Below are 125,437 nucleotides of genomic sequence, written 5' to 3' on the forward strand. Positions count from 1 at the left end.
AGGATCTTTCTTTTTCTCTGCCATTTTACTTGAGATTAGGTGAAAGGAAGCCTGCTGGTCAAATTTTGTGAAAATTGGTTTGGATATCAAAAGATCTGGGACGTAAGATAGAGTGTTTTGAGATGCTCTCAAACAATATGTCAAAGGGACTTGGCTTGTTAAGGCAAGTACTATCATGCCTGCCAACTGAACTGACATGATCCCTGGTGCTGACTGGGCTAATGACTCCCAGAAACCCTTCTATCAGACTGGTATTTTCTATGGGGCTATAATAAAATAGGCATTGTTTATATGCGAGATATTTTTTAAACTAGCTGTATGAGCTTGCAATTCGCTAGAAACCCTGCTACCAGGAGTCATATCTGCCTCTTTCAATAATGGTTCTGGAATAAGGAAAGCATAGTTGTGTGTTTGAAGTGTATTTAAAAAAATAATAATACTTTATAAGACTATGAAAACATGAATTACTTAATTTTAATCATTTTAGTAAAAAGCAATAATAATTGAGATGTTCCCGTGTTTGCTGTTTTGTTGTTGTTCCAATGTTCTCCCAGCCCCCTGTGCATCCAAGCCAAGGGACCCACACAGGAGTCACCATTTTGAAGCCACCCGTCCTGTTGCTGCTCTTCCAAGTCTATGAACCAGAACTTTAAGTCTCATGATCTGAAAGAGTCAATGAGGAACATGAGAAAGTGTCTTTATTATTTACATTACCCTAATGATCTAGCTGAGACTTGAAGATATACGTGAGATTCCAGAGGAATCGCCATTCATCTCTGTTTTTGAACTTGTCATTTGCCACGTTGACACTCTATGCTAGAAAAGCACACTCAAGCGCTAGACGGCCTACATTCGGATCCCAGTTCTACCACTTACAGGTTTATCTTTCCCAAGATTTTTAATCTTCTTTTCTTTTTTAAATCTAGGATGACAGTAAATAGCAAAGTTTTAAAAACAAACACGCTTGGTTCCGCTGATGAGGGTCAGTGTTCCCTGTCTGTTACCAGCCTTTGCAGCTGCTGTTGCATTTGTACCCTCTTCTCCCTGCTTTTATGCCTACCTCAAGCTTTAGATTTCAGTTGGGACCTAATTTCCTCGGGGAAGCTTCTTTTGCCTTCCAAGGTTTAGTTAGAATCCCTTCTTTAAGTTCCTATAGCAGCGCTTATCCCATCCAGGAATTACCACGCTGTTTCCTTTCTCCATCTCTGTCTCCCCAGAAAGATTGTAAGCTAAGCCCGTCTTGGTTTTGGATCTCAAGCACCTGCAGCAGCACATACTAGATGCTCAAATATTTGTGGAACAGATAATTATGTAGATTAATGAATGTGCAGTCAGTCACCAAGAAAACGTCAGTAGACAAAAGAGTCAAGGATATTCTCCTAGGGACCCTGGTCCAGGATGGCGCTTGACCTCAATCCTGAAATGCGCAGTGGCTGGTCATCCTTCACCGGCAAGAGAGAGAAGTTCCCACCATCCCAAGACTCTCGAGCTCCCTTGCTAGCTCCTCCCTTCTGCAAAAAGATCCTGAACATAGACAAAGGCACTAAATGACAGAAGTTCCAAAATTCCAGGCACCTCGGATCGCGCGCCCTGCAGGTCCGCTGAGCACGGAGAAGGTGCGCACTGCGACCTCCCCATTTCCCCGCAGTCAATAACCTCGCACCGTCTGAAACTGAGGGTAGAGGTTTCACATAGGGGAGAGGCGGGAGGGGCAGTTACAGCCCCCATAACCCTCCAACTCCCACTTCCATCACCTCCCTACGCCTGCGCCCCCCTCTGGGGACGCGAGCTGGGCCCGGGGCCGCAGGGGCGGGGAAGGGTCGGCCCGGGGCGGAGAGAAGCAGTTTATATAGCGTCAAGGAGAGGTGTGGGAGCTGCTGCCAGCCCGCGGGACACCAAGAGGCGAGAGGCTGCCGGTGCTGCCTCCCGTCCCGTCCACGGTTCCCGAGGTCCCCACGGTCGGTCTCTCCGAGGTCAGCGGCACTCGGCTCTGCGCTCCCGACCCTGTGCTCTGCTCAGTGTGCGTCGCGAGAAAATACGCTCAGGGCTTGGGAAGCGCAGGGCTGGGGACCGCAGGGCTGGGGACTGCGTGGAAGTTTTCCCGAGGTAAGTCCTGGAGCTGAAGTCCTCTGGGATAGCAAGAGCCCGAACTAGGTTTGCAAGTGGTCAGGAGTTGCTTGGGAGGAGGGATGGGTCAGATAGAGGGGGCTGCGTGAAGACCGCAGTGAAAGAAATAAGTCAATTTCAGAAGCTCCAAATAGTCTCCTGCCCAGGACAGGGACTGATGTGTGGCAGGCACCCAGGACTACACGGGGAACAGATGAATGGAATTAAATTAACCATCTTGGATCAGGAAAAGTCACTCCCAAGCCTGTGTAGATCCAGTCTGTAATTTTGCTCTTGCATCCTACTCAAATTTATTAAAGATAGTTGGGGTTTTTTGCTGTCTGCGGGGAAGAGAGAAAACAGAAAAAATGTGCCTTTTCATGAATGCCCAGTAACATCCTGCAATGAGTGGAATCCCAACTACCTGGCTCGGTCTCAACTGTGCAAATAATTCTGATGAGGGGAGGAGGCAGTTTGGAAGAGGAAAAATATTGGAACTAGGAAGTGATTTCTTCTGCGTCCCTTTGTGATAAAGATTTCTCATTTCTCTTTTTATTAGCCTACTCTATGGAGATATTTAAAGATGATCTTTGCTAGTGTGGGAGAAAAGTTTAGATAGGGGAGATGGATGGTGATATTGATTAGGAATATCTGAGATGTTGGTGAAAATCATAAGACTTGAGATGGAAAGGATATTAGAAGTTTTTCGTCAAGAGTTTCTATAGTTACAGAAACAGCAGTCACTTTTTTTTTTTAAAGGCAGATCTATTTGGTGAGTAGTATTTTTAATATAAAATTTTCAAGTATGCCATTTTGAAGTTACAATGTTAAACTTATTTAGTGTCTGCATAGATGGGATCACATACATAAAAGTCCTGAAAAGTCTAAATAAAGTGTTTTAAAATATATGGCCTTAAAAGTTTTTTTCCTTATAAAAGAATTAATTTTCCTCTCTCTTCCATCATTTTATTCCAAAATATTGTAAGTGCAGAAGAGAACCTGCAAAAAAGAAAGTTCGTCTTCCATTCAAAAGTACGTGTGTTTTGGACTTTGTGCTACGTGAAGTGAAATTTTGTGATGTCCATGAAAGACTTTATCTTAAGCATTCATTGGAGAATCATCTTTAGCCTTTTTTTTAGTAACAAAAAAACCTTTAAATTTTACTAAATCTTCTTGTGAAGCAATTCTCAAAAGCACAATACCCTTGCAATTTCCACTTTTCCCATTCCCTTCAGATAGTCCAAAATTCAGAAAAGTTTGAATAGTTGGAATGTTTATAAAGAAAAGATTTATTTATTTATTTGCACAGACAATGACAAGAGCAGCTAATTCAGTCACCAAATGAAGGTCAGGTTACAAGAACCATGAATGAAAGTCAATGTGTTCATTCATCTATTTATACAGTATACTATGTAGTCCTGCTGATATAAGTCATTAAAATGACTTTAAAAAAATGTTCCCTGTCAATAAATACCCCCTGCCCCTGGGATTTCTTAAAAATATGTGATTGCTAGTTATACCTTCTGCAAATAAATAAAAATGGTCCAGACTAATGAGAACGTGTTTGAAATCAAAGATCGCTCACTCCTACAGTCCTAAGAAATTAGTATGAAGATTTTCTATATTTCTACTTTTATGAGTATCATGAATATAAAAGCTTTCCAGGGCAATCAAATGTTGGCCAGAATGTTCTTTTCTCTCCTGACCTTTTGTTATTGTTGTTGTTGCTGCTGTTATTATTTAGGAAGTGACTTATCTTTGCTCTGAAATAGGTCTGAGTTCAAGTTACAGACTAGCTTGGACATTCACTTAACCCCTCTGAGTCTTTTCTCACCTGTCTCATGGAGCAGTGACACCTAACTACTTCACAGGGATGTGTGAGATAAAAATCGGAAGATCTTTATAAAATGCCAGGCATAAGTGCTCAATAAATGAAGGCAATGATGATGATGGTAGTAAATTTTAAGCATCAAGACAAATAGAAATATTTCCCAAATTCAGTTAATGTTGAGCCCAATCTTATTCTGTGTTTTGACCTCACTGAAATACTTTGTTTCCATGGAGTATAACACATAATTAACTGTAATACATGACTCGCCAAACATTGTAATCTCCCTTTTTCCCTTGAAACTGTTCCAGTTTTTAGAAATGGTTTAAGGAAAGACATATCAGCCGTGCTGCTGTCATGGAAGAGATATTTGGGAGTGTGACTATTCTGATTTCACTATGTACTTCTTCATATTTTATCCTTTACAGTTTGGGGCAACTTTTTCTAGAGAATGCAAATTGTTCCTGCAGGTAGAAGGCTTTGAAAAGTGCCCTCAGTGTTTTAGTTTCTTTGGATAATGGTTTTGTGATAACAACAGTATTTTTCTACTTTCAGCAGAAACGTGTCACATTTGAATTTTCAGAATTTTAGAATAAAGACTCAAAAAGCAAACTTAAGTTCTTCGAGGTAATGGAGAGTTAAAAAGGCACAGATCCTTTACAAAACAGTGACTAATTAAAGGCCGAAAATTTTAAATGAAGAAACAATCGTTAGAGAGACTTGATCTCACTCCCTCTCCTCATTCCTCACCCTCCTCCAGATTTGTCTTTTCTTAGGGCGACCCAAGGCCTTGGCAAGGACATTTGGAAGAGATCACCATGAATAAAATCGAATACTGTTTGGCTAATGTAAACCATGTACAGATGAAAAGATCTCTTGAGTCTCTCATATCCCTGACACTTTCCACAGTAGCTGGTACTTAGTAGGTACTCAGTGATAAATAAATGACTTGAAATGTCAAAAGTCTGGGTGACGTATGCTTCTTATATAAATATGGAGCAGTCGCATTTAGAAAATTCACTAACATGCAAATCCCAGGCAAGATAAAGGAGGCCTTATCAATTCTATTTGTGTCTGGGCTTCTGACCTTCACTTTTGCTAAAGTGAGAAACAACTGATTTATCACTACTGACTCTAAATCTTACCTTAATTGACTGAGATAATCCTAAAAAAACTAATACTTTTTATGGTTCTAAATAACAGGTCTAAGGAAATTTACTGATTTGATTTTGCCATAAATAGGAAATTCCCCTCCACCCACCCAAACGCTCTAGCAGTAGAGGGGATAGGAATGTAAACCTCAACATTCCCCTCAAATCATGAAGACATGTTAAATACACATCTAATCATTCTTTAATCATTTATAATTAAGAATTGGGTATTGATTTGATTCTAAAATGTTTCTGTAATGCCTTAAGTACTGTATCCTAGACTTTAAAGGGGATTGATTTTGCCAGAGTTAGTTGGCAAAGGCATTTGTATTGGCTTGAAAAACCATAAGCTAATCACTAACATGTCCTTTAAAAACAACTTGATTAATGTTTGGCAAGAAATTCTGACTGAAAATATCCAGTACATGGTTCCAAATGCAATAAAACTTTGGTGATCATGAGCAAGTCATAGTCACTTTTGGCAGTTACTGTTTGGTGGAAAAAATCCCACAGTGTGTCAAATGGTCCATGTGCCATCTTTTGGTACCCAGACCTCACCATAAACCAGCTGGTGTACTTAACTTCATAATCACATTTACGTCCACATTTCTCTGGGATAGTTAAAATCTATAATACTAAAAAGATGATGTTATACATTGTACCAGATTTCCCTAATGTGCAGGCTTTTCTCTTCTCTACTGGCTAACAGATGATGTCAGAGCCCTGCCCACATTCCCTCCAAATTCACTGTTTCAGTGCATGCTGGATGCTTCTTACTTCAAGCACCTGTGAAAGCCTGAGGGCTTTCTCTGGCCTTAGGATCATGCCTGACTCATGTGGAGTAAGCCAGAAAGACCTGGGAGTTAACACTCCTGGGAGCAATCCCTGACCCAATAACAGATGAAAGTTGGTGAGTTAATAGCCCAGCTTTCTCACACCTTGGAGGAGGCAACTCTTGCTATGATCTTCCGGAGGTGTCCGAGGTAGTAAGCTCCAGCTGCCCAGAATGGTAACCAACCTGCTCATTAACAATTCCGCATGGGCTTCCTTCCCTTCTCTGTCTCACTTCCCAGCTCCTTTACCAGTGCTCCCAGAGGTCACCTCCTAAATAAACTAACTACACAAATTCTTGCCCAGAATCTGCTTTGGGAGAAACTCAACCTACCATAAGCTTGTTAGTTCTTTCAGTAAATGCAGTCTTTTTCCCATAAGTATTCCATAGATTCTATTCCAGCCAAAAACTGAATCAAGAATGGAACTCTTGCTTTGCATTCTGGAGAGCAGAATTTTATTTCTTGCCAGTGCTGTTCAACTTGTTTCTGGGTCATCTGGGTTGTTGGTCGTGACCTGATCCTGAACTCCAATCAGCTCTTCGAGAGCTGTGTCATGGGGATATGGAGGGAGATATCAGTGAGGACTCAGGGTGACTCCGTCATTACAGAAGTAATGCATTCTGCTGGTTATGAGAAGTGGCTCAAACACATGCTCTGTAAAGTTGGGACTGTCCGCTCCACCCTTTACCTACTACTATATTGCAGTTCTTCAGAGAAACAGAATCAATAGTGTATATATGGAAATATATAAGAAGAAATTTATCATAGGAGTTGGCTTACATGATTATGGAGGCTGAGAGTCCTGTGATCTGCCATTTGCAAACCAGAGAACCAGGAAAGCTGGTGCTTTAATTCAATCCGAGTCTGAAGGCCTGAGAACCAAGAGTGCCAAGGTCCAGATGGCTCAAGCAAAAAGAGCAAATTAGTCCTTCCTCTGTTTTTTTTTGTTATTGTTCTATTCAGGCTCTCAATGGATTGGATAATGCCCACCTGAATAGGCGAAGGTGATCTTTACTCATTCTATCTATTCAAATATTAATCTCTTCTGGAAACACCCTCACAGGCACACCTAGAAATAATATTTTACATCTCTTAGCTCAGTCGAATTGACACATAAAATTAATGATCATATTTACCAATTACTTTCTGATTCATGCCCCCCAGGCAAGACACCTCCTCAGACATCTCCACACCCACGTACTAACTGCTCACAAGGCACTTGAACATCCTCCACCAAAAACCCAACAAATCCACGATGATAATAACTATCTTCCCCACAAATATTCCCCCTCTTCCTGTGAATGGCATGACTCAGTGGCCCCACCAAAAGCTCCAAAGTAGCTGTGAAGCCCTGTCTTCCCAGTGCTCATCAACAATCCCATCTAATCAGTCTCCAAGTCCATTTCATTTCCTAATGATTTCTTCTTTCCCTTCTCCTTGTCATCTCTGCTCCTAGGTCCCAACACCACCCTTTCTTTCACTCAGACAACACTACCTCCTAGTACACCTTCCTGCATCTGGTCTTGCTCCTCTTCTACTATTCTTCATATTTCAGACCTAGTGAGCTTCTTAAAACCCATACTTACCTCTACTTAAAACATTTCAATGCTTTTGGATAATATCCAGAATCCTTGCTTCTCACCATCCAACTTTTATCTACCTCTCCTGCCTCATGCCTTCCTGTCTTTTTGCCACCCCTCTCAATACTCTAATTTTTTAAGGAGACCTTGTTATCTCCCACCTCATGCCATTTGCATTTGACATTTCCTCTACTTAGAACAGTATTCTCTAGACTCTAAATCTTGCTAACTGCTTCTCTCCCACTAAGGCTTAGCTAATATGGCCATTCTTTGGGAAAGTGTTACTGTCGGACCCTCTCAGTAGGTCAGGTACCCTGCTCTGGGTCCCAAAGTACCCTAGGCTTCTCTAGTCATATTTTTCTCCCACTGAATTGCAATTACCTTGTCTTTCATGGTCACCAGCCTATCTTCAGTTCTAGCCACTTAGTAGAAGTTCAATAAATATCCGTTATATGAATAAATGAGCTGAAATCAGATTCCTTACTAGCTGATGAGCATGGGCAAGTCACATAAGCTTTCTGAACTTTAGTTTTCTCTTTAAAGTAAAAACCATATCTAAGCACAAGGTGATTGAGAGGATTTGATGAAATTTTGGATTTTTGATTCCTCACACATAGTTGGTGCTCAATAAATGGTAATTCCTTCGGATTCAGCGAGGTAAGTACTATGCTTGATTCGATCCTGTGATGTTTAGAGACAGTAAAGTCCACACGTTCCAGGAGGTATGTTAAAGGGCACTTTAATATAGGAGTTTCGGGTGGAACCCAGAGGAAATAAAGCGTCATTTAGCTAAAAGCATCCTGCTTTTCTGATGTCTTTTCAAACTGTGCAGAGAGTGTATCTTTGGAAATGTAAGTGACATGATGACATATAATGACATCTAATTCCCTCACATGGTTTCTTTCAAACAAACTTTCTTAAGCTTCAACATCTTCATTCCTAAGATTAGTGCCATGATTCCAGTTTCTAAACTGAAGAGCTTTTTCTAAGAGTTTTGCTTTAATAAATTATTCCCAACTGTCATTCCTCCTTGATTTCCCCCTTCTCCATGATTACTGCTGTCATCCTAAAACAGCACAATTAGCACCTAATAATTGGTCCCCAGGGACCTGTCATGAAAATACTCACAAACTCTGATGTACATCTTTCATTGATTTAACTGGGTGGAGAAGTGGGCAAGGAACTTTTTAGATTTCAGTAATGGGGAGTGATTTAAGTACATAATAGGGGTAAATATTAGCACCTCAGAGGGCTGTCTGGCACTTTAAAAACTTTTAGGTATTATTTGGTAAGTTACTACTTTGGTGCACTTAAGTCTATGGTAATCCAGATGTTGGGGTGCCCTGTCCCACTTCAACATGCAAAGTTTGTAAACCCCCTTTGTTTCTAAATATCTCAACAATTTGGGCACACATAGTCACTAGTAATTAACAGTCATTACACTAAGAGAAATAGGTAAATTCATGGTTGATAGTCTTGTCTATGTTAGAGATCCACCTCATAAATCCATAAAAATGTACTCGATGCAAAACATATTAGATCGATATAGATATTAAAGATTAGATATTAAAGCTTGAGGGTTTTTCATTTATCTGTTCATAAATTTTATTTCTCAGTGCTCCATCAAATTTTCAACTTCTTCATGGAGAAAGTTACATTTAGGCATAGATGTTCCATTATCATCTCAATCAGCAGCTATAAAAGTTCTTGAGTTGGGTAGTTCACTGGACACCAAAAGAGAGGTTGTGATTTCATATACTGCATATCTGCTAACTTCCCCACTGAGAATGGAGACATGTGCCCTGCATTTAGAGCTATAGCCATGCTACTAGCTTTAGCCAGGAGGCAAGAGATAACACTCTGTCCATCTTGTTTTCCAGCACCTAAAAGAAGGCTTATACATAAAAAGGTGTTCAATAAGTATTTGTTGAATTATTATATATTGTGATGACGTATCATAAGGAAAATCAATTAACTAAGAGAGGTCAGAAAAGACTTTCCTAAGGAAATGATGTTTAAGCTAGTGTCTAGAGCAGGGGTCCCCAATCCCCAGGCCAGAACCGGTACCAGTCTGTGGCCTGTTAGGAACCAGGCCATACAGCAGGAAGTGAGCCAGCGAAGCTTCCTCTGTATTTGCAGCCTCTCCCTAGTACTAGCATCACCACCTCAGCTCCACCTCAGATCTTCAGGCATTAAATTCTCATAGGAGCACCGGTCCTTGGTGCCAAAAAGCTTGGAGACCTCTGGTCTAGAGGAATGGGGAGAGTCAGCCAGGCCCAGAGGGCGTGGTTTTCACGGAGGGAGGAGAGCTCGTGTAAAGGTCCTGCGGCAGGAAGAACAGAGTGGGCGAGGAACCAAGGGAATTCTTGTATTAATAGAACATAGAGCAAAGGGGAGCATGGCACTTGATGAGGCTGGAAAAGAAGTGGCCAGACCATGCATGGCTTTACAGAATCTATTAATAATTTCTGTCTTTATCCCAAGATCAGTGGGCAGTCATTAAGGGATTTTAATTACAGGAAGGGTGGAGGAATAACCAATCACCTGTGTTTACAAAAGATACTTGAAATGGTTTGTAAGGCCCATTTTTACTTTGAAATTCTGAGATTCTATGAAAAGTCAAATGGCAAAATGAGAATGGAGCCTTATGGACCATGCATATGGCATTGGAATTTAATTTAAGCCTGATAGAAAGACATTAGAGATTTTGAACACGGGGATATTGATCTAATGTATGGTCTTCAAAGATTACTCTGACTGCTGCTTGAGGAATGTATTAAGAAGGGCAGGAGTCAAAGCAAGGAGATCTGGTAGTGTAATAATCCAGGCAAGAAGCAATGGTGGCATGGACATGAGTGGGAGGTCATGAGGAGTGGTTAAATTTGGAATATATTTTGACGGTACTATTGACCAGACCTACTTATGGACTGGCTGTGGGGTCTTAGAGAAACCACTTCTTTACAGCATGAACACAGTGGTAACTTTACATTTATTGATGTAATTCTTTCAAAAATATCTTGCTCCCTCAATGCACTGTAAGATCCATTGCTTTTACTTTTCGTTGCCTGCCTGCTACCTAACAAAGTGCCTAGCATAAAGAAATGAATCAATAAATAAATATACTAAAACCACCTTATTTTACAGATGAGGATAATGAGTCTCAGAGTTTAAGTTAAAGGACTGGCCTAAGGCCTCTCAGCTTGAACTAGAACTCGTGTTTCACACTTCTCATTCAGGCTACTTTCCCTCTGGCTTGGGAGCCCCTTCCAAACACTATGTTCTTTTATTTTGGGGTGGGGGTTTACCAAAATGTGCTTCAGATATTCCTACTGGGTGACTTGTCTACTGAGCCAGGTACCCACAAATGGCAGCCAGTATTATTCTAATCACCTTCGAGGCTTCCTTGGGGCACCTTGAGTCTGTGACATTACTTCCTTCTTTGAGCTTGCTTTCTTCTCCAGTAAAATCGGTGACCTTATCTCACTACTGGTGAGTGTTGTGCCTAGGACAGGAAGTAAGGTCCGTCCTAAGCCACCTGACTTGTGTTCTGTTTTCTGAAAGACAAGACAGCTGTAGATAAGAGCAGCTGGTGTGCTTAATCTTCATACGAGAAGTTAGCCATTCAAAAATATTCACTCCCCAAGGGCATTTTGGGAAAAAAAAAAAAAGAACAGTTGAGGCAAGCTGTGATTATGAGGGAAAAAAAGAATAGAATGCAATTAAGAATTTCCTCAGTTCTCTTGGAAGGGAAAAGAGTCCGAAATGTAACTTTCTCAGGCAATGATCACATCCTTGGACCTCTGCCTTTCTAATTAAATTCCCAATTTATATATGTATAGATATTTCACTTAATGAACAGCTGGTAAAATTGGATCCTTGCTCTGCAGAGGTTCACCAAAGCACTTCGACGTTTCTGTGTGACTGAATACTGTTTAACCCTGGAATGCAAAATGAGGAAATTAAATCCTGTTCATCATCCAGCACCTTCTAGGCTGCACCCTCCCTGGTCTGCATAGTTATTGGTTCTGTTCTTTCCCATTAAGTTACTTCCAAGGTAACCTTTCCTCTTTCCATTTCTCCTCTGGGAAGCAGCACCCAGTGTGCTTTATACCTTTCTCATGCCCCGAGACCCAGTCTCCACCCTCCTGAGGCTTCCAGTTTAGTGAGGGGACAGACATTAATGAGATAAACACTCAAATGAAGGTTTAATCACAGATTTGAGATGAGCTATGAAGAAAAATAATAAGGTGCCATGATAGAAAAAAAAACACAAAAGAGATCTAATGTATGAGGACAGGAGAGGACGTTCTGTGCTAACAGCTTTATGTTGTTGTTAATCCAATTAGCATCACAGTGAAGACCCAAAAAAGGGTAGAGGGGGGAAAACCTTGCCAGAGAGGGTCACAGCGGTCAGATGGGCACAGGGCAAGGCCTCTCAAACTGTAACATGCACACAAACCACCTGGGGATGTTGTTTCACTGCTGACTGATTCATAAGGGCTGAAGATTATTTCCAACAGGCTCCCAGAGGTGCTGATGATGCTGAGGCGAGAACCACACTTTGAGTAGCAATGGTCTAGGGCCAGGGTTGGCAGTTTTTCTGTAGAGAGCCAGATAATAAACATTTTAGACTTTTTGGTTAACTCTCTCTGCTGCAAATACTCCACTGTGCTATTGTGAGGAAAAGCAGCCATAGGCAGTATGTAAATGTATGGGCGGAGCTGTGTTCCGATAAAACTGTATTTAGCAGAGTCTGATTTGACGCAGGTGGTAGTTTGCTGTAGGATCAGTTGGTATCATCAGTTCTCAACCTTGGCTATACATTAGAATCACTTGGGTTTCAAAAACATACTCACCAGCTCCCTACTCCAGATCAATAAAATCAAGATCTCTGGGAATGAGGCCCAAGCATTGGTAGAGTTGAAAAGTTCCCCAGGGGATACTAAGGTATAATCTAGGCTGAGAGCCACAGTGAGGCTTAATTTCATTTGATAGTCTCATATTCTCTTAGCCCCAGGAGACAGATAAGGCAAAATGACTCCACCTTTCTTTAATTCTGAGACAACATCAGATGCCCAGCAGCTTTCAAAGGAAGAAGAAAACCCAGCAGGAAATATATAAATCTATAGTAACACCTATCTTGATTTTGTGAATGCTAAAATGGGGGTGAAGGGATGTACACCTTAAATCTAGCACATATGGTATTTTTATTCTTATTTTACAGATGAGAAAAATGAGGCACAGATGTATCATACAGATCATATGATGATATACTAAAAAGAGATAAGCAAAGTCTGATGACTTAGCTTTCTGAACCCCCTTCGTTTCCAAAATGTGCAAGGCCTCCCTTCCCTGTGGGCCTCTGCCGTCCCCCTGCTTTTGGACATACTTTACCTCCTCCTTAGAATCCCCTAATCCCTGCTTTTTCCCTAGGTCTGTTTAGATGTCAGCTTCTTCTGGGGCGCCTTCCCTGAGCCCATGCCCAGGGGAGGGGCCCCTCCTGGGAGCACCTCCTGCCCTTAGTGAGGTTCCCCATCAAAGCCTAATCTTCTTTTTCCATAGACTAATCCTCCAGGCCCTGGAGAAGTCATGAGGGCAGGGACCATGACTGCCTTATCATTTTATCTCTATCACCTAGCGTGATATTGTGATTTGTTACACACACATACACACACACACCTTTTTGTCTTCATCCAGGGTTCCTGGCTCACAGCTCCCCAAACCCTTAGCATTTTGTAAGCAATGAGAACAATGGGAGGATCTTTAGTTATAATATTTTGTCTCTTGTCCTCAGTTCCTGAAATAGCTTCAGAGCCACAAAGATGAAATGATTTCTTGTTAATCACAAGCAGCACCTTTGCACCACAGTTGAGTTGGGTTTATGTTAATGAGGTGACTTTTGGAAAATACCTAAGGCTGGGAGTTGATTACCAGGAGAACCAACCACGAATAGAGGGTTGGACTTTTCAGTCCCACCCCTTCATATTCTGGGAAGGAAAACGCTGGAGGTTGACTCAGTCACCAATGGCCAATGATTTAATCAACCATGCCTATGTAATGAAGCCTCCATAAAAACTCCAAAGGACCTGGCTCAGAGACCTTCCAGGTTGGTGAACGTCTTGGGGTGCTGGTAGGGTGGCACACTCGAAGAGGGCGTGGAAACTCTGTGTCCTTTCCCCATATCTTGCCCGAGGAACCTTTTCTATCCAGCTGTTCCTGAGTCATATCCTTTTATAATAAGCCAGTAATTTAGTAAGTAAAATGTTTCTCTGAGTTCTGTGAGCCACTCTGGCAAATTAATTGAACTTGAAGAGAGGGTCTTAAGAACCTCCGACTTATAGCCTGTCGGTCAGAAGCACAGGTGACAACCTGGACTTGTGATTTACATCTGTAAAGAAGGAGGGAGGAGTCTTGTGGGACTGAGCCCTTAACCTGTGGGATTTGATGCTATCTCCAGGTAGAGTCAGAATTGAGTTGGATTGTAGGACACCCAGCTGGTGTTAGAGTATTGTTTGGAGGTGTGGAACCCCCCTACACACTGGAACTGGTGATCAGAACCACTACACCTGGTTATATAGCAGGGGCTCAGGAATGTGTATGGAATGCATGCATTTTGGCCCAGTCCTGCTTATTGTTAAGTATAACAGCGCAGAACAGTGCATCGGAGCATTTCTTCCTAAAGTATGGCCAGTCTCCAGGCCTGTCACATTAGCACCACCTGGGAGATTTTTAGACATGCAGATCCTTGGGCCCACCATGTACCTGCAGACTCAGTTTCAGGGTTGGAGCCCAGCAATTTGTTTCAGCTAGCCCTCCTGGTGATTCTGCATGAGGATCTCAGTTTAGGGTAGACTCTGGAGCAATACTGCCTTGGTTTAAATCCTGGCTTTGTTATTTAAAAACTATTTGGCTTTGGGAAATTTACATTCTTCTGTCTCAGAAAGAATGGAGGTGATAAAGATAACTGCCCCAAGCTGTTATCACAGCATCTGCTCACCATAAGTACTCAAAATAGGTTAACCGTTAGTATTAGCTGTGCAACTATGGGAAAATTCATTAACTTCTCTAAATTTTACATGCTTTATCTTTAAAATGAGAGTAAAATCTTGGCCTCACAGAGTTTTGAGAGTTAAACACGTGTGATGATTAATTTTATGTGTCAAATTGGTTAGGCTATGGCGCCCAGTTTTTGATCAAACAGCAATCTAGACGTTGCTGTGATGAGGGTTTTAAGAAGTGACTAACATTTAAATCAATGGACTTTAAAGCAGATAACCCTCCATTATGTGGGAGGGCCTTATCCATCCATTGAAAACTTTGAGAGAATACTGAGGTGTCTCGTGTTTCTGGGGAAGATTGCCTTCAGACTTGCGACTGCAACATCAAATCCTGCCAGAATTTCCAGCCGGCCCTGCAGACTTCAGACTTGCCAGTCCCCACAACCACATGAGCCAATTCCTTAAAGATCCTGCTCCATATGTCTATATAGATATAGTCTATCTATATCTATATCTATATCTATATCTATCTATCTATATGTATATCTATATCTATATCTATCTATATACATATAGATAGATAGATATAGATATAGATATAGTTTATATACGGATATAGTCTATATATAACTCCTGCTCCATACGTCTATATACATATAGATATATAATCTATGTAATCTATAGATATATCTATATGTAGTCTATATATAGATATATACATACCGTGTTGGTTCTGTTTCTCTTGAGAGCCCTAATATAGTGTGTTTAATATGTGTAGATCAGGATCTCTCAACTTATAGCGTTTCCCAACTATTGACATTTTGAGCCCAATAATTCTTCGTTGTGGAGAACTGTCTTGGGTGTTGTGAGATGTTTAGCAGTCTCCCTGGCCTCTACCAGCTAGATACCAGTAGCACTACTCCCTTCCCCCAGCCATAAAAATAAAAAACTTCCCCAGATATTGTCAGTTGTCTACTGGGGACAAAATCTCCATTGAGAATGTTATAAATAACTATAAAATTCCAGGAGCCGTTTCTACCTAGCTCATTTTTGATAAATTGATGCTAGACTACTGCCCATGTAGCCCACACACTCTTCTCTTCCACCTTCAAAGCAAGTTATCACTTTCCACAAAATCTAGCTCAAAGCCCATTGCCACCAAAACTGGCCCTAAGAGTCCTCCGCATGCTACTTCTATGCCAATGCACATTTCACTTGATTGCACTGTTTTTCAAAGGTCTCTTCACAGCCTCACATACATATACTTTGCCCGCTTCCATTGAACAAAGAAAGGTAGCCCTTGTAAGAGGAGCAGATCATTTTGAGTCCAAATCTTGCTGTTTGCCAGCCTCTGACCTTGGGCTTGTCACTCATTCTTCCTAAACTTCAGTGTTACTATAAATTGGGAATAGTTGAGTCTACTTCATAGAGTGGTGGGGAAGTATGAGCACTTTTTGAACTATAAAAATATAGAATTTTCCCCCCAAAAGAGCAAAACCATGGCTTTTATATTTTTTGTAAGAGGATAGCCAGTACAGGGTGTTTAGGATGAAATATGACCTTGGAAAATTCTAAACGAACAAATGAATTTGCATATTATAGTTTCCATTATGTTTTATTTTTTTCCTTTGATAGCTTCTAAAGTAATGGAAGCAAGGTTCTTTCTGTGTCCTTCTGAGATTTATAAATTATCTAATGGGGCGGTTGTCAAGGCAATGCACTTTGGCTAGTTATTGACTTCATGTTCCTGGAAATGATGGCACTCATCAATAATTCTACCTACTCTTGTCATCTACACTGTTATTTCCTGAGGGAGCACCCATGCTTGAGAACAAGTATTTGTCCTTCAGAACTGGCTAAAGCAGTCTTCTTCTAGAAAAATCATCTCTGCACCCCACGCCCCTCTCCCCTGTTGAGGCATTGCGGTTCTTTTCTGATTTCTCTCTCTAGGCTTGCCTACCTGCATCGTAGCATAGATCTGCCTTTGTGCTCCCTCCCACCATGAGTTCACGAGATTGAGGGCTGTTTACTGGATTTGGTATTCCCAAGGGCTGGTGCACTGTTCGGCCAAAGCAGGTTACTCCAAATCATGAGTATGATGATGACTCACTGTGTTTATCTGACTGTAGCCATGATATGTGGACACCTCAAACTCAGCATTTCAAAAGAACTAAGCCTAAACCTTCCTTCCTGTACCAGTTATCTAATTTTGCAAAACAAACTATTCCAAAACAGTGGTTTCACTTAGTAATATACATCTAAGTGTCTTCCATGTCTTTTAATGGCTTAATAGCTCATTTCTTTTTTAAAAAAATTTTAATTCTTCATGGCTTGAGAATTCATTTTTTTAATTTTGATTTTTCAATTAGAGTTGACATTCAATATTATATTAGTTTCAGGTGTACAGCATAGTAGTCAGACATTTATATAACTTACGAAGTGATCTCCTCAGTTAGTCTAGTATCTACCTGGCACTATACATACATTACAATATTATTGACTATTCCCTATGCTGTACTTCACATCCTCATGACTATTTTGTAACGGCCGATTTGTCCTTCTTAATCCCTTCACCTTTTTCACCCAGCTCCCCAACCTCCCTTATATCTGCCAATTAACAGTTTGTTTTCTGTATGAGTCTGTTTTCATTTTGCTTGTTCAGTTATTTTGTAATTAGTGTTTTATTTTTCTTTGGGTAAATACCCATTAATGCAATTGCTGAGTCATAAGGTAGTTTTATTTTTAACTTTTCTGAGGAAACTCCATGCTGTTTTCCAGGAGTTGCACCAATTTACAATCCCACCAACAGTGCACGAGAGTTCCCTTCTTCCATATCCTCGCCAACACTTGTTTTTTGTTTTTTGTTTTAATTTATTGATAATAGCCATTCTAACAGAAGTGAAGTGATATCTCATGGTTTTAACTTGCATTTCCTGATGATTAATGATGTTGAGCATCTTTTCGTGTACCTGTTGGCAATCTGTATGTCTTCTTTGGAAAAATATCTATTCAGATCTTTTGCCTGTTAATCAGATGATGATGATGATTGCTGTTGTATGAATTCATTATAAATTTGGGATATTAACTCCTTATCAGATATATAATTTGCAAATATTTTCTCCCATTATGGAGGTTGCCTTTTTATTTTTTGATGATTTCCTTTGCGTTGCAGAAGTGTTTTAGTTTGATGTAGTCTCACCTGATTATTTTTGCTTTTGGTATCAGATGCAAAAGATCATTGCTGGGACCTATGTCAAGGAGCTTACCACTTATGTTTACCTTTAGGAGTTTAATGGTTTCAGGTCCTATGTTCAAGTCTTTAATCTACTTTGAGTTAATTTCTGTGTATGGTTTAAGATAGTGGTCCTGTTTCATTCTTTGGCATGTGGTTGTTCAGTTTTCCCAAGACTATCTTTTTCTCATTGTATAGTTTTGGCTCCTTTGTTGTAAATTGACCATATATGTATGGGTTTATTTCTGGGATTTCTATTCTGTTACACTGATATATGTGTCCATTTTTATGCCAATACCATGCTTTTTAAATTATCATAGCTTTATAATAGTTTGAAATCAGGGAGCATGATGCCTCAAATTTTGTTCTTTTCTTTCAAGATTGCTTTGGCTATTCAGTTCTTTTGTGGTTCCAAACAAATTTTTAGAATTGTTTGTTCTATTTCTGTGAAAAATGCTATTGAGGTTTTTATAGGGATTGCACTGATATCACATATTTTTTGTTTCATTGCATTAGCTAGGGCTTCCAGTATGGTGTTGAAAGACAATGGTGAGAGAGGACATTCTTGCCTTTTTCCTCATCTTAGTGGGAAAACTTTGAGTTTTCCACCATTAAGTATATTAGCTGTAGGTTTTTTGTAGCTATTCTTTATCGAGTTGAAGAAATTTCCCTCTATTCCTAGTTAACTGAGGGTTTTTATTATGAATGAGTATTAAATTTTGTCAATTTTTTTTGTATCTACTGATATGACCATGTGATTTTTCTTCTTTAGCTTAATGGATTATATTAATTATTGTTTCAGTGTTCTTCTAAATTTCAGTTTTATGGTCACATTCTATCTTGGTGAATGATTCATGTGAGCTCAAAAAGAATGTATATTCTGCTATTATGCAGTGAAGTAGACTTTAGATGTCCATTATATACAGTTGTTTGATAGTGGTGCTGGATTCAACTATGTTCTTACTGGTTTTTTTGTCTGCTGATCTGTTCATTTTCATAGATCCATTTTCGATGATAGCAGTGTTAATTCTCCAACTATAATTTCTCCTTGCATTTCTATCAGTTATTTCCTTATGTATTTTGAAGTTGAAAAGTACATACATGTTAAGGTTTATTGTTTTCTTAAGAATTGACCTCTTTATTATTATGTAATGCCCTTTATTCCTGATAACTTTTCTTGCTTTGAAGTCTGTTCTGTCTGAAATTAATGCAGCTACTCCCTCTTTCTTTTGATTACTGTTAGCATGGTATATTTTTCTATATCAATTTACTTTATATGTGTCTATATTTAAAGTGGATTTCTTGTAGACGACAAAGTTTGGTGTTGTTTTTTGATCCACTCTGACAATATTTGTCTTTTAGTTAGTGCATTAGGACCATTGATGTCCTATTTTTGTCTTCTAGTCTTTTTATGGTTTTTGATGTTTTGAGTAATTTATATAATTACATTTTCTCTCCTTTCTTAGCATATTAGTTTTACTTTTTTTACTAGTGTTTACAATATACATTTACAACTAATCTAAGTCTACTTTCAAACAACACTATACCACATCACAGCAGTGTGAGTACTTTCTAATCAAATAATCCTAATTCCTTTCTCTCATCCATTGTAACATTGCTATCATTCATTTTACATATACAGAAGCAGACATGAGTGCATGTATATAGTATATATACCCATATGTAAAATATGTAATTGAATATATTGTTGCTGTTATTTTGAAAAAACTATTATCTGGTAGATTGATTAAGAATAATAACAATAAAAGTTTTTATTTTACCTTTACTGATTCTCCAATGCTCTTCCCTTCTTTGTGAATGAGTTTCTGACCCATGTCATTTTCCTTCTCTAAATAACTTCACATTTTTTGCGAGGCAAGTCTGCTGGCAACTGATTCACTCAATTTGTCGCAAAAAGTCTTTATTTCTTCTTCACTTTTAAAGGATAATTTCATAGTGTAAAGCATTTTAGGTTGATGAATTTTTTCCATCAATACTTTAAATATTTTACCCTACTCTCTTCTTGCTTGCATGGTTTATGAGAAGTCATATTAATTCTTACCTTTGCTCCTTTATAGATAAGCTATTTTTTTTCATCTGTCTTATTTCAGAATTTTTTTCTTTGTCTTCGACTTTCTGCACTTTGATATGCCTAGGTTTAGATTTTTTAAAAAAAATTATCTTGTTTGCTGTTTTTTGAGCTTCCTGAATCTGTGATTTAGTGTCTAACATTAATTTGGAGAAATTCTCAGTCATTGTTTCAAATATTTCATTTTTCTTTTTCTTCAGGCATTTCTATTAAACATATGTTATGCCTTTTGCAGTTGTCCCACCATTCTTGGATATCCTGGTTTTTTTTTTCTTTTCAGTCTTTCCATTTTCTTTTCAGCTTTGGAGGTTTCTATTGAGATTTCCTCAGGTTCAGAGATTCTTTCTTCAGCTGTGTCTAGTCTACTGATAAGCCTATCAAAGACATTATTCACTATTATAGTGTTTTTTTATCTTTAGCATTTTTTTTTTAGCATTTCCATCTCCCTACATTGCCCATCTGTTCTTGCATTCTGTCTACTTTATCCATTAGAACCTTTAGCATGTTAATCACAGTTGTTTTAAATTCATGGTCTGATAATTCCAACATCCCTTCCATATCTAAGTTCTGCTTTCTGCTTGCTCTCTCTACTTTTTTTTTTTTTTTGCTTTGTAGTTTGTCATAATTTTTCTTGATAACCAGACTTGATGTACTGGGTAAAAGAAACTGCTATAAATTAACTGCTGTAATGTGTTGGTAAGGTATGAGGGGAAGAGAAGCGTTCCCTGTGATTAGATATCAGTCTTTCAGTGTGCTTGCGCCTCTGGACTGTGAAATTTACATGTGATTCTTAGCCCCCACCCCTCTGCCCCATTCTTAGATGGAATGGAATGGCTAGAGAGGACTGAAATTGGCTATTTTTCTACTCCCACATGGAAGGCTAAGATGGGCTGGAGTTGCGTGTTTCCTTTCCCCCAGGTTAGTTAGGCTCTAATAAACCCCAGCTGGTTAGGCTCTGGTTAAATAGTTTCTCATGAGAGCAGATCTTGTTAAGAAGAACAGAATGCTCTGGTGTATTTCAACATGGTTCCTTTTCTCTTATCCCTGCCAGAAACAGAAGAGTATTTTTCTCAGATATTCACTGTAAGAACCTAAAAGAGCTCCAATGTAAAACTCACAAAAGTGTGGGGCCCCTCAATGACTGGGTCCTCCTGGAGTTTTCATGTCTCAGACTTGTCTACAGTGAGCCTCCAGCCGTTTCTTAATTACAGTTCAGTTTTGTTGTTGTTGTTTGTTTTTGTTTTAGTTTTTTTTTGACCGTGGCACTGGTTCCTGTGGAGGCTTCAGATCATCACTTTCTGCTCTAGTAGGTGCTAATTCTCTGTATTTGCCCATCATTCTCAAATTTTGGGGGCAGCAGTTTGCCCTGTGACCTCAGTTCTCTTACAGATCTAAGAAGAGTTATTGATTTTTCAGTTTGCTCAGTTTTTTACTTGTTGAGATGGAGTGGCAATTTCCAAGCTTCTTACTTGCTGTATGAAAACCATCCTTTTGCTTTTTAAAATATAGTTTTATCATATTTATATTCTCTTAAAATGATAAAACTTAGTTTTAGTTCTTTCTAATTAAAATACATACCGACATAATGCATCTATTTTTTTAGAACTTATATTTTTACTCATTATATTGCTAAGTCATTCACATTTTTGTACCTAGCTATAGTGAATTCCATTGATTGATGTGTAATATGTCTTTGTGTCATTATGCTGCATTGATTAATTCATTTTTCCTGTTCGTAATAACTTCTGAAAGCCAAGTCATGAGACTTTATAGACTGTGCTCTTTCCACAGAGCCAAGCACTTCTCAACACAGAAGAGTGTTCATTTGACAAAGTGCCAAGGTCACTTGCATGAGTTTGTTCAAATATGATCAACATATACAGCCTCTTTTTGTGATTCCAGAAAATGCAACTGGGGGAAGTATGACATTAACAGTAAAACTATGCAACTTGAGAGCCTCACAAATGCTTGTATGTTTTGTTTTGCTTACCATCATTGATTCAATGTTTATTTGTTCTTATTGTGTGTCAGAGATTTGTCCTGAAGCACTTCAACATGAACTCAAGTCTCACTTTGAATATTTTTCTTTCTACCTTTTGACTTCTGAGAAGTAGAAATGGCTTGAGGAAGGGAAATAGTGAAGCGATCAGGGGTTAAGTAAGCAAGCAACCGTTTATCTTGAACTCTGTGGCACAGACCCAGTGTTGTTTCTTACAGTGCAACAGCTGAGAATATTCTCGTTTCTGAAGAAAAATGAAATTAGTACTTAGAAATGATGTATCTTGTACGCTTATTTTAAAGGAAAGAAAGGGCATTTTTTTCTCAATTCTTCTGACATTTCTTTTGTATTCCTTTCGGGCTCTACTTTTTTTTTTTTTTTTTTTTTAAGACATGTCCTAGATTCTGAATTGGCTCGTATGGAGGAGAGGTCTTCCTGAAACCTCTGGTTCTTGATAGCCTCAAGAGAGGTGTTGCACAAGTTCTAAATATTCTGGTTTGAAGCCAAGGGTTGGATGGCTGTGTTGCTTTTGCAGCTGTTGTTTAAATTAGAAACACCCTATCTTCACACAAAGTTTACAGAGATCCAGATTTTTAAAAAGGCCTTTTACAACATATAACTTCCAAAAGAGGTATATTAGCCTCAGCTTGCTTGATTCAGAATGAATAGAGTACAACAAAATTCAGATTAAAAAGACTTGTACTTTTGAGAATGTTTCTGTAATGAGAAGTAATCAATCTCACTGTTGTTATATTAAGATGGAGTGTACCGTGAATTTAAATTTTATGTCATTACTTTAAATCTCTCCTCTATTCTCCCCTCATATCCTAGGGTATTTTTTAAATTTAAAATACTCAGATGTTTTAAAATTTTAATTATGTAAATCCTAGTCAGATAAGGTAGTAGAACACCATACAGATTACAGGAAATTTATTCATGTTTTGATATAAAAATGAACCCAAGCCTCCCAAGCATGAACTTGGAGATTTAGTCCCACCGCTGATTTTACCGCACTCACAAAGTGGAGCACATAATCACTGCAAGAGAACCTTTCACTGGGCTTCACAGTGCTATGTAGCCTTACTGCGCACCAGATTTGGGATTCCACTTAAAGACTGCGAGAAAATTGGTTCACTAGATACTATCCCAAAGCCAACTCTTAATGTACCAGTGGTATTGACCATCTGCTTGGGGATATTTCCAGAAGCTGCATGCTGCTTTGGGACTGTTGTGGCCTTAACCTCATCCTCACTTTTCTATCTAGGTTTTAACTTTCATTCAATACTCTTTACTTCTCATTTTTTGACATTTATCCTGTGGACTCTTCCTGAAGCATCTTCTCTTTTCTCATAACTCCCAAAGACAGCACTTACTTCTAACCCTCAATATGAACAGAAAAGTGAATAGCATAAAGCTCTGGTTGTGAAAAGCAAAAATAAGAAGGCGTGAAAACAAGTACCAATGTTTCCTGACACTTAGAAAAAAGATAGAACAAAGAAACTTGGAGACACTTTCTGTGTTCATAATATCAAGTTAAGGATGCAGGGTAACTGAGTTTGAAAGTATAGATTTTAACAGAGGGTAGGAGAAAGAGGGGAAGGGGGTGTTAGTTGGGGTACAAGGGGTCAAATATGTGGTGACAGAAAGAAATCTAACTGTGGGAGGTGAACACACAATGTAAATATATAAATGCCTTACTGTTAAAATGTACAACTGAAACTTACTAGATTTTGTTAACCAACGTCACCATAAAAAAAAATAAATAAATTATTTTTTTTTAAAAAAAGTGTAAATTTTAGTCAGACAGATGTGGGCTCTCATCTCAACTGTGGACCATTTTATCAATGTGACCTTGAGTCAGTTACATCCCCTTATGAATTTGTTTCCTTATCTGTAAAATTGGAACAATAATATCACCTGCTGCTAGGTTTGCTATCAATATCAAACAAAACAAATGTAAAGCTCTCAGCCCAGGGCATGGCACATACTAAAGGCTCAATAAAGATAGAATATGTTATTGTTATAGACAGTAGCAGAAAAATGTATAGATAGTATGAATTGGTTTTTACTTTGGGCAATCCACTTTGGGACTAAAGTTTCTCTAAAATAGAAGTGTTTGACTAAAAGCAACAACAAAAAACCTCAAGTCCCTTCCAGCTCGATGATTACCTCTGGAATCAAATTGATAAATTGACTCATGACCTGAAAAGTTTATCTCATCTAGGGTTCTTATGAAGGAATAGAACAGAGTCCCAAGTTCCAGAATGTCAGAGGGAAGATGAAGTAGATGAGGAAATGGGAATGGAATTTCTCATGGCACAGGCCCCTTTTCTGAAGGAGTGAACTTTTAAGCACTAAGAACTTGCTCGATAAGAAATGAGATGGCTATATATAACACTGCAAATACATGTTTGGGTAAAAATTAAACAGACACTAGTTTATTAATATGGATCAATTCATTTTTTGGTTTGGTGGATGAATGAGGGAATGAATGAGCCCAACCTGCTGAATTAAAATATTTATTTTCAGTATCTTTAGTATCCTGTTTCATTCCATGAAATGAATAATTCAAGATGGCTGAAGTGTGTTGGGCTGAATTGAATTGAAAAACGCTTACCTCATGCAGTTCTAGGGAGACGGAAGCAAAATAGTACAAATCGAGTCCTGCCAAGGAGCAATACATCATATGGAATGTGGAGAGTCACTAATTTTTTGTCTTCTCTCAGATTTAAAGATGAAGGGAAAGGGTTACCTTTCTAATTCTGTAGGAAAAATTTTTAATTGACATCTAGAAATACTTATCAAATATGAAATACGCTTACATGTTCATGATGGAGAAATTACAAAATCAGGTCTTAAACTGTGTCCCAACCATAAACTCTGAATTGTCTTGGCAATCAATATACGGAGGGTAACACTAAGGTACAGGAAAAATGACTAATAGGAACACATAATATTGTTGGAAATAGAATACTTCTGGCTCTCTCCATTAACAATCTACAATGTTTTGTTTCTACAGGGTCCGGGGACCAGGAGAAATAAGATTCTGTAAATGGTGGTGGTTCACTTTTCTCTAAGGCACGTCACAGATCAGAAGGTCAGGAAACCTCAAATTTTCCTTGTCCCCTGTTGCACCTAATTTATTATATAATTTTTTTTTTGTGTTCTTATGCGTGTCAGTCTCTTTCTCCAAATATCCACAGAAATGTTTTTCTTTTCGCCTTTTCAGATTTCAAGTTGGAGATTTTTCAGGTCGTAATATGAAAATGCTGCTGATTTTGTTCCTCATAATAATTTGCTCCCATGTTTCTGTGAACCAAGATTCTGGTAAGAAAAAAAAATGAAAAGAATTATTTTCTTTTCTTTTTATTTTGAAAAATAGATATATGATTTTGACCTACTTATAATTTGGGTTTTGTTTCATTTTGTTTTTATTTTGATGATGATAAGAGTGGAGTGGTAGCTCAATTTCTTTTTGATGTCATCCTTGAAGATCATTTGTTTCTGAACTTTATTCCTTGTTAATGATAGAAAGACATGAGAGCTATTATTTTGTCCTCAGTTTCCACCCCTTTTAGGTCTTCTGTGAGGTTGCATAAAATTCTCTCTCTTAATATTAGGTTCAGGCCTGGAAAATTTGGAATGTCTCTTCCGATTTCATTTGTGCCAAAATATTATCTTAATTAAGCATGCAAATTTTGCTCCAATTTAAGCTATTTCTCTGTTTATTGTAAAGAAAGTGCTTTAACTCTGAAGAGAAACCTCCATAGCTGTCTACTGACTGTCAGTAATCTACGTCCAGTGGACTTGAAGTCAAAATACTGGCCTATGTCTACGGCCATGCCACCCTAAACAAGCCCGATCCCGTTTGCAGGGTCAGGCCTGGTTAGTACTTGGATGGGAGATCACCTAGGAAGACCAGGTGCTGTAGACATAAAAAATAAAAACTAAGGGATTGTAAGCTGACAACCAAGGGTTGCCTCGCCTAAAAAATACATACATACATACTTACATATATACATACATACTTGCTTACACTTCAGTGCCTCTACCACCCCTTAGATAATTAGTTCATATACTGGTCTCTCATGTCCAGGACCACCTCTTTTACAACTTTTTCAAGGACACTGACCTTGGTAGCAAGTTTTCTGAAGAAGTAAACTAAGACTACAAACATCTTCCTTTGATGTCTCATTGGGCCTGATATTTTTAAAGAAAGACAATACTTTTCCCCCAATTATTTTATGGTTCAGAGATAGTGATGAGCCTTATCAGAACCCAAATCTAGCTCATGTGCCAGTTGTCTACATTTATTTTCTCTACACAAGATGTGAGAGTTTATTCATGAATAGAAAAGTCACTTTTGATCACATGTCAAGCCATCCGGGGCAGGGCTCACCTGAGAGTCCCCGTAGGGGTTCCAGCTTTCTCTTAGAGGAAGGGATTGATTCACCTTCATTTACATCTTCTCCTGAGATGCTATTGGCTATATGATCATCAAAGGAATCTCAAACTGGTTGAAATTCGGTTATTTAGAAGACAAGAAAGAATGATTTAATCCACTATGCCTCAATTACAGGGGTGCCAAATCTGGCTTCCTAGCAGTCATAGACAGGAAATGATTGATGTTGTTATAATTTGATTAGAATTTACCTAGTAATCATTCCAGATAATCAGAATCTCTGAGTGAGGAGGGACCTTGGATATTTTTTCGTTGAATCTACTCATTTTAAAGGTGAGGAAACTGAAGACCAAGTATATTGAGCCAGTAGAATTAGGTGATAATAAAATAAGGACTTCCATCACTTGTTCAGTTACATTGTATTTTCTTAAATACACACCATCTAGATAAACATGGACATTTCTGTTCCTTCTCCATACAAAAATGGATCTTATACTGAAGTGATGAGAGCTCTGAATTCAAACCAGTAGACCACCAACAAACATTTTGTGCTGGAACCCAGTGATTCTCTGTCACATAAAAATGTAATTCTGCACACTGAGCATTGGGTCTAGCATTGAATGAAACCTTAAAAGTTCAGCAAATTATTGTAATCCTGTATAAAAATTATAGTTTTAAGAGAAACTAAAACCATAATTCTTTTTCTAGCTTAAGTTGTACTGATTTCGATCACATTTTATATGAGAGTAAATTTGCCACTTATAATACTCATATGATTCATCAAAATGTAATAAAACCTTTAAAATAGATTAAGGCAATCCATATTTTTATGATTTTAGGTATTTTTAAACTTAATCAATTTGACTCTTGGCATATAAAGCTAGTATATTTTTAAATTAATCAGATCACTTGTTGCAGTGTTTAAACTGGAATCACAACAAAAGGTTATCTTTCCGATTTCTCCATTCAAACAAATTTGAAGCAGTATAGTTCTTAATGATAATTTTTATCCTCTTGATATAAATTGAAGTCAAATTCTGAAAGAAAAAAAATTATAAGATACACTGGGAAATTATTCATTAAAGGTATAAAAACCCAGAATTTTTTACTTGCAAAAGTGATGCTTGATTTTGTGATCAGTCCAAATGAGAGGGCATATAAAAGAATCAGCCCAAGAAACAAATTTTTTTCTTGAGAGGATGTGTAATTTCCGACTATTATTTTTAGTTCATTGTGAGGTATTAAAAATACAGATAAAAATGAAAGTAAATTTTTCCCCATATGGTTGGCATTAAATATGGTAATAAATTTTTAAAGTTTATGTTTTGCTTATGTTTGTGTGTGGTTTTAGGCCCTGAGTATGCAGACATTGTGTTTCTGGTGGACGGCTCTGATCACCTGGGAATTAAGTCCTTCCCTCTGCTGAAAACGTTCATCAACAAAATGATCAACAGTCTCCCCATAGAGGCCAACAAATACCGCGTGGCCTTGGCCCAGTACAGCGACAAGCTCCACAGTGAATTCCAGCTGAGCACTTTCAAGAGCAGGAATCCCATGCTGAACCACCTCAAAAAGAACTTCACGTTCCTGGGCGGCTCCCTGAGGTTAGGAAACGCTCTCAGGGAAGCTCACAGGACCTACTTCTCTGGACCGGCAAACCGGAGAGACAAGAAACTGTTTCCCCCGATCTTGGTGGTGCTGGCTTCCGCCGACTCCGAGGATGACGTCGAAGAGGCTTCCCGGGCCCTGCGGGAAGATGGAGTAAGAATCGTCTCCGTGGGGCTGCAGCAGGCTGCTGAGGAGAACCTGAAGGCCATGGCCACAGCTCAGTTCCATTACAAGCTTCGGACGGTCAGAGACCTCAGTGCGTTCTCCCAGAACATGACGCAGATCATCAAGGATGCGGCTCAGTACGAGGAAGGCGCAGTCGATGACGTTCTTGTCGAAGGTGAGATTAGGGTGCACGTATAGAAATGGTGATAAAATGCTTTTGAAAAATCAGTATGGAGGGTGGATTGAGACTCTGTGAACATCCTTTTCCCCCAAAACCCGGCTGCCTTTTCAAATGTTAAATATCTGTGTGTTCAAAAGAGCCCAATGATTGCGGCCATTTTAAATCTAGTGAACCCCACAAGCCTTGGTCTTCCATGTTTCACTTAACCATGTTGCATATAATTTACAGGCTTCTTAAAATTCAGGGACACCTTCTCCCTGTTACCAGCTTATCTCTGAGCTATCTCCCTGGGCTTTATTTGGCATGTATTTTTATTACTGGTTCATTTAAAAGGTAGTTTTTTTCCTAAAGAAATTCTGATTCCTGAAGTCATTGAGTGTAACCACAGACCATTAGAGCTGGAAACAACTTCAGGTAGTCCAAACCCCTTATGCTGCAGAGAGCAACTTGCAGCCATCCTTAGAGGCAATGCAGTTCGAAGTCAGAGCTAGGTCAGATCTCTCGATTTCCACGCTCATGTAGTTTCATTCCCACGCTGCCTTCCTTCCTGCTACTCTGTTCTAAATTAGCTGTGCTGTATCCTGTTCCACCTCCAACCTCTGTCCTGGTCTGTCCTCTTGTACTATTCTATTAACTAACAAGAAGGACCGAGAGTTTATGACAAGTGAGAAGCAGGGGAGAGCCAGTAAAAACCAATTTGCTCGAAGTATACAAGTCCAAATAAGTAGTAAAGGAAACTCTCATTATTTCTGATTAAATCAGAATGATATGACATATATAATTATCTATTATTACTAGAGAATGCTTTTCTTTGGTAATCTAAAAAAAAACAAAACAAAACATGAATCTTATTGCTAGTATCTTTCCCAAATAAAATAATTATTATTCTCTTACCATCCCTTAGGCATATTTGGACTATACCTGCTGATTTTATCAGTGATGATGCTTAAATGATTTTAATATGATAGGAGTAGCTGCTGTTCATTGAATGACTTATGTACCAGGCCCCATGATAAACACACTATCTCATTTAACCCCCATAACAACTCCGTGAGATAAATATTATCTCTAGTTTATAAATGAGGAAATTGAAGCTGAGAGTTTAGCTAAGGTCCAATTAAAACCATGACGCTCTGATCTCAACTTCATATAATCGTTTTGTATGCCTCCTCCTTTCTTTAAGCACACAGTCAAGCTCCGGTAGATGTTCTCCAGGCCTTCTAATGCTGAGCAGAGACCCTGAACCTACAACTAAACTTATGTTTCTGCTTTCCTTGCCTATACAGTTTGCCAGGGCCCTTCTGTGGCTGATGTTGTGTTCCTGTTGGATGTGTCCATCAATGGCAGCCAGGAGAACTTCGACTATCTTAAAGAATTCCTGGAAGAAAGTGTATCTGCTCTTGACATAAAGGAGAACTGCATGAGGATTGGCCTTGTGGCTTATAGCAATGAGACGAAGGTGATAAATTCACTGAGCAGGGGCGTAAATAAGTCAGAGGTTCTCCAGTATATACAGAACCTCTCTCCCCAGGCTGGGAATGCCTACACGGGAGCTGCCATCAGAAAGATAGGGAAGGAAGTCTTCCTTGCACAGAATGGCAGTCGGAAGAATCAGGGGGTGCCCCAGATTGCCGTACTGGTGACCCACCGGCCATCAGAAGACAATGTTACCATGGCAGCCGTCAACCTCCGGCGCCAGGGCGTGGCCATCTTCACCATGGGCATCGAGGCAGCCAGTGACAGCCAGCTGGAAAAGATAGCATCGCACCCCGCTGAGCAGTATATCTCCAAACTGAAGACTTTCTCCGACCTGGCTGCTCACAACCAGACATTTCTGAAGAAGCTGCGGAAGCAAATAACGCACACGGTCTCTGTCCTTTCAGAACGGACTGAAAGTCTCAAATCTGGTAAAGTCTTTTGCTGAGAAAAGGATTATTCAGATTCTTTTTTCTTGTCTTTCAGGTATTATATATATGAAAAGGATTGCTGGGATATGAGGTGGAGAGTGAGACTAAGTTCCTAATCTTGTACTTTAGCTTGATCACATGAAATGTAAATTGGGGGAGAATATAAGTTATTGAGGTGTCGGAATGGGGAGAAGGGATTTATTTCCCCCTTTCACTTCCTCTTTCGTGCCACTGTACCTGGATTCTTCATCACTTAGAGCCACTTCAGAATACCATCTTTTGCTATTTTTATCCACTCATTTCTTTTTCTCTATCACCTGTCATGTTCCCTGCTCTTCGTTTCTTTTTGTATTTTCTCTCCTTTCTCCTTTGCCCTCATCTCCAAATTCCAATTTAGAGAAGGAACAGGAAGCACAAATTGGATTGAGGACAGAGTCATTAATTTGTTGTGAAGTACTATTCTAGTATCTGTGAGTTTAGAGAGACAGAGAACAACATATTTTATATATTTCATATATACACATGTATTCTGTATAAAAATTTCATGTGTGTATACACCTATAAGCATATATGTATACATTCTTCATCAAATATTTATAGCACGTTTACTATAGAAGTGTCATTGCCCTACACAAATAAGGCCACTGACAAATACCTTTAGTTTTATTAATTGACTAGGTATTGATGAGGAGTAAATAATTTGTTCAAGATTTCAAAAAAGAGACCCCATATGTCCACAATGTTCAGTTAAGAACCTTTTCCATGTCCCACACACCAAAGGACTTTTTACAAAGCAGTTATTCATTAATGAGAGAAGTGACTTGTAAAAATCCTCTTCAAGTTTTCTTTCAAATCTTTTACTATTTCCAGATTTACCCTGATTCATGGCAGAGAATTAGCCAAATAACCTTAAACTGTGAAAAGAAATTCATTTGGCCCAGCTGATGCTAAGATTCCTCTATGTTAACTTAACAGAGTATGTCTTTTACTCCTAGAAACTGTTTCCCATTTTTCTGTTGGAAGAGGCTTGTATTTATTGTTCTGTCTGTTCCCATTTCTTCTTCACACTTACCCCAATGCCACACTCAACTTTTTGGTTCCATTTTAGGTTGTGTGGACACTGAAGAAGCAGACATCTATCTGCTCATTGATGGCTCTGGGAGCATCCGGGCCACAGACTTCCAAGAAATGAAGACCTTCCTGTCAGAAGTTGTAAGGATGTTCAACATCGCTCCCCAAAAGGTGCGGGTTGGAGCCGTTCAGTACGCTGACAGCTGGGACTTGGAATTTGAGATCAATAAATACTCTAACAAGCATGATTTGGGAAAGGCTATTGAGAACATCAGGCAGATGGGTGGGAATACAAACACGGGTGCAGCTCTGAATTTCACACTGGGGCTGTTGCAAAAAGCAAAGCAGCAACGAGGAAACAGAGTGCCATGTCACCTTGTTGTCCTAACAAATGGCATGTCCAAGGATAGCATCTCGGAGCCTGCAAACAGACTGAGGAACGAGCTCATCCACGTTCATGCCATCGGGGTCAAGGAAGCCAACAGAACACAGTTACAAGAAATTGCTGGCAAGGAGAAGAGGGTATACTACGTCCATGACTTTGATGCTTTGAAAAACATAAGAAACCAAGTTGTTCAAGAAATCTGTGCTGAAGAAGGTAGGAGAATGGTGGCTTCACCTTTGGACTTCAGCTCACAAGTTGCCTTCTTGTAATATTTGTCATTGCAAGTTCAGAGAAACAACATAAATTTCCAAGTTGAGATTGGTTGACTTATGTAACTGTGTTTGTTTCCAGAACAAAACTAAGGGCCCATTATAGTGCCATTCTAATTAATATCTGAAGCATAAAAATATCTGGAGGCATTCTCCCTAGTATTAATTAGCTTCTCCTCACAAATCCCTGCTAGCATAGGTATATAGTTAGATACCACATATGTAATATGACCACATGATTTCTGATTTTAAGGAGTTCTTCAGGTTTATTTAAATTGCTTTTTAGGAAAACTTTTATGAAATCTTTGAGCTATATCTGTAGTTTCCAACCAGGGGAGAGTTTGTCCCCTCAAGGGACACTTGGCAATGTCTAGAGACATTTTCAGTTGTCGTAACTAAGGGAGTGACACTGGCGTCTAACAGAAAGAGGTCAGACTGTTGAACATTCTGTAGTATATCCTACAATGCATGGACTGCCCTCCCCAATAAAAATGATCTGGCCCAAAATGTCCTAGTAGTGCTGAGGTTGAGGAACCCTGAGTTAAATATTAAAGCAAATTACTAAATAACAGAATCGTCTCACTTTTATTGCCTCCGATGCTTTATTTACCTGCAACAGTCTTTACCAAGTACATGGTTAACTTCAATATAGTATTATGTGTGTTTTGGATTTTCCTGTTCACTCTTAATATTTTTCTTTTACATGAAGCCAACTTGAGTAAACATCTTGCTTTCTCCCATGCAGCCTGCAGAGAGATGAAAGCTGACATTATGTTTCTGGTGGATAGTTCTGGCAGTATAGGAAGTGAAAACTTCATCAAAATGAAAACATTTATGAAAAACCTGGTGAGCAAATCTCAGATTGGGGCAGATCGGGTGCAAATTGGTGTAGTCCAGTTCAGCGACATCAATAAGGAAGAGTTTCAGCTCAACAAATACATATCCCAAAGTGAAATTTTAGGTGCGATAGACCAAATGGCTCACATTGGAGAAACCACGTGGACTGGTGCTGCCCTGACCTTTGTGTCTCAGTACTTCAGCCCCGCCAAGGGGGCCCGGCCCAATGTCAGGAAGTTTCTCATCCTCATCACGGATGGTGAAGCTCATGATGTAGTCAAGGACCCAGCAGTAGCTCTTCGGCAAGAAGGTATAATTATCTATTCCGTGGGGGTGTTCGGCTCCAATGTCACCCAGCTGGAGGAGATCAGCGGAAGGCCAGAGATGGTTTTTTATGTTGAGAATTTTGACATTCTGCAGCGCATTGAAGATGATCTTGTTTTTGGAATATGCAGCCCACGTGAAGGTAGGCGGGGCTATACCCATTATGGGGCTATCCAGACACCATGTGTGCATGCCAGTTATTATTTTTGAATTAAATAGACTACTATCTGAACATCCTAAACTTTTTGTTTCATTGAAATGTTTATCCTAGTGACTTTTGACCTACATATAATATATGACTTTCCTCAACAGAACTGCTGAATTAAACAGTAAGGAACAAGTTTGGTATGCTTAGATTCTTTCCTATTTGTAGACAAATAGCACTAGAGTGGTAAGGCCTCCATTTAAAAAAAGTAGTATCATCCTAGGTCTAGAGTCAGAAGCCAAGTCAGATTCTTATGGAAGAGATTTATTGAGGAGGTGTTTTCCCTAGAGTCAGAAGCCGAGTCAGATTCTTATGGAAGAGATTTATTGAGGAGGTGTTTTCAGAAGGGAAGTGAGGAAAGCAGGACAGGGCATGGGTGGGAACTAAGCAACATGGTGGTCTTAGCTGGAATCTAGCTTCAGCTTGATCCCATGGGAAACTCTAGAGCATACATTACACCACAGAGTCCGTTCCACCTGAGGAGAGGAGCCCAGCCTCATACAACCTTGGGCTATCAAGGCAGGCCAGAGAGGGGCATAACCTGCTGGACAAGGTTGTTCCCCTTTGACTTAACATTCACTATACATGTTAGTTTATTTTACAGTTTTTAAAAACCCTTACTTGTATAAAATGAGATAATACTTTTGAAAACACTTAAGGAACTGATTTATACTGTAACCCAGAGGGTCTGATGACAGAATCAGTCTGGAAAATATCTATGAAGGAGATGGTCTTAATGGAGTTTTGAGAGAAGGGACAAACATTGTTTTGTTATTCAAATAGCAGTTCAATTCAACTCCTCCTAGAAGGTTTGGTGAGTGTGTGTTTTGTGGAAAGAGAAATACACCTGGATTGTATTTCCCAGTAATTCAACCCAGAACAAGTCTGAACTCTTTGAAGGGTGCTCATCCCTGAGCAGTTAAAGCCCCCGTCTCCTGGGTAATCCAGGCAGGCTCTCCGGGGAGGCCAAAGGAACATAGATAGTTTCTTCTTTTGCAAAACCAGCCAGTACAGGAAACATTCCATTTTTGTTTTGTTTTGTTTTGTTTTGTTTCTGTGTAGGGAAAAACCCAGTTCTTTTCTACTGTGTGTTTCTTTCCTATCTCCTTTACTAGTCACATAGCACACTTCATTTCTGGTCACCAAATGTGTGGAGATTTTTTCCCATACCCAAGAGCAACTCTCAGATACCGGCATGGTGTCTGAGAATTCAACTCAACTCTGACACTCTCTACCTAGAGACAGCATCAGATCCCAACAGGTTAAGGACTCAGTCTCATAAAACTGCCCCCACCGCTACTTCAGACACCCATCACAAGCCCAGGTTATCACCTATGCTTCTGACCAACCTGCTATAGAAGGGAGGTTCCAACAATCCCCTCCTTGGGTTCTATTAATTTGCTAGAGTGGCTCACAGAACTCGAGGAACATTGTTTATTAAAAGATATGATAAAGGATACAAGAAGACATTCACATGGAAGAGTCGTATAGGCAAAGTTATGAGGGACGGGTACGGAGCCTCCAGGCCCTCTCTGGACTCTCTACTCTCCCAGCACCATCATGCATTCACCCACCTTGAAGCTCACTGAACCCCATACTTTTGGGACTTTATGGAAGCTTCATCACATAGGCACAATGAATTATTAATCCATTAGCAACTCTTCCCCCTTCTCATGAAAATGAGGGTGGGGTGCTGAAAATTCCAAGCTTATAATCATGGTTTGGTCTTTCTGGTGACTAGCTCTCATCCAGGAGCCATCCAGGAGCCATTCATCTCATTAGAACAAAAGGCACTCCTATCATCCAGGAAATTACAAGGGTTTCAAGAACTCTGCGTCAGGAAATGCAGACGAAGACCAATATGTGTTTTCTATTATCTTACACAGCCTTTTTTGAAAATTTGGTTTATGGCTCTGTATACATGGCTTCTAGTCATTTGGGTAAATATATTGGCCCAAAGATTTTCAACAGTCCTACCACATAGCAAGAAAGTGCTGGCCAAAGAAGGACATGTAATGAGCCTCTGGTGGGGGAGAGGGGAATACTTGCTCACAACTCCATTTCTCCAGAATGGATGAGTTAACATTTGGAACATACCTTTGTAAGGCATGTAGAGACATTGTGCTACATGAGGACTAAATCATTAACTATCTTACAATTCCACTTCCCCAGAATGAATGAGATGGGTTTAGAACTCTTCACTTTTAGATAAAATGTGCTACATACACATAGGTTAAGTATTAATTGGCTCTTTCTTGCTTTACTTTTCCATGGCATTGATCCAAGGAATAAAAAGTTAATAGGAGCGTCACACTGGGACAGCTTAGTTAGGCGAAGTGTGAAAAGGGCTTATTTCTATGATGAGGCCCAATAATGAAAACAGATAATGTTTCAAGAATGTCAAAAAGGGAGAAAATGTAACCTTGAAAATTCAGGCATCATATAACCATGGAAAAATATACAGTGTTGCCAAATTCATTTTCATTTGGTCATTTCCCCAAGGTTTATTTTAAGAATAAAATCTCATGATCCCTGTGGCTTAAAAAAAAATACACGAATTTGTATAAATTAAAGCACATGTTGAGAGACCCATTTATATGGAAATTTCCACAGATCTGTGATTTTTTTTTTTAGTCCAGAAGCTTTCTCCCCTCCCACCCCTCACAGAAGGCTTCACTTCACATATGCCTTTTCCTAAAATCACACCTATTTGCATATTATTACATCTTGGCATCACAAATATACGTATATTGTGTCTGTTATCTAAGGAATGGACATTCTAATGTACAGCTTGACACCATGGCGAAGACACAGTGGCAATTAGAAAGTAGGTGAGAGGAGGGGAGTCTCTCATGATGTCCAAAACTAATCTCATGGTTTTCCTTTCTCTTCCTCTTTTAGAATGCAAGAGGATTGAAGTTTTAGATGTAGTGTTTGTAATTGACAGCTCTGGCAGCATTGATGAAAATGAATATAATATCATGAAGGACTTCATGATTGACTTGGTGAAAAAAGCCGATGTTGGCAAGAATCGGGTCCAGTTTGGGGCTCTGAGGTATGCTGATGACCCAGAGGTGCTGTTTTATCTGGGTGATCTTGACTCAAAATCAGAGGTGATTTCAGCGCTCCAGAACCAGAGGCCCATAGGGGGCAACACATACACTGCCGAGGCACTAGACTTCTCAAACTACATGTTCACTGAAACCCGGGGCAGCCGCCTGCACCGGGGGGTCCCCCAAGTTCTCATTGTGATCACTGATGGAGAATCCCATGATGCAAAAAAGCTCAATGCCACGGCCAAGGCCTTACGGGACAAAGGCATTCTTGTCCTGGCTGTGGGGATTGCTGATGCTAACCTCGTGGAGTTGCTGGCCATTGCCGGGTCGAGTGACAAGTACTTCTTCGTGGAGACTTTTGGAGGCCTGAAAGGGATATTTTCAGACGTGTCAGCCAGTGTGTGTAACTCTTCACAAGTAGGTAAGGTTTGTCAATTAAGTTTTTCTTAATTATCAGCAAAGGTCCAAATGAGGGAGAAAGCAATAGCTCTCAGGAGCAAGTTCTCCAAATAAGAGAGAAAGAGTACTAACTGTTCACAGGACTTCCCCTGTTACAGAATCTCAGGGGTGGAAAGACCTCAAGGACATTGCATTCGGCCTCCTCCCTAAAGAAAAGTACCTTCTATAACATTCCTACTCACTCCTGCCTAAATTCTTCTAATGATGGGGAATTCACCATTTTTTGAGGAAGCTTTATGTATTAGAACACGAATTTGTTTACAGTGTCATTTTTGCTCACCGGTTCTTTTTCCTGCTCTTTACATAAATCAAATTCCATTTTTTTTTTTTCTAACAAGTTGTCTCTCCTTTAGGCTGGAGGTCCCTAGGTCCTTCTATTATGGCACAATCTCATTAAAAACATGAAGCCCAATAATAAACATTCTATTCCAGCCTTAGATTTTTCCAGAGTACAGTAGGACTTCTTTGCTCTGGATGCTATTTTGACATCTGGGGATTACATTGCCATACTTAGGTGTGTATGTGTGTATTCGTTCACTTATTCAGTCAGCTGCCATTTTATACTATTTCAAAGGAAAAGTGTGGTCTATTAAAATTCCTTATTTTTATTAAGATGTATCATACTAAAAATATTAAGTATTTTTATTAAATGAATTGGTATTAATCTAGGATTCCAACACCTTGGTGCAATTCTTCTTTAAAGTTAACTTTTCTGGTTTTCATATGCATTGCCTCCTTAGATTGCAACTACTATCTTGTTCTTTCACAAAACTAACAAAATTTTTATGAGTCTTATTGAAAACTAAAATCTCTTACCTTCTGTTGGTCAATGCCTAAAATCCTACCTATCCTTTTCAAACTCACCGTAGATGTTGACATTGCATTTTAATATGGAGAGTTCTTGGGTGGAAAAGTAGTTTATTTCCTTCATTTGAATCTGAAACAAAGGAATTTAATAAGTTAACCAATTCCCGAAGGATCTATTTATCATATTTCTTTTTATCTCTTCCTGCTTATCTTGACTTTGGGACTCTCAGACACCTTTAATCTTTTTCAAGGCTAAATTGAGAATGGAGTTAGGTCAGTGGTGAGATCTCTGGGGAATTCAGGGAGATATTAATGCTTACCAGAAGGCTAAGGGGATACACACGAGCATATGCTAAGCATAATTCATTCACTGGCAGTGGTCTTTCATATTCTTTTCTTTTGTATTTGCTGTGTTAATACAAAGGAAGCATCTTTAAACAGTACTCCATTGTTTGTTCAAAAATATTATTCTCAAGTAGATATTTTTGCCTATAGGCACCAGAAAGGGGGATGATAAAGAGGAAAACTGAAAACTGACTGGAAATAGGTCAGAAGGCATGACTTTAGAACTCTGATTACTCAATAAACCAGAAAGTACTTACTGGTTCAACTAACCATGGTGGCCAAGTAAGCACTACAGACCATCTGTCTCTTTGTTTGAATCTCTAAATGGATGTGTGTTATTTTGTGGTTTTTTTTTCTGGCTTTCTCCTGTCATTGGGTTAAGGCTAGATTGCAGGTAAGAATAAATTCTCTGTAGCACTACCCCCAGTTCTCTGGCATCTTGGGAAGGAAATGGCATAAGACCAAACGGAAAAGCTAAGAGAAGCATAAAAGGACGTGTGAGTCGTTCATGCCTAGTGCCACCTTCATGAACTGATTGTTTATATTTCTCTTCCAATTAATGTGAACCACAGGGTAGCATAAGAGAAACCACTCTCAAAAATACCATTTCTAGACAGCCGCAAACATTTAATTTACTCTGGCTGGGTTAAAAATAGAATAACAATCTGATTTTGATGATGTTGTTCCCTTTCCTCTTCTTCGTAGACTGTAAAATCGAAAACGTAGATCTCGTTTTCCTCATGGATGGTTCAAGTAGCATACATCCAGACGACTTCAAGAAGATGAAAGCGTTCTTGGCATCTGTTGTTCAAGACTTTGATGTTAGTGTCAACAGAGCGCAGATAGGAGTGGCCCAGTTTAGCCATACCTACCAGGAAGAGTTTCTACTGGGAACGTTCACAGGCAAAAAGGAGATATCATTTAAGATTGAAAACATCCAGCAGATCTTTGGGAACACACACATTGGCGCTGCACTCCGGCAAGTGGGGCATTACTTCCGGACAGACATGGGCAGCCGGATAAATGCAGGTATCCCACAGGTATTGCTGGTCCTCACAGATGGTCAGTCCCAAGATGAGGTGGCTCAGGCCGCTGAAGACCTGAGACACAAAGGTATCGACATCTACTCCGTGGGCATCGGGGATGTGGATGACCAGCAGCTCATTCAGATCACCGGGACTGCAAATAAAAAACTTTCAGTTCATAACTTTGATGAACTGAGTAAGATCAAGAAAAGGGTAATTCGCAACATCTGTACCTCGGGGGGTGAGAGCAGTAAGTATTCAAATGTGTCCTTCATGTTTATTTCTCCCCTGTCTTCTCTGACATTTTTCTCAAGCTCTATTTATGTCCCCTGAGGCTGGTGGGAGAACTTAGATTTGTACCTTTGGACTTCAAATTGAACTTTTCATGGTTATCAAGCATTTTTTTTTGTGACTTGTGGGTTGAGAAACAGCATCTGAGAGCCTGTGTCTTTTTTTTCTCGCTGTCTCCAGGGAAAGCATGACCTCTTTGTGAATGGAAATCCTTTGATTTCAGAAGGTGTGAAGAAAAGTCCCTTATTTACAATCTGATTGGTTTCATAGGCCGGAGAACATACATCAAAGAAGTAAACTATTTGACAGATTTTGGTTGCCTGGCAATAAGGTCTACAGGGCTGCCAAATGCTGCAGCATAGGTCTATAGTGAATGTCTTTAGAGGTTTATAGCTTTATGATGAAACTTTACTGCAGAAGTTAGTAAGCAACTTCTCTAAAATCAGCACATTCTGACATATATTTTTTTCCAATACATGGAAGGAGATCTTGAAGGGGGGATAACTTATTCTATTTTTGCACAAGTACCCAACAGGTTAGCTGTGGTTCTGTTTAACTATCCATGGTAGACACTAACCCTGGATGTTCACCAGGGAAGGGAAAGCTTACACAGTTGTTAAAGAAGTAGCTTTGGAGACAAATCCCTGCTCAATAGCCATTGTTTCTTGGACAAATTTCTTTTATAAGTTTAATTTTCTCATTAGTAAAGTGTAAACAATAACAGCACCTACTTCAAAAGATCAGTGTAAAGATTAAATGAGAAAATGCATATTTAAACTTTCCTTTGAATAAGCATGACACCTGGGATGTAATTATAAAGTCATTTTTGTCTACCACTGATCCATTAAATTTATTCATGGGGGCCAGCTCTTCCCTTGCCCCTAGTCACTTTCAGGTAATAAATGAACCTCTTTTTGGTGATTAATATGTCCATCCCAGTGTAACTATTAAAACTTCAAACTTCATTCAAGGTTACCCTGCTTTCCTAGCCTGTCACAGGCTGCTCACCTGCCACAAAGAGATGGTTGGCATTTTGTTGTTTCCTACCTCTCACTTCTACCCCCTTCTCCCAGGACCTGCCCTCTTCTTGCTAACCATGGTTTCTGGCCTCTCCAGAATGGACTGGGGAAGGGAGAAGAGTTAAAGAGGTACGGGAAAGTTCTTACCTGATCGCACTTGTCAGAAATTGGTTTTCTCCAATGGTAGCCCATGTCTAAAGTTGGGTCTATCCCTGGGTCCTTCAAAGATTTCCCCTCCTGCCCTTCAGCATTTCTACCCCAACCAAAGAACATTTGTCAGGGGACCTCTCCACCATAGTTCCCTTGAGGATGATAAGCATGTCTCAATTCCAGACATTCCCTTACGTGCCTTCCTCAGCCTCTGGGAACCTGGTAATGCCTGCAGCTTTATTCTACTGCCATTTCCTTGGCCCTCCAGGTAGCCTTCTTGGAAAGGAGATCAGAAGAGCCCACAAGAGCTGTTTCTTACATGTGGCCACAGTAGCTCCATGGGAAACAATAACATATCAATTTCCTTGATACGCACTGAAAGTTACCCAGCATGGCCACCTCTCCTTTGTAGAGAGAGTGGCATGCCACCCTGTGTCACATTCTTTAGACTTTCTAGGCTTGTGTCATCTCCGAGATCTTAAAGCTCTTCTCTCTCAACTCAAAGAGGAAATTACCTCCTTTCCTTGTCTGTGTGTATGTGTGCATGTGGTGGGAGAGTTCATAGCACATCAACAACTCTCTTCAAAAATGTTCATCTAAACCCCAGGTTCAAACTTTGTATAAGACCCGATGTGGAGGCTAAAGTTTAGGGTCCCATAATTGAATCAGGGACTATTGTCTTTGTAAATCCTGCTTCATGATCTCCCCATACTTTGGAATATATCTGATGACTTCAGCCAAACCTTCTACATTAATTTCCTATTTCACATGAAATACTCATTTCCAATGATTAGGAAGAAAATTTTCTTGGAACTATCTGGTCTGTACTTGAGAGAGTAAAAGAAAACCATGTGGAAAGTCAAAACCAGGAGCATATGATCCAAAGAGTGAATGTGTTATCTTTATAGGAAATAGTGAATGTATAAATAAATAAATGAGGAAAGTGCTCTATATTAAGATAATCCTGAAGTTATTACTGCAGCAAGAAAGAATGTGAGGCCTTGTAGCCAAGCTGTGAGCTAAGGACTGATGAGGCTGGAATGAACACTGATAAAGCTTCAAAGGCATGTACAAATATATTAGAGGATGCCAGTTCTTCTTAAACTATAAACTCCCAACTCAAGGAAATCAGACAGTAGCTTGGTGTGGCTCAAAGAAAACATGACTTACAGCCTGTACTTCTAGCTTTGCTTCTTATTAAAATATGCATAATTTTGGAGACATCACTATTCTTTCTTAATTTTCTCATTTATAAAGTTTAAATCATCTCTTTTTCTCTAGTTGTATACTATGATTTAATATACGTGAAAGAAAGGTCATCTGTAAGGAGATATGAGGGAAATGACTAAGGATCAATATTTCTTGAGCATCTATGAAAGGTCAAGCATGGTGCTCTAAGCCAGCATCCCCCAACCTTTCTGGCACCAGGAACCTGTGCTATGAGAATCTAATGCCTGATGATCTGAGGTGGAGTTGAGGCAGTGATGCTAGCGCTGGGGAGCGGCTGCAAATATAGATGAAGCTTAGCTTGCTCTCCTGCTGCTCACCTCCTGCTGTGCGGCCTGGTTCCTAACAGGCCACTGAAGGGTACTGGTCCACGGTCCGGGGGTTGGGGACCCCTGCTCTAAGCATTTGAAATGTTTTATCTCATTAAATTCTCCCCCAAACCTAAATGGTTTGTATTTTTATTCCCATTTATAAATAAGGAAACTGGGGCTCAAGGAATATTGGTAACTTGGCCTAGATGTTACAGGAAGTAACAGACTAAGCAAATCTTGAAGTCTAGATCTATGACTCCATCCCATTTTTTGTTATTAAATTAAGCTGTCTCTTTTCTTGATATAGTTGATATCTAGAGTATCTGATATTGATGTTATAAAGAAATAGTATCTAAATACTGTGCTACACCAATTTATATCTGAAACTTATTAAGATGTCATGGGTTTGTGTCTTGAAATTGTTTTCATAAGCTTCTACTCCCTAAGGAAACCACTTGCTGTTAAGCTGTCACTTCCAATGTCACAGTCTAGTAGCAGAGCTAGTAACCTACCTGACCTATCATTACGGGCTACCCAGGAAGTGGCAAGATAAAGTAGTTCAGCATATGGACTCCAGACAAGCCTGGATCTGATTCCAAGTGTGAGATCCACAGTAATAACTGTGAGGCCTTGAGCAAACTGCTCTAAGTCACAGCAGTCACAAACTCTTCTGCAGAATGAATCTTAGAAGAGTTTCTACTTAGTCTGTTTCATAAGGATAAGTGAGATTATGAATAGGAAGGACATGGTAAATGTTCAGTATTAGTAACTGTCACAGAGTGTTGCAGAGTATATATTGAAGTGGTCTTTTAAATGTAAATATGTGGAGTGATGAGGTTAGTTCAACAGGAGGGCAATTTACCAAGTGTTCCTTAGTTTAAGAACTTCAATATTTTAGCAACATTTCAGAGCCATCTTTAAATTCTGTGTTCAGCATATGCCCAATTTCCCTATGCAACTAAACTCCAAAGTCTGTTTTCATTTTTAGCTTTATTCATGCTTATTTTTTCTGATTTTTCTTTGAACCTGGCTATTCTGACCACCTAGAGGAGACCAGGAAGTTCTCAGGATATAGAAGTCCTGTCTTTTTTGGCATGGAGCCATGATTAGATAGCAAAATAATCAAGAATACTTCTCATCTTTTGCATTATCATGGATAAATGAATCAAAAAAGAGCTTAAGCAAAAGGTCAGCCTGATTAGGATGAGGTAAGAGACATCCTTGGGATTTGATTCAAGGAATGTGGGAAATATAGGGGAAAAAAGTTAGATGGTCATCCCCACCTTTCCTTGACCAGGATCTCTGTATGTTCCTGTCTTTACTGAGTTCTCTAGAAACAGAACTGAAAGCAAAGTTTATGTGCTAATACTTTATGAGCTAAAACTTTAGCGGGAATAAAATCCCAGGGAAGCCAGAGTGAGTGGAAGGGAAATGATAAAGGAAAGGAGGGAAAATACAAGATGTAACCAAGCTAGCTACAGCTTCTTGAGAAAGCATAACATGTTGGTTATGCAGAACGTCACCAAGGGAGCTGTAGAGAACCACTGCATAGTCTTGTCTGTCAGAGGAATATAGGAGGGATTAATCTGCCAGTTCCTTCCCATCGATGGCCTCTCATTGGTCAGAGTTTATATTATGGAGAATTAATTCTCCTGCCCTTTGAAGAAACCAGATACAGAACTCATCATGCATTATATCTGTGGCTGGGGGTGGTGGAAGAAACCATAACTTTTCATGAGTTCAGCTGGGTTGGGCAAGGGCACCAGAATCGTTGCAGCCCTACTGCAGTGAGCATGATGAAGACCATGTCAAAACCTGCCCCTCCACCACCACAGTGTTGGGCAACCAGACAGTGGTGCCAGCTGAGGTTCTCCATTGGACAAATGACCAAGACCTTGGGTGTGTGTTGGGGTACAGGAGGTACAAGCAAATTTGAGAGGCATATAAACTAGATCTTTTACAGTACCTAACTAGATTTTCTAGATCATTGTCTTTCCATCTAAAATATCCCTTCTTTCAAAGGCCCTAAACAAATTTTTCTTTTATCCTAGCTAATTGCCAACAGCCCAACTTTCTCCTTTAAAGTATTTTCTCAAGAATTTGTCTTCGAACCTCAATATGCCCTACCCTCCTGACAGCATTTCTTAACACTGAGAATCTGCAGCAACTCCAACTAAGGACTTTCTTTATAAGTCGGATAATTAAAATCAGCTTTTGGGTCTGGCAGGGAACCGTAAGATTGTAATTGTCATTCCAATCTATTCTTTTCTGTTCTTTTGTATTTTTATTTTGAAATACATAATCTCTTCACTTTTATAAAAAAGAAAATTAATGCCTGGAGATGTTAAGAGATTTGCCAAGTTATTTAGCAGGAACAGACTCATGACTGGTACATGACTAACACTCAACTTTGTGCCTTCCCACTCAGAGACCTCCCCACACTGAACTTCCACACTGCTGTTTGTGAGAACTCGTCAAATGCTTAGAATGCTGGTTTTACTTCTCCTTTTTTTTCACCCTGGATGGCCAGTCCTATGCATTACCTTCTTGATTTCCCTTGCATTTATTTCCCCTTTTCATTTCTTACTCCTGCTATCCTAGTTTAATCCTTCATCATTTCTCTTTAGAAATCCAATTTTACTCTTCTCCCTAGCTCACTTCCAAAACCATCCCTGCCTCTTAATTAACTTCAAAGGCTTCTAGTTTGAGGGCAGGTATCTCTGAAGAGTTTGCAAGCCATTACATGATAGTCTACTTGATTAGTATGACCTAGTTTTTCTAATTTATTTGGATACATAGCTAACTCTGGAATTGCTCCCCAAATTTATTTCTTTTGCTCACATTATTATGGAATTAGTTGGCAATTTGAATTAGTTAAAGAAATAGAAGGAATTTATTTACTAGAATTTGTACTGTCAGTAATCTAGACAAAATGTTAAAGTATAGGGGACCGTTCCCAGGATAACTCAATGACATTTTGTTATTTCTGCCAATTTTTTTTATATATATATACAAGAGGCTGTTTTCCTTGAAGGCAATAACATATCTTGGTTACTGAATGGTTTTCTATTCAGTGGTTAAAACAATGTTCATCCAAGAGTGGAATTTTTAATCTTGAGATATAAATGAAAGGACACAGATTCAAAAGGAATTTTGCAAAGGACATATTCTGCTCTTTCTGAGTAGTTTCTTCTCATCCCCCTTTCTGAATATTGGAGAAGAGATTTCCCAGTAAAGTATGTGTAGTAAAATAAGAAAACCCACCTTTCAGATTTTTTTCTTGAGAACATCGATTTGCTTCCAATGTCATTGTGAAATTTGAAGGCTTTTATTTTCCCTCACCTGACTCTTTTCTCACTAAAATGGATCAAGTTACTGGCTCTTGTTTTAAGAATTAAAACATTTTGGTTTCAAAGACTTGCAAAAGTTTAACTGACTAGCGTGTCTGGAGATAGTGGAGGCAAGCATTTGTCAATACAACAAATATCTGAAAAACTGCTTATGTAAACAAAGCAAATTAAACACTTTTCCCTTAATTTCCAAGCAATCTGTATGTGTTGAATTAACTAGAAAAGATTGACGTTTTTACCCAAGCTAGAAGTTCTTAAAAGAAAAGTCTATATGTCACATGACTTTATTCTTCTCTAGTAATCTTTCCTTTAGGAGATTCAGTTTAAAATGTCAAGTCCTTTGTATTTCTCCAGTGCTTAAAGGTTTCTGGAGTTAATAAGAAAAAGAGTAAAGCATTTTGAATGCAATACCTCTCTCAGTATTTCTTGAACCCCAAAATGTCTTTGGCTTTGGCTTCCTGAGTGGCTGAGCTCTGAATGTAGCACCATCTTTGACACAGTTAAATATGGGTAATTTGGTTCCCAGTTTCTTCACTTGCAGGACTTAAACCAAATAAGATCTCAAAGAATCTCTTGGACGATATGTCTTTTGCCTCTTTCTTTTCTGAGTGGATGTTAGAAGACTAAAAAAGGAATCAGAGATTATGTTTAGAAAGATAAATCATCTAAATCATTTTAGAACATTACTTTGTAATTTATTTTTTCTAAGTGACTTTCTCTATGCAAATGTTTTTATATCCCTTATATTTATAATTTCATATTTGTTGAAAAACTTGTAAGTGGGTGCTATTGGTGCCCCAATTGATAAATAGCATATGAATTTCCTATTTTAGACTATTAATATTGCCATAATATACTTTTTTAGCTATTTAAATGACTCAGCATAGCTTTTTCAATGGCCACAGTAAAATCTTTCAGAACTTTTATTGTTAGAGAGTCATCTAGATTTTATACTAGCTAAAAAGAAATACTATATACTTATACTTTTACAGGTTATGAAAGAGTGATTCTGAGCATGTTCCATTATTCCCTCATGTTCTTTCTGGTTTTCCAACTTTGTAACTTGATTCAGACATTACATTTAATTCAAATAAAGGGATCCATTAATCTAATAAGGTATTTTTTCCCCTTGAACCTTAGATTGTTTTGTGGACGTTGTGGTAGGATTTGACATCTCAACTCTGCAGAATGGGCAAGCTTTGCTTGACGGTCAGTCTTGGGTGGAAACCTACCTTCAAGACATCTTACGTGCCATCAGCTCCCTCAGTGGGGTTAGCTGCGAGGTGGGCACAGAGACTCAGGTTAGTGTGGCTTTTCAAGTGACAAATGCCATGGAAAAATATTCCCCCAAGTTTGAAATCTACAGTGAAAACATACTGAACAGCTTGAAGGGTGTAACAGTTAAAGGACCATCTTTTCTCAATGCAAACTTCTTGAATTCACTGTGGGATGCGTTTCAGAATAAATCAGCTGCTCGTGGAAAGGTAACTTGGTTTTATTTTATTTATTGGTCTGTGGTTGCAATAACCTCCTTTTTACTCATTTTTCTTTTTTGTATACTTTCCTAGGTGGCTCTCTTATTTTCAGATGGATTGGATGATGACATTGAAAAACTTGAACAGAAATCTGATGAACTTAGAAAAGAAGGTATTGAGCATGGGGGAAGAGTGGGAAAGGGGTGTTTATTAACTTTATAATAACAGATCTCAGTTCTTGCTCTAAAGTTTCCAGGCACTCATATACCCCTGAATTTGCCAACCTTTCCACTTTGTATTCATTTGACAGAGCAAATGAGCTCTAAGAACATTTTGGCATTAACATTTTTCTTTATGCCCTATGTATATGAACCAACACTGAATACAAAGTCCTATTCTTTCTCTCATATTACTATATTTCTCCTTCCTAAGCTTTCCTGGAGAAGGGTCCCTGTCTCCCTTGCCTCACATTACCTAATATTGTTGCTTTAGTGTCAACAGAAGTAAACTGTGTATTTCTCCTTGACTAAGGGAATGGGAAAGTAGAATTATTTTCTTCTAACATTTTTTAAGTTTCCAGAGTTGCAGGCATTGCTGGACATGTTTACTTATGTTTTGAGGCTTTCTAATCAATTTCATTCTTTAGACCACTGGTGGAACAACTGTAGTGTCTGAGTGTTTAAAGCTCTGGCACCAGGCTTTTGGCTTTGAGAGCCAATGCCCAGTCTGACTTATTGTCAGTTCTTACTAAAACATGGATCGATGGAAGAAATGCACCTACATGTTCTAGTTTGACTAAGAATAGGAAAACTTTCTTGTAAGCGAACACCATTGGTGCCCCACCCAGACTCCCTCTTCTGGACAATTTCCTCCATCCTCCAGCTGCTGTTAGTGTTGGCTGCTAACAGCTCACAGGTCTCCCTTCTTTGAGGAATTGCCCTTGGTCAGTGGGAGCCACCTCATGTGGGAGTTTACTCTCTATCCCATCCCTGGGCAGCAGATAGAGAACAGTTGGACTTTTGCCTCAAAATGGTACCATGTGGTGCAATTTATGCTCCAAGTTCCTCACAATATCTGGCTGAAGCTAGACTCAAGCTGAAACACTGTCTTGCTCAGCTCCTTCCTCCGCCCGCTCCTGCTCTCACCCCTTTCTTCTGAACATGCTTCCTCCATTAACCTGTGTGCCTCCAAATCATCTCCGATTCTGTTTCTAGAGAACCCAACCTAAGACATCTGCTTCCCAGGTTAGTTATGAAGGGCTGACTGGATTTCATCTTCGCTGTTTGGTTTTTACTCCCCAATTTTAAACAAATTGCAAAGTCCACTGAAAATATGGTTGGAGAGTAAGGATTTTTATTTTGCCCGTTATTTACTAAAGCTGATTTCTCTTTATCAAGTCTTCACTCTTTTTTTTTTCATGAGCTATAGTGGAAATTTTAATGAGCAAGACCCTGGAGTGCTTAGTTTGGGTGGGTAGGCTTTTTTTTAAATTTCAGCTTTTCCTATTTTTCCTTTTTTTATACTGTGTATGTGTGTGGTAAATTTATTGGGGTGACCTTGGCTAATGAAATTAATAGGTTTCAAGTATACAATTCAATAATACATCGTATGTATATTGCTTTGTTAGATTTCCTTCTGTTAGCAAATATTTGACCCCTTTTACTCCTATCTACCTCCAACATCCCCCTTCTCTCTGGTAACCACTAATCCACAGTCCATGTCTGTGCATCTCTGTTTGTCATATACATTTGTTGCTTCCCACTTTTAAATACACATAATTTCAGTTGATGCTGGGCCCTATGATATATTGACTTGGCAGAGTCTCCCTAATTTAAAGCCATGTAAACTGCTACAGTTTACAAGTATCAACTGTACAGTTACCGTGGAATTAGAAGAGACCAGAGGAAAGAGGATCCTTGATGGTAGATGTGGCTTTATAACTACTAATCCATGTGGGTTGGGTTCGAATTAGTTTCTGAATTTTTAAAGATCTAATAATCTAGAATTCACTCAATGACTATTAATCTTCCCACTTTCTGAAGTCTTTTCTTCCTTTAGTCATTTTAGGAATTGAAGACACTGTATTTAAAATTATAGAACTCTTCTATTGGATGAGTCTGAAAAAAGCAGAATTGAAGCCGCCATCCCGAGAAAAGCAGTTACAAAGAAGTTACATGCATAGTTGCTGCAAACCAATTCCATGATTCTCATAACACTTAAATTTTTACATTTCCTGGAACTTACAGTCAGATCTGAGACATTTTCCCCTCGTAAATCGACCCATTATCATGCCTTCTCTTAATTGTTGAACTCTGATGGATGAACTCGGCATTCCTCGTTGCCTTTTCCAGCCTGCCCACCACTCCTTTTCTCCCTTTCATTCTCATTTTTGGAAGAGTAATTGACTGTCCTTGTTAGCTTGAGACAAGTCAGAGACTCTCAGTACGAAAACAGGAAAGTCCAAGCAAACCAGGACAAGTTGGTCATCCAATACTTTGATGTTTCTTCCTTTATTCTACTTCAGCCAACTACTCTGTTCTTCTCTCCTAGAAATTGAGCCTCTCCAGTGTGTCCCTGAAACTTTGTCTTCATTCTATCCCTCACTTCATTCAAAATCATGTATAAACTTATATAAAAAGTCATTCTTAACTCTCGGTCAAGTCTGTGAATATTTCTTTATTCTAGTCCATTGGGTTCCATGTCCTATGCAAAGAATTCTTTACCCATCTATTAAAAAAAAAAAAAGAGAGAGAAAACTTGTGCCAGTGGAGTCAGGTTTTCGTAAAGCTTATTCAATTTTAAGACTGCTCTTTATGATTATGTCCTTAGTACATTTTTGTTGTTAAAATTTGCTTTGAGTCTAGGCTTTGGAATTGGGCTATCTGGATGAAAACCTAAAAATACCACTTGAGTGGGTGATTTAATCTCTCTAAGCCTCAGTTTCTTGTCTGTAAAATAGAGCTATAGTTCTACATACCTATACAGTTGTATTTGTATCTTACAAATAAGATAATGCATGTAAAGCACTTAACCAACTTCTAAGCACATAATAACTATTAATATATGAGAGCACAGTTATTGCTATGGTTACCTTGACCATAATGATTGCCAAGTTTATTACTATCATTATTTAATGTTCTTACTTTGCAAAATAAGTCAACCCTCTCTTAGTCCTTAGAAATTTTCTTTGAAATATTCTGGTCTATAAAATCCCAAAGCCTCTGAGCTACAGCTCTAGATAATTATGTGTCATGTATTTCTAATTGCCTGACAAGAGGTCTTTTACTGTCTTTTGCTACCTATAATTACAACTAGATTATCAATTCCTTATGAGGTTATTTAGAGCTGTGCTTCTCAAACTCTAATGTGCATACAAATCATTTAAGGATTTTATTAAAATATAGATTCTGATTTTTTAGGTCTGGAATGGGGCGTGAGATTCTGTATTTCTGAGAGGCTCGAAGGAGCAGGCCATACTCCTGCTCCAAGGATCACCCTTTGCGTAGCAAAAATTTAGTAGAACACTTACTTTCCTGATATATTAATTCCTCTGTACTTTAGCATGTCCTTGGACTCTTTAACTCACTATCTCGCAGTTACAATTTCCCCTGTCTCCAATTTTTAATTAGTTTTGAAAAATATAAATTCCTTTTGTTCTCCAATTGGTCTTCTCACATCAGTTTTACATTGTGTGGTTGGGTGAAGTGGACAATAAAATGAGTGTTCCTCTTGTAACTGTTTTCCTAGAATAGCAATTTAGATATAGATGCAAAAAGATTAAAATAACCAAACCTACCTCGCCTCAAGAATTGTTAACTGTGTTGCATAGGCCTGAATGCCCTCATAACTGTAGCTCTGGGTGGAGCCACCAATGCGAGTGACCTGACTGATCTTCCCTACATTGAATTTGGGAAAGGATTTGAGTACAAGACCCAGCTCACTATTGAAATGAGAGATCTTGGGAGCCAATTGTCAAAGCAGCTGGTAAGTTATTCAGAAAAGGCAGGTGAGTTTAAATTTTCTATTTGTTTTTTATATAGATTTAATATTTATACTTATGAATTTAAACTAATTTTGTTCATTTTGGAGTGAAGAAAGGCTTTTCTGAATTAGTGGACAGCCTAAGTAAGAGGATGTTTTGAAAGAAATGTAATATAGTAAAGATATGTCAAAGCATGTTTAATTTATACGCTTGGCTTAAAAAACAAACAAACAAACAAAAACCTCAGTAGCACCTACAATCTTGCTCAAATTATAGTCAAGGAATATTTAAGTGCCAAAGGGAATTTGAGATGTGAGAGTCAATCAGTTGCTCCCTCAGCAAGCCAGTTTTCACATCCCTTGTAGATCCTGTGTCACAGCTCACCACATGGAGTGTAATTCTAGTGTCTAAGATGCGCATTTTCCCTGCAACATGGCCTGTAAATGAGAGCCAGTTACATTTAGGGTTCAACTAGAGAAAAAGAAATCTGCTCCAATGTTGAGGAAAAAACTAGTAATGTGATGGTAGACCTCCAGTGTTGTACTTCATGAGCGAGCAAAAGATTTTTAAAGGCTGTCTCTACTACCGAGATTTTTGCCTTATGATCTATTTTTAGAGCCTAATGTGTACATGAGATGCATCTCAATCATATTTCTATCAGAAACACACAAGAATTTAAACTAGAGTGGTGAAGTGTTATCGAGATATGTGGTAGTACTTTAATAAATGGCTAATAATTTGAAATTTGCTTATAATTTATAAAATCTATAAACACCATATTGGGACACTTTCCAGTAAAGGATTAGCTTCTGCTATTGTGCACTATAGAATTTATTCATAAATAATGTTAAAACACAGTTTGTTCAGAAGAGTAATTATGTAAAAAAATGGGAATTTTATTGGAATTTCTTTATACAAGGGAAGACGGTGTCTATTTTAAAAAATGTATTTTTTCTGTCTATTATTTGAAATCTGCATTGGAAATTCATAGAGAGAGGAAGATATTACTCAAAATAAGCCTGTCAGTTTTTAGATATTACATAAATGCAATACCGTACAAGAAAAACTTAATTTTAGACATAGATGAATTTTAATGTTAATAGTAAAAGATTTGATGTAGGATTTTGGTGATCTGAATAAAATTGATATTGAATATGAAATCAGAAAATCCATTTTGTTATTATTTGGTTTCATATGTTTCAAATATTATTGGTATTTCTGAGATTTTCAGGAAAAAAAGAATTTTCTAATGTCAGAAAAGGAACATTATATAATAAGAGACAAAGAAGGGAAATTGCTAAATGGTTATAATGGTTTTCTTCACACTGGAATTTTGATGGGAAACTACTCAACACAAAAATTGATTCTCCCCAATTAAGGCAAAACATGGTATTTACTCTAAACAGAATTTTCCTAAAAAATAAATCTTGTGGGTTAATTGTAAAAATGTAATGGAATATATCAGTTATTCAGGGGATGACTAACTAGGTCCAAGATGAAATTCACATTTTTAAATACAGAATATGATTTTTTTTTTTTTTTTTTGGCCAGAGTATAAAGAAGAATTTTCTCATGCCCCACCCTCTATAGCAAATGCTTCTGAAATGTTGAACATGCAATTCATGTTTTTGAAATCCTGTCACACACACTGTTTTGGAAGCATTTATCATTGGATTCAGTTTGAAGCAGTGTGACATTGGGCACTATCTAAATCTTCTAGCGCACAAAGATTTCACAAGATAGGAAATGGAGAAAATAGCATGCGTTCATTTTATTGAACAGAATATTGAGGGCCGAATTGTATAGAGTAATAAATGCCATGGTCATTGCTGGGATGGAGTGGGTACAGAAAACCACAATAATAAATAGGTATGCAGTGAATTGGCCATGGGTAAACTAATACCATTTTGAGAACACAAAAAATCTTTGCATTGATTCTGAATTCCTCATGTGCTAGAGAATGCAGATCACAGAGAAAGATGGTAGCTGAAGAATGTCTCATGCATTCTTTCTAGGGAACAGTCACTTTAATGGTAAACAGGCTTCTGAAATCGATAGAAGTCTAAATCACACTAGTAAGCTTGTATGTGTGATTGGAAAGCAATGCGACAAAATGTAATGTATTTTCTACCCTTCCCCAAGGTCAATGTTGCTGAAAGGACTTGCTGCTGTTTATTCTGCAAGTGCATTGGAGAGGATGGCACAATGGGAGAGCCAGGACCACCAGGGAAAAGGGTGATTTTAAGATTTATGGCTCACTTTATTTGAATGTAGTATGTCTGTCAGACATGAGTTTAGGTAGAAATAAGGGGTGATTTTAAGTGGTAGGTAGAAGCCTCTGGGTAAACACTTATTACACTTCTCTTTTTATATGCCAAATTAGATAGTCAGGGCTTTTCCTTGACATTCAAAATTGGAGTCCTTCTAAAAACTTTTTATACAAATCTCAGGAGAAACAACTGCCAAGATCCTTGATTTTCCAATATTCTAGCAGTGATGACAGTGATGCAGGAAAGTCAATTGTCATCTCTCATGTTGAATAATGAAAACCTTCCGAATACCGATGTCATTTCAATTTCCATTTTTAATAACTGCAGTCATTTAAATCAAGTAGAGAATATTTTGTGCAGTCTGCTGAAAATCAAGCTAGATCAGATCACCCTATCATAGCAAAAGATGTTAAGATGTTTCATTCAGCTTTATCCAGTCAAAATGTTATCACAGATGTATAGGCAAAAACAGGCCAATTAGGAAAACAGTAACCAACAGTAAATTCAGATATTTCCTAACAAAAAGGAGTTTGTGTACTTTTATGTAAAAATATGATTTGGGGTTTTAGGAAATGTTTAAACATGTACAAACATACTATGAATATGTTCAACAATGTTTTCAATACTGCTTGTTTACATGTGTGTTTGAGTTTTGAATAATTTATAGATAGCACTATAACTCCAAAACTACTATGGCTGTATCTATAAAGAAAGCTTTTGGACTAATTATTTCCTGAATGCTTCAATTTCATGTAAAAAGAGTGATAGAATTTTTAAAAAACAGAGCCCAGAAAGAATGGAAGAACATGTAGGTGGTCTGTTTTTCTATGTGTAGCATAAATCTTAAAAAAAGATTTTTTTAAATAAAAAGAAGATAATTCTAGCTTGCCAGGGGCAAATGTAGCTGTGTCATTTGAACATTTGTCTGGACAAAAACGCCAGCACTATATATGACCCCAGAGAGAGTTATGGACAGTATTAGGATTCACACGCCCACACACCCTTGAGTTATCGTCTCGAAATTCCATTTATTTTTATGCGTATAAATGCAGCCTAGGTTGTGGCAGAGTACTAAATTTTTCAAACTCTTACTTTTCTAAATAAAACTGTAAAGCTGAAGAATTTGGCTTGGTTAACCTCTGGTTTTTGGTCTATAGAGTGCTAATGTACTACTCTTCCTTTCCTTATTTCCAGGGACTCCCAGGTTTTAAAGGCAGTGAAGGCTACCTGGGAGAGGAAGGCACTGCTGTAAGTCAAGGGTTTTTTCAGCTTCACTTATTCCTAAGAACATATCTACAATATGAAATCATTTGTGTCAGTTCAGAGAGACACAAGAAATGTTAGATTCTAATGGTTTGTGTGCAAAATCAGAATTCTTTCCTAATCCTCATCAGACTTCGCTTCTAGTAATCATTAGCAGTCTCTTAACCTACTGTCTCCTCATTTGCCATCCACCAACATTGCACAGTGAACTCAATGCCAAATTTATCATCTTTCCCAGAGGAGTCACACCACTGTCATTTCCCCCTTCCTGATCCACTTTGCATAGGTAAACCAAACCACCACATTACTTATCAAGAAACTCACCTTTCCTTCCTTCCTTCCTTCCTTCCTTCCTTCCTTCCTTCCTTCCTTCCTTCCTTCCTCCCTTCCTTCTTTCCTTCTTCCCTCCCTCTGTCCCTCCCTCTGTCCCTCCCTCTGTCCCTCCCTCTCTTCCTTCCTTCCCTCCTTCCTTCCATTCAGCCATCCATCAATGTATCCATTCATTTGACAATTATATAGGCATCTTACCATTTGTCACATTATTTATCAAAGACCTCACTCACAACTATACTCATCCATTCATATATTCATTTGACAAATATTAAAGCATCTTACCATGTACCAGGCACATTGCTAAGCCCTAGAAATAAAAACAAACAAACAAGCAAACAAACAAGAAAGATTCCCATCTCAGGTAACTTCCAAACCAGTGGAAAAGAAACAAGACAACAGTGGTTGCAGCTGTTATACACAAGGAGTATACTAGAGGTATAATGAGATGCAGTGTGACAGAGTATAACAGAACAAATACCTAACAACCTCAAGTAACAGCCTTGGTGGCACTTAGGACTTGGAAGAGGAAGGCTACAAATAAGGGGTAATTTGTGGGCAGACATCTGAAGGACAAAGAACAATTTCACCAGGCAAAGTTTGTAGGGAAGAACATTCTACTACAGAGAGAACAGTGTGTTCAAGGGCATGTAACTGAGTCAGAGAATTGTGTGTTTGCAGAATGGCACATGGTCAACATGGCTGGAACCTAGGATACAATGAGAGGAGGTTATTTGGCAAGCAAGACTCAAATTATTGGGAGCCTTGAATACCTATCTCTGGAAGATTTGGATGGTGTCTTCCAGTTGATGAGCAGTCATTGAATGATGTTACACATAAGAGTAAAAACGATGGGCTATGGGTTTAGAAAGCATGTCCAGGCAATATAATGGATGCCATTAAGGCAGGCATTAGACTTGGAAGCCTTGAAGTAGTAGGTACAAGACAAAGAAATCCTAATCTTAGTTTGGCACAATATGAATGGAGGTTGAATGGACATAACTTGGTGACTACTTATGGAGAAAGAAGCTGAGGATGACATCTTTGTTTCCAGCTCACAAGATATACAGACTGCTGGGGTTACCAAAACAAGGACTGAAGGAGCAGTTATTTGTTTAAAGAAAGAGAGAAGGAAGATGGATTTGGGTCTAGAAATTATGCCTCTTGCATAGATTATACCTGGAGCATCCTTCTCTGATATCTCACCAATTTCTCGTTATCTGTTCCTGAAATATCTCCTGAAATATTGAGAATATATCTCAGCTGCCAGTTATTTGTATATCTGTTTTATTTAGATACTACCCTACCCATGGCAGCGTCCAGGTGAGATCTGAAGCAAAGTTGTCAACAGAGTAGCTCTGGTTTACTTCCATTTTTAACTTCTTTAAAGCATGAATTCTGGATTGTAAACCATGAGAAGGCACATATTTTTTTCCCAACATAACACTTGTCAAATTTCCAAGACAGACTCCAGGTTCCAACAGAAAAATGCTCATCAGGATATGTGTTCTTTCTCAGGGAGAAAGAGGAAATACTGGACCAGTGGGAGAGGAAGGTATTAGGGGATGCTATGGCACCAAAGGTCCTAAGGTAAGTGTTGCATAAGACACTGTGAAATCTTCCTAGCATTGATTCCATTTTCTTACACTAACCACTACTGTTATTTCTATTTTCAGGGAAACAGGGGACTAAATGGACAGGAGGTATGGTACTAAATACGTTCATTTATCTCCCTATCTACTATCTAGAGATATTTTTATTTTTTAGATTATTGTAGATTGTACAAATGAAGTTTATGTTGACCTTTTTTATTGTCGATAATTTCATTTTGTTTATTCCAGTCTTTTATTGCCGGCAATATATATTATTTGTTGAAAGTTTGTATTACTCATTAATCTTTGATATTACCTAGGGCAAGCCTAACAAAGAGGCTATATGTGGAACATAAAATTAAACTTTTTGTTTGGTGTCTATCTTCTCTCCACATAAATGTAAGGCACTCTATTCTGATCACATTTGTCTTTTAGGGAGAAGTTGGGGAAAGTGGAATTGACGGATTAAATGGAATACAGGTAGAGTCTTCTCTTGGTGACTTAAGACCCTTATGAGCATTTTCTCATTAAGAAAATGGAAATTTGAGTTTATTCTTTTGTTTTTTAGGGTGACAGTGGTCTTCCTGGAAGAAAAGGAGAAAAGGGTGATGAAGGATCTCAGGTAGGGATTCAATAAAGGGACAACATGAAAACTGTACTCAGAGTTAAAGATGTGATTAATAGAGTAGAAGAGCTGTCCTAGGTGTATCAGTCAGCTAGTGCCTCAAAATTGCTTTGTGACAATTGCAAAACCTCAATCTCATAAACTTTTATTTCTTATGTGTCTGAGAGGTTCAGCTGATCTAGGCTGAGCATGACTAACCTTGGCTCATGTATCTATAAGTCAAATGGGTGCTTTGTTCTACATGTCTCTTTTTCTCCTCCTGGGACGAGAGAGCTGCCTGGCCATGACCTTTCATGACAGAAGCACGCGAGAGGAAGTAGAAATGCATAAGGTCTCTCAAGGCCTGTTGGAGCCCAGGCTTGGAATTCTCACAGTGACATTTCTATTTTTTTCTGTTGGCCAAGTCAGGTCATGGCCAAACTCAAGGATAGGGAATCTTGCCCCGCCACAGTTGGAAGGCATTGCAGAGTTAGACACAGATAGGAGTGAAGAACTGGGGTCATTAATGAAAAACAGCTACCAACTAAGAACAGCCACAGGGTATTAAGAGTCTGTGGTACACAGCAGCACGGTGGAACTATGTGCCACTCATTCCCATCTAGAGCAAATACCAACAGCAGCCATACTTCTATCATCTACTTTATCTGTCTTTAGGGTGTGAACAGTTGAGTCAGAAATCCACTTTTTAGCTGATGCAACCACCTTGGGGAAATGGATAATCTCTCTGACTCTCAGCTGCCTCATTAAAAGAAAGATAATAAACAATACCTGGTTTATAAAGTAGTTGTAAAAAAAAAATGTAAATAAGATGATAAATGTGTCTGGAACGCAGGGTTCACCACTGTGGCAAATAATTGAGATCACTCTTAAATTTTCGTATGATGCCTGAAACTATTTTTTGGTTGTTCCTCTTTCCAGTTTAAAAATAATTTTAGAGAAAAATAGTTATTCAAATCAGGGGGAAGATAAGCTCTTCGTTTCTATTAATGACTATTCTTGTCTTGTCCTTCTTCTGATTTTTATTAACTTTAGGGAAGCCCAGGAAAGAGAGGGATTTCTGGTGACCGTGGAGCAAAGGGCCTGCGAGGAGATCCTGTAAGTACCGGGGCTGTGCGGGCTGTGAACTAACATCAGGATTTGTCATCCTTACTTTACGGTACTACAACAGCAAGCCTGAGTTTAAATCATCGCAGGCACAATTGTAGAATTTTAAAAGCAGATCCCTTATGGTAGAGCTTCATCACACACGGTGTGAGTATGGACAGTGAGAAGCCCTTGCACATCATTTGCATTTGTTTTTGTTGAGAATACACATTCGGAATTGTCCTTTTGCTACAGAGCTGTGAAAGAATTCCAGTCTACTTCCTTGTCTTTCTCTGAGTACCATGAACAGAATAGAGGAAACCAAGCCATCTTTTCTTTTCTGTTCTCCAAGATTCTTTCTCAGTTGAGAATATTCGCTTTATTTCCTTGGCTCTAAGCTGACTAAGATTATAGCAGGCAAAACCTATGACACAAAAGCTGTGCCTGCTCTCACAGTGACACAATCAGTTAGTAGGCATCGCCTATGCCAAAAAAAGGTATGACCCATACTGACATAAGGGATACACCAAGTCCAATGGAACATTAGTTAAGGCTTTTATCACCATGCCTACACATTAGGAAATTCCAGAATCTTAGTGAATTAGGATTTAGGTTTGTTTTTAAATGTTTACGAAACTTTTTATTGAGATGTAATTGATATATAACATAGTATAAATTTAAAGTGTACAAGGCATTGATTTATGATTGCAATATGATTACCACCAGAGTGTTAGCTAACTCCTCTATCATGGCACATAATTATCATTTTTGTGGCGAGAACATTTAAGATCTAGTCTTTTAGCAGCTTTGAAGCATATTATATAGCATTGTTGTCTATCATCACAATGCTATACTTTAGATCCCCAGAACTTAATTTTTTAATTTATAATTTTTTAGCTTTCAATTACAATTGACATTCAATATTATTTTATATTAGTTTCAGGTGTACAGCATAGGGGTCAGACATTTATATAATATACAAAGTGATTCCCCAATTATTCTATACCCACTTGGTACCATACATAGTTATTACGATATTGTTGACTATATTCCCTCTGCTGTGCTTCACATCCCGTGACTGTTTTCTAACTACCAATTTGTACTTCTTAATATCTTCACCTTTTTCACTCAACCCACAATCCCTTTCCATCTGGCAATTACCAGTTTGTTCTCTGTATCTATGAGTCTGTTTTCATTTTGTTTGACTAGAACTTATTTTTGAACTGTAGCATACATCAGAAAAATACACAAATTATAAATGTACAGTTTGATGAATGTAAATACACCTGTGCACTCACAATCCAGAGATAGAACATTAGACAACAGAGCACTCAGAAATTCCCTCATGTCTACTCCAGTCACCACCCGTCCTCGCTAAGGTGATTACTATCCTAGGACCATAAATTAGTTTTACCTGTTCTTGAACTTTAAGTTGGCTATCGTATATAGATGACTGAAATATCTTCGAACTTTTCAATGAGTTCCTGCTGGATCATTAGGAGCTCATATTTAATTACGAATTTGTGTTAAGTGATTTTTTTTTTGTCTAGTTGCATAGAAATTGAAAGACTGGACCAGACCATAGACTGAACAGATGCAAATTGGGATGTTCTATTTTGTAGAATGTGCTGGAATATGATTTTTTTTATGTCATCTCTTTAATCAAATAGTTCAGAGTTGTACCACAGTAAGAAGTTTATACATCCAGTGGGAGAAAATTTTGGACTTTACATTACCTTCTTTTCCTTACACGCCTTTCTCACCAAAATGTAATTCTCTAATAATGTAATTTATGTATACCCTGCTTGGAGGACTTAACAGACAAATATTTAAACTTTAGAGTAAAGCAGAAAATGTAGAAAATAATCTTTGACTTTGGTATGTGGGAGAGAGAATTTTTCCCGTAAGTTTTAATAATATCAGTTATAAATTAATTCTAAGCTCATTATTTTCACCCTATTAGCCTATAAGCTTTGTAAGTGTAGAAACTACTTGTTTAAAAGCTTAGTGAGTGCCTGGAACAACGACATGTCCCTGTTGGTGATCACAAATGAGTTATTGATTGAAGAAGGCAATCTGGGCTGCTGTCAGCCAAACAGCCTGGCAGCTGGCACTCAGCAGGACTGGATAATTGCTGTCCCCACTCAATTTATTGGAGCATTGACTGAATAGACTGGCTCTATTGATTGTTCCAGCATCATGGCGACACTGCTCTGCTTGTGGTCCTAACTATCTAAGATTGAAAGTTTTCAGTTTGGCTTGCAGAGGATAGTATCCCACAATGTGTGCCTGTTTTCAATGAGTTCCTGCTGGAACATTTGTATGAATATTGAGAAAAATGCAAGATTCTAGAATTTTCTGGAAACCAGAAAAGTAGGAGTAAGCATATGGGGGAAGAAGGCAATCAGGCGTCCAAGAGAGAAAAAATGGGAGTGGGCAGCAGATGCAGTCCTCAGCACTGCTCAGTGTACTTATGTTCTTGTGATAGAACCCATTACAACATTTGCCTTTTCCAAGGGGTATGGGAAAGCAAAATCTACCAGCCTTCAAGTATAAAGTTGCCTAGGCCCTGAGAAAGAAAAGATTAAGAGAAAGGATGACAGTAGCCAGAAGGGGTACCTCCAGACCAGGATCAGAGTTGTTATAAACACAAGTCATGTCATCCTTACCTTCCTTGGTTATGCCTTCTATGGTGAGCTCTAAATTTCCCCCCACACACATACCTTGAGTCTCCACTCCCTTCTGCAAAGCACAGGAGAAAAAGGAAACTCTTGTAAGCCATTTATAATCTTAACCTACTTCTGCTTTCAGTTGGTTGGACTTATCAACTTTTGTGGGGGGAGGTGACTAAATGTGTTATACACAAGTCACATTTTTAAGGAGAAATGTTCAAAACCTATTAATTTTTATTTTCTATTTTTTAGGGAGTTCCTGGATTTGACAATAGCATAGAAGGACCCAAGGGTTTGAAAGGAGAAGGCGGAAGACAAGTAATTATGGGGGCGTTTGGAAGTTGGGCATTTGAAAATAAACTTGTAATGATGTGAAGTACATATATGAAGTACCTATAAAGAATTTGGAATCAGAGTGGATTCCATACAAAAAAAATTATTTTTAGGAAAAGCCATATACTGATAGAACTAGCAAAAGAGCTATTGGCCTTCCCAGGATCCAGAGAACACGTACCCTGAAAAGACATTATTTATAGTACATGGAAAAAAAAAAAACAAGATCTGGTAGATCTATACAGCCCACACTCACAAGGCAAGTCTCCTGGGATTAAGCTCATGAAATTCCACAAGTCAGAATATGATAATCTTGTTTTTCAGAATTTAAAAAAATGTATTATCTGGAAAATGTATATCTCTGGATTTTCTTGATGAAGAGATTCCCTTGGTGACTCCACCTGGGGAAGAGGTCTGATTTGGTGGAAAGAACCTTGCTCTGGGAACAGACCTAGGTCCTGTTTCATGCTTTGTCCCTTACCATCTCAGGGGCCTTGGGGTAGTTTCTGTAAACCTTGATTCTCTCATCTGCAAAATAGGACAAATAGCCTATTTTTTAAGGCTATGATGGGAATTCAATGACTGACCCTGCCACATCATAAACCTTCAGGAAATTTTCCTTACCCTTTTATTAAGTTATAAACGTAAGTCTCATTACAGACTCATAATTATTCCCTCTTTTTTTATCCTGAGAAGACTTGTGGGTATTGTGAGATTTTATTTACATTAGGGTGTTAATCTATACAGGCTAGCCAAAGAAAGCAAGAAGTCCAAAGATAGGAATCCAAACCAGTCGTAGCTATGCTGGACATGTAGCATACTTCAATTATTCACTCTGTGGCAACACAGTGGGCATAGTTTGATTTAAATACTCTAACTTCAACCCTAGACACAAGATAGACAGTGGGGATGAACATATCATTAGCGTTTTATCCTGTAGTTCCTTATTACCCACATAGATGTGTGATTTATGGCTAGTGGAAGTAATGCTGAATTCAAAGGGAGAATAACTCTCTAGCTGCTGTGTACTCATCCACCTTCCCTGGAACAAACAAGCTGATGTTGGAGAAGTGTGTCAATGTTGTGTAATCACTGTCACATCTGTTTGTTCATTTGACAGGGTAGAAGAGGCTGGCCAGGTCCCCCTGGAACACCAGGCTCCAGAAGAATGACAGTAAGCTCTTCTAGACAAGGAGACCCACTGCTCCGGTAGCCTATATTGTGATGGAAATGACAGATTGTGGGGAGTGAGTGGGATGGTTCTGCTGGGGCTTAGTACTTTGGAGAAACTGACCTGGGATGTCTGTGAGAACAGAGCTGGCAGAAGACTTGGGAAAACCCCTGAAATGAAGCTGAGGCTGAAAGGCGCTGGCTGCAGGGGAAATTACCAAGTAGGAAAAAGAGCTGGGCAAAGAAAACAAAAAAGCCAACTAAGGGAAGAGTGGTCAGAGTCCATCCTACTCACTAGGCTGAGGTCACCAGTGATGTCATTTTAAGCCCAAATTCCATTCCTCTACCAAATTCTGTGACTGTGTACTTAGAAAAGTGAGTCCTGGTATAAGTTCTTTCTCTATGTTTTTCTTTCATATTTTTTCTGCCCTGCAAAGGAGAGGAGGGTATTCTAAGAAACAAAAATATTTTTTTGATGGAGCATAATAGCTGGTTCTATGAATTTCTGCTCAACAAATACAATGCATAACAAATACAATATATTAAACTAGTTTTTATTTGTAGTCAATTTAAAAACTTAAATTTTATTGAAATATAATTGACATATAATATATTAATTCTAGGTGTTCAGCGTAATGATTGGATATGTGTATGTGTTGCAAAATGATCACCACAATAAGTCTAGTTAACATCCATCACCATACATAGTTACAAATTTTTTTCTTGTGATCAAAACTTTCAAGATTTACTCTCTTAGCAACTTTCAAATATACAATACAGTATTATTAACTGTAGTCACCACACTGTACATTACATCCCATGACTTATTTGTGTTATAACTGGAAGTTTGTACCTTTTGATTCCCCTTACCCATTTCACCTACCCTCTACCTCCCACCTCTGGCAAATCTGTTTTCTGTACCTATGAGTTCTTCTTTTTTTTTTTTTTACTTCAGGATTCTACATATAAGTGAGATCATACGGGAATTGCCTTTCTCTACCTGATTTCACTTAGCATAATGCCCTCAAGTTCCATCTATGTTGTTGCAAAGGGTGAGATTTACCTTTTTATGGCTGATTAATATTCTATTGTGTATATATACCACATTTTTTAATCCATCCATCAGTACACACTTGGGTTGCTTCCATGTCTTGGCTGTTGCTGCAATAAACATGGCAGTGCATAAATTTGTTTCAGTTAGTGTTTTTGTTTTCTTCAGATAAATACACCCCAAAAGTGGAATTGCTGGATCATATAGTAGTTCTATGTTAAGGCATAAAAATATACATAGATCCGAGAGTGAAATTAGATCACTTGCTTATGGTATGTTTTGGTATCTTTTTTGTTTTGTTAATTTTTCAATGAGTACTTCTAAAAAATAATCTGTTCTTGACTTCTTGGAAGAGCACAGGGATCATAAAAGAAAAATCTTATAAGAAGAGATAACTTTAATAAAATATACTTAAACGACTGCATTGGGTTCTAACTTAGACCTGCCTCTTCTCATTGTGCAACATTTTCTTTCCATTATTTAGTTATCTAACCTTCTCTAACTTTCTCTACCTCTCCACCCCAAAAATATATAATGTTTTAAAATTGAGCACAGATAAAAACTAGTTTAATATATTGCATTTATTATGCATTGTATTTTCCAAGCAGAAGTTCATAGAACCAGCTGTTATACTCCATCCAGAAAATATTTTTGTATCTTGGAACACACTCCTTTGCAAGGAAAAGAAAATGAAAAATAAAAAACAGATTATGTTTAAGCTGTGCAGAATTTAATTTCTGGGAAAGTACTTTACTACTGCTGTTTTTAATGCATCTAAAGATAAATAACATTTGCTATTCATTTCACCTTCTAAAAGGGTGTAGCCAGCTTACATACCCCGGGAAAATATTCTGAACTTAAAGAATGTCATCCAAGAAATCCTGGCATGGGAGATATACTTTAATTATTTTATAGAGGCTACAGTCTCTCTAGAGACCAATACAGCAACATCATGTATTATTTAAACCACATAACTCCTGAGATATATGGCCCCATCTTGGGCTATAGATTCAGTAGTGTCATTCAGGAGTAAAAGTAGAACTTACAACTAAAGACTGCAAAGCCAAGGTGGTTTTTATACTATTCCCCTTTTGTGCAAACTCACCAGAAACAACAAAAGAAATTTAAAATAGATTTACAAAGAAAGACCACTACTTAAAGCTGCACATGACAAATATTTGCCAAATATTTTAAAATCTGGATCCTAATGAGGGAGGCTTTGGAAAGCTGATACATGCCACCTCAGATCTCAAGCTAGGGATCAGATTTTTCTAAAAGTAGCTACCATGGTCCTAAAAAAAACTGGGGAACAAATCCCAGGGGCACTAGATTTTGAGATGATCAGAGAATACACCAATAGAAATACAGTTTAGCAGAGGAAGCAGAAATAATGAGAAACTGAAGAATATTTCATTTTTAATATCTACAATTTAGCAGTCTAGGCCATGGAGGCTACAAAGACAGATGAACTAGCAGTGACTAGTACAACACAGAGAAATTATGATTTGAGGGACTTTGGGTGAATTCCACGAGTCTCTTAAATGCCAGAATTTGAAGGGAGAAGTAACCATAAGTAAAATAAATAATTCATGATGAGAAAATGTTTGAGACAACGTATCTATATCAGAGCTACTGACCCAAGTGCAGCTACATCCCATTTCAGTTATTCAGTAAATAGATGACCCTATTAAAGGGGATTAATAATTGTTATTATTAATCAGATAATTACTAATCAAGACTTATGCATAGAAAATTCAAGAAAAGAGGAAAACTACCTGAGCACAGGGCAGATAAACCCTCACTGGAAGAGGAGCTGCTTAAGGAAAAGGTAAAACAACTCCAGCAAATAGTTCTCTGAAGTCTCAAAAAAATTAAGACAACATGATTGCTATAAAAAGTATAAAGAATTGACAAGACAATAGAAAGTGAAGAAGGCAAGTTGGTAGTGCTTGGAGAGCAATGGGACTAGGAAAAAAGTATAGAATATAATATATATTAGAAACAACAAAAAAATTAGAATAAGTATGACTGAAAAATATGATCATACATATTGTATCAAGCCACAAAAGCAATAATCGAGATAGACAATAATATTGACAATGGAGAGCCAACAAATGTACAATTTGCATTATTAAAGTAAACCAAATGTAATGTAAAAAAAAATCAGAAATATAATAAAATAACTTTGAAGCAAAAGCTCAAATACACAAATAGAAAAGTCATACTCTGACTTAGAAAAAATTGGTACAAATATATCAATACTGAGCCATAACCTAGTGAAGCTACCAAACTTATTATATAAAGAAAGAATCAAGAGAATTTCTAAGCAGAAAAGATAGACAACTCACTCTGTCTTCAGCTTTCTTCATAACATTCAGGGACAAAAGGGAGCAGTAGAATGGCTGGAAAGTTCTGAGGAAAGTAGGGTGGTCCAAGATGATACCCGCCCAAGTTGTCCTTTAAGCATATAAGTAATCGACATGATCAAACCTTCAAAAACTCAGACAATATAGCCCTGTGATCCTTTCTTTAAAAATTTATGATAATAAATTTGAATTCATTTAAGTATAGAAATAAGACTAAACTATAGAAATTGTAATTATAGAAAAAATGTATATGTTATACATTGGAGGATCTAAAAATCATATGAGATAAAGGAAAGCTGGAAAAGGTGTGGGGAAAGTGCCACGGACTATGTCCTCATCTTTCGTTGTAGAGTCAATGTCTAGACATCATCTTAAGCTAAAATATGTATTACAAATATATTCTAACCTAACTTTTTTCGTGATAATTCTTCTTTTAGGATATAGATCTCTTTTTGTCAAGAAATGTTACCAACTGACATTTCCAGTTCTTTCAGTTTTATTTTTTCTTCTATTCAAGTAAAATGAGATGTAATATTTTAATTTTAAAATAGCACAAATAACATGATCTCTTTAAAATCAACGGTACCACTGTTTAAAGCTCCTTCTGTAAATATGCATAAAAAGATGTCAGGAATCATGATTACCAAATGTTAATGATAGTTATTTTTAGATAGAGGATGTGGGATGACTTTAAAATTTTTATTCTGTGTATTTTCTGCATCCGAGTATTTAAAAATCAACCTGTATCATTTTTATACAGATAAAGTTATTATGCTTTTAGAAAGAAGAAAATCTATACCTCTGACTCCAAAATGTAGGTAGTCGATGAGCATTGAAGACTCCTCAGTGCAACAAGATTCTGCTAAAGTGATAAGTGATTAGTGGATGGCTAGTAGTAGGGTGTAGCATGCAGGGAAATATGAGCAGTTGACCAAATCTGACCTTCATTCATTTGGCAAACATTTATTGAAAACCTACAATGTACCAGCGACTCTACTACTAGAGCTACAACAAACTCAAGACATAACCTTTGCTCTCAAGGAACTGAGAATCACGTTATAAAGCATGATGTCTCAACCTCCTATTACATTTGGCCTGAATAACTCTTTGCCATAGGAAGCTGTTTTGTGCAGTGTAGGATGTTTAGTGTCATCCTTGGTCTCTACCCACCCACTAAGTGCCAGCAACACCCCTGACTTGTAACAAAAAATGTCTCCAGACATTGCCAAATGTTCCTAGGGAAGGAAGGAGGTGCTAAACCCCCCTCTTGCAGCTAAGAACCCCTGTTGTAGAGGGGGACAGACCTGTAGGGATAATGAGCGCTATGCCCAGAGTCTGTAATGGATTGACTGAGTTGGTGAGAAGGAAGAAGGAGCAGAGCGAGGAAGCCGCAGAGCTGGGGGTGGCGTGGGGATGGGAATGGGAAGTTAGCTCTTTTGGGCCAAACTTTTTGAAGAATTAGAATAGATTCTTGTGCCACGGGTAATGAGAAGCAATTGTAGCCTCAAACCAAAGCATGATCTTAAATTTTGTTAAATCCAGAGGGTTGTTAGTTATGCTTTGCCCTTTTTCATCTCTCTTGGCACTGCTTTAGAGGCAGCACTGAGTGCTGAGGGCAGTCATTTATCATTGTGAGTTTGCTGTTAAGATTCAGTATTAATGGGATGTTTTACCATTAAGAATGTCCTCCTTTTTTTTTTACCTGGGGATTCTGTGTCCCAAATCAGTTCATACCTATCTAGGAAAGTGGGTCCTGTTAAACTACTAGAAAGCCAGGTTATGGGGGACCGAGGGACTGAGTTCTCTTCTGAGTTTTCTTACTTTCAGGTCTTCTTTGGGAAGATTTTCTTTCTTGCTGTGCCTATTTACACCCTTCACAGATAAGTAAGCCTTCGAGAAAACAATTAAGACATTTAGGAATTTAATCTTTCCCATCTAAAATATTTGAAAATTTGAGGCAAAATTGTAAAAATCGTCTCCCCTATTTCCTCGTTTCCTTTCTTTCTCTCACACGTACCCGAGGTATCTAAACTCATGACTTTCATTTGGAGTTTAAACCCTAAAATCTGTTAGTGAAGTTGCTAGGCGACTACTTCTGGAGACGTTTCCATTGTTTGTGTGAATGGTAGGTTATGATCTGTCTCCTCTATTAGCCTTATAAATGTCTTCCTAGGGACAGCAGTCAGGTTTTTCCCACTACAAGGTAGACAAGTATCTCGTGGGGAGCAGGAGCTCAATAAATATGTGTTAAGATAACATTTCAGTCAAATTCTTTCAAAGTCAAACCTTAAAGAGAGAAGAAATGTTTATTGATGATGTTTCAAACACTATGACAGTGGACCAGAGAAAGATTTTTGAATGTGAAGGCCTGTTTCATATCTTTTATCACACAGGAAGCTCTTCATCTTGCCTAAATATAAGGTTCCTTTCTGTCGTTCCTACCACAACCAGGTGTATTCACCCAAAGCCCAGGACTGACCATGTACATTTCCTGCTCCAAGAATCCCAATGGTTTCTACTCAATGGAGTATGAACCCCTCAGTCTGGTATTTTCAGCCTACTAACCATACTACTCTTCTCAGACCTTTGACCTAGACTTGGTACTGTCAAATACACTTCCTGTTTTCCTCTCTTGCTACTGTCAAATACACTTCCTGTTTTCCTTCCTCACTTAGGCCGTAGGCTCTGCTTAGAAAGACTACTTCTTACATCTTCTCTCTATAAAACTTCTACCCATCCTCTTTAAAATCTCTTCCTCCAGGAAGAATTTCCTATTTGACCAACTAGAAAATATTGCTTTCTTCAAAAGCCATATTTTTCTCTTTCCCCTTTCCCGTGGCATTTACCATACTCCACCTTGTAAATATTTGTAGTATCTCCTTTCCTCAAACCCAAAGAGTGAGGGAACCTTGAAATCAAGGACTATGTGAGTGTGTGTGTGTGTGATCTTTATACTCCTATGGCTCCCATCCTGTGCGCTGTATGGGTATTTTTCTGAATGAAATTGAAATGAACTGATTCAGAATAGATAAACCCTGTGCTAAAGGAGTAGAAAAGAGTTTCTTTTCCTCTCTTATAGAGAGGATTTAGGCTCTCAAAATGTTTCGTTAGGATTTTGAAGAAATAGGCCTCCAACCATTTTCCCAGATGCAGTCCGTTTCCTAGATGATAATAAATTTTGACTGAAATATGATTAGCAGAATTTAAAGCCTACAATGCTGGCCTCTCCTAGAATTTTGACCCGAATATCTGAAATAAATGTTCATCAAGAAGATGTTATCTGACATTTGTTGAATTTTGCAAATCCTGGATATCAGTGTTGCTATGACCTTACCGAGAGATCCTAAGTTAGACAATAAAATGTCTTTGTCTCTTGATTTCCAGATCTCTGAGATATTTATCTGGAATATAACAAGACTCTAATCTTACATGTGGAACTTGTAGGAAAAATCTACTTCATTGGTAGTGCCATTGTTTTGATTGAATATTTTATTAACATACTGAATTGAATAACTTTTGAATGCTTAGGATAATTCATTTTTTGACAGATATTTGGCTTTTCTTGGGGCGGGGTAAAATTAGTTTGGCTATCTTTAGCTTCTGAAATTAATCTATAATAAAGTCTGTGAAGTCAGTTCTCTCAGTTTTTCCTCTGGCTTCCTGCCTACTGGCCACTCTACTCCTGATTTCTGGCTTACGTGATAGTACTGTGGAAAAATGAAAAGAAATAAAATTTGAATCAGTCAGTTTTGGAGCTTGTATGAACAGCTCTACTAACAATTAATGGAGGACAGATGATTGACCACAATCTGTTCTCATAAGTCTCTATAATTTCAGTAGTCTATGATTTTAATTGCCTATTGCTTTAGGATAGAAGTTCAAAGTTGGCAGCAATTTACTTTCATGATACAGTGGATAATTATGTTTTAAGCAACATGTGGGAACTTTTTTTTTAATGTCAGTGCCTTAAGGTGACCATTAATAATTTAAATACAAAAAGCGTTTTTTCTCCCTGGAGTTAATGATATATACCTTTTTCTTTTATTTTAGGCAACTCATGGCCAAAGGGGACATACAGGCCCACAGGTATAATGATTTTTTTCATTAATCCAAGTGATAAATATTCTGTGTCCAATAAAAGAAGTGGAATAAAGACTCTGGATATTCTCTTCCAGGCCTAAAGCTCTTTTATTCATTCATTCATTCATTCATTCATTCATTTATGATATTGGTTGTAAAATAAAATGTTAGAAAACTTTTAGGCTACAATTTCAAGAATGCAAATCTTAAAATGAAAATTTGGGAAGTTTAATCAAAACCATAAAAATTAATAAGAGACATTACTTGGCCCAATTATTGTTAAATCAAACTTTGTTTGGATATCACATACAAACTCTAGTGACCCAGTGGGTGACCCTTTAGATTTTTGCTCAATTAACTCTGAAACCTTATTTACAATTTAGATAAACCCCTTTTAAACCAAGATAGTTCAGTAAAACCCTAATATAAATGGGGTGTTCTGAATGTTTTGTTCAAAAGTAAACTTTACCACATTTCACATCGTCCCCTTTGTACATATTGGTGATACATTATACGTGCTCATAAACCTACAATATTTATGAAAGAACAGTTGTGACCCAGAATTTTTCAAAATTGAGGAAACACATCCTCAGATTAAAAATAAAATGAGGATAAATAATAAATGCATTCTTAATCACATTACGGTGAAACTCTAGAATGTTAAAACATCCTAAGCATGATCAGAAAGAAAAGACAGTTTTCCCCGTGAAAGGAATACCAAATTAGATTGCAGCATACTTCTGTTCAATAAGAATACATTCTGTAAAACAAATTAATATCTTGAAGGTGCAGAGAGAAAATAGTGGTTAATCTAGAATTTCACATGTAGCTATTGAGTGAATAAAATAGATATTTTCAGATAGACGAAGACTCCAAGTTTACCATCCACAGACTTTACCCCATATATACACACTTCAAGGTTAGGCTTCAACAACAACAGCAACAACAAAACATGAAATCTAGAAAAATGGCATGAAATAAGTAAAATGATCTTAAAGAAAGTGTCAAAAAATTTTTTCTTTCCGATTTCTAGGAAAAGGCATCAGTGAGGGACACTTAATCATATCCAGCTGAGTAACAACTGAGACATAAATTTGGGCTATCCTAGTAGTTGCTTAAATTAAACCTTAATTCTTTCTTACTCTTCTTAGAATCCTTATCTGTAGTAGAGTTCAAAGGCAATGCAAAGAGACTGCTCAGCTGTTGATCTCTAGATAGATAATCTATTTGAAAACAAATATGTAAGATGCATGGAGATTTGTGAAATAAATTGTGAGCTTTTTCAGGCCAAATGCCCAAGTAAGATGAAGCATATTCTAAGTGTTACAGGAAAAGAAGGAATTGAGTGTGTGTGTGCGTGTGTCTGTGTGTGCACGTGCATATTATATAAAGTCTGACAGCAAATACGCCAACATATTTATTAGTTGTGGTTATTTTTATTTGATGAGATCATGGAAGATTTTTACTTCTTTTTTATTTTCCTTTATTTTTCATATTTTTTTTTTGTAAAGAGCCGGCACTGCCATTGTGATTGAAAAAAATATTATCTTGCACAGAAAGGAGACAAAATTCACAGGAAACGGTGTTAACAGGTCAATTCTTTCTCACTACAGGGGATAACAGGCCTCCCAGGCCCAGATGGACTTGAAGGCTCACTGGGACTTAAAGGACCTCAGGTACATATTAGAACTAATTACAATGTGAGAACTTAAAGAATATGAAGCCTTGATAGAATCCCCCCACCCACCCCTCTCTTGCAGAATTATAGTTGTTTAAAGTGTTTTCAGGTAATAAAGTAAGGAAGCAACACAATGTTGACCAGCATTTCTTCTCCTTTATCTAAGTTTTGTTCCGTCAAGAGGTGAAAAAGAGAATGAACACGCTAGGTAGTGGTCCTTGTACAATGGGTTCAGGCTAGCTAGATTATTCTAGGGAGACCTTGAGCCAAGAAAAATGTTGAGCCTCAAAACTGGGAATTTTGGTCAATTTAGCACAGTACGTGCTCAGTGTTACATATCTGGATGCCTGCAATATAAAAAAAAAAAACAAAAATTGGCTCTACTCTAGGAAATGATTGTTCCAAATACAGCTAAAGTCTTCAGGGTGATCTGTAGTGTGGCACTCAGCCTGTGCTTTCTAGCTCACTTCTCCTGGGAGATGCCTCTAGCACTTTTTCCTTTACAAGGAACAAGGCATGACTGACTCTAACGCAGATCACGTGAAGGGAAAGAAAGCCTGTGCCAGAAAGGACAAAGTGTAGCCTAAAATAATAACAAGAAGAGAAAGGAAGTCCTAGAAAAGGCTGTGATGAAAGAAAGTCAGACTACAGAATGTTAAAACAAACTTTTAGTTTTGAAATCTTGAGAAATAATTTTGTTGTTTGATAAATGCAGGACCAGCAATGGTTCTGCCATTTTTCAAAGTTTTACTCCACATAGTTAAAACAAAACAAAAGAAAACACTTATGTAACTATTTTATGTTGGCAGCTTGGTGCATGGAAATTGGGTAAAATACCCTTAGACATCAGAAAAGAAACTTTGTTCACATTTTACCAAGATTTCAGAGCGGTAGACGATCTGCTCCTTGGACTCTTTTTAGCTTGATTGCTTCTCTTTGTCTTACTTACCAGCTGAGGAAAGTTTACTTTTCTTACCTTCAAATGAGAAATATTTGCCACTGAGTTTGTGGGGAAGCATTTCAATATATTGGTTGCCTTTATTTTATGCTAATAAAGCAATACTACTTCAATATTCCTTCTTCCATTTTATAGACTGTTACTTTTTTCATAAAATAATTTAAAAGGAGATGCAAATACCAAATACAGCATGAAGGTTTCTCTGCATAACATATGGAAGCCACAGTTCATAGGCAATATAATATTCCAGAAGTAGATATATCCAAATTTTATCATACCATATGCCATAACTTTATGACCAGTTGTCAGTGTGGTCCTTGAATAGAAAGTCCATTTAAATATTCTAGTTCCAGACATACAATTAAGGATAATTTTCTTTTTAACATAAGAAGTATATGCATTCAGAGTATAAAGATGCTGAGAATAATTAGAAAGTGACATGGAGAAATTCACCTGCTCAGTAGTTCTTCACTTTGACTGGAAATGTCCGACCACCTAAATGTCAGATCAGAGCCTTGTCTCCCCACACAGAGGGTGAACTCAGCTGATCAAGACAGACCAAAGGCATGAGTGGAGTTCTCTTTCCAATTTCTGTCCATGTTACTGACTTAGCCTTTCCATTTTAATATTCAAGTGTTCTCTTTTAGGGAGAAAGTAATGCTTTAATTCTCTGTACCTAGGGCCTGAGAGGAGAGGCTGGTGTGAAAGGAGAAAACGGAGGTCTGGGAAGTAGAGGTCCCCAGGTATGTAATAAGTGAAAGTGACTGTATCTGGCTTTGATCTTGACTTTCATAAGGATGTTCTTGTGGTTTCGTCCCTGAAGATCAATTATTTACTGCCTATCAACTAGCAAAGTAGCTTAGGTTTGACGTCATTGTTCGATATGGCTACACCATATCCCAACCCCTACCTTGCTGAGCAGGCTTTCCTTCTGTCCGATACAGAGATGGTGTCTCGCCCTCTTTGCCTCAGCAGCTCAAGCCTCTCAGACATCACTGTGAGGTTAAGGATTCTTCCTCTACATAAATCGGGTCATGTCGCTCTCCTGATTTCAGTCCTTAGGATCATCCTATGTACCCAGATACAACCTATTTCAGTGGTCCTCAACCTAGCTACACCTCAGAACCACCTGGGCAGACTGTAAAACACTCCAACACTTGGGACCCTCCCCAGTCCACTGAATCAGAATCTCTGGAGGTGAGGCAAACTATCCGTAACTTTAAATCCTCCCCAGATGATTTTAATATATACACTCAGAGTTGAGAATGACTGTCCCACATCGGCATTCTCCAACTTCAAAATGCATAAGAATCACCTACAGAACTTGTTCAAATGCAGATTCTATTCCATATGTCTGGGGTGGGCCTGATATTGTACACTTTCAGTGAGCTCCCAAGGGATGCTGATGCTGCTGGTCCTTGGACCACATTTTGAGTAGCAAAGCCCTACATGACGTGGCCCTTGCCTACCTGCTATCATAGTATATATTTATTTGTTTAGCTGATTTTTCTCTTCTTCTATATTGTAAACCACATGAGGGCCAGTACTTTGTCTTGCTTATATTATACCCAAGAGCCTAGAACAACAGTGCTCCTATTCAGTAAAGCTCAATTCATGTTTATGAATTATTATTTAGTAAATGAATTATTTAGTAAATGAATGAATGAGACATAATTGGGACTTAAGCTCTTCTCTAACATCAAGATAAAGGGAATCTATTAGTTTGTGTTCGTTAGTTAAACTAGGCAGTGGTCCAACACTTAAGTGGATGTGTTCATCAAAATATTTAAGAAGATATTTGCATAAACATATCTCATGACACAGTATTTTAAAGCATATTAATTACTGCTCATGAGGATATTCCCATTTTTGATGAATATGCTCCTTCAAAAAGCATGAAAATTATAACATTTCCTGATAGGACGAGATTGATGAAAAGTAACTATTTTGCATTCACATCCTTGAATCATTAAAAGCTTACTGGCACCACAAATTGAGATTTAAAAAAAAAAAACAGTAAATGCCAAGGGAAACATATTGAATGATTATCTCATATGTTTATGTAAAGTATTGCGATATAGATGTGTTGAAATTCAAAGAGCTTGGTAATTTCCTTGTTCTAGAATCCAAAATTGTATCCAAATGGCTGTTGCTTCAATAAGTTATTCCATTTATCCTGTAGTGTACTTCTGAGTGGGTCTCTTTTAATCATGCCTTGGCAAGTTGGTCATAGTCATAAATCACTCAACTTCTTGGTATTGCCAGAGGTGGACAAAAGGCACTTCTCCCTAGTCTAGCTCTTCCATTTATCTGGCCGGAAAGCACAGTTTTCTTTCTTCATTTGCTTTTCTTTAAATACTCTTGTCAGCACAGTGAAAGTGTTATTTCAAAGATGTGTAGAATTTTCTATGTTCAGGACATGATGAATGAGATCTCAAAACCGCTGTTTCCAAAAAAGAAAAAACCACAGAGACAAACAGAGTCAGATATACGAGAGGGTGTTAATCGTTATTGGCTCTAGATTCACTGACATAGGCTTTGTATTCTTTTACACAAGGGCCAGGCACTTGGGTAGAATCATGAGTGTTTTCTAATTGCAGGCTGGAAAGTTGTTCCTAGAATATACATTTAGAAAAAGGGATGTGATTTCTGTTGACAATGTTCTGAAGGCTTATTAATTTATGCGGTGTTGGGGCATTCTGCATAAATCAAACCTGTGCTAATCTAGCCAAGTATATGGCTATGATGTAAGAGAAATACAGTCCATGGCACAATGAAAAAGAAAGAACTTTGAAAGTAGTGACATATTTTTTTTGTACCTTCCTTTTGTTCCTTTGTTTGGTTTACTTTGAGGTCTCACAGTAAAGTAAGCGAGGCCTAGAAAACGAATGGAAAATCAAACACAAAATACGAATTCCAATTAGAGCTGGAATTATTCTTTAAATACTTAGAGTTTTTACTGAAAAAATCACTAGTATCATATGAAATAACAAGGAAGTTTGAAATTATTCAACATGAATTTGGGATACAAAGTAGAATTTAATCTTTACAAAGCATAGCATAGTGGTCAAGGGCATAGAATCTGGAACCAGGCTGCCTGGGTTTGATTGCCAGCTTCGTACCTTCCTAGCCATGTGGCCTTGGATAATTTATTTAACCTCTCTGTGCCTTAATTTTTCTCTGCTATAAAATAAGAACAGTAATATTAGCTACCTCATCTGATTGTTGTGAAAATTAAATGCTTTAATATAGGTGGGTACTTAGAATAGTACCTGCAGTTTGTAAGTACTGTATAAAAGTTTATTACTGTATTATATCAATGTTGCCTAATTTAACAGGAGCATTTTATGCCCAAAGCACGCTCGCAACCAGTCTAAGGAAAGCTAGAATAATAGTAATGTAAGAGTATATAATCTATACTGCAATCATCAGGTTTTATCATTCGGCAAAATCTAGGTTAGATGATGCATCGATCATTCCTTTTACTCATTTGACAAACATTTGGTGAGTGCTTCCTGTGTGTCAGGCCCTGTAGTAGGATAAAAAGATAAAGCAGACGCAGATCTTAGCCTAAAGTGCCTCCAGTCTCATAAAGGAGAGTCATGCAGGTAGATAATTATGATATGCTATGTTAAGTGTTAAAATTGAATTATAACCCAAGGTAAAGTGGTGGGACAAAGGATGGAGTTAAAGAAGAAGAGTGGCTTAGGTTTTGCAGGATCAGGAGGTATTTTCCAGGTGATCAAGGGAGAGAGGTAGGCATCCAGGAAAAAAAAAAATTATGTAAAAAGAGATATCAAGGTGAGTTTGGGGAACCATCGGTGGTTCACTCTGGATGAAGTGTAGGATGGATTAGCACTGTTAAAATTAACATGTCCCCAGGTGCCTTGGGGTTTGTTCTTGCATTAGCCCAATACTGGGCTGTCCTCCTGATTTTTTTTTCTCAGACTTCATTCATACCTGACTCTTACAAAAGCTGAGCATTAAATCTCCTTCAGTTGTATCATCCCAGCCTGATATGTGCTGGTTGTGAGGGTAGGCAAGATTTTACCACCATGAATATAACAAGCGACAGGATTTTTTTTAAGATGAGAAGAACCTGCACTTCTTCCCCTGCCCTGCTGTTATCTCATCCAAAATTGAGGTGTCCTTGGCAATGCCCTAGCCATTAATCCCAAACTCTTCATGCAATCCCTTCTGAAAAGATGCTAAGGACAATTTTTTTTAAATCATTTAAACTCTTGACCTCTCCTTTCTATCCTTACTTAATACTAATGCAGTTAGTGTTAAGTGGAGGAAGCACAGAAAGTGAGGTGCTAAGCAAGGCTTTCAATTTATCCCTATTATCAAGGACCATTAGAATCTCTTTATCTTTCTGTGACATACACAAAATTTCACATAGAAACCCAATTATTAACAAATTAGACACATCATTTTATCCATCATGGGGACCATTCCCGGATTGGTGGATGGCTAGATGGATGAATAGATGGGTGAATTGATGGGTTCTAGGTACCGTGCTAAGTTCCAAAAATATGTCAACAGAATGTGTCCCTTCATTCAAGGAGTGTACAGACTAGTATCTAGTGGATGAGAGAGAGAAATAAATGAACAGTCACATTCAGAGTAGAGGAATCTGGGACAATTATGAGACCCAGCAAAAACAGGAGGTTCAGATATTCTTCTTGGAACAGTGATGCCAAAAGCAAGATTTTTAGGAGACATAGATTATAACCCTCCCTACATGGAAAAATCCTAAGCTAAAGAGCAACTTGCAAAAGTGTGGAGATGTAGGATAACAAGTATTTGGTGACTTCAGATGGTTTGATGAGCATGAATGCAGAATGATTGAAGTAGTCACTAATGACTACACAAGAATGAGGGATTTTACATATTAATAAAGTATTTCAACTTTATTCTGAAACCATTCGGAACGCAAGACAAAATGATGGCACTCAGCCTGACATTTTAAATCAAAAGGAGAAAGGAATGGAGAATGAATTAGAGACAAGCCAAGCTACAGCCAGGGAAGCCAGAAATGCAGGTATAATGCAAGAAGGGCCTGAAGGTAGGTGATGGCGATGGAAGTGGAAGAGAGATGGATGCAGAGAGGGAGTAGAATCTGTAGGACTTGTAGCTGATTGGGTTTGAGAGATGAGCTAGAAAGAGGGGTCTAGGATGATTCTTGGGTTTCTGGCTTGGGTTTCAGGGGGAGTAAAGAGTGGCACCATTCCTTAATGAAAAAAAATATAAGACTAGGCATGACTTATGGTAGATATGATTGTCTTCAGTAATCGGTTCCTATGGCATAGCCACTCAGCATTTTAATACATGTGTCTGGTGTTCAGTTGAATAGTTTGGACTGGAAAGTCATATTTCTAGGAGTCATTTTGTAGAAGGGGTATGTAATCCTATGGGGTTGTCACTCAGCAAGAGGGATGAAGTGAGAAAATAAGGTCAGAGGATGGAGCCCTGAGGCACATGGAGATTTAAGAGGCAAATAGAAGAAGGAGCCTCTTCCAAGTTTACTGAGAAGACACCAAAAAGGGACCAGGAAGACCATGGCAACCTGGTGTTACAGAAGTTAGTGGAAAAGTTTCAAAGAATGTATGACCAAGTTCAAATAAGGTAAGAAGAGAGAGAAAAAAAAAGTCCATTGGATTGAACATGAAGGTCCCAGGAGCTTTTGCTCCATGCAGTAGCGGAAGTGGAAGAAGGAAAAGGGTTGAGAGAAAAGAAATTGAGATTCTTCTTTTAAGATAAAGAAGGGAGAGGGAAAGATGGAAGGCTGTGGGAAGATCATTATTATCTTCTTTAGCAACCAATTGACTGTTCAGCCGTCTTTTCTATGAGGAAATTTTTTATGTCCAACTTATTACATTTAAATTCTTTTAAGATGAAATATTAATGTTATAATTTTCTTCTGAACAAAATTTTCTTGGTAAGTATTATGTGTATTACACAGATTTGGTTTGTTTATTTTTAAGTAATTGTAACCAGGGTTAAAAATAATTGTGAGAATTATTTCAATTCACTAGTATTGGGATTATTTACAAGTATCTGTAACTGCTTAACCAAAAGAGATTTTGCTAACCCAAGGGAAAAATCTGATCCCAAGTGTCAATAACGTAAGAAGGTAGTTAGACTGTCTCTGAATTGGGATTTTTAAATGTTCAGCTCTAAAACTATTCCAATGAAACATGCCTTTTAGAATGTTAGAGAGATTTCTATTATATCAAACAGATTTCCCATATAGATGCGTGGTATGTTTATTCATCTGTTTAAGTTTTGTTATATTCTTCAATAAGATCTTAAAGCTTTCTTTATGTAGGTCATTTACCTTATTAAGTTTATTCTAAGGAATTTTTTTCCCCATTGGTAAATGGAAATTTATTTACATTTACTTTTCTAACTTATTGTTAGGAAAGAGAAAACTATTTCAGAATATTGTACTCCCTGAACATATCTTGTTATTAATGCTAATTACTTTTAGTAAAGTTTCTTGATCTTTCTATTATACAAATAATATTATTTACAAATAAAGACGTTTACCTTACACACACACACACACACACACACACCATGCTTTCTACCAAAGCAAGGAACTAGGAAAAATATAGTTCAAGACAAATGTCATTTGGAATGCCCACTTTAAATGACATTTTAGCAACATCTGCTCTGACCACAAAACAGTGAGAACCTAAAATCTCTTTGGAAGAGAAGGCTCTCAAGGAAGCACAATCATTTAGACAACATCTGACATGAATTACTTTATTAATTTTCCTTTATTTACTAGTGTTTATTTGACAGCTGTGATACTTTTTTCCAGAACAGGAATCAATAAAGCCATAAGTCTTTTCTCATCTGTGTTTCATTTTCCTCTTAGAAGAGACACAAAGGGTTTCAAGGAAAGTTGCTTTATGTTCTCCTATATTTGCAATCTTTGTTTTGTTTCAGGGGCCTCCAGGACCAGGAGGAAAGGCAGGGAGCCAAGGCCATTTGGGAAGCCAAGGAAATAAAGTAGGTCACATTCTTTATACCCACCAAAGTTGAGGTTTTCTCCTCAAGGGAAATGTCCAGTTGTATTAGCCAGAGCCCTTTCAACACAAAAGAGAACATATCCCATTGCCCCTCTAGCCTGACTTGATTCTTAGAGAGCCAGCAACACTTAGGACATGGGTGTGGACAAGGATGAAGTCAGGGATTCCAGCCAGCATAATCTCACCAGCGGCTACACCCACTCTGAGCTGAGGGATCTCAGGGAAGGGGATCTGTTTTGGGGTAGGCCTTTTTCTTTCTCCCTTCCTCTCTCCATTTTTTTTAAATCTCTCCTTCTGTTATTTCTTTCCTCCATTCAACAAACCTTTGCTGAACACCTTTTGAGACAAAGGCACTGGACTCACACTCAGCTATGTTGGAAGGTCAGTTCTAGGAGAGCAGAGATCTTTGTTTTGCTCGCTGCTGCTTCCCTAGTGCTTAGAACAGTACCTGGCACATAGTAAGTGCTTAGTAAATATGAGTTTAATGAGTTTCTGGTTGTATAATGAGTAATATATGGCATCGACCCCACAGAATTTAGAGTATTTTCAGAACAATAATCTATGACATAAAGTAAGAATAAGGGGCTGAAATGGAGGTTTAAATGTAGTGTTAATAGCAGTATTTCTAGGCTGGGAAAACAGGTATCATAGAGAATATAGATTTTGAGTGGACATTGGAAGATAAGTAAGACTTTAGCAAGCAGTGATGGGGCATGGGAAATTTCAGGGGGAAGAAATAGGGTGAAGGAGAGCACAGGGTTGGAAAATCCTGGGAACAAGTTTTTGGGGGATGAAAACTGATCCTGTCCGATGGGCACATAAATAACAGAAAGTCAGGGTGACTGACTTTATTAGGTAGTCAGTACAGTGCTGTTTGCAATTTCTGAATGGCGTGTGTGAACACAGCCAGACTTTGGAAGATTTTAAATAGGCAACTCGGTGTAGAGATATTTTGAAGGCTGGGAGACTGGATGCCAGGAAATTAGTTAGTATGCTCTCAGTCTGCAAAACAAGGAGTGATTAGATGGCTTAACAGGGTGAGGACAGCAGGGGCTCATGATGATTCTGTAGTACTCTTCCGGTAGGGAACGGAGGCAGAGGGAAGAGGGCTATATGACTCAGGGGCTTCCAGAATGAGTGGCAAAACCATCACAGAAGTAGGAAAGTCATGAGGGACAGGGGGTGTAAAAGTGAAGAAACTCACTCGGTTTAGAGAAATAGAGGAAAGTGTTTAGGGCTGGTCGGAGATGCAGGTTTCAGAGTCATTTAGATTTTTAACCCATTTCCTGTTTAGGAAAAAAAAAAAAATGCAACCCGCTGCCAGTGTTAATTTAATTTTACAAACATGCTCTTTGGGGCTGAAGCACATCTGACAAGTTTTCAATGTGAAAATATAAAAACTGTTCTTGGAGTTATTTCTAAACAGAACTTAACTCTAATCCTAATGTAACAGAAATGTATATGATCAGTATTTAATAATTTGTGTGTGTGTGGTAAATGTCAAAGCATGAAACAACACACAGCGGAACATCTGGGATTTGACATTTTCAGCAATCGAGAATTACCATGCTTTGCAAATGGAAATGCCGCTACTAAAAACAGAATGCTATAAATAGAATGATGTAAATAGAATGATCTTTCCAAAGACTATCGATATACTAGAGTGATGCAGAAATAATAGATATTTCATGGCAAAATTTGAGGGAGGGGTAAAGTTAGGACTGTAATCCAAGAGTCATCTCAGGTAAACACCGCAGCCTCAAGGGCCACCGGCGAGTATTCTAGGGGCAAACGGGAAAGGGGTTAAAAAGAATCATGGGATGTCTATTTGTGAGAAGGGCAAGAGGAGACAGACAAGGAGTTATTAGAAGGAGAAAGACACAGAAGAGCACGCTAGATGCTGAGAAGAAGTGTTCAAGAAAGAGAGGTCAAGAGTATCAGCTGGTGTAGAACAGGTAAGGAAGGGAGGAGTAGAGAAGCCGTCACATCTGGTGGCTAAGATGCTCCAAAGAATAGTTTCAAAATGTATCAACTGAGACAAGGAGAAAGAAAGAGAGACAGTCTGCAAAGGACTGAGCATTGTATTGAGGAGGAGGAAACGGATACAGGGCTTTAAATTAATCTTTGGAGAAATAGGCTTAGGAAGGAAGGACAGGGACATTAACCACTACAGGCAAAGTCTGGGACAGAGTAGAACAAAGTATTTGTTTGTCTTCAGTGATAAGGAGGGACCATAGTGTGTTTATGATTAGAGAAGAGAAAACCAGAGAGAAAGGAAGAGATTAAAGATGTAAAAAAGAGTAGATGATTAATGGGGAAGTTTCTTGACACAGGCTGAGACTGAGGGCATAAGATGAGGGGCTAGCTTTGTAATGGAGAACTGCTAAGAAGGGCTGTAATGATGGAGGCCAGTTACAACGACAGTTGATTGCAGGGTGAAATGAGATACATGGATGACAAGGATAATCGGCTCAAAAAGAAGTAGCAATAATGATCTGGAAAGGAAAGATTAGAACAGAGACAGTGCTGCCTTCTTGTCTGGGCGAAGGCTGTAGGGGTGGTGGTGTCACTGGTGAGAACCAAGTTTATCTTACAGTGAGGAGGATGTGTGTTCGTGTGCAGATGTCATGGGTGTAGAGAGAAGGTTTGCATGTGAAATGAAGACACTCCATACTGTGTGATAGAAGGGACCAAGAGAGGGGTAGACAGGGATGGAGGGACCCTAGAGCTGGATGTGTAGGTGAGAATATGGAAGGAGATAGATGTGAGCAGAGTAGTTGTGTCAAAGAAGATCATTACTAATAAGAAGGACTTTTAAAGGGGAAGTGGCAAGAATTTGGGGGTAAGCGCCCTTAAAGCAACCCCAAACCTTTGAGCAGCCCTAAGATGGACCAAACCCTCCAGGTGCATTAACAAAGCTGAGCCCCCAAACACTACTATCCTACTCCAATCAGCTCACGTTCCTGGAAAGGCAAAAAACTCAGCAATTAATCTTGAACTGAACAGCCCGGTTGTATGAATAACAAAGAGTGTGACCCTGGACAAACCATATGGCTTCCCTTGTTTCCCTACTTTAAAACAGATGTTCTCAGACATCAGCATGCATGAGAATCAACTGAGAAGCTTTAAATAAGCTTCTTTTTAAATAAAAGGCATATTCTTGGGCTTCACTACCAGAGACTGATACCAGTAGGGAACAGAAATTTCCTTTTGTATGTGGACCTCACGTAATTATGAAGCAGGTGGTAGCCAGAGCACACTTTTGAGAGAAATAAAGCCATTAGGGCAGGCGACCTTTTTCCCTTCCAAGGAACCCTCTTCTGTTTCACTCCCAGAGTTCAGTGCTGGGGGGCATTTGTCCATTTGCACTTCTCACATTTACTGTCTTGCCTTTCTATCCTTAAAAATGTATTAACCACTCCCCCTCCTTAATGTGGGTTATACTCACCTCTACACTGTTTCTTCCAAAGAGAACATATGGAAAGGGCAGGAGGGATATCTAGACAGGAGCCTAACGCGACCAACACCACCTCAGCCAGATGATCAGTTAGCATCCATAGCGAAAGCCACGTTGATAGCATATACTTTTGATCCAATGTGATGAAAATGGCTCTTTACCTCTGTGGTCTTTATCTCTAAAACCCATAAAACCCAATCTAGTCATGAGAAAAATGTCAGACAGACCCCAACTGGTCCTAGGACATTCTACAACATGTCTGACCAGTACTCCTCAAAATTGTCAAGGTCATCAAAAACAAGGAATTTGATAAAACTGTCACACAGTCTAGAGGAGTATAAGGAGACATGACACGTGAGATCCTGGAACAGAAGAAGGATAGTAGGTAAAGACTAAGGAAATCTGAATAAAGTATGGGCTTTAGTTAATAATAATGAATCAATATTCATATATTGTGACTAATAATGTCACAATATATAGTCATATGCCAATAATGTCAATAGTCATATATTGTGACTAATAATAATGAATCAATATTCATATATTGTGACTAATATTCATATATTGTAACTAATGGGCTTTAGTTAATAATGAATCAATATTCATATATTGTGACTAATCAACATTCATATATTGTGACATTAGTCACGTAACTAATGTAATGGTAACAATAAGGAATCGAGATGTGGAACATATAGGAACTCTGTACTATCTTCACAATGTTTCTGTATACTAAAATCTAAAACTTTGAAAGTTTTTATTTTAAGGAATTAACCTTCTTTTGTAACCCGATGTCAACTTTCCCAAGTAGCTAGACTTTCCTCAACATACTTCTGAGATTGATTTAAAACCCATAATAGATGTTCTAGTAGTCAGAAGTCAGAAACTATTGCCACGGATGCTATGCTACCTTTGTCTTGATGGACACTTCAGATCTTAAGATTAGGTTAATAAGTCTATTGTCTTTGCAGCAGCCAGATGATCTGCATGAATCATCCTGGAAAATAGTGTTGTTACTTTTCTTAAACAGTACCAAGCTTCCTCTTTGACTCATAGTAAAACATTTCCAAGGGCGTGGTTCATGGCACCGAGTTGCTCAGATGACAACTTGCACTAAACAATGCATCAGACTTGCTGAAGTTTCATTTATCAATAGCATGGACCTCCTTAGCCAGCAACAGCAGTTATTCTTGTATTGCTTGCACGACTCACGATCATGGGCATGAAGCCATTGTCATGGTATGATACACATGGATACACTTTAAAGGTGTCTTAGTGCCATCATTTCTAATTTCCTTTATAAAAACAACTTAATAAGGACACATTTCATTGTTCTGTTTAACAGGGAGAACCTGGAGATGTGGGAGAAAAAGGAGCTATCGGCCTTCCTGGGCCTCGAGGCTTGCCGGTTTGTGTTTTATCACTACTTTTTATCTGGCCCTTGGAATCTTTTAGTTCAATGAATGTCAGGTGTGGTTTTCTGGAGAGTGTTAAAGATGCTATCTCAATCTAGCCATATAGCTTTCTAGGAATTGAGATATTATCCTCATCTTGGATTAGTTCCTCTGGCTACCTTTTCCAAGGTGATAATTTCCCAGGTACCAAATATCGTGGCCAAGGTGCTCTTGAAGCCAAATGATAAAATGGACAAAACTTGTCTTTAGCATCCTTATAACCCTTCTTCCATTCTTTCTTCCCATCCGAACCCATTCATCAGAAATCCGACCCAGCCTTCTCCCAGAGCTCAGGGCTTCTCACTAAGGCCTTCTACAAGAGTCCATCGGTAGTAACCAAGGCCCAGGCGTTTAAGGCGTCTTATTTTTATCTAGCAAACTGAAATGGCATAGAGCTAAGGTATTAAAATATAAATGTTATCTGCAAGAGAGAGCACCACTACTACCTTTTCGAGATGACTATATCCCTGATGTTTTCTCATTTTCTCTTCATAATAACACCACGAGTAGGTATAATTATTATTCTCACTTTATAGATGAAACAAGTGAGACTAAGGGACAGTGCATTGTCTGTGTATGTTATTGAGAGTTACCTTGAGGGTCACTATCAACAAATGTCACTGGCCTGCCTAGAGGGAGACTCCTGCTTCCTAATTTCTCCTAATCAAACCAAAAAGCTGGTTGTCTTGTTCTCTAGTGATAAGCCTGCCTCTGTAGTCTGAGATGTGTGTAATTAATTGCTTTGTTTACAGGGTGGTGATGGCAACCCAGGTTATGGGAACATTGGAAGTAAAGGAGCAAAGGTAAGACTTGTCAACTGCAAGCTAGACATTTCCATTTATTTTTCGTTGCTTGGTTTTTGTTTGCTGCAGTTAAGAGAAAAAGAAAGCAATGAACCAGGCAGTTTGGGACATTTATAGAGAGATTTTGATGATTTGTTGCTGATATCCTGTGGGGAATGTGGTAGAATAAAAAACAACTTTGTGTTTAAGCTACAGGCAACAACTGAAACTCGAAAATCAGTTTTCTAGGATTTGCAGAGATGTACAGCTAGGGCCTGACTTGTTTCAGCCTGAACAGTGCATTGAATCCTAGCAGCTCCACATTCGAGTATACTTAGGGAGACATTCAAAAATACATCCTCTTCTTATTATGTTTATTTTAGCCATTCGTGAGAGGTTTTATAGGTCCTTTCTAAATTCATTGGGCCAAGCAGTCATTTAGAAATAAAACCTTTTAACTATATCAAAATGATAATTTTATATTATCACTGAATATTTAAGTGTCTGGAAGTAAGAGGTAGGTTCATCAAAACCAGCGATTTATATATATTTGTAATTACCACTTAGAAATCATAACATCCACAAAAACAATATGGTTAAGAATGTCCTTTATGCAAAATGTTTCAGACCTAGGACAAGAATTAATGAACTTTAAAAGAAAAAGTTCAATAAATAGAGACACACCAAGTTCATGTTGAAAAGTCTGAAACATTATAAAAGATTAGTGTAATTCCAAGTAAAATACTAATGATGCAAGGGATGTCTGGAAGAATAAACAACCCCCCCTCAAAGAAAAGCTAATTTCTTTGAAAAAAACTATTGAATGAGAGTCTTCCACTGAAATGTTCTTTACAATAGAGAATAATTGAAAACAATCTGAATATCTCATAGAAAGGGGAAATATTAAGTAGCCTATATAGCATTGGAGTATTAGGCACTCTTTAAAACAAATGTATATGAAGTTAATAATTATGTAAAAAAAATTATTATGTGACAATGTCAAGTAAAATAAATCAGAATATAATCAGATAAAAACCCTACTTATCCCAATTGTGCTAAAGTACATTTTTAAAAAGCTAAAAGAAAATATGACAAAGTATATAAGCTCATTCTGGGTAATGTGATTTGGGTGACTTTTATTCTTTCTGTTCTTTTGTATTTTATATATGTTTGAAGAGATAGTTTAATAATCAGAAAATAAACTATTTTAAATAAAATATTTTTTTTCATCAAATGGGGATTATCATACTTCTTCAACTATAGTCTGTGGCCAAAGTAAGGTAAGCAAAGGACCGTTAAATGATCAAGTTTAGACTCCCAAATTTCTCCATTGAGATCTGTTTTAAGAAGACTGTTTCAGAGACAAATAACCAGCTTTCCTGTGATATACCTACAGTAGAAGGAGAGCTGATTTGTCATTCTTCAGCTGTGTACATTGATCCACTTATGTTCAGTTGTCATGATATTTGAGTGAACGAATATATGGTTTAATTTAGAAATTGAAGTTAGTTTTTCAAATAGTACTATACAGTTTTGTTTTTAATTGTTTTAATCCTTCCTTGGTTCAGAGGCACTAAAACTAAGTAAGGCAGCAGGTAAAATTAAAGTCAATATGAACCTACCTTGGTGATACATATAGTAATTTTCCCTACTGTCAATTATAGGGGCAAGAAGGATTTCCTGGAGAAAGTGGACCTAAGGTATTGTGCGCTTTATACTAACTAGAGATCAATCGGAAATATTCCTGGGATTTTGAAACGTACCATGGGACAATGGAAGGACAGTTAGTTATAAACGAATAAAAAGAAAGCTTTATGGGGGAAAGAAGGAAAGACAAAAGCTGGCTTTTAAAAATTTGTTTTTTATTTCTAGTTGTTTAATTCATAGGTAAAGGAAGAAATCCACCTTATTTTTCTCTCACATGTACTCCTTCCCCTCTATCATATGTATTTTCTTCTTTCTCAAAGGAAAGTGAAATGTAAAGAAAACGAAAATTACCCCATCTCACCTGGCTCAATTTTCTCAATGTGTTTATAAATCACCTTTGAATAGTAAGTTAGCCATGCTGTCCTCTACCTTAAGGCTTTCACTTTTCCTGGAAACATTGAGAAAACGTCAGGTCCTGGGATAAGATCAGGGGACAAAACAGAGGGCATAGTTCAGGTCTCCAAAGAGGCTGCGTTCTGATTGGAGACAGAAGTAAAACAATGAGGATGTAGCATGCTATGCAGAGAGCTGTAAGGATGAGGAGAGGGGAGCACCTGAAAGAAGACCATTAAAGATAAAAATGTGTATGAACATGTCTTCATGTTGCAATCAGTTTAAAAACACATTGAGATATCTCTCTCTCTCTCTCTTTTTTTTTCCTGTTTATTCTCTTTGGTTTTAATAACCATTTTTATCTTATTTTTCTGAACTTATTTAGGGTGAGATTGGAGACCCTGGTGGTCCAGGAGAAACTGGACCCAAGGGAGCCAGAGGCCAGACGGTAAGCTTCTTAGATTCCAATGCCTTAAACCTTGGCTACTTTGGAAAGTCATTTTTCATGCTTTTCCAATCCTTTGAGTTGCCATTTGTTCCCAAAGACCTTTAAAATGTGTATATTTTTTAGGGCGAACTTGGGGAAGGGAAATGGATATATTGCTCATCCTTCAGTGCCAGCAAGAAAGCAATGAACTGTTTGCTTTTAGTGAACAAGTTCACTTGTTCTGGCTGCCAAGGTACCATTCTTCACATTGGAAGTAAGGGTGGTTTTGAGGACTCCTTGTGGTCCAAAAGAGTTTTATGCTGCCAAAATACAATCAGTTTAATCCAGTCTCCCTGGCAAATTTAGTGCAATCTAATGTCTGCTGGCATCTTGTCCACACTACAAAGGTTTTGTTAAACTACTTTAATGAGGTGCGTACCTGGAAAGGCCCTCTACTGAGCTCAAGAGGGTACCTCTTGAGCTTTGAAAGTTCCATTTATTATGTCACCAAATACATCTTTATTATTCCATGGAGGGGTTACATATGCCTAACTCTGTGGGTCAAACACTAGTCTCCAAAGCGTCTCATAAGCATCAGCATCCTTGGGGTCCAGTGGCTTAAGAATGAATTTTTTCATTTGATGACTCTTTCTATGTCTTAGACTGTGTATGAGATGGCTGTTCCATAAGAGACAAACTTTTGATAATTGTCTCTCAACATGATCTTTGTTTCTTTTCTTTGGAACAGAACTGATCTTAACACCCTGTCAATTGGCAGGAAAAGAAAAACACACAGTCTGAAAGTCTGATAAAGTTTGATATGTGAGGTGGTATCACAGTAACTGGTATCACAGTTTTGTCATCATAGTTAATTTTATTCTTCTCTGGCCTTTTTTTTTAAACAAAATATAATAAGAACTTTAGAAATTATTTATAAAGAAACTACTCTTTCCCTCCATCCTGCTTCTCCCAAGAGGACTGCTTCCCAACTATAATTTTTTTCCTCATGCATGTTTTTGGATGACTATCCTTTAACATTATGCTTTAAAAAAAAAAAAAGATGAAGACTGATATAATTAGAAAGATAATTGGAAAAGATTTTCAAATTAATCTAGGTGTCATCTGCATTGAAATGTCTCTGGATCCTTTTCCTTGGCTCATTAATGAAGTCTTTTACCCTTGAACGTTGGAATCCTGCTAACAAGTCCAGCTGTTTGTTGGATTCCTTCCCATCAATGGCACATTAATCATTAAAAAAATACACTAGTGGGTAATATATAAACTTTTTCTCTTGGCTTTTGGTTACTTGAATTTCTTTTTTCCCACGTTGGACAATTTATCACTTTTTAACTTGCTTATTTCACCTGCCGAGCTGCTTTTTCTACATCTACGTAACTATAGTTGAAGTTTAGACACTTAAAACTTCCAGATTTTTCCTCTGAAAGAATTGAAGTTACTATTGGAAGATTTTGGTAAAGTTTTGCCTTAAATGTTGAGGCATGTCAGATGTCCCCTGAAGCACAAATTTCTCCCCAGTTGAGAACCAATGGTTGAGAGAATCAAATAATTTCATTAGTTCTCTTAGAATGGTTACATTCCTAGTAACTTCTCTAAATTTTCACCTTGTTTTTTCTCCCAACTGAAGCATTTTTTTTTTAAATTTGCCATGATTGTTAACCTGTCTTATTTTGTCTATACAGGTATGTTTACATGTATTTATAGTTTTTTTTATTAACTTTACACATGAATATACTTCAAGGCAGGGTTTCTCAAATTCAGCCCTATTGACATTTTGGGCTGGATAACTCTTTGTTGTGAGGGGCTGTCCTGTGCATTGTACTATATTTAGTAGCATCCCTCGCCTTCACCCACTATACGCCAGCAATAACCACCATTGTCTCCCTCCCCCTTATGATAGACAAAAATGTCTCCAGAGATTGTCAGATGTCCCCTGAAGCACAAATTTCTCCCCAGTTGAGAACCACTGATTGAGAGAATCAAATAATTTCATAAGATTTTTAAGGAAAAATGGTAATTCCTCTGTCCCTTATCTCTTCTCTCCTATTTTCCAGATTGTCTTTTTGCTCTACTTTCTGGGAGATTTCTTTGAATTTATCTCTTCTTATATTTTAATTCTCAAGAGCTCATTTTTATTTGAATATTCCTTTTTTATACTATCCTGTTCTTGTTTCATAGCTGAAATATCTTCTCATATTTCTCTAGAAGATACAAATTAGTATTTTTTAAGTCTTCTTTGCCCAAATAGGCTGTGTCCTGCCATTTGTTTTTTTGTTTGTTTGTTTTTGTTTTTCTCTGTATTTCTCACATGTTTGGAGAATGGGATCTCTCTTTCTATTTAAGAATTGAGGACAAACACACTGATTAGAAGCCACAAGTATGTGAGGCTAGTCAATTACGAGTTTCACTAAAGAGTGATCTGGCTGAGTTCTTTACTTAGCAAACTTCTGATATCAGCATCTTTGGTCTTTCTTCTGTGTCTAGTCAGATATCCTCACATCCATTTCACATACCTTCATTTGATCTCTCTGTTCTCAGGATGGTACTACTGGCCTTCAACTCTTCCTGGAGATCCCTAGTGTAGACACCTTGGTTTTACTTCTGTCTGGTGTTGAGGTGGAAAAAGAGACATTCATCCAACTATAGAGAATGAGGAGGAAATTTTGTGGATTCCTAAAATGATTTTCAACAAATCCTCCTTATTTAGTCTCTCCCCTTCACCTCTACTTCTAGAGGTACCTAGTGATGACAATTCCCAAGTCTTCTGGGAATGTGTTGTAAAAATATGCATTCTTGGCTTCCCCTGCTGCTGGCTTAGGATTCAGCTTTTTCAAATCTGCTAAGTCAGTCAATACTTACACACCTGCTTTGCAGCCTCCAAAGTTCTATGGCTATTGTTTCCTTTCTCATTCTTCTCAAGTATGTCATGGTTTTTGTTGTTGTTGTTGTTATTTTTATTTTTATGCCTTTAAAAAAAAATCCTCTTAGTAAGACATTGGGAGGGCTCAAAAGTAAATGCTTAATCTGCCATTTTTCCCGTGGGAGGTTAATCTGTATCCTCTAAATAAAACATGATCAGTAAATTTTTGTTGTCACTCAACCCAGCATACTGTGAATATCATTGGAATACCCAAAGGATATAGTAATTGTTTGCTGTTCCATAGGGAATGCTTTTACAAACTAAGGTGATTTTAGACAACTTCATTTTTTATTCCCAGAAAGGTTATAAATCCTATGACACTTTGGATGAACAAGGGAATATTGTCCTAATTTTTAGGCCAAATTCTAGCTTTCCTTATAATAAATTATGTTGTTTAATGCACATGGAAGAATTCCTGGCATACAGTAAGTTTCAACAACTATTACTTTTATGACTGCTCCTATTATCCATTTTACTAAAAATATTTCCATCCAACTGTTGAATGTTTTCTTATTGTTTCACAGGTTTGTGTATTTAAAATTTGTTTTTTTCTGAGTTTTTGTTCAGTTGTTTTTTTACTTTAGTCACTTATTAAATTTAGATAAATTTAGCTAAAAATTCATTTAGATAAAAATTTCTCCCTTGACCTATCAATTTCAGTTCTAGCAATCTTCTTTAAGGAAGATATCAAAAGTGCACATATAACTTTATAGTGACATTGCTTATTACAAAAACAGCAAATTTAAATGTCAGTAGAGAGGAACTGATTTAAAAAATGATGGTATAGCCAGATGATAGAATAGTATGCAGCCAGGAAAAGTGATTTTGCAAAAGAATATTTAGTGACATGAAAATGTCCAAAGATATATATTTAGTTTAGAAAGCAACAGGAAAAAAAGTATAAAATTATATTTAAAAATATGTAGATTAATACCAAAAGAATAAATAAAAGACAAGAAGAAAATACATCAAGAAGTTAGCAAGCAGTATTTAGGGGAGAAAGGATTGCTGAGGATTTTTTTCCTTCTTTGCGCTCTTTGGAAATGTCTCAATTTTCTAAAATGAAAGTGTATTTCCCTTGAAATTTAAAATACCCAAGCCCACAAACACATATGTATGTATAAATATAGTTTTAAAGTAAATAAATTCTGCTTCAAGATTTCCACTGGGCTTCCAGGAGAACCAGGATCCCCTGGGGAGCTGGGACCTCCTGGACGCAAGGTAAGTTGAAAAGCCATAAATAACACCAGTTCCTTTCCAAATAAAAAGTCATTGCATGAGATCTTCATTGTCCAAATGTGCATGTTTTCTGTCTTTGCAACTTGGCAATTATTTTCCACCTTTATGTGCTCAGAAAGAAGAAAAAAATGCCAATTAAATATCAGTTGCCATTTCCTAGGAAGTAGGGGGAATTAAGGGACAAAATGAATAGTATTAGACTAAAATGAGATTTCTCAATTATCAGTGAATTTTATTTATCCGTTCAGTCTTTGTCCTCTTATATTCATTAAATGATCAGTGAATGGAGGAAATTAGGAAATAGTGAATAAATGATCAAAGTTTCATTCACATGGAACTTATTTTCTTCAGGAATTTGGGTGGACTCCATTGCATTTTTCCTCGAGTGTCTCTCTTAGTCAGACTCTTCCTGTTTCAAAGATGGGATTGAACACATGAAATTAAAAACAATTTGACTTTGTTCTTTCTATCCCCAACCCAGACAGATTTGTATGTATATACATAAAAATAAAAGTATATTTACTTATGGGAGACAATTGGGATTACCTTTCCAGATGTTTGGGCTGAATCTGGTCCCTTTGTCGTCGAGACAATGACGGGAACAGATTTAAGTTCAGCTCAGCTGCTGCTCAGTGGTCAAGGCAAAGCATGAGGCTGAGAAACTACCAACCTCTGCTTCAGGAGGGGCAGCCACAGTGGATGGTTCAGCCTCACCTAGTTCTTAGCCGTAGTTCTGTTCCAAGTCTCTCCATGCCAGTGTCAAGTTGTCAGCTCCATCCTTAGATTCTGAACAACCCTTGTCATCTAGACAGGCTGAAGGAAAGCAGCCTTTGAAGGTTTGTGTTCATCAAGGCTGCTGCTTATAGATTATTCTCCTTAGAATGTTATTGTTAATTAGGTGATGGATAGCTACATGTATTCATTTTCCCTTTAACTTAAGAATAAAAACTTTAAAAGTTATCACTTTCTTAGGGTAATGTTGGTGCACGTTCTGGCTACTGATGTGGGTGTCTAGAGCAGTGAAACCACATTTTTTTTTTTTTGTCTGTTTCTCTAGGGCGTGAAAGGGGCCAACGGATTGGCTTCATTTTCTGTATGTATCTTCTGACTCCAACAGAGAGCTCTGAGCACTCCATTAAACTTATTGATTTTTAAACTTCAGGACCTGGCAGTCTGTTACCTAATTCTTTCTATTTTATTTTTGAACCGTAGACATGTGAGCTCATTCAGTATGTACGGGATCATAGTCGTAAGTACCCTGCTTAAAATGATCACTGAAGTTGTCGGCATTCATAGAAGAAAAGCAGTGATTTCTGCACTCAAAATTGAGACAATTTACCAGCCAATTTCTTAAAATTAGAGATCTCACTGCATATATTTTGAGTCAGCATAGACTGGTGTCTATTAACTAACTCCCTCTCTAGCTGCCAGCACATCTATTGGAACCTGTTCCAAGTACTAAGTAATAATATATCTAGTGCTTTTAATCTAGGAAAAATTGAGATATGAGGTCAGAACTCTCCTGATGGTGAAATCAGTGGACATTCACAATGAATTCTTTAAAACGATTAGCACCTGACCCTAACTGAAGGATTGAATTCACCTGGTGTGGAAGAGAGCTGTGATAATAGAGCATCCTGGTGGGTGGGAGTCCTGATTTTAGTTTATAGATTCTTACTCTTTTCCTGGAAAGTTATGCCTGCTTGCTTTTAGTTGAACTAATTGATTTGCTTGTAAACTTACTCATCCTGCCAATATTTTTTCCTATAAAGTTTTAAAAGCAAAAAGGCATGTTTATTTGACAAATGCTCTTTTGAATTAGCTTTAAGACCCTTATAGTAGCCTCTTCTATCAAAATAGGTGTCAGCACCATGAAAGGAATTCCATGTACAAGATGAGGAAAGCGTCAACTAATGATCATCTACTAACACATAATGACTTTCCAAATAAACAGGATGACTGAAGGGGAGAGTCAAAAGTTCCCTCAGGACATTTGGGGGAAGAAAAATAGACAAATTAGGGCCCATTTCTGTAGTGAGCATTGGTGTCAAAGAGACTTTTAAAAGCTTTGAACGCAGGGTCGATCTTAACTCTGATTTTGTGTAGTGGAATGGAATCACCCATGGGAATCATGTCTATTGCTCATGAAGAATGGATGCTTTGGGAATGAATTAGCACAATAAGCTTTCTAACATGGGATCCATGTGAATATAATAACTCAAGGGTAGATCCAAGTGTGGTGACTTCTGATCTTTTAAAATTTGAGGGACTCGATATAAAATTATAAATCCAAATTAGGTACAAAATTATTTCAAAAGTGTTATTTAGAACAAGAAAGGAAATAATAACCAATGACTTCTGCAGATTTTAAAAGCACATGTTCATGTAAACACATGGCTAGGGACCCTCCCAAGGCCTTGTAAGGAACCCCTGCAGGTGAGAGGTCGAAAGCAGTGCTGTCCAGCAGAACTTTCTACAGCGAAGGAAGTGCTCCAGGGCAGTGTCCAAATGGTAGCCTATCCTCATGTGACTTTGAGTACTTGAGATGTGGTTAGTGTAAATGTGAAGCTGAATTTTTTATTTCATTTAATTTTAATTAAAATTTAAAGTCACATGTGGCTAGTGGCTTCCAATTAAACAGTGCAGACCTAAAACTTAAGCTTCATGTGCTTCAGAGTAAATTTGTTTTTATATATACACACTCATACACACACACACACACACACACACATACACACATATATGTAAAATTAATAGCTCTAGGTATCTGCATGGGGAAAATTTAGAGTAAAAAGAGATTAGGACCTTTTAACTGTTCAAATTCAGTGCACCTCTGCAACGTAATATTCCCTCCCAGGCTAAAGTTCCCTCTGACAGCTGGCGCAGGCTGCTGATTTATGGCTGCATATTGTCCCACTTCTCCATTTCCACTCCCTACGGAAGGAGCAATGCTTCTACCAAGATGCTAGGATTCATCTGCATTTTCTCCAAACCCTATCTGTTGCTTTGATCTTTGAGTCATCCACAAAAAGCACACAGTGCAAAATCTCGGCTGCCAATATTTTCCTACACAGTACAGAATGCTGTTCTACCAAATAATAACTCAATCTCCTTTGTTCTTCTTCCCCAGCTGGCGGACATGGTGAGTAACCTTTATTTACAACATATTATAATCAGGCTCCAAAATGTCATACATCTGAAAAGATGAGTTAGAATAATGTATTGCCTGCCAAATGATATAAATTTTACCTGGGTTGTCTTTGCTGCTTTGTACTGGTAGCATGGACTTGCCTCCAATAAATCACTCAGTTTTAGCTCAGTCTCACAGCTAATTCTCAACCAACTGGTTTGATTTCTTTAATTATTATTTTAATGGCTAACATTACCATATACCTTGCTGTTAGTTTTTTTGTAATAATATGCCCCTCGCCTTCATTTTCTCTATTTGTCATATTGTCTCTATAGTTTCATAGAAAGGAATTAAGATGTAGAGGGGGAAATGTGGAAGATAAAAGTAGAGATGATCAGATAGCAAGCAAGCTGAATGTGCAGCTCACATAATGCTAAAATCCATGGAGCTCATGCCTGATGGTAATTAACAAGATGGTTTAATATATTTCAGTGATAATTTTTAAGTCTTACAAATGCCTATTACTTGATATTTTTCTATAAACCCATCATCTCCCTCTTACACCTTTATACCCTTATACCTTTTGTGTAAAACCACTAATCCGCATCCACTGATTGCTTGTTCACTGATTCAACAAATATTTATTGAAAGCCTGTTACGTACCAGTCTGCCCCAGGCACTAGGGACTAAGGGCTGAATAAGATGGACGTGATGGACGTGATTCCTGTCTTCAGTAGCCTCCATTCAAGTAGGAGATCCAGATAATAAACAAATGAAAAAATTACAGGTTCCTATAGCTGCTCTGTCACAGACTTATGTTAGGGGAAGGAAGAAATACTTTTGGATGGAGGGCTCTTCTTTGAGGCAATGACTTTGAAATTTGGACTGAAGAATAAAAAGAAGCCATCTTTTGCAAGAGCCAGGAAGAAAGAAGTGCAGGTGCAAAGGTCATGAGACAAGACAGACATAGGCATTTTCTAGAAACTGGCGGAAACCCTGTATGACTGAGAAACAGTGAGGGAGGGCGGATTGGCATGTGAAAAAAATGGAGAAGTAAGCAAGGGGCAGATCAAATGAGGTTTTGCTGGTTATAACAAAGCAGCTGGGCTTTATTCAAATTGTAATGGGAGAGTATTAAAGAGTTTATTGAAAGTATAAAGGGAGGAGCATGAGCTGATGCATAATATTTTGAAGCTGACTTGGGTCAGTATGAGAGAGTGGATTGTAGGAGGGATAAGCGTCAAAGCCAGAGGTTGAGTTAGGAGGATGTTGTGATATTTCAGACAAAGATGATGGTGGCCTGGATGACGGCCACCACTGCTGTGCGTGAGTTGCACAGCAGTGATTTGGTTAGCCGCCTTCTGTCTTCATCGTCACTTTGCTGAACCATCCGTATACAATTTGTGGCCACAGAGTCTGTGTGTCGTCAATCCATGCCTTGAGGAGGAGCTCTTAGATTCCACCGCAGTCCATTCTTCAGAATCTTTAGGTCCTTGGCAGCTTGCTGGATTTCAGAGAATATATCTGGCAAGTTGAATAAGCCCTTGGTGTTTTTCCTGAATACTTAATTTTTTTATATCTAGCCAGTTCTGTGAATTTTTTTTCCCTTTATCTCTAAATTATACTTGAAGCCGCATTGTTATTATTGTTGTGTTTGTTTCCGTATACAAGTAACAGCTTAAACAAAAAGCTGGCAGAACCACTTTTATGTTTGGTCCTAATTCTACTCATTTTTTATTGTAAAACTGATTTTTAAAAAATCTGCTCAGCCCACTAAATTAGACTCAGAGGCTAATAAATTCTGTCCTGTCTCCACTGAGATATAGTTTAATTTGGGGGCGAATGTTTATTATTTCTGGTCCTTTTGCCTGTGAAGGTCAAGGAGTCCAGGACCAGAAGGAGATAATAATCTAGCTCAAGGGGGGCGAGGCCCAGCTGGCCACGGCTGGGGACTCGCACCTTGGCCAGCCTGGGCACGCCGCAGCAGGCATGAGTTCCTCATCCTGTGAATCTGACTTGCTGGCACCTGAAGGAGAGGAGGCGCCCCACCCCCAAGAGAAGCACATTGAGATTTTCTTTTACCAACCTACATCTCAACACTAGGCATCTACCCTCTACCCTATTATTAACATGTTTTTGTTCTTCCTGTACTTGTTAAAAACTGTCCTCTGTTTGGTTCTTTTTAAATCAGTCAATATTTATTAGGTCTCTGATATATGGCAGGGACTAATAATTTGACAGATCAAGAGAGACACAATCCCTGTCTCCACACTTCTCATTTAGAGGGAGAGGAAAATATTAATCAGATCATCAGACAAATAGAAATCGCCAACTGTGATAAGTGCAGGGCACTGGGAATAGAGTGAATACATTGGGATCTGTGAGTAAATCTGAAGTTAACACTTTTATTCAAGTTTAACAATCATAATTCAAAGCTCCTCTAATCAATAAGGCATATTTATTGGTTATACTTGCATTTTTAAATAAAAATTTATCAAAGTTTTTCTTATTCTTTTAGGTGATAAAGTTCTCACAGTGAAAAAGTCTATAATAATAATGGCTAATATTAATTAAGCATCTAGTATGTGCCAGCCACTGTTATCTTACGTGCTTTACCTGTGTCAATTCTTTTAATCTGCAACACAGGCCAATGCAGTGGGTAATACTGGGACCGACATTTTGCAGATGGGCAAACTGAGGCTTAGCGAGCGTAAGTCATTTGGTTAAGGTCGCGTGGCTAGTAGGTAGTTGGGCCAGGTTTCTCATTACTTCCCTGTAGTGCCTGCTGTCTCTGCATCAAATCATCCACCTTGCGGATGTCAGTTCCCTTCCAATCTTTCTGAAACTGTCAACAGAGCTTTCACGCCCGTTCCTTTTTAACCCCTGTTTCCTCATTAAGTAAAAAATGTTTTCGTTTATCTGAGTAAAGTTCCAGCAACAGAGATGATGTCATCGATCCAATCTCTGTAGGTTAAAGGAGGGGCATATCCATGAGCTCTTTATTTAGAATTTGGTAATTAACTTCCAAATTTTATTAAAGCTCGAATTATAGACCTTTTCTGGTGCTTTAAAAGAACAAATTCAGTTTTTACAATAGCATTTTTAATTATTCAAGATTTAAATACATAATATTTCAAGTGCTTATTTTAATATTTAAATACATAATAATTATTTAATATTTAAATACGTGAATATTTAACATTTTAAATTATTTCACCTTCTCTGCATTTTTTTTTAAACGCTACATGATAAGGACCATGTTCTTGCCTTTTAGGAAAACCCGAATGTCCTGTGCATCCAACTGAGCTGGTGTTCGCCTTGGACCAGTCCCGGGATGTGACGGAGCAGCAGTTTGAGCAGATGAAGGAGATGATGTCTTCCCTCGTGAATGGCGTTAGAGTCCGGGAGAACAGCTGCCCGGTGGGAGCACGCATCGCCATCCTTTCCTACAGCTCCCACGCCAGACACCTCATCCGCTTCTCAGACACCTACAAGAAGAACCGACTCCTCAGGGAAATTGAAGCTATTCCTTACCAGAGATCCACTGACGACAGGGAGATCGGCAAAGTAATGAGGTTCATTTCCAGGAATGTCTTCAAGCGAACTTTTCCAGGGGCTCACACAAGAAGAATCGCCACATTTTTCAGCAACGGTCAATCTGCCGATGCCCAGTCCATTGCCACCGCCACCATGGAGTTCAGTGCCCTTGACATCATTCCTGTAGTGATTGCTTTCAGCAATGTGCCCTCCATCAAGCGTGCATTCGCGGTAAGAAGCTTATGCTTTTCACGTGACTTTTTTTTGGGGGGGGGGCAGAGTTTGGGGGGTGGATTTACTCAGAAGCCTCTATAAGAAAGTACAGAATTATACTATGTATTACTATGTGCCAGAAAATACCTTTATATGCATTGTCCTGCTTCATTCTAACAAGTATTGTGTATGAGATGTAGGTATAATTGTTATTCTCATTGTATTGATGAGAAAACTGAGCCTGGAGATTTAACCTGTATGCCCAAGGTCATGCAACTAAGAAGTGGCAATGTCAGGACTTGAACCCAGGTTTGCTATTCTAGTGCTTTGGCAAGAGACTCTCTGAGTTGCCTCTCGGTTTGTAAAGACACTAAACCAGGAAGAATAGTAAACATTCCTGAATGTCACTTGTATAGCCAGAGTGATAATTATTGGTTCAAGATGAAAACCAATTGACTGATTTTATAACTTCACCAACCATGTTAACTATTTTATAAAGGAAAAGCCATTCTAGTTATAGCTTCTTAGGTTAAGGATTAAAATCTTACCTTGTAGCATTTCTAAATAAACCAACTGGGATCAAGACAACCTTTTTTTTTTTTAATTGAAGTATAATTGACATGTAACATTAGTTTCGGGTGTACGACATAATGGTTCAATATTTGTATATGTTGTGAGATGATCACCACAATAAGTCTAGTTAACATCCGTCACCTTACATCGTTACAAAAAAAAACCTTTTCTCTCACTATCTTAGCAACTTTCAGATATGCAGTATAGTAGTAACTATAGTCACCATGCTGTACATGACATCCCCATTTATTGTATAACTGGAAATTTGTGCCTTTGACCCCCTTTACCCATTTCACCCATCTCCCCACCTCTGGCCACCACCAATCTGTTCTCTGTATGAGTTCGGGTTTTGTTTTTTTGTTTTTAGATTCCATATATAAGTAAGATCATATGGCATTTGTCTTTCTCTCTAACTTAGCATAATGCCCTCAAGTTCCATTTATGATGTCTCAAATGGCAAGATTTCATTCTTTTTTTTTATGGCTGAATAATATTCCACTGTGTTTATATGTGTTTATATATGTAGATTATATACATACATATATATATCAGACTCAGAAAAGAAAATAAATGTAAATTAGAAATGACTGGGGCCAGGCTTTGCAAATGCAGTTGCTATGAGATACAACAGCTCCAAATTCTGTAAGTAGATTTGGTTACACAGAGTCCTCTTAATTCCCTCTGTTTATTGTCACTTGGCTTTATTCAGTCACAAAACGAGATAATATCCTAATGCAAATAAATAATCGATGGTATTTGTGATATAAACTTGAACTGACACAGTTCCTCCACTCAGTCAAAGATAAATGCACAGTGCAAACCTGAAGAAAACATATTTTTTGTTTATTTTAAACCTTTTGAATGTTAACAATCTCACTTAGAGATTCTACCCAAACCACCTAGAGACTCTTCGCTCCTTTCTCAAAGGAGTTCATCTCAAAAGGGCACAAATGAAGCTTCAAATTTTTAACAAAGACCCTCATTTATCTGAGCAGAGTTGGCTCCAAACACCCTTTGGGTGGAAGAAGAGTTATAGATGACTTGGACAGAAGCCAGAATTGGTCAGTCATCCTGCAAGTGTTTAGGGAGCACCTCATGTATACGAGGTGCTCTCCTAGGTTCTACAGATACAAAACTAAAGTGGGAAACCAAGAGATCCACCCTCATGGAGCTGCCATTAGAGGATGGAACTAATTGGGGTTGTCTACAAGGGCTAAAATTAGAGGCCTATACAGAAATTGGTGAGAATCCCATACCTGGCATTCCAGATGAGAAATTATATTACTACTTCTCCATTTCTCTTCTTTTTCTTTCTTCTGTCCATTCTCTTAAATTGTGCTAACCTCCTTCTTAACTGTGGTTTATTTTAAGAATAGAATTCAAAAATTTATTGACACAATGAATCTTTATTTGGGGGCCATATTTTAAAACCCCTGTTTGTTTCAGAATTACCATGACTTCTTTATTCATCTGAGAGTTCAGTAGTCAGTGTGAAATTTGAGACCTGTGCAGACATACGGCAGGACTCAGAAGCAGCTGCTCTGACAACATGGTCTGATTTCCCTATGTTCCTTAGCAAATGGACTTGTGATCACCAGCTTGGAAATTTTTCATGATGATATGAAGCTGAGCGACCAGCTGTTCGTTCCTTCTGAAATGGAAGGCCATTTTGGACTGGAAAAACCTCAGTCTCAGCTTTGTTTGGTCACTAGTTTTCCCCTCTAAATTTCTTTGCAACCATCTCTTCTGGCAAAATTACATTTGTTGTACATTAAGAATTCTAAGATAGAGTGGGTACCCCTTTCTAAAATACTTATATGTCTCCTTTTTAGCTAGCTTAATTTTTTCTTTTACTCTGCTCTTTAGCACTGCAGATGAGAGAAACATTAAATGTAATATTTGACATTACTGATTATTCTTGTGATTGGAGATAGAACTGAAATGGATAGGGTAGGATTTTTAATGGGAAACGAGCACTTTGAGCACTCAGCCTTTTTATTTTTTATATTTCTTTGTTAATATAGAGTTGTCTAAAGAAGTAAGGTTACACTTAACAGTAATTGTATCTTTCCTTGAATGCAACCATTTATGGAGTCTCATGATGTTTAGAAAAGACAGAACAGGGCATCATCCAGAACCATTTACTGAATTCAGCCTCATTTCACCCTTCTGTAGACTTTATAGCTGTACTTTCATCCAAGCTGGTACTTCTTGGAATCTACAGAAAAGTGAGAAACAAGAAAAGTGAACCATAGGACTCTTGTAAATCCCCAATCCACATACAGCTTAAGAAATTTTCTGTAACAGACGCTAACTGTAGTTGCTCCAATGATATGTGCCATATCTGCCAAGCTTTATTTTTGAGGAGATTACTTAGTAGTGGGGCAGGGGGGACCAGGGGTCAGGGAGAACAGACCCCTTGTGGACCCTCCCTGTAGAGCAGCACACTAGAATCAATGAGAAGGATGACGTTTAGGTTGACACCAGTGTGCTGACACGCGATTAAATGTCCCCATTTTTTCACCACCGCCGCATCGCCCCTCCATTGCCCAACCATCACAGGGTCTTCCCTTTCTCTTCTCTCACACCACACAATGTTCACTTTTATTACTTCATTTCTCCCTCTCAGTCTCTCCCAAGCACTACATATTCCTTTCGCTGTTATATTTGTACATGGAAATTTAGCTAAAAGCTTCAGTTACCACACATTCTCTCTCAGTTCCCGCCCTGTAACCCAGATGGCTTAGGAAGGCAAACACAGTGGTCTCCCAGGGAGGAATTCTATGAGCACAGATTGCTGCATCTCTTATACATGGAATGAAAGATGAACAGCAACATAAAAAAGCCTGGGGGGCGGGGGAATTGAGGGGGGTCCTTCCCATTTCTTTTGCTACTCAGCCCACAAGAAGGTGGTCGGCCTACAGCTCTGTTGGTACTTACCACGAGCATGGAGAGACTTTCTGCCTTCAGGACCCCAGGTCCAAATTCCTGAATCAGTCTGATTGGCTCAGATGTCCATCCTGGTGCAATCTACTCTGCTAAGAAAGAGGGATTCATCTCATGTAAATACAACTGCCAAAGATCTCCTCCCTCCCTTCATAAAGTATTAAAGGGAAACTTTTCCAAGAAAGAGGGGAGTCAGCCAGGAGGATTCACAGGGAAACTAAGTGTCGTTCGTCTGTCCCATCTCTTAGGCATTAGATAGGATCACACCTACAATTTTCCTTCAACTATCAATGATCTCTAAGTCGGTTGACTGACAAGCTAATTATTCTTCATTATCTGGAGCCTCCTTCTCTTCTCCCTGCTCTCCAGCCTCAGACTCCCCAGGTAGGTTACTAACAATGGGCCCAAACTAAAAATGGTTGGGAGTTGTTCAGAAGAGAGCTGCCTGGATATGGATCTGGGCGTGCATTGCAAAGCCAGCTTCAATGCTCAGTTCATCATGGAGACTCAAAGATATTTGTGAAGCACAGTCTTGTGACTTTTTTTGGTCCTCTGGGACCTGGGGCAGGGCAGGAGGGTGTCTCTAATCCTCCTGCTTAAATGGCATTTGATCAGTCCTTTTGTTCGCAAATGCAAAGGGTTCGATGCTTGGGGTGTTCTATTCAAGAACAAGACAAAGCCATCATTGGGTAGTTTTATTTACGTGTAGCAAGTAAAGGAGACGGGATTCGCATTCAAAGCTCTGTCTCCCCTAAGAAAGGCTTAGCCATTGCTTATATACACTATTTGGTTAATCACATGTTGATTTCTTCTTTGCGGGGGACTAAACTTATCTGGATGGGTTCCAGTCAAGCTCACTCTGTTAAAGCTGTGTCTGTAAAATACTGTGCTACATTTTAACATTTAGTGAGAATAACATTTAGTAAGAATGCCCAGACCTTGAGACCCTTGTCTATCTAACATTTAACCTTTCTTTGAGCTTCAGTTTCCTCATCCGTAAAATGTGGATGATAAACATAAGAAAAAAATGCACTGAGTTGTTGAGATAATGAATAGGAAAGTGCTTTGTGGTCTCCAATGACCCACGTGGCACCCACCCTGTGCCAGTAAGTGCTTTTCAGTTATGAACTCATTTAATGTTCACAGCAGCCCTGTTAAGAGTAGTAGTATGATTATTCCATTTTACAGGTGAGGAAACAATCAAAGTAACTTGTCATACAGCTAAAGGGAGCGTTGGGACTTAAACCCAGGCAGTGGTCTCAGCCACCCTGATATGCTGTGCCTTCTCGTGACTGTCTTAGAAGAAGCGGTATTGTTCTCTCCACATATTAGCTCTCTGAACAATCCTGGAAAGTTCTTGCAGCTCCACCCACTAAGCTGTTTTTCCTCTTGTTTCTGCTTCTTACAGATCGACAACACTGGTACATTCCAAGTAATAATGGTTCCATCCAGGGCCAACTACTCGTCAGCATTAGAGAGACTCCAGAGGTGCACTTTCTGCTATGGTAAGACCCACAGAGAGAACATAATTTGATCAGGCCTGTTAAACACATTGAGTCACCATTGGCAGGAGCAGCTAGAACTTGGCATCAAGGAGATGAGTGGCCTTGGGAGAATTTTGCTGGAGTTCCAGGCTCACCTCATCACACTGCATTGTCCATGGATGGAGCCTCATGGTTCAGCAAGCAGGGCTCTTCCTAGGTATCACAGCAAGAGGCTTACACTCCAGGCTTCTCTGCTTCATGCAACTTCCAGGAAACACTAATGATTTTTAGAAAAATTTAGCCTGTCTCATTGCCGAGTTTTTCATGCCGTAAAGTATATTTATGTGTTTTCTAAATCTCAAATGTTCACAACCCCAAAGAAATGTTTTTCAGTAGAAGTGGAAATTAGCTGAAATTTGTGCATTTCTCATTGAAAAGACCCTTCACAGACTCCCAAATGTTAAGCATCAAAAAGATTTGCAGTGTTTATTTTTGTGTCATGTTTCATATACAGAGAACTGGCTAGACTTGTATTTGAGTTTTCTAATAAGTTGAATGTTCTAATAATAATGAAGAGAGTGAAAGCCACTGAGATCACCGGTGGATGTGATAGCTCACAGTTATCAAACATTTATTAGAAACCATACATGTTCTAATTGCTTTACATAGCTCTGATGATGCTTATTGTGTTCCAAACATTCTTCTAATTGTTCCATTCAATCCTTATAATCACCTTAAAATGTTTGAACTATTATTAGCTCCATTTTACAGATGAGGAAAATTAGATGAAACAATTTGCTCCGGGCATCACAGCCAGATCAAACTCAAGAAAGCTGGCTTTAAAATGACTAATTTATGAGTAACAAGAGATCCCATTATTCTGTTGCCAGAAACCGTATTATTTTCCTTTGAAAGAAATGCTGAATTCCTCTTCTTCTCCATGTGTATCAATGAAATGCTAACACTTGCCATATAACTGACCTCACAGGGAGAAGTAGGATTTCTTCTAATAGCCTTGTCTTCTTCTGTCTTCCTCTCTACTTTCTTCTAATCAGTCTTTCTCCTTCCCTCATTCATTCACTCCTGTGCACTCTTCCTTACCCCCTCAATTGCACAGGGTCAGTTAGGCACTGGCATTCTTACTGAAAACCACATCCCACCCTTTAACGTGCTAGCCATACCGTGGATAGCCACATCCCACCCTCTGCTTTCAAACATGTCAGTTACAGCAGTGTGCTGGTATGTTGCACAGTCAGAAGTTGCACATGTGTGACTGGGGATAGATTTTGGCTCCATTTCTTGGCTTAAACCCTTGTTTCGTCTCTCAGGCATATAATGGAAGATAGTTTGGCTATCGTTTCCTACAATTAAAAAATCTCACAAAATGGAGCAAATGGGCAGCCTGCTGTCCCTGATTTTAGAAACTGCCTTGCACACAGGCAACTGTTCTGTCATCTGACCATTAAATATGGTCATAAAGTTTTACTGAAATTCAGTAAGGGAAATATAACTTGTCCAGAGCCACAATGAGTCCATGAGCATATACGAAGCTGGGAAGTTTGCTATGTCCCCTAGGATCTGGTTATTAACTTTTCATCTAATAGCTTTTATTTGTGGCCCAGACCCATATCTAAGTACCAGCTGTCCACACGCGTGTTATTCCATTCTCTTTCTACTCTTTAGTTTTTAAAGAGACCATTCTCATCCTTAGCTATCAATTATTACTGCAAACCTGGGATTACAGAATGTCAGCTCTGGAAGGGCTTTCTGGGTGAATCTGATCCAGCCACCTAATTGTGCAGAGGAGTTGTGCAGAATAGAGCCCCAGCGATGACTTGGACAGAGGCACACAGAGTGTTACTGGGTACACTAGACCAAAACCCAAGTGTCCTCAGGCCAGGGGCCTCCCCATTGCTACAGCACAGGGCCTTGTCTCTAACAATAGAACACTGATTTCGTATGTAGAAACTTCTAGAAATGCTGCTATGTTTTTTGACAACATGATTTTATTCTCCTGCCCTCAGTGCCTTCTGTAAAATTAGAAGATTAAGTGACCTTTAAGACTCTTCCATTTCCAATTTCTTTTATATTTCTCTGAATATTCATTGTGGTCAGAGTCAATAAAATTCACTTTCTGTTTTTATTACTATATATTCTTTTCTTAAATGAGATATGCATATTTATTAAAATGACCTCATTTTATGAAGGTCCCTTAATATGCACTATTTCTATTCATTTATTTAACAAACACATATTGAACTTTCAAATAATAATCACTATGGAGATAGAAACATGAGCAGTAGCTTTGTCCTTAATGTCTATACACAGGTATTGAATTATAAACCTTTATTCAAATTAAAATAAAAGATTCATTGCTTCACTCTAAGCAGATTACTTTTCATAGAACAGTCTGAGCATAATGATAAGGGCCATTGATTTAACCTGTATATTGTCAATCTAGAAAGATCATTAGCTTTTATGTAACGGTACAGTATACTCTTACAAGCTTGAGATAAATTGTCCACTGTAATCTTTATAAATTTCAAACACAGCCAAGATGAAATGTCTGTTGAAAGCAGCCTAAGTTTTAAAAGTCAGAAAGCATTAGTGAATAGAATTCATGACACAGGCTGGGTGTAAAATCTGTACTTTTTAGATATAGATACAAACCATACACTAAGAAATCTCCTGTGGTTGATATCAAAGCCATTTATTGACTATTTTAACATCGAAGATCACGCAGTTTCCAAATGTCGAAATATTTGAGATGCTATCTTTCCGTTTCTGTTTATTGACTCTAAATGACTTTTGGTCTGCAGATGTATGCAAGCCAGATGCTTCTTGTGATCAAGCCAGACCACCCCCTGTGCAGTCGTACATAGATGCTGCTTTTCTTCTGGATGGCTCCCGGCATGTGGGAAGTACCGAATTTGAAGACATAAGAGGATTCCTGGGAGCACTGTTAGATCACTTTGAAATCACCCCAGAGCCTGAGACCTCTGTCATTGGAGACCGGGTGGCCCTGTTAAGCCATGCTCCTCCTAACTTCCTACCCAACACTCAGAAGAGTCCTGTTAGAATGGAGTTCAACCTTACCACCTACAACAGTAAACGCCTCATGAAGAGGCACGTGGAAGAAGAGGTTCAACAGCTAAATGGAAATGCTTTCATTGGTCATGCCTTACAGTGGACTCTGGACAATATCTTTTTAAGTGTACCCAACCTGAGAAGAAACAAAGTCATATTTGTGATATCTGCTGGGGAAACCAGTTACTTGGATCAGGAAACCTTAAAGAAAGAATCTTTGAGAGCCAAATGTCAAGGTTATGCACTATTTGTGTTTTCCCTTGGCCCTGCCTGGAATGACGAGGAACTGGAAGATCTAGCCAGCCACCCTTTGGATCACCACATGGTCCAGCTTGGCCGAATTCATAAACCTGACCACAGATATGGTGTGAAGTTTGCAAAGTCCTTTATAAACTCGATCAGGCGTAAGTCATAAAATCTTCCTTGCATGTTTAGAGCATACTTAGTATTCCCATAAGAAGCGTTGAAAAGCTGACATGGACTTTTGGAAGTCTCTTGTGTGTCTTCAAGGGCAATGCAGGGACAGAAAGGAAAATATGTAATGATGAATGGTGGAGGGAGGAAACCACTGATTCCTAAGCATTTAATTTTCTGGCTCATCTTTTTTATGCCTCTTGTTCCTATGGAGAAGCAATCAGAACAAGCAGCTGCTCACACATCTGTCTTCATGGAGCAGTATAGTCTGGGGGTGTGAAGTCTCAGCCTAGATTTTAGTTAAAAAGTAGAAATCCTTGCCATGTAATATTATCATGCTGCCCTTTGATGGAAAGTTTTATCAGTTAATATACCAAAAGGAAGGGCCAAAGAAAAATTCAACAATTTCTGGCTTTGCTTTTACAAGTTCCAAAAGCAGAGTTTGAAGTGTTAGGAGATACCATATTACTTGTAAGCATGAAGTTTTACATGCTTGTAAAACTTTCTCAGCCTTGCTAATGACATTTCATGATGCCAGTAAGTGTACCTGGTGTTGATTTTAAAAAATGCCTTTACTTTTTGGAGTAAGCTTGCCTTGAAAGTATGTAATTCATTTCGAATGCAACAGGACACATAAAAAAAAAAAAAAGCCTCGTCCTTATATAACTCTGGAGGTTGAAAATCACTTGGTTGAATTTCTGAATGTTTTCATGGTGAATGAACCCTTGGAGTTCAGACAAAGAAAAATCAACACACAGGCTAATGATCACCCAGGACAGCTGGAAGATTCTGATTATGTCCCAACTTGTCACCGACATTACACAGTGAGAGCAGTTCAAGCTGCAAAGACACTGACTAGTCAGTGCAGGAGAGGTCTGAAGAGCCCTAGGAAATTGTTGATGGACTCTGTGACTCTAAGTGTAAGTCTAGGACCAAAAGTATTGACATCGCCTGGGAGCTTGTGAAAAATGCGGCACCTCAGGCCCCGTCTCAGACATTCTGAACAGAATCTGCATTTTATCAAGATCCTCAGGTGATTCATGTGCACATCTGGTTTGAGAAACACTTATATAGGACCAGTAAGCTCCCAGAATGAAATTTTTGTGGATGCATTCTGGAATATGAACCAGAAAGAGGAGCTAGAAAAAAAAGAAGAAGAAAATGGAGGTTGGGAGTCATTCTTAAGGAAGTAATCACAGGCATTAGCGAGGGCAAAAGAAAAGAACGCCTTGAAAGACTCTGAGACGCTTGTAAAGAAACACTCCTTAGGCAAAAATTTGAAAGGAAGTTTAAGGTAGAATTTCTTTCCCCAGTCCCCCGAGATCCTTAGTAGTGTTTCATGATAATGAGCCACACTAAAGAATACCTCAGAGTGACTGCGAGTTTGGTTTCAGACTACTGCAGTAAAGCAAGGACCACAACGAAGTGAGTTGTAATCATTTTGCTGGTGGAAGTTCTTGCCTTCAATTTATAAAAAACGCAACACATGTGACGCCAAATAAAGCAAGGTGCAATAAAATGAAGTATGTGTGTATATAATTAGATAAATGACAGTATCTCCCAGGGAAAGGGAAGATATGTTTTAAGAAGAATTACTTGGGGTAGGTGAGAGAGACAGGAAGTGCTTTTTGGAAAACTATAATCATGACACAGTTATATACCACTTTTCTAGAAATTATCTGGAAATCTCCAGTCTTTATAGCTGTAAAATTATGCAAAGTTCAAAAAGGCTTTGGAAAAGTCATATTTGAGCCTGAATCCTTAATTCTGTAGCAGGCCTACAGACTCACACTCATCCATTCAACCTTAACACATGTTTATTAGGTGTGAGCCACTCACTGTTCAGTGTGGAGTGTCAAGGAGTGACCAGAACAGACATAGTTCCTGCCCTCCTGGGGGTTCTAGTCCAGCTCCCTCTCTAAGTCACTGAGACTCTTACTTAACACACTGTTGTGATAGAGTTGGCTATCAAGCACAATTCACATCAGAATCAACACATTTTCTAAGAGAAAACTGCTAGTCAACAACCCAATGCTTAAAGACAGATAAAAAATTAAAAGTCATATGCACAATAAGGAAAACATCATAGTCTTGGGCCATTCAATCTTGAAGCACACAGCCAACCTATAACAGCTGCTCTGGAGACAGTGTTGAGTCACAGTCCAGGAGAAACTTGCTGCTTATGATGACCCTGGATCACCAGGAAGAGATTTAATTGTGTTTAACAAGTCTATTCAATTTAATGCTTCAAGGGAATAATGCATTTTTAAAAGTTTCCCATCCAAAAGTGGCTTTGAAATGTTTAAATGGAGTGGGAAGAAGCATGTTTTATTATTATGAAAAATTAATATATTTCCAAATGAAATGAGCCACAAACGAATTAAACCCAAGATGGTGCTATTGTTCCTGTTGTTGTTAATGATACAGAGACCATAAAGGGAATATCCTTTTCCCTTTGCATTTTGATATTTCAAAGGCGCAAATAAAAACTATTCTGATTAGTTCATATCAATTAGAGGCCAGACTCCTGGGATTGGCTCACAATATCTCCTCTAATGTTTGACCGACTTTAGCAGCTAAAGGCATCTTAACTGAAAAGTAAGTTGAATTCTCCACCTATAAATTCAGCAGAGATGTATTTTTTAAACCCAGTTTTAGAGACTCCCCTGAGAAATCTGCTCTCATTTCATAGGGCCACCTTAGTTGGTATCTTCCTTTGATGGATGTTGGAAAAAGTGAAGTGACACTTTGCATATAGAGCAGATTGCTGTAATGTTAATAGCCATGAATAAGAGACTCCTCACAAATTTTTCTCTTCCTAGGTGCCATCAACAAATATCCATCAGTAAACTTCAAAACAAAGTGCAATAGACTCAACTCCGCAAATCCGAAGAAGCAGTTGCAAAGGTATTATCTGTTTGGTATTACTTGATAAATAAATGCAACGCCCCCTCCCTTCTCTTCTGTCTCTGTTTCTTCTCCCTCCCTTTTTCCCCTCTTCCTCTTCCTCCATCCTAATATGAAAATATAATTTGAGAAAACAAGAGCTAATCAAAGGTAACTAGGTTGATTTGACAAACAACCAAATAGAGATTTAAGTTGAAAATGTAAATGTTGAAATAAAACAACCAATGGGACTCCCCAGTGACAATGAGCATACCTGATGACCAGATCTTGGTTTCTAAATGTCATGCCCCACTAAAAGGAACCAGGATTTCTTGGGGGGGGGGGCAGAGCTAATTCTAGGCTGTAGTGGGGCAAGTACACTGTGAACCTGGAACATTTGTTATGATAGAAAACAAGAATGTAGTCAAAACCAATAGGGTCATAGCAAAAGGACAAAGGAGCTATCTCAAAAGGATTCCCACTGGTCCAGTTTTGGACAATTCGGACATCCGAAAGAATGATGATAGTAATGGATTAAAATATATTGATTTTTAAAAATCCATAAGTCTATAGAGAAACCCAAAAAATGAGGGGGAGGAAAAGCTCTTTTTTATAGAAGTATGCTAGATAATAGATGTAGGAGAAATAGTAGAATTAGAAAATCACCAATTTATAATCCCAAATGTAATAACTGAGTCATCGAGGATCATGGGTGACAGGTTGTTGGGGAGCAGACTAGTGACATGGTCTCATAGAACTACTCACATATTACTTATTAACTACAAAGAGGGAAGTGTGCTTTTACATGATGAGATCTGGCAGTAAGATCAGACAGTACCCACTTTAACCAAGATCTGATGCATGATGCATGCATCATGAGCTGATGCATAGCGAGATACAGCATCACCTATGTGAGATTCTCCCTGGAAATGTTTGACCCAAGTCTAATAATGAGGAAACCACTGGACAATTCCAGAATGTGAAAAATTCTTCAGAACAGCTGGCCTATATTCATCATGGGTTTCAATGTCATGAACAGCAGAGGGATGTGGGGTACTGTCCTAGAATGGGAGAGACTAAAGAAACATAGTAATCAAATGTAGTAATGTGAATTTTGATTGGATCCTAGATCAGAAAACAATAGCTTATACACATGACAGGGAACAGATGGAGAGATGTGAGTATAAACAATATGCTGGATGATATTGGTTCATGTAGATTTCCTTATTGTGCTAACAGCATCATGTTAGTATATGAATATCTTTGCTCAAGAGAGGTATGCTAAAGTACTTAAGAGTAATATGCACAAGGGCTGCAGTCTACTGTCGGACAGCTTTCCTAAGGGGAAGATGGATGATGTGTGTGTGTGTGTGTGTGTGTGTGTGTGTGTGTGTGTAAACACATACATACATGTGTGAATATGTGTGTGTATATATAGATGTATGTGTGTATGTACACACGCACAGAGTAGCAAGATGGTAACAACTGGAGAATCATCTAGGTCAGTGGTCCTTTTTGGCACCAGCGACCAGTGCTCCTATGAGAATCTAATGCCTGATAATCTGAGGTGGAGCTGAGGTGGTGATGCTAGCACAGGGGAGCAGCTGCAAATACAGATGAAGCTTCACTCACTCACCCACCTACCACTTACCTCTCTGGCTGTGTGGCACGGTTCCTAACAGGCCATGGACCAGTACTGATCCGTAGCCCGGGGGTTAGGGACCCCTGATCTAGGCAAAAGGTATACAGGTATTTATTCATGATTCTGTTCTTTGCAATATTTCATGATCTTGACAATTTTAAAAATAAAAAAATTATTTGTAAAACTAAATGGATGGCTTAAACAGAGTAATAGACACATCTAAAGAAAAACATAATGAACTAGAAAATAAAGCTGAAGAAATTATTCAGAATGCAGAGAATATAAATATAAGAAGTTTAGACACAGTACAGAATGGAAAGACCTAAGCTATATAATTGGATTCTAGAAAGATAAAATAGAAACAATAGATGAGAGACAATATTCAAAGACATAAAGAGATGATCGTTTTCAAGAACTTATGAAAGACATGAAGAAAAGACAAGATAGAACAAGTAGGATAAATAAAAAGAAAACAGACATGGAGTCGAGGAATACAGAACACCAAGACCAAGAAAACTGAAAAGAAGCTAGAAAGATGACCTACAAAGAAACTAGAATTAGGCTGGCAGCTGAATTGTCAGTACCAATAGCAGAAGTCACAAAACATTGAGAACTTTTAAAGTAGTGAAAGAAAATTTTCATCAACTTAGAAAAACTATCTTTCGAAAATAATGGTAAACCAAAGACAATTTGGATAAACAAAAAACAATAGCTCACTACAAAAAGGCCTTTGCTAAAGGAACTTCTAAAGTATGTGCTTCAAGGGAAATAAAATGACCACAGAAGGAAAGGCTAAGATACACAATAGTGAATGATAAAAATGTGTCAATATTTAAGTGACTCTAAATAAATGTATTTTTAAATAATAGTAATATCTAATTGTAGGGTTACGAAAAAGCTATACTTGGTAACAAAGCTATAAAAATAAAACACTTGGTACCGAATGATTTTAACAGAAAAAAACTGTTAATTACTTAAACTTGAGAAAAGACATTAAACAACAAAATCATCATTTCTTATTAAAAAGCAATAAACAAATAACATTATTTCATAAAAAGGCAAGAAAAAAGTACAAGTAGAAGGTGAAATGTAAGACAACAGGATCAAATACATTTAAATATATCAGTAATCATAACAAAATACATAGATTAAACATGCCAGTTACAATCAGAGATTTTTGGAGTTAAGGAACAAAATAAAATCCAGCTAAAACTGTTTTGAAGAGACACAGTTACAAAATTAAAAATGGAAAAGCTGAAAGTGAAATGATGGAAAAAATATACCAGGCACGTATTTTAAAAAGAAAGCTGGAATAGCTATATTGATATCAGATAAAATATACTTTGAAACAAAAGGGTCACTAAATGATGACAAAGTGTTCAATCACGAAGAAGATAAAACAATTCTAAATTTATAAGAGGGTAATAAAATCTTAAAATACACAACGTGGAAATTGAAAAACGACATGGAGAAATTGCCACAGAGCTGTCATTGAAGTTAGAAATTTCAGTGTACCAGTCTGAATATTGATAGGCCAAGCAGACAAACATTAGTAAATATGTAAAAGATTTAATCATAAGCAACAAACTTGATTTTATAAACTCATTTAGAACCCTATCCAGAAAAATGAGACATTCTTCTGAAGAACACATGGAACATTAACAGCTGTTGAATCAAGGCGGAGTGTTTACAAGTGTTCATTGCGCAATTTTTAACTTCTCAAACAAATGTCAATACACCTCTAGGAACCATACAGTACCATGCAGTCCAAATGATCTGATCATGATGCAATTAAGTTATAAATTAATAAAAATATTTTTAAAATCCATACATTTAGAAATTAAAATCGCATTTCTAAATAACAAATAGGACTGAAAAATCACAACGAAACTTAAAAACACTTAGAACTGTATAATAATCAAACTTATATGTCAAAACTTATGGGATATATCAGAATTCATAACTTAGGAAAGTTGATAGTCTTAATAATTAAGGAAATTTTTTAAACATTAAAAGCTAAAGAGCTAAACATTGCTCTTAAGCTTTTATAAAAGGGTAAACAACCCAAAATATTCCCAAAGATAGGAATAAAAGTAGAACTTAATATTTTTTAATTAAGATACTTAAAAATGTATCAACAAAGGCAAAAGTTGTTTTTTTAAAAATATATATATCTTTTGCATTTCTGAATATTACTTACATTTTTAAAATTATAAATAATAGAAATCAAGATGTTAGAAGAGTGTTTCTTTGTTTCAGTGGTAAATGCTGTGCTAACACACACACATCTGCCCCACATCCAACTGATATCAAATGTGCACCAGCTCCTGGGAGGCAAATGCCTTCAACAGCCTCCCTACTGTTATTGTGCAGTGTGCATTTCTGTGTGGTGATCAGGACCAGAGAGGCACTCCTAATCCTGAAGCCCCAGCTCCAGAAGCTCTAGAAGCCTCTGCCTGGAAAAGCTCTCCTCAACCTGTTGAGAGTCGGGAACTGTCCAGCAGCAAATGTCTCCTGAAGTCAGGCCTAAACAGGCCTGCGCAGTCAGTCCGCCGAGAGCAGGGCTCCCCCTGCTGCAGGTGTCTGGAAGTGTGGAAAGGGGCTTCGAATTTGCATTTGTGTTGCACTCCACGCACCGTGTAGCCGACCATAACTGCAAGGGCAGATGCGGGAGCCAGCTTATACAAATTAAAAGGTATTTTTGGAAACCACTCCTACCCATGTGTTCTGTTTGAAGAGCAATATGGGTGGGGAAGGAGATTCAGCTTCCCCTGTGAACTCAAAATGGTGAAATGTCAGGAACTGGCTGAGGTATCAGAAATTAAGACAGGAAATCCATACCTCTGCTGGCAAACTCCCTGTTGGTGTGTTAAGCTGAGACACCCCAAGCCTTCTCTAAGTGACCAAAGACTATAATAAAAGGTTAACAAGGCACACAGTTGCTTCTGAAATCCCCTGCCTGAGCCTTTCAAGAGAAGTGAGGCAGAATTGAGCACACAGAATTGAGGAAGATGAGAATGCCCGGTAGGCAAGAGGCCTGGCTATAAAGATGACTTGCCAAGCCCTCAGAGTGACTTGCATAAGAATTAAGTCATTCTGCTCTGAGATTTGAATAAATACAGGTAGAAGGAGATAACTATCAAATGGAAAAGAAAGGAACTGGACCCAAACACAAACAACCAAGGAGACAGATGGCTGGTGAGGGTGAGATTGCAGTGTAGCCTCTTTGTAAACACGTAGATGTGTTCAGAGGCAATTAAAAAAAAAAAAAGCCACCTGCTTACTGCTTCATTCAGTAGAGAAGCACTTGTGCCAGTCTGTAAACCAGCGATAGGACAATTGAATTGTAAAAATGGACGCAGTCACCAAAGCCATATGAATAAAACATCTGTTGTCATTCTGCTTTCCAAAGTAATTTTCTGGACACACAAAATGTGTATTAAAATAAAAAGAATTATTGAAATAGAAGCAATCTGTATTTTCTACTTCAATTAATTCAGTTAACTAGTAAATGAAGTATGACTCCTGATTCTCTGCATAGATGGAGGAATCTGTGATCACAGAGAACTGAAATCCACAATTTGTCCCACTCACCTCATTTTATCTAGTTGCCACATCTTTCCACAAGTTTTACTGGAACTGGACCCAAGATGCAAGATGAATTGACTGTATTTCATTTCTATTTCTTTATCTTGACTACCTATTGTTGGAGTTACCAATCAGTACAGAACTATCTGAGCAAGACAGAGCAGGAGAAAGAAATACTGAGCAGGAGAAAGAAATACAAAGTTTATCTGATTCTCAAACAGGATATTCCAATCTCAGCAAATGTTTATCAAATGCAAGCTCCTACATACAAGAGAGTGGAAAAAAATGGGAATTCAGAGATATGGTGTTTACATATTACTTTTAAGAATAAAACTGTTTGAGGCAAAAAAAAAAAGCAATGCCATGCTATAGAAGCAGTTACCAATTTAACAACTATTTCTTAACAAAAAATAACTAAACTTACCATAAAAAGGATCCAACTGAAAGAGGGGGGATGGGATGGGAAGAGACCAGTATAGATAAGACAAACTAGGCCATGAAAACAGTGTGTTACAGATTCAAAAAGAACGCAATCTCCATGATCTGTGTCTATAGACAATTAGGACTATGGGGAATTTGAGTTCCTAATATTTAGTCTGGAAATTAGTAAGAAAATACAGAGAAGAGCAAAAATAGGGAAAGGTGTGAGGAAATAGCATTTGCACTGAAATTTAGCCATGACTGCCGTTTTTGGTAAGTAGGAGAAGTTTGTTGATCAGCTTAGTACCTTCCTGACAGCACTAACATAAGTGAACTGAGACACACTTTGGGAATTGAGTTTCAGAAGCCCAGACATGTCGTATATAATGCATGGAGGCTTCTGCGTCTATGTAACATGAATGGTATGGTTTTCTTTGGTTTGATTTTTCTTTCACCCCATCATTATAAATGAAAGAAGAAAATGTAATGTGTGTCCCCATGTGCATGCATGTATGTGAGAGAAGTAAAATAACTTAATTTTAAATTCTGTATATTTCACTTATTTCAAAATTTCAATGTTTCTGTGAAAGAGATCAGATTTATAGCTGGTGAAAGCAGAAAAATCCAAATGTGAACAGATCATAGTCAATTTTGCCACTGTTTTCCTGGTCTCCACATTTGGAATTCTCTTTGACTCTTCTCTTGACCACAATTCAGCTAATTTCTGAGGTTTATTGGTATTGACAAACCTTCTCTTCTTATGCCACTAGGCTGTCACACATTCAAAAATGTTTATGAAGAGTTAATATGCCAGACTCCTCATACCTCCTTAATTGTCTAAATTGCCCCAGTCCTTGTGCCTTCATGTGGCTCTGCGCCTATGTTCTGAAAGCATGAAATTTCTCATTTCACTTTCTTATTCCAAATATCTTGATAGTTCTTCATAGTGTCCTGAATAAAATGACAACGAAAGTAACACTGGACTCTTAGTATCAGAGCTGGGTTATAGTCTCTTCTATCACTGACCTTCACCCCTATACGCACCTATTTCTTCCTCTGTAACCAGCAGAGCACCATAGTAACTAGTCTAGAGGAATTCAATTGTTGCTCACAAGTAGGTTGTTTTTCTCCCCATTGTACACCTGAAGAAACAAGGATCACTGCAGTTAAGTGATTTGCTCAGAGCTGCTCAGCTAATAAGTAGAAAAGCAGAAATATAACAGTGTTTTTGGAACCAAAACTCTTTCTACCACCTCCTTCTAAAATAATGTCATCTGAAGTGTCCCCTCCTGTGCTGTTCAATAGAATAGCTACTAGCTTTTAATTACATGAAATTTTAAAATTCAATTCCTCAGTCACACTAACCACATTACAAATGTCCAATAGCCACATGTGGCTGATGGCTGCTATACTAGCCAATGAAGATTATAAGACATTTCCATCAACACAGAATTTTATTGGACAGGTTAAGACTTCTAGTCAGCACTTGGCTTCTGTCATTCTTTGATTTCTACCTGGCATTCAAAGCCTTCCAGAGCCTGCTTTTAGCTCTCCCTTACTGTTGTGTTAACTCATGATTCTCAGTCACACTCTTTATGTGCCTCCCAGAGAGGGCACTGTTCCGATGTCCTTCACTGTACCTAACACAGTACCTTCCCTAGAGCAGATAAATATCTGGATGGATGAATGGATAATGGGAAGGGAGGGAAGAATGAAGGAAGTGGCATTCATTTATACTTTCATTAGACAAATACTTACTGAGCATCTACTATGTGCTCAGCATTCTTCTAGGTTCCTGTGATTACTATGGTGACCAGACATGGTCATGTGAAATTTCCTTTCTGCCTGGGAGGGTGGAAGAGTTGAAAGCAGATCACAAATTTAAATGCAGGGTTGTGGAAAAAAACAGCATGTTGTACTGAGTGACTGGAAGTGGGAGTGGGACTGGGTAAACTATAGATATGGTGGTCTCTAATGAAGAACCATGTGAACCCAAATCTGAATAAGAAGGCGCCAACCATATGAAGTGGAACAAGTTCCATAAAAAAGCAGCTGTGCTGTTCAAATGACACTTTTACATAATTAAATAACATGCTTATCCTCGGCTTAACTCCTCAGTATAAATCTCCAGTTTAATAATATCAATACAATTACCCTGAAGGAAGGATGCAACAAGGAATGGGTACAACAATTAATTTAGGAAGAAAAATTAATATAGTCCATTGAAGTTGAAATGGCATCTAGCTTTTATGATGTTTCTCTTCTTTTGTTGTATAGCTTTGTTGCTGGACCACAGAAAGCTGTCCTCGAAGATGTATTACAGAAGGCAAAATTCTTTCAAGACAAAAGATATGTTTCAAGAGTAGCAAGAGGCAGCAGAACTAACACCAGAAAATTTACCAGAAACACATATATTACCTTTAAAAATGGAAAAAAAGTGACAAGAACTGTTCCCAAATAACATCAAGGAAGTGCTCAAAGAATTTAGCTTTAGGAAGCCTGGTAAGACTCTGGACTTAAGTAAACCCACTGCCAAATCCATGGGCAACTTTTATTCGGATATCTGCTTGTATCTGGAGGTTCACTCTGGAGGGCTGGACAAACCACAGTTTATAGATTATAAGGCAACGTGACCCCTTGCTGTCATTGGTATTAAGATATATCTTATCCACTTATTTCACCACTCCTAATAATTCCAGCATGCTAAGACTGATATGTTCAAGGACTGTTATCATTAAAAGATAGAAGAATGAAGAAGTGTTTTGAAAAGTCTAACAGAGATATACTTTGAAGGTAAATTTTACATAGTGTATACATGTGTGTACATGGGTCAATGCTAATTCTTTTGATTGAAAGTCTCTGTCCAGTCCACTTTCTGCAAACCAAACTGTCTTTCTTAATTTAGTATTGTTTAAAGCTCATCTGTTTAACCAAATGTTGTTTTGGGAGACCCCAACATTCACCTGAGAGGTTGATGCTTTTGGTACGTCATAATTTTGAAAATTTGGCTTCCCATGACGAGTCCATTTAAACACAGCACTTTCTGTATATACTGACTTGTCCTCCGATGGGCTTGTGCTGGAAGGTTTCCTCCCACCTTCTTCAGTTGTTTGCTTGGACAAGTGTGAAGCAGAGGCTAATTTCCCCTAGCTCCAAATCCTCCCTAACTCACTGAGAAACTCGTTAATTCTCCCAGAACATAAATTATTGCTTTTGACCTACAAGTTCCTTCCTCATTATATAGAGACTCCTGCCTGGACATTTTTATAGGCTTTTATTCTTTCTTTCCCATTATTGTCATTTATTATTTTTAAAAATCCATATAGTCTTTAGACAAGGAGATTAAAGGCACAACTTGTCATGGGTGAAGCTCTGAGTTACTTTCACCCATCAGGTAGCTATTTAGTCAATAGTAAACAGCACCAAACAGGATTGGCAGAACTCTGAAAAGAACATAAATGTACACTGACTTCGGTAAAGAAAAGAAAGTTGTTAATGTTTTAATCTTCAAATACATATGGCTTTGCAGAGATGCAAAAGAGATCAGGGTAAGTTAAAGCAGGAAAGGTTTTCAAAGTGCCTAGCCCCCGTTAGCATTCTCTGATGGCTCACTCTCTCCTCACCCCCATCCAGATCATAACTAAACCTTATGACAGAGCTGATTATTTTCAACAATTAAACACCAAAGGATCATTATTTAATTTAGACACAATGTTTAGACTTTACCTCAAATTGCAAGAGCTGGCTCCACAGCTGGTAGCAATGGCCCTGCTAGGCAGAATATGACTCTTTGGGAAAGGAGAGAGGCCCTGCTTAGATGTGTGGGACAGATGGTTACTGACACCCAACGCCAGTAGGTTTGGTCTGATTTTCTTTTCTATATCTCTCTTCATAAAACCTGGAAAGGGGCGGCAATCTGCTGTGTGTTTTTAAACCACTTCTGCCGTCCTTACTCAGGCAACTCCACAGAGATAGCTCTAGTGGGGGTAGAGGGTGGGTAAGGAGTTAAAATGTCATATTCATACTCAGGTAATAGAAAAAAATAAAGTACATCAGGTTTCTTCATATCTTAAGTGGTGCTTAGGGGTTCAGGAAAAAATTTTGCTTTAAGTACAGGAAATTGAGGAGCAATATTTAAGAGGTATTTTAATAAAAGGAATTTTTCTGGTTAACTTTGGATTAAGTAAAGAGTCCTTTCTTCTGTTTATGGCTGGAAATACTTTTGATTTTTTTCTGCATTGATAAGTAAAGTACACCAAGCAAATATTCCCTGGATGACTGAGATTATCTCAGCATTCTGGGTCTTTTTAATCATTAACGGGTGAAGAGTCTGAAACGTACTGCAAATATTAAGTTCATTTTAAAAAATAAATCCCTAATATTAGCATTTCCCATGATTTACCTCTCTCCTAAAAGGGGAAAGCAGCAAAAGATTGGTGTAAATTAAATAAAACCCTATTTAAACCAAGAATCACACGAATAAGCAGTGATGTTTCTTGGTTTAAAAATGTAAATTAATTGCCTATAAAGGACATGCCTCCTATTATTTCTGCATTGAGTTATGAGTCAAACATATTAAAGTAGAAAATGTAGAAGTAGAAAAGAGATGCAACTCAACAGAGCATCAATTGTAATACTTAGTAAAACTTAACCAAATGATCTCTTTTAAAAAGCAAGGCAGGGGAAGATTTTTAAAGGAGAGAAAAATGGATGGTAAGATGAGAAAAGGATTATATCTCCATTAACCTACTCCATTTTTTCCTCAGCATTTGTCACGTTTATTAGTCCTGGTTTATCCAATGGCTCCAGACTTGAAACCCATTCTCAGCATAACAGTTTATGTCTCAAAAAAATTTCCTCCAAACTCCGCAGGCTCTAAATCTGACTTAGTAGCTAAGAAACTCTGTAATCATGATCTTAGCAGACTTTAAGGGAAACAAAGGCAATGCAACATAATAACGCCCAATCAAATTGACAAATTCTACAGATTCATTAAGTTATCTAGTCAGAGTCCATCATTCCTGATTTATCTTTTTTTATTAAAGGACATTTGACATACAATATTTCAAGTGTACAACATAGTCATTCTACATTTATATACCTTACAATGTGATCACCATGATATATCTAGTAAGCATCTGTCACAGTACAAAGATATTACAATATTATTGACTGTATTCCCTGTGTTGTCTATTACATCCCCGTGACTTATTTATAACTGGAAGTTTGTACCTCTTATTTCCCTTTACCTTTTTCATTCATCCTCCCACACCTTTTCCCTCTGGCAACCATCAGTTTGTTCTCTATGAGTCTGTTTCTGTTTTGTTTGTTGATTTTTTTAAGATTCCACATGTAAATGAAATCATCTGGTATTTGTCTTTCTCTTATTTCACTTAGCATGTTGTCAAAAATGGCAAGATTTCATTCTTTTTTGTTGCTGAATAATATTCCATTGTGGGTATATATACATGTTTATCCATTCATTTATCGATGGACACTTAGGTTTCTTCTATATCTTGATTTTGTAAATAATGCTGCATACATCTTTTTGAATTAGTGTTGTTTTCTCTGGATAATGCCCAGAACTAGAATTGTTGGGTCATGTGGTAGTTCTATTTTTAATTTTTTGAGGAACATCCATATTGTTTAACATAGTGGCTGCAATTATTTACAATGTCACCAACAGTGCACAAGGATTCCCATTTCTCCACATACTTGTCAACACTCGTTATTGACTTTTTGATAATAGCCATTCTGACAGGTGTTAAGTGATATCTCATTATGGTTTTGATTTCAATTTCCGATTAGTGATGCCAAGCATCTTTTTATGTCTTTTGGCCATCTACATGTCTTTAAATAAATATGAATTCAAGACATCTGACCATTTTTTAATCAGATTTTTTTTGATGTTGAGTTGTATAAGTTCTTTATATATTTTAGATATTAACTCTTTATTGGATATATCATCTGCAAATATCTTCTCCTATATAGTGGGTTGTCTTTTCATTTGTTAATGGTTTCACTGTGCAAAAGCTTTATAGTTTATTGCAGCCCCATTTGTTTACTCTTGCTTTCGTTGCCCTTGTCCAGAGAGACACATCCAAAAAAATGCTGCTGAGACTGATGTCGAAGAGTTTACTCTTCTCCTAGTAGTTTTATGGTTTCAGGTCTTACAATTAAGTCTTTAATCCACTTGAGTTCATTTTAGTATACAGTATAAGAAAGTTATCCAGATTAACTTTTTTACATGTATCTATACAGTTTTCCCAGTACCATTTATTAAAGAGACTGTCATTTCCCTATGCATATTTTTGCCTCCCTTGTAGATTGACCATATATGTGTGGGATTATTTCTGGGTTCTCTGTTCTGTTCCATTGATCTATGTGTCTCTTTTTGTGCTGATACCATACCATTTTTAATTACTATAGCTTGTAGTATAGTTTGAAATCAGGGGACTTGATGCCTCCAACTTTGTTCTTGTTTTTCTTTCTCAAGATTGTTTTGGCAATTCCATGTCTTTTGTGGTTTCATACAAATTTTAGAATTACTTGTTCTAGTTTTGTGAAAAATGTCATTGGTATTTCGATAGAAATTGCATTGAATCTGTAGATTGCTTTGGGTAGTATGGACATTTTTATATTAATCTTTCCAATCCATGAGCATGATATATCTATTTATTTGCATTGTCTTCAGTTTCTTTCATTAATGTCTTATAGTTTTCAGAGTACAGGTTTTTTACTAAACTCCTTGGTTAAATTTATTGAGGCATTTTATTCTTTTTGATGCAGTTGTAAATGGAATTGTTTTCTTAATCTTTCTGATAGCTTGTTACTAATGTATAACAGATTTCTGAATATTTTGTATCCTGCAACTTTACTGAACTCATTTATTAGTTCTAATAGTTTTTTGGTGGAGTCTTTAGGAATTTCTGTATACAATAGCATGTCATCTACAAATAGTAATAGTTTTTCTTACTTTCTAATTTGGTTGTCTTTTCTTTATCTTGTCTGATTGCTGTGTCTAGAACTTTCAATCCTATGTTGAATAAAAATGTTGTGAGCACACATCTTTATCTTGTTCCTAATCTTAGAAAGAAAGCTTTCATCTTTTCACTGTTGAGTATGATGTTAGCTATGGTTTTGACATATAGAGCATTTATTATGTTGAGGTATATTCCTTCTATACCCATTTTGTTGAGAATTCTTGTAAGTAGATGTTGAATCCTGTCAGATGTTTTTTATCTATTGAGAGGATCATATGATTTTTATTATTGGTTTGGTTAATGTTATGTATCATTTAAAGCCACTGTTTCCTGTCTGGATGACCTAGCCATTGATGTTAAGTAGGGTATTAAAGGCCCCTACTATTTTTGTATTACTGTCAATTTCTTCCTTTATGGCTATATATACACATTTATGAATGTTATATCCTCTCCTGGATTGACCCCTTTATCATTATGTAAGCCTTTTTTTGCCTGTTTTTACAGTAAGCTTTCAAGTCTATTTTGTCTGATATGAGTATTACTACCCCAGCTTTTTTTTCATTTCTATTTGCATGGAGTATATTTTTCCAACCCTTTAGTCTGTTCATGTCTTTTGTCCTGAAGTGATCTCTTGTAGGCAACATATAAGTGGGTCTTTTTTTTTTTTTTAATCCATTCAGCCACCCTGTGTTTTTTGTTTTTGTATCATTCTGTTCCTTTCTTCTTCTCTTAGTTTCTTCTCTTGTGATTTGCTGGTTTTTAGTGTTATGTTTGGGTTACTTTCTCTTTATTTTTTGTGTACCTTTTGTAGATTTTTGGTTTGTTATTACCATGAGGTTCATATATATCAACCTATATTTACGGCAGTGCATTTTAAGCTGATAGGCATTTAAGTTCAATGCATTCTAAAAACGCTTCATTTTTACCCCCATACCATACTTTGTTTTTGATGTCATAGTTTGTCTTTTGGTTTTGTGTGTCCCCTAGCTAGTTATTGTATAGTTGATTTTGCTACTTTTGTCTTTCAATCTTCGTACTGGCTTATTGCAACTGATTCACTGACTTTACTATATATTTGCCTTTACCTGTGAGAGTTCTTTCATGTATATATGTTTATTTCTGGTTATAGTATTTTTCTGATTACAGAAGACTTTTTAATATTTCTTATAAAGCTGATTTAGTGGTGAGGAATTCCTTTAGTTTTTGCTTGCCTGGGAAACTTTCTCTCTCCTTCAATTCTGAATAATAACTTTCCCAGGTAGAGTATTTTAGGTTGTAAGTTCCTTCTTTTTAGCACTTTAAATATATCCTACTATTCTCTTCTGGCTTATAAAGTTTCTGCTGAGAAATCAGCTGATACCCTTAGGTAGTTTCCTTTTTATGTGACTAGTTAGTTTCCTCTCACTGCCTTCAAGATTCTTTTTTTAAACTTAAGCATTTTAATTACAGTATGTTTTGATGTGACTCTCTTTGCGTTCATTTTATTTGGAACTCTCTGTGCTTCCCAGACCTGGAAGTCTGTTTCCTTCCCTAGGTTAGTTTTCAGTCATTATTTCTTCAAGTAAGCTTTCTCCTTCTGGGATACCTATAATACGAATTCTAGTGCATATGATGTTGTCCCAGAAGTCCCTTAAACTATTGTTTTTAAAATGTTTCTTTCTTTTTGCTTTTCTGATTGGGTGATTTCCATGATTTTGTCTCCCCAGGTTGCTAATCTGCTGTTTATTTCCTCTATTTTTCATTTCAGCTATTGTAGTCTTCAGCTCTGACTAGTTATTTTCTAACTCTTTGTTAAAGCTCTGCCTAAATTCCTCTGTCCTTCTCCCAAGTTCAGTGAACATCCTTATAAATGTTACTTTGAATTCTTTATCAGGCAAATCACTTAGCTCTGTTTCATTAGGACTGTTCTCTTGTTCCTTCATTTGAAACATACTCTTCTGTCTTTTCATTTTGTTTGACTTTTTGTGTTTGTTATGAATTAGACAAAACAGCTCTCTCTTGATCTTGCAGGATTAGCTTTGTGTAGGAGTGACCTCTGTGCAGACTATGTGTGCTGGGTGAATTTGGGAGGCTGGATGGAGCTGTGTGGAACTTTGGGAGCTGGCTGAGGAGGCCCAGAGTGCAGGGCTCTGGGGACGGCTGACCAAGGATGTAGCAGATGTTGGCTGAAGCAGTCCAAGGCTGCAGCAGATGCTGGCCAAGTGGCCCAGGGTATGCTGTGGAGGTCTTGCAGGCCAGCTAGCGTGCCTGGACTGAGCTCCCTCCTGCGCTATCTAGTTGGAGGGGTACTGTAAACAAAGGTGCTCACCGGTACCTCCAATTCCAGAGATTTTGCACAGTTCTCCATCTGTTTAGCAGGCACCTTGGGGTAAGTAAATGCATTTTTTTCATGTATTTTCTGTGTCCTTTAAATCACTTTTATCACTGTGTCCCAGAGCAGGTGAGTCTGCCCATATGGCCCCCTCAGTATTATTCCTCCGTACTACAGGTCACTCTGTTTGGGTAGGGTTCCCATGTCTGTTTTTCCTACCCTTCTCTATGCAGTCCCTCTCTCATTTGTTGTGCATAAGTTGTTCAACCAGCCCTCAGTTGTTCTTCAGGAGGAACTGCTCAGTATGTAAGTAAGTTTGGGGTATTCCTACGCCGCCAACTTGGGACCCCTCCACTCCTGACCTTTCTGAACGATAGGATTTTATGATAGTTTTGTTTACATGTCTAAACACTAAGTATTTTGAATCATGAAACCAGACGTATTCATTGCACACTGTCACGTACCAAGGCTAAATTACATAATTATAGAAATTAAATTTTTGGAGTATTTCTTAAACAAGTAGTACTTTCCCCAGACTCAGATTATCTATTCAACTTTTTGGTTTTATAGACATGTAACTAATTCCAAACTAAAATATTCTGAATACCATAAACCCTTCAGCAAGTAGATGACAAGTGAATGTGTAGACAATCAGGTTCATGTACAAATGATCAATAACCTTGAAGGGTTTATTTTACTGGGAAAGGC

At 37.9% G+C, this 125,437-nt stretch overlaps 1 protein-coding gene across 1 annotated transcript; it reads left to right on the top strand.

Annotated features, from left to right (window-relative positions):
- The first annotated feature begins 1,896 nt into the window (after nucleotides 1–1,896).
- On the top strand, nucleotides 1,897–119,206 carry COL6A6 (collagen type VI alpha 6 chain). The gene is made up of 38 exons (XM_039837109.1): nucleotides 1,897–2,106; nucleotides 24,836–24,913; nucleotides 25,046–25,143; nucleotides 27,570–28,166; nucleotides 29,459–30,079; nucleotides 31,188–31,748; nucleotides 32,550–33,107; nucleotides 36,072–36,647; nucleotides 38,543–39,112; nucleotides 46,351–46,694; nucleotides 46,779–46,857; nucleotides 50,515–50,669; nucleotides 52,810–52,902; nucleotides 54,132–54,185; nucleotides 56,049–56,120; nucleotides 56,207–56,233; nucleotides 56,558–56,602; nucleotides 56,691–56,744; nucleotides 57,780–57,842; nucleotides 60,755–60,820; nucleotides 61,956–62,009; nucleotides 69,473–69,508; nucleotides 71,116–71,178; nucleotides 72,819–72,881; nucleotides 79,096–79,158; nucleotides 83,981–84,043; nucleotides 84,842–84,892; nucleotides 86,536–86,571; nucleotides 87,297–87,359; nucleotides 91,435–91,497; nucleotides 92,573–92,608; nucleotides 92,728–92,764; nucleotides 94,646–94,657; nucleotides 97,920–98,413; nucleotides 103,323–103,419; nucleotides 106,218–106,889; nucleotides 109,722–109,815; nucleotides 117,713–119,206. The coding sequence occupies exons 3-38, from the start codon at nucleotides 25,077–25,079 to the stop codon at nucleotides 117,894–117,896; spliced, it is 6,783 nt and encodes a 2,260-aa protein (XP_039693043.1). The 5' UTR covers nucleotides 1,897–2,106; nucleotides 24,836–24,913; nucleotides 25,046–25,076; the 3' UTR covers nucleotides 117,897–119,206.
- Nucleotides 119,207–125,437: the final 6,231 nt, after the last annotated feature.

Source organism: Pteropus medius, unplaced genomic scaffold (genome assembly GCF_902729225.1).
Source record: "Pteropus medius unplaced genomic scaffold, Ma_sr-lr_union100, whole genome shotgun sequence".
In the NCBI taxonomy this organism is placed as follows: Eukaryota; Metazoa; Chordata; class Mammalia; order Chiroptera; family Pteropodidae; genus Pteropus; species Pteropus medius.

What these genes read in the sequence shown, in the direction of transcription:
- COL6A6 (XM_039837109.1), top strand. Translation starts at nt 25,077, where the DNA reads ATGAAAATGCTGCTGATTTTGTTCCTCATAATAATTTGCTCCCATGTT. An exon ending in TGGGAGAGGAAGGCACTGCT is followed by an intron (nt 54,186 to 56,048) that starts GTAAGTCAAGGG and finishes GTTCTTTCTCAG; the next exon opens with GGAGAAAGAGGAAATACTGG. An exon ending in TGGGACTTAAAGGACCTCAG is followed by an intron (nt 71,179 to 72,818) that starts GTACATATTAGA and finishes CTCTGTACCTAG; the next exon opens with GGCCTGAGAGGAGAGGCTGG.